The following is a 111974-nucleotide window of genomic DNA, read 5'->3' on the forward strand; positions in this document are numbered from 1 at the left end:
AATTCCCAGCTTCTCTAAATAAATAAACCCAAATTGTCTTGATTCTAACTCACATCAACTATCCCACATGCAGTAACCCACTCTAATATATAGGTTAAACAGCTCACGCCACATTCATACATTTTTTTTGTTTGTATTTTATTTTTATTTATTATTAGAGAAAGAGAGAGAATGGACATCCTAGGACCTCCAGCCACTGCAAGCGAACTCCAGATGTGTGCCACCTTGTGCATCTGGCTTACGTGGACTCTGGGGAACCGAACCTAGGTCCTCAGGCTTCATAGGCAAGCGCTTTAACGGCCAAGCCATCTCTCCAGCCCCACATTCATAAATTTAACAGAGGTGGGGCAGGGCCTGGTCCTGTTCATTTGTTTTGTGTTTCAGAAGTTGGAAAGGGAGTGAAGGCCTGCGCCTCTGCCCTTGCCCCTGCTTCTGTGGTGCTTCCTGGGGGGTGGGGGTGTGGCAGAGAACAAAATCATCCTTTGTGAACCAGACTCTCCTTGGATAAAAAGTTGTTTTTTTCAGTCTGATCAGTTGCCACTAGGTGGCAGTAGGATACAGAAAACTGCTTACCTAGAGGTCAGGGAAGGGCGAGTCTTCGGTGCCCGTCACAGCTGCAAATGATCATTGCAAACTCACCAGGCTCAACTGAGGTCATCAAGGAGAAGCAAGCTCCGATGAGGAGGAGTGCTCCTCACCTGTGCTGACCTGACCGAATCTGGAGAGCAGAAAGGCTTGCCAGGGTCCGCTGCTTTGGGGAGCCCATCTCTGTTCTCACACCGGGGGGCTACTCCTCCCAGAACACGTCTTGAAGCCCTTGTTTCACAGCAGCTGTGACTCGCCTGAAAGCCTGCTTGTGAAAATGCTTGCAGCTGCCTTAGGATTCTCTGGCCGTGGCCAGCTTCCACGCGCACTCTGGAAACAAATGTGCTCTTGAGGCAAAGGCCCACTCGAGGTCTGTTCAGGTTGGAACTGTAGAGGCAGAAGGGCGTGGGTAATGCTCGGCCACTTCCCAGGGCAATGTCAGGGCCTCCGTAGACCTTCCCACCTGTACGTGAAAGCGTGACTTTTTCAGCAGCATATGGTGATGAATGGAGCATCCATAAGTACATGTAATGCATAACCAACTGGTTTACAAAGGAATAGCTAAAAATAAGATTATAATTATGTTCATCTGCTTTCCGTAACTATAACAAACAAACAAATAAAACAACCCAAGTCCATTTATAAAAAGTTTCTTTGACCCACAGTTAAGAGGTGGCCATCTGTGACAACCCATTGCTTTAGGCTGATGGTGCCAAACAAAACTAGTCAACCCATGTCTAGGAAGCAAGTGAAAGGGGAAGGGGCTGCTGGCCCACCAAGGAGCCTTCTGCCTGACGATGCATTCATTCACTTCCACAACGTGGCCACCCCAGGAACGTCCTCGGCTCTCACTCCTGGCTCCGGAGCCTTACTCTCCCTGTCTCTAAAATAGGGATGTGATGTGCTGAGCTCAGAGGGTACACCCTTTCCATCCTTTGGACTTCAGCTTGCTGTGTAGTTTGCAGCATCTTTCATTAACACCCCCTGTCCCCCGCCAGCACATGCCATTCTCCAGCTCACAGGTGTTTGGAGGTCCTTCCCAGCCTTCCCCAGTCCCTGCGTTGGTTCTTCCTGGGTTAAACCTTCAGACTATCCTCTGTAAGGTGGAAAGAGCTATGTGCTTGCCCAGGAATGGCATTAGGTTCCACGGGATGTTCATAAAAGTTAGGGTCACAGGAGGGCCACAGGGCACTGGAATGGTAACTTCCTACAAGAGACTCCAGTGACCCAGCTCACGCCTGTAATTCCAGCATAGTCACTGCTTTGTTTCCATGGCTGATGAACTTGATGACCACTTTCTCCAGAACACTGGGAGCTACTGTGCACCAGCATGCACACACACATGGGCACACACAGAGAAGTTAGCAGATAAAAGACTCCATGGTATCAGTGTGAGCAAGATTGTCTTTGCACAATACTTTATGGAGCAGTAAGACCAGGTAATTAGAGAACATTGTCTAAGTATAAAAAGTAGCATGAGCCGGCCGTGGTGGCGCACGCCTTTAATCCCAGCACTCGGGAGGCAGAGGTAGGAAGATGCCGTGAGTTCGAGGCCACCCTGAGACTACATAGTGACTTCTAGGTCAGCCTGAGCTAGAGCGAGAACCTACCTCAAAAAACAACAACAAACAACAAAAACCAACAACAACAAAAAAAGTAGTATGAAAATAATGTTTACTGAAAACTGCCTGTTAGGAACTTTTAGCCTGGCTTTCTTCTAAGATGGACACACACTTGCAATCATTGTCTCTGGGGTCAGGAAGGGTATTCTGTAAGGAGAGTCTCTCACCTGCCTCCTGTCCTGTCCTCAGAGCTGATCCGAACACAGCTGTTGTGCCATGAGGAGTATTTTGGCAGACGCTGCCTTCTCTGTGCTGGGAGTCGCCTGTACTTAATGGCTTAGAGCTGTTGTCACTTAGAATTATTTTACTTCCAGTAAAACAAAGCAGATAAGGACATATATATTCAGAATATATGTCATTTTAGTAGACAGCAAATAGAAGTATTGACACTAAACCACAGTGACACAGACTTTGTAGTTCAGAAATAAAATGGTTATGCTCTCTGGGAAAGAAGAGTGGGCTTTCACACACACAAAGAAAGTAAAGAAGGAAAGAACTGGGCGTGGTGGCGCACGCCTTTAATCCCAGCACTTGGGAGGCAGAGGTAGGAGGATTGCCATGAGTTTGAGGCCACCCTGAGACTACATAGTGAATTTCAGGTCAGCCTGGGCTAGAGTGAGACCCTACCTCAAAAAAAAAAAAAAAAAAAAGAAAGTCACTCAAATTTGCATAACTCCCTTTAACTCAAGCTTCTCTCTTTCTTGTATGGAGAATCTGCTGTGTTTTACAGACAGAGAAAGCAGAGGAGAATCAAGATCCACCAATAAGATAGCTAACTGCCCACCATGTGACATGCCACCTCTACCACATCTGCCATATCCCTCCAGGAGAAACTGCAGGGGAAGTGATGACATGAACACTGCTCATACTGCTAGCCTGACAACCAGACTCAGGTTGATGGTGACAAACACAGTGATCAATAAAAACCTATAAAAGCAGAAATCCAGAGGCTACAGATTACTCAACACTAGCCCAGGCTGCCAACAGGCCTGCTATGACTCAGGAAACATTGTGGAAGAGGGGGTGAAGAGCTTGAGAGAGCCACAGAGTGGGTAGGAATATCCTGAGGCAAAGTCCCCTCACTACCCTACATGGACTGACAGAGGCCTTATGACCTTTCAATAAATACTATAATCCCACTGAGGAAGGTTTCCAGGGTAATCAGAACTGGGGTAAGGAGATAAAAAATGAAACCTGTTATAGTTAATATAAAACAACATTAAAAAATGAAGTGATTTTGAATTCAAGGCCACCCTGGGAATACAGACTTATGTCCAGATCAGCCTGGTTTCGAGCAAGACCCTACCTCAAAAATGAATGAATAGGATGGAGAGATGGCTTAGTGGTTAAGGCACTTGTCTGTGAAGCCTAAGGACCCATGTTCCCAGTACCATTGTAAGCCAGATACACAAGGTGGCACATGCATCTGGAGTTTGTTTGCAGTAGCTAGAGGCCCTCCCTCCATCACTGTTTTTCTCTCTCTCTACCTCTTTATCTCTCAAATAAATAAAATATTTAAAATAAAAATAGGGCCGGAGAGATGGCTTAGTGGTTAAGGCACTTACCTGCAAAGCCCACCCCCAACAATACACTGCTTCCAGGAGGGTTCAGTTCCCAAATTGCCAACTGCTTGGGAGGAACCTAGCATTCAGAACACCTAAGTTTATGGGGGACACCTGAATCAAACTATATTCTGTCCCCTGCCCCCCTAAACTGATAATCGTACATGATGTAAAATGCAGTGCATTCATCCAACTTTAAAAGTCCCCATAGTTTTTATCAATCCTAATGATGTTCAAACATCCCCATAGTTGAAGGTCTTTTAACTGAGCCATAATACCAAAAAAAAAAAAGAAAGAAAAAAAGAAACAGACAAAAAAAAAACAAGAAAAAACCCATAATGGCACAGAATAAGCATTCACACTGCAAAAGATGGCATTAAGATAGCAAAGAAATATTCAACCAATACAAGATTTAAACAGGGCAAGCATCAAACTCTGAAGCTCCAAGTCCAACAACTCTAGTCAGTGACAAATCTCCAAGTTTAATAGTTCTAACTACTGACAAATCTTTGGAGGTCCAATTCTGCCTCTCCAGCTAGGCTATTCACAGTCCTGGAAAACTTCAACCAGTGCCGACAGCTCTCCTTAGCAGCCACTCATAATCCTGGCATCTCTACTGGGTCTCCACTGCAACCCATGGTTCATCCTTATGGCTCCATTGGGTCTCCATGTAGCCACCCAGCAAACCTGCTTCATACTGCCCATGACCATTTCCAAAGTACAAATCCGTGTTGCAAATTCAATGACCCTCTCTTTCCTGCATTTGTTATGCCCCATAATACCAGGTGGACTACCAATTTGTTAATCCAGAGGGGAATAAAGCAGGCTTTGAAGAACAAGACACTCCTTCAGCATTCAGACCCCTTTCAAAAAGTCTGCATTCTTCTTCTTGTCCCAACGCAGGTCAGCTGGCCCAATCTCAAAATTTGTAATCTTTTATACAATTGCAGCTGAATGGGAAGAAGTTTTGGCCCAAATATTTCTTTTCTTTTTTTACTGTACCATATCCCTCTGCACACACAAGTTCATTTCTATGCAAAGAAACCCTAGCCAAGTTCTCAGGACACAGGCATAACAGCAAGCCTCTCACAAAAACTGCTTCTAACCCAGTCCAGGCAAAGCTCTTTCTCACCCTCATAAGCCAAACATCACCATCTGTAGTTCTTAAATCCCATTAGGATCTTTTAGCCAGGCTGGGATGTCATCACGTGATAGAGGGCTTGCCTAGCATGAGTAAAGCCCTGGGTTCAAACCTCAGCACCACATACATCACAGTGTTAAAACTTGTAATCCCAGCACCTAGAAAGTGGAGGTGGGAGGATCAGGAATATAATAGATCATCCTTAGTCACATAGTGAGTTTGAGGAAAGCCCGGGCTACATGAAACCTTGTCTCAAAAAAAAAAAAAAAAAGCTGGGCATGGCGGTGCACGTCTGTAATCTCGGTACTTGGGAGGCAGAGGTAGGAGGATCCCTGTGACTATGAGGCCAGCCTGAGACTCCATAGTGAATTCCAGGTCAGCCTGGGCTAGAGTGAGACCTTACCTTGAAAAAACAAAACAAAACAAAAAATTAAAGAGATTATTTTGAGAGAATTTTATACAAATTCAGCATTTAGTGATTTAATGCCTTACCTAAATTTTGAACTTCACTTTCCCTGTTTTTTTTTCTGTTAGACAGAGTCTCACTATGTAACCCCAGGTGGCTGGAATTACAGCTATAAGCCACCATGCCTGATATTTTCTTTCATAATAGCAAAAGTAATGAAGGTTTTTGGCAAGTCCTAAAGATACCTCAAATCAATCCTCTCTAATTTTTCCCAATGTGAAGTTTAAATATCATTTTCTGGGTGCTATTGAACAAGATCCCAGAAGCAGGACTCCAAACCGCACTTCTCCCCGGGCATCTGCGGGCAGAGAAGACACTCACCCACTTTGGCTCCCGGGTGCTGGACAAGCTGTTGGGTTGGACTTGGGAAATGAAACCATGAATGAAACATGTGAGGTGAGGACAAACTCCTTGAGTAACACTTACCATGACCTCACACCTTGGACAGCATGTGTATGTATATATAATTTATGCTTATTTAATTTATATTTATTTATATTTATATATAATTTATGTATATATATAAATAATTTATTTGCAAGCAGAGAGAGATAAAAAGAAGACAGATGGAAAGAGAGGGCATGCCAGGGCCTCCAGCTGCTGCAAACAAACCCCAGATGCATGCACCCTTTTGTGCATCTGGCTTTATGTGGGTACTAGGGACTTGAAACTAGGTTTGTTAGGCTTTGCAAGCAACTGAGCCATCTCTCCAGCCCTTGGACAGGCTTCAGAACATTGGCGTGTGTACTCACTCTCTGTCCACAGATGGCTGCTCCTGCCCTTACTTTATATTGCTTCTGGTGCACACAGATGCATTTCAGCATCATATTCTTGTTCACCTAGCCTCCTGGCTCATCCTTCAGCTTGCAGGGGGTCATTGTTGACCCACAGGGTTCAGTTAGAATGTGGGAGGCTTCAAGTAGTGGAGCACCCCATCAAACTTGCTTTGTATGTTAAGGCATCTAACGTTTCAAGGGGCTGGGAGATCGCCCAATGGTTAGCGTGCTTGTTATGTAAGCATGAGGACTTGAGCTTGGATTCCCAGAACCCATGGGAATGCGGGGTGGGTGAGGGGGCCTGCCTGCAACCCCAGAGCTCAGGAGGTAGAGACAAGGGGGCTCCTGGGGCCGTCTGACTAACTAAATGTATTAGGGAGAGTGATGGAGGAAGATCTTACGTGTTGCCCTTTGGCCTCTACATTCTCCACATGTATACACATATGTGTCCGTAAACATGGGAACACACATGCACGATATCCAAAGCTGGTTCAGCAACAAAGCAATGTCATAGCTTGTGTGTATGTGTGAAGGTTTTGTTTTGCCTTTCCCACACGGCGTCAATACGAGTGCACTAGCTCCATGCATTACCGCTACTCATTATAACATCCAAAGACATGGAAGAAAATTTCACTCTCCTTTTCTCTCTCTCTCTCTTTCCTTTTCTCTCTCCTTCTTTCCTTCTTCCTTCTCTTCCTCCCTTTCTCCCTTCTTTCCTTCTTTTTAAAAAATATATTATTTTTATTTTTTTGTTTATTTGATAGAGAAAGGAGGAGAGAGAGAGAGAGAGAATGAGTGCATCAGGGCCTCCGGCCACTGCAAAAGAACTCCAGAGGAGTGTGCCCCCTTGTGCATCTGGCTAACGTGGGTCCTGGGGAATCGAACCTGGGTCCTTTGGCTTTGCAGACAAATGCCTTAACCACTAAGCCATCCCTCTAGCCCCTTTCCTTCTTTTTAACCAGGGAGAAAAACTCCACCAGAAACCATAGCATTCACTGACCGTAAACCAAGCCCACAGTGGAATAGAATTGCAATCACTGCTTTGCATGCAGCATTATCTGGCCCTTGAGCACCGTGTCTGTCCTGCACTCAAGCAGGATTCGGGTTCCCGTAGCCGGGACGGTGTGGTGGCAAGTGCTGCTGGTTCACCCCGCGGCCCTGCACGGCTTCTCCTGGCCCACCCATCACCCACAGCCAGCTGAGTAAAGTCCTGGTTGCCTCAGCTGGCACTCACAAGGTCGTGCTTTGCCCACGCAGCCCTCCAGCAGCATCTCACCTTGTCCTTCAAGCCCCTTGTCACCTTCTTGGTAACTATCTGTGGGTTTGATGACAACATGACTGGAGCCTCTATCCCGCACCAGGACAAACCCTCCAATGGGTCCACGTCTGTTTTGCTCTCCACAGGGCTCAGCATCAGGCCCAGACTTGGACACACAAGGTCTTCATAAATCTTTTTCTGGAAGGGTGAATGTGTATATATGCCTTTCAAAGGAAGTAAGCTGCCATTTCAATAGTTAGACATTTAATTTGGCAAAGGCAGGTTTCTATGTAGCTATCAAAAGAGGTTGAAAGAATTTGGGACCTCAACATCACCAACATTTTGTTAAAGGACTAATTGCCAAGCCCCCTGTGCATGTGGGATCATTAGTAATTCTGTAGCTATGCAAATTAAAACAGTGATGTATGATTTATAGCTTTAATAACATTCTGAAGGCTCTTAAATTTTAATCACTTGCAGCATCCTTTTTAATATTCAATTACTTTATTAACTAATTAGGTCACTTGCTGAAAAGGCACATAAGGCTGGTGCTATTTTAATATCAGCTGAGCCTCACAAAATACCTTTGAAATGGTGCAAATGGTTTATTTGTTTCAAACAGATCATTATGATGCTATAATTAATAAACCAATTACGAAAAAAGGCCTGATAGAGATAGATGAACAAGTATGTTAGCAGTGTCCGGTGGATTAGTCATTTTTTATATACATACATCAAGGGGCAACACCTAAATGAAACCCTGCCATAAAAAGCGCTCTCCTAAATAATTCATTTGTGCAATAACTGATAACCCTATCACCGCCAACCTAACTTAAGGCTTATTCATCGCACAAACCTGGAATGCGGGCTTGCATTTCAGGTCCTGACAGTCGGATGGAGAATCCACAGCAGGCTAAACTGACTGTCCCTTGATTACTTACAAGGACCTTCATTTGCAGACAGGGCCAGGCACTTTACCACTTACCAGGGGGTCGGAATGATGATCCTCGCCTCCCAGAGGACAGGGAGGCAGGGCTCTGGGGGGGCTCAGCATGCGGGAAGGTCTTCAAAGCCAACAGTGGGAACAAAGGAAGAGGGGCTGGTCTGGAGCACTGAGCTCTAACGCAGATGCCCCGCGGGGCTTCCAGGCCAGCGGTAGAATTTTATTTCTGGGATCAGAGTGAGGTATGCTGGGCTGGGAAAGGGCCCTGTCCAATTCCAGAGGTGGGGGGGGGGGCATTTTTCTGGCTAATATTCATGATAATAAAACACACCAGCTCCCTCTACTGAGTGTCTGTGCTTCCAGCAGACCTGTGTGGGTTGGCACCTGTATTATCTCCTTAACTGTCCTTACGAATTCCAGAATCCACCCAAATCACTTCCCCCCCCCCCTCCCAGGATCTCTTTGGGGCAAAGCCCTGCACTTTCCTCACTTTGCCTTTGGTAGTTTAGGATATTCCCCATTGAGGTCCCAAGCACCAGAGCCAGACCGGGCTGTGGCATTGCAGACCCTGGGCTGCAGGACAGCAAACTGCTCTCATGACAAGTCCCTCTGTGGGACAGAGAGACAACTCAAGAAACGGTATGAGCTGGGTATGGTGGCGCACGCCTTTAATCCCAGTTCTTGGGAGACAGAGGTAGGTGGATCGCTGAGAGATTGAGGCCCCCCTGATACTACATGGAGCGTTCCAGGTCAGCCTGAACTAGAGTGAGACCCTGCCTTGGAAAAATAAAACCAAACAAAAAACAGAGTGAGTGAGTTCCAGGTCAGTCTGGCCTACAGTGAGACCCTGCCTCAATCAAGCAAGCAATACAAATGTTAGACAATTCAAAGTGTCAAGGAGAAACTATATATATATAAGTCAGCAAGGAAGGTATTTGAGCAAAGATGTACAGATTGACACTGGGGGCTGGGACACCTCAGTTTGCTCTTCCCTTAGTTTCCAGGCTGCTTCCCACTCTGTGGCTTTCCCACCTGAGTGGCCGGTGGTGGGGGAGACAGAAGCTGGTGAGGTGAGGGGACAGCTGAGACAGAGTCAGGGAAGTCACAGGTGGCTGCGGCGCGGTGTCCCCTCTGTCACGACGGCACGTGGGGGCAGTCGGTTGCAGTGAACTTGGGTGGATTTTGCAGTGTGTTTGTCCTGGCAGGAGACAAAGCAGAGAGAGCTGGTCGCCCTCCTTCCTTTCTTCTTCCCTGTCACTGTCATGCTTGGCAAGTGGTTACAGCCATGTTTTATGTATTTCCGATTTGTTTATCTGTTTTTGCACCTTTGTGATGTGTTGATGGAACTTTAAAATATTCATAGGTCTCCATGTTGTCCCATGGATACTTAAATTCTTCAGGAAGAAAAGCAAGGCCCAAGCAGTCACTCTGCTGTGGGTGCTGCTTAAATACACAGGGGGAACACACTGCTGTCAGGGTCCCTGTGGGGAACATCAGACCAGGCCCTGTGACCTCACTGAGGATGAAACTGCATTCTCTCCCTTCCTGGGACCCTGCTCTGGGCTGTTTTTGTAAAATTATTTATTTATTTATTTATTTATTTATTTATTTATTTATTTATTTATTTATATGAGAGAGATCGAGAGTGAAAGAGGCAGAGAGAGAGAGTGAGAGAGAGAGAGAGAGAGAGAGAATGGGTGCGCCAGGGCTTCCAGCCACTGCAAAAGAACTCCAGATGGGTGCGCCCCCTTGTGCATCTGGCTAATGTGGGTCCTGGGGAATCGAGCCTCGAACTGGAGTCCTTAGGCTTCACAGGCAAGTGCTTAACTGCTAAGCCATCTCTCCAGCCTCCCCCTTTTTTTTAAGGTAGACACCCTAGCCCAGGCTGACTAGAATTCATTGTGTAGCAAAAAACAAACACATAAACAAAACACTGACCAAGAGCAGCTGGTAGAAGGAAAGGGTTTATTTTCGCTTATAGACTTGAGGGGAAGCTCTATGATGGCAGGGGGAAATGATGGCATGAGCAGAGGGTGGACATCACCTCCTAGCCCACAGCAGGTGGACAATAGCAGACACGTGCTCACACATACAGACCTGCAGGCACACAACTTCTGGGATTACGCACATACTCCCAATGCCTGGCTTTAAAACTGCGCATGCTGGGCTGGAAATGTGGCTCAGTGGTTAAGGTGCTTGCCTGCAGAGCCTAACAACCTGAGTTCAATTCCCCAGTGTCTATGTGAGGCTAGATGCACAAAGTGGGGCATACATCCAGAGTCCATTTGTAGTAGCTGGTGGCCTTGGTGCACTCATTCTCTCCGGTCTGTCTCTCTTCTTGAAAATAAATAATTCTAAAACAAAACAAAACAACTGTGTATGGGGCTGGAAAGATGGCTTAGCAGTTAAGATGCTTGCCTGAGAAGCCTAAGGACTCAGGTCCGATTCTCCAGGTCTCATGTAAGCCAGATGCTCATGGTAGTGTGCTACGTCCACGGCGACCTCGCCTGTGTAGCAAGCAGAGATGCTTCTGTACTGGAAGAGAGCTGAGGACAGAGGGCCAGCACTCCTCGGAGGGATGCCCCCGGTGACCCCTTGGCAGTCAGTTACTGTAATGGTTCCTGCTGCCCAAGAAGTCACAAAGACCCGATTGCTGGCGCCAATGTGCTGTTTTCTGCGCTCTGTTTCTTTCCTGCTTCCTTCTAGCTGTTTGTCTAAGAACAGCTAATTCAACACTTATTAGTAATCATACACACAATCAGAGTACAAGAAACTAAGTATTGAATGTGCCCCTCCTATGATTAGGACAATGGAGGAAATGTATAACTCTACTAGGAATAAAAAATTAACTTTAGGACAATTTTTTGATGGTGTAGAGCAAAAACAGCTTATGATGTTTGAGAACGATATTGAGCCTGAGAATATGAAAGTAGAAATGTTGATCGGTAGTGTTCATAAGAAGCATGACAGTTCTGCAGAAAAGGAGTTACAAAACTTAGGCATTCCCACCAGGAAACTTCCTGGGGGATATGTTCAGTACTTGATCAAGGGCAGGTGGTGGACTCCTAGAGCTGGAATCTACTTAGTTCCACTCCCCTATGAGGGAGGATATGATAAATTTGGTAATAGATGGGTGAATTATGAAGAAAAAAGGAGGCTATGGCATTCTCTTCCATTTATAAAATACTTAGCAAGGACACGTAAGCCTTGGTGCTTATACTCTAGACAAGAAAGAAAAGAATTCCTAGAAAACATTAAACCAGCCTTAAAATATTGGTGGTCTTTTGGATAGAAACACTTTTATAATGAATATAAGGATTATATAAGTAATCTAATAAGTGGAAAGAGATGACTCTCTGCTCGGTTTATAAAAAATAAATAACCTATTGTTCACCTTGCATCCCTTACCCCAAGCTTCTATTCATGTAAAGCTGTGGTCAATGATGCAAGACGTCCTTCTTAAAAAATGGGTACATTTCCTGCCTGATAAACACTACACGTATGCTTAGAGTAGAACAATACTTAAGATTGTTTAGATTAATAATTCTTAAGATCACTTGTTCAATCTATATAAAACCTTGATAAAAACTTTAGTAAATCGCAGCAGCATATTCAACTTAGAGTGTGGCTGTCTGTCATTTCCTCGCCGAATCCCGAGTTCTCCTTGAGCCTTCGCCCTTGTTCTCCCTCAGTCCTGATCTCCCCGAGAGTCAGTCCGCGGCAGTGGTGCATTCAGAGTTCGTTTGCAGTAGCTAGAGGCCCTAGTTGCCCATTCTCTCTCTTTCTCTCTCTCTCTCTCATAAATAAAAATAATGTTAAGAAAAATGGTATGTTGGGTTGGAGAGATGGCTTAGAGGCTAAGGCACTTGCCTGCAAAGCCAAAGGACCCAGGTTCAATTCCTCAGGACCCATGTAAGCCAGATGCACAAGGGAGCCTACGCATCTGGAGTTCATATGCAGTGGCTGGAGGTCCTGGCGCATCCATTCTCTCTCTCTCTCTCTCTCTCTCTCTTTCTCTCCCTGCCTATTTCTGCATCTCGCTCTCTCAAATAAATAAACAAAAATAAAAATATTTAAATAAAAATAATTAAACAATAGGGGGAAAAACCTGTATGTCTACATCTGGGTGTGGAACGGTCTTCTGAGTATGATATGACCATTGTCTTCTTGAATTCCTAGTTAACCACATGAGGCCTGCATAAGGTTGGGCCCATTAACAGTCCATTATGGGGGCCCATGGAGCCCACACCATACCGAGAATGTAAGTGGGGGACAGTTGCTTGGAGAGAGACATTTTCTTCAGTGGTAGGGCTACTTGTAACTTAAATCCCAAATCTCCATCAGCTGGGAACCTAGATTTAGAACACCTAAGTTTATGGGGGACACCTGAATCAAGCCACCACAACAAATATTTGGGGGGTGGAGGCAGGAACATCATTGTCCATGAGTTCAAGATTGACGTGGGCAACATGGAGACCCCATTAAAAAAAAAAAGAAAGAAAAACAAAACAAAACCAAAAATCCCCATAGAATTGCCTGGAGAGCGGCTTTGTGAGTGAGAATACTTTTGCAAGCACGAGAGGGCCTGAGCCAGCATGAGTTCTATTCCCAGACCCCACATAAAAAGCTAGATGTGGTGGTTTGAACGTAAGATGTCCCCCATAGACTCATGTGTTGGGATACTTAGTCCCCAGTTGGTGGCACTGCACTGGGAGGTGGTGGAGCCTTTAGGAAGCGGAGCCTGGCGGGAGGAAGTGTATCGCTGGGGGCGAGTCCCGAGGCGGTGTGCTCCAGGCCTGCTCGCTCTCATTCTTCCTGGTGATGTGAAGATGTGACACAGGCTTCCTCCTAGGCCTGTCATCCTGCCCCACCATAATGGACACTTCTCAGAACTGTAAGCTAAAAATACACCTCCACCTTCTTTCCTCCCCGAAGCTGCTTGCATTCAGGTGTTTTGTCTCACCAGTAAAACAGTAACTGGTACACTGGGTACAACGATGCATGTTCATAATTCCAGCTCTATGGGGAATACCATCAGGACTATCACTGGGACTCACTGATCAACAGTCCACTGAAAACGGCAGCTCTAGAACCAATGAAAGACTCAAGGAAAAAGTCTGGAAGAGAAGAGCATGTCTGTCCTTGCTCTCCTCTGGCTTCTGCACACATGTTCACAGAGCTTGTACATCTGCACCCACACACGCATACGCCACATGCCATGCCCCCCCCCCCCCCATACCATTACCACCACCGCCACACTGTTTTCTTTTTTAAAAATACCTTTTTTTTTCTGTTTTAAAAGAAGTTTATTTATTTGCAAGCAGAGAGAAAGAGAATGGGAATATAGGTGTGCCAGGGTCTTTAGCTACTGCAAACAAACTCTGGATGCATGTGCATCTAGCTTGACGTGGGTACTGGAGAATTGAACCTGAGTCATTAGGCTTTGCAGGCAAGTACCTTAACCGCTGAACCATCTCTCCAGGCCCCTTTTCTAAGAATTTTCAAATTCATCAGGAGACTTACAGCATAAACCTCATCCTGACACATTCCATCCTTCCCTTTGTTTAGTCTTGGCTATCACATGACTTAGGAGAAGACGAATGGAAGACATTTTGTGAAACAAAGACATCGAACACCTCAAATCAGGCACTCAGGAGGAAGAAAAGTTGTCCGCGGCCTTGGTTTTGGGAAGTGTTAAGAGAGTGGAGATAGAAAGATGTGAGCAGAGAGCAGTTGTTAACCTCCCAAACTCAACTCAATGTGACAGGGACACTTCACAGCACATTGCGTCCGATCTCATCTGAAGCTGACGAGCATCGTTTCTGCTTTGCATCTATTGGTTTATTAATGGTCTACAGCCTCCTAAGCAGATGCATATGCATTAGGTAGCCAGCTGTTAGGAGGCTCCCAGATGTCGAATGTGACTCTGTCTTGGAACATTTTTTTTTTTTTCCTTATTGTGAAACAAAGTAATTGAGGTCTTATTAAAGAACCAGTTAATTACTAAAGCAGTGCCTTCTGGCCCCCTTTTTATCATTCAGATCCAAAAACTCTTGGGACATCTAAAATTTTTGGTGAAGAGATTGCATTTAAGAGTCAATCTTTATAATATATGGATAGATGCCAACACTCTAAGTATCCTATTTTCACACATACATAGTTGTAAGGATTAAAGATATGTGAACAGTTCTTTTTTTTTGTAGTTTTTCAAGGTAGGGTCTCACTCTAGCCCAGGCTAACGTGGAATTCACTATGTAGTCTTAGGGTGGCTTCGAACTCACAGCAATCCTCCTCCCTCTGCTTCCTGAGTGCTGGGATTGAAGGTGTGCGCCACCATGCCCAGCTGTGAAAAGTTAATTGGCAAAATTTTCAATAGTAATATCTGTTTTCTTAGTTTATTATAGGGATCAGGTATGAAGAAAATAATAAACTTAGTAAATTAATTAAAATTGTACTAATTTAGTATTTATTTAACCAGGTTACTTTCCTATAAAGGAGGGTTTGCAAAATGTCTGTGCACTCACTGAAAATCAGTTCAACTACTGGTAATCTTTTGCAGTGTTTTCTAGTATTTCTAAATGCCCCCTAAAGGTCTGATGATGTCCATTCAAGCAGTCCCCCATGAACACCTCACATGTAGAAATTCCATTCCTGGTTTGCTTGGCTGGTTGAGTACCTCTGCTCTGCTTCTCAACTGCATGACAGGAGCAAATGAAAAATGGCCCAGACCACCCACTCCCCAGAAGACAGGATGTGTGCTTTCTGAAATGGAGTCCTGAACCAAGCAATCAAGCTTTGTTCCCCCTCCAGCCTTCAGGAGCTGCTGAGGTCGTATGTGAACGTGTGTGCGCCATTTCTACAAAACAAAGGGGCTTCCCTTCAGAAGACATTAGATTTTATTTGTCATATACGTGGCTCCTCTCCCACTGCCCTTTAGAAAATGCAAACAGATGACAGGAACATTATAGCTCTTAAAAACATAAGCTAATAAACATGAAATAGTCGTCTGCTATGTGAGGGTCATTTGGAGACAAGGTTGTCAGGGCTCTGGTGTGTGCAGGAAAAAGCTAACAATTTATGTGTGAAGTGTACAATTTTTTTTTTTTTGAGATAGGGTCTCACTGTAGTTCAGGCTGACCTACAATTCATTATGTATTCTCAGGGTGGCCTTGAACTCACAGTGATCCTCCTACCTCTGCCTCCCTGAGTGCTGAAATACACAATATTTTTAAAGCTTCCTTCATTTATTTTAGAGAATGGGGAAAGAGAAAGGAGAGTATGGGTGTGCAGGACCTCTTGCCGCTACAAATGAACTCCAGATTCATGTGGCACTTTGTATGTCTGGTTTTATGTGGGTACTGGGGAATTGAACCTAGACTGGTAGGCTTTGCATGCAAGCTCCTTTAACTGCTGAGCCATCGAAAACTGAATTTAAATTCCAGACTTGTCTTTGGAGGTGTGGCTTCCCTAACAACCTTGACCTCTCATTGGCTGTAACTTCATTTGTAATATCTCACTTAAAAAAAAATATTTTATTTGAGGGAGAGAGGGAGGGAGGGGGAGAGGGAGAGAATGGGTGCGCCAGAGCCTCCAGCCACTGCAAACAAACTCGTTTTACAACCAGCATCTGGTGTAGATTTCTCTGTAAATGATTCGCTCACATTTCATACTTCCTACGGTCAGAATCAATCCTGTAACAAACCTGGTCACATGGTAAAGCCCCAACTCTTGGTGCTCATCTGGTTTTTCTTTCCGAGGTAGGGTCTCACTATGGCCCAGGCTGACTTGGAATTCACTGTGGAGACTCAGGGTGGCCTCAGACTCACCTCAATCCTCCTACTTCTGCCTCCTGAGTGCTGGGATTAAAGGCGTGTGCCACCACGCCAAGTCCACTCAAGGTTTTAAAAGGCCAAGTAAAGTAAGCCCTGGGACACCCATAGCAAGTGTGGGGGTTTGATTCAGGTGTCCCCCTTAAACAGGTGTTCTGAATGCTAGGTCCCCAGCTGATGGCAATTTGGAAATTAGCGCCTCCTGGAGGCGGTGTGTTGTTGGGGGCAGACTTCAGGGTGTTATGGCCAGTTTCCTCTTGCCAGTGTTTGGCACGCTTCTGTTGCTGGTGTCTGCTTGATGTTGGCCAGGAGGTGATGTCCACCCTCTGCTCATCTTGTTTCCCCTGCCATCACGGAGCTTCCCCTCAAGTCTGTAAGCCAAAATAAACCTTTTTTCCCTCAAGTTGCCCTTGGTCAGGTGTTTTCTGTCAACAATGCGAACCTGACTGCAACAGTGAGGAGAGCACAGGTCTTCAGAATATTCCATGTGGGAGTGAGCCCTCCAGGGGAACGTCTGAGAGTGAAATATTTACTCAGCCCCTGGAACAATTGGTAGCATGCCTTATCTCCCTATTCTACTTCTATTTATGACATGACAACAACTCAGGGTACAGGAATGAAGGCCATGGTGAGGTTTTTTTTAACAAAACCTTTGTATGTGATAGTTCTCTGGGTATTAAGTGAGCAAAAGTTAACAAAATTCCAAGAATTCATTCCAACAATAGAGATTTATACCATTTATAAGAGCTGGAGCTGGCTGAACGTGGTGGCACACACCTTTAATCCCAGCATTCGGGAGGCAGAGGCAGGAGGGTTGCTGTGAGTTTGAGACTATATATAGTGAGTTCCAGGTTAGTCTGAACTAGAGTGAAACTCTACCTCAAAAAACAAAACAAAACAAAACAAAATCTGGAGCTGGCCATGGCTGAATCTGAGGCAGGAGGATCACCATGTTGTAGGTCATCCTGGCTACACAGTCAATATTTCAAAAAAAAAAAAAAAAAAAAAAAAGAAAAAGAAAAAATCAGAACAACAAAAAAAATCCCTGGAACATTCTAAGGTGTTCTGCACAGAAATCAACTTACAACAGTGTACCAGGCTAGACTCTACTCTTAGGAAAATGTACTTGGAATTTGCTGTGTCAACTAAATGATGTTCACGTGAAGTGCCAAGCATAGAGACAGGCACAAATGAAGGGCACATTTCTCTAAACCAAAAGGAGGGAGACCGAGAAACAGAGCACACAGGTCAGTGCTGGTGGCAATTGCCATCTTACTTCATTACCCAAAACCTCAGGACTCATTTTTGAAAACTGTGCCTAGCCCAGGTACGTCAGGTCAGCTGACCAAGCTCAGACAGCAGGACTGCAGATGGAACTCCGACTTGCTTTTAACTACATTTTCTTGGTGACACTGAGGATTGAAACTAGGGCCTCACACATACTCAGCCCCTGCTACTACACCACTCAGCTATGGCTCCAGTCCTCCATTTACTCTTTGAGACAGATGCTCATGAAGTTGCCCAGGCTGGCTTTGAACTTGATTGCTCTCACCTCAGTCTCCTAAATTGTGATTACAGGCCAGCACCAGCAGACCCAACTCTAAGCAAATAGTCTTGTATATATGTGTGTGTATATATATATTTTTTTTCAAGGTAGGGCCTTGTTCTAGCCCAGGCTGACATGTAATTCACTATGTATTCTCAGGGTGGCCTTAAACTCATGGTGATCCTCCTACCTCTGCCTCCTGAGTGCTGGGATTAGAGGCATGCACCACCATGCCCAGCTCTTTTAAAATATTAAAAAAAATATTTATGAGGCGTGCGCGCGCGCGCGCGCACACACACACACACACACACACAGCAAGCTAGGGCCTCAAGCCACTCTAAATGAACTCCATGCACATGCTCCATCTTGTTTATCTGGCTTACGTCCTAGGGAACCAAACCTGGGTCCTTTGGCTTTGCAGGCAGATGCCTTAACCACTCAGCCATCTCTCCAGTCTATAATCTATGGGCGTATGTGTGTATAATGTTGAGAGGCAGATAAGAGACGATGGGCACTTTACCAAGACAACACTCGTGAGACAACGTAAAGCTCAGGAAGCAGTCAATTCAGCCAAGGACACCCCACTTCACGAATGTGTGAGGTAAAAGCACTGATCCTTCTAATAATGATGAGTTAACTATCAGGTCCAATTAAAAAAAATTGACAACTTCTATACTTACAAACAATAAACCATGATATTCCCTCCCCTCCTTTATTTTCCCCTTCACAACTTGGCTCTCCATCATACCCCTCCCTCTCTCCATTAGTCTCTTTTATTTTGATGCCATCGTCTTTTTCTCCTATTACGAGGGTCTGGTGAAGGCACTGTTGGTACTGAGAGGACATGGACAGAGGCCAGTTTCTGTCTGGGCAGTCGCCCTGGAAGGAGTGGTTCTTCCTTTGTCGCACTGGAAGGACTGGTTCTCTTCCTTTGGCTCTAACATTCTTTCGGCCACCTCTTCTGCAATGGAGGGTGTGATAGAGATGTTTTAGTGCTGAGCACTCCTCTGTCACTTCTTCTCAGCACTATGCTGCCTTCTGGGTCATCCCAGTGGTCACCACCATCTGAAAAGAGAAGCTTCTCTAATCAAAAGTGAGAGTAGAATTAATATATGAATATGAATCCCCAACTTTCTTGACTGCTCCAAATGAATAGCACCAAGATAATTCAGGTGACTTAAATAAAAAGGGTAGAACATGCTGGGTGTGGTGGTGCACACCTTTAATCCCAGAACCCTGGAGGCAAAGGTAGGAGGATCTTTTTGCTGTGAGCTTGAGGCCACCCTGACACTACACAGTGAATTCCAGGTCAGCCTGGGCTGGAGGGAGACCCTACCTTGGTAAACCCAAACCAAACAAAACCAAACCAAAATATTCATACTGGGTGTGGTGACACACGCCCTTTATTCCCAGCACTTGGGAGGCAGAGGTAGGAGGAGCACTGTGAGTTCAAGGCCTCCCTGAGGGACTTCCAGGTCAGCCTGAGCTAGCGTGAGACTCTACTACCTCGGAAAAACCTAAAGAACAAAAAGGATAGAACGTGAACAAAGACATGCCTTTTGTTCTGGACTTTACCAGAGAAGTCAGAGAAACCTGGAGGACACAAGCCTGATTGTGGAGCGCTGGCGTTGACTCTGCAAGCTGCTCAACAGTCCTTTCCTTGTGGCAGCACTCAGCAGAAGGAAAGATCGACAGGAAAAGGCTCTGCCCTGTAGACAAAGGGAGCACTTTCTAGCCAACTCCACATGATTGCAAAGTCTTTATGCTTTTCTTCTCTCAGGAACCCATCCTGAGACGATTCTTCCCGCCGGACAGGAGACCGTTTCACGTCAGGTGCGCTGGCTGTGGCGGCGCACACAGGTGATCCCAGCACTGGGGAGGTACACGCGGGAGGAAGCAAGTCTGAGGCATGCTTCAAAACACACCACCCAGAAGGGCCACCAGTGAGGGAACTTGGCTTTTCTCTTTTGACGCTATGCAATGTTGAGGTTCAGTCAGAAAGAAAAAGCGGGGCAGGGGGTCCCTGTGTCCTCAGAGATACATAAGAAGGTCAGGTCTGGAAACTGTGTTAGAGATAAATCTTCCCAACTAAAACAAGCTTTAAGATCTCCGCGTTTAGGTACAGGCGAAGCCATTCCACCATGCTGCCACCAGAGGTAGGCTGGACTGCTCTGACGTAACAACACTTGAAAGCTCCTAGTCTTTGAAACTAATTTAAACACACTGAATTGTTGAAAGATTAAAACCACAGTCAGCTAATTACACCCCCTCTCATCTCTTATTCAGCAAACGAGTCACTTTTCATCACCACTTAGCTGAAGTACACGGGTTTCTGCCTAATTAGAAATGGTGTCAATGGAACATTAGCAAAAACGGAGCAGGTCAGGATATCTTCGCTGTTTCATTTTTAATTCCTAACAGTAGTGCCTGATAGAAAAGAACGGAGAAGTCATTAAGTAAGTTTAAATTATTTATAAAAATTACTTTGCCAAATTATAATTATTTTTTCCCCAAATGGTCTCCAATGTTTAACAGAATGAGAAAAGGCCCATTCAACATTGATTTTAATGAACGTTTTAATGTTATATATAACAGAACATTATGAATACAATGGAAACAAAGTTTTATCAATTTAATAAAAAAATTTTCAACATAAAGTGGGGAGGTAATAATTTGATAGCTATATTATAGTATTTATTTTTAAAACTATTCCCAGCTTGAAGTTGAAACATTTCATTTTGCATTCCAAACTCTAGAATCATGATTTTCATGTGAGCTTAATGCAGAATTACAGCAGGAACACAAAACATCTTAATTAATTTCCTTTATTTGTCATTAAATCAATAAAACCTCGGACTGCTACTGGTCTCCTTTAATAGTCCAACTCCTTTACTGGGGCCTCTGCCAATGCCATATATATATATCCCAAACAAAACTAATGCTGTAAAAAAATCTCAGTGAACATTGGTGAGTTTTAACATTTACATTTAACTTCAGGTTTTATGTATTTTCACTTTTTCAATTTTTTGAAAAGACACCAAAAAAGATAAAAATAAATATTTTTCTCTTTTGACCATTTCTGCCTTGAATGATAGCTACAAGGATGAACACAGAAACTAGCCTTGCCAAGTTAACCACAGCAAACTGTAAATGACCGCTACAAACAAACAATACCAGAGGTCTTTCTTTTAAAGGAAGTCACAGAGCAATCCTGAAAATATATATATTTTTTTCCTAGTTCTGCATGGGATAATTACAGCAGCAGACGGGAAAGTCCCTCGCTCTCAGCCACTTCTCTTGGTGCAATAGAAATTTGGATTGTATCATAGGAGTGCTGCTGGAACATTAGCAAAAGTATATACATTCCAGTCACCTTTGATTTAGCCATAATCACATATGTATGTCTTTTGGACAAAAATATATATTTTTATAAAAAACTGATCATCCAACTCTAATGATTTCATATATGGACTTGAGTGGTAGTAAAAGGAACAGATCCAATTATGACAAGGCGATTGAGGGACAGAAAATCAAGTTCCTCAGGAAAAGTAAAGTATAAAGTTAAGAGATTCAAGCACGTTCATTCAGCCTTGTCCAGTCTTCCCACATATTATGGTGTTAAATGGGCTCTTCAGCTTTTAAAGGCTCTCAAGGTCTCATCACCCTGTGTTCTTCAGCGGGGAGGGAGACTGACTGCCTCACCTGAGGCGCTCTTGCTTCACTTCTGGAATACTAGATAGTGCACTTTTACACAACAGCCTTTCCGGTTCCTTATGTGGGTTGGGTTTACTTTAATTAATTGCTAAAAGAAAGGGGAATTGATTAGCATTTTCCATCCCAACATCACCTATTTGCGCAGCTAAAAAGTTCATTCAACCTGCTTCTTAGGATTTCTTATTTGCTAAAGTTGGCAAAGTTTGCAAAGGCATCTTGCTTAGGCTGCACAGTTCCAGAAGTCATGGTCATGCTGGGCATGCCCACTCCCATTGTGCCCGTCAAGCCCATCCCAGCAGCTGACATTCCCAGGTTCATGTTCATGCCCATCATGCTCTGGTTCATCATGGGAGTATTTCCAAGAGGGGCCATCCCCATGGTGCCAGTCATCACACTGGGCATGCTCATAGGCATGGGTGCCCCCATCAAAGAAGTGGTTTGTGGCCGGACAGGAAGCATGTTTGATGGAGAGCTGAGGTTCACAGCTCCAAAGCTCTGAGTCATCATATTCAGAGGCTGCTGCATATCTACCCAAGGAGAGAGAGAGAGGGAGAGAGAGAACTTTACAACATGAATTATTAAGATTCACAGAACAGAAACAGAATACATTTTCTCTACGACCAACACTTCTCGCCCCAATACAATCCCTTTATAGTGATTTTGTATGAGAACTCAATTAATCTGCACTGGTTACTCATGACACATATTCAGTGGATATTGGCTCTGCTTCACAGCGATGTAGAAACAATAAGAATGAGGAAAACATGACCCCAAGATATTCCTACAAAATCCATTACTGGGGGCTGGAGAGATGGCACAGTGGTTAAAGATGCTTGCGAAGCCAAACGGCACAGGTTCAATTCCCCAGTATGCACGTAAGGCCAGATGAACAAAGTGGCATATGCATTTGGGAGTTTGGTTGTAGCCAGGTACATCTCTCAAATGAACAACTAAAAATATTTTTAAAAATTCCATAGCTGAATCCTACCTAGCAAACTACAAAAGCAGTTCCTACCAGAATTCTGAAAAAGGTTTATATCCTTTGACTCAGTTACTTTTAGGTTATATTAAGGAAAAATGTGAAGTTCAAATCTATACAAAATTATAGTTATTTAAAGTAACAAAAAACTCAAAACAATTTACGTGATCAACAAGAGGAATTATATATTGATTGATGGGTAATTATAAAAATTTAAACATCAGGGTTGGAGAGATAGATGGGTCAGTGTTGTAAAGGTGCTTGCTTTCAAAGTACCCATGTAAGCAAAGTGGTGCATGTGTCTGGAGTTCATCTGAAGTGCAAGAGATCCTAGTGTGCTTATTCTCTTCCTGCCCCCTCTGTGCTTGCAAATAAATATCTTAAGAATTTCAGCATGATTTTTTTTTCACAGTGTCAACAAGGAAAACATGCTAGATGAGGAAAGGCAATATGGTACAGAGAGACTCAGTACATGCCACGACAACACTGTACCAAGATGGAAGAGCCACAGCAGCTCTCAGCTTGCGAAACTCAGGAGCTTTCTGTTTCTGCAGTGTTGTGGAGAGACTCCAGTGCCATGGGCGTGCTGGGCAAGGGTTCTCCCACTGGACTACATCCACAGTCCTTGTTTTTTGTTTGTTTGTTTTTTGAGGTAGGGTCTCACTCTAGCCCAGGCTAACCTGGAATTCACTCTGTATTCTTAGGGTGGCCTCGACCTAAAGGCAATCCTCCTGCCTTTGCCTCCCAAGTGCTGGGATTAAAGGTGTGCGTCACCATACCCAGCTCAGCCCTTGGTTTTTTGACAGTCTCACCAGGTAGCTCAGCGTGGGCCTCTTATGTGTGCCTCCCTAGTGCTACAATACAATCTAGATGTGCGGCGATACTATGAGCAGACTACAAAATCAATCCATATGCCATTACACAGAAAGACCTGAAATAAGTATCTGTTATCTTTGCTCTCCTGCGTTGTATGCTATGTGTTTTGTTTTAGTGTTTGGAGCGGTCCTGGCATCAGGATAAGAGTCAATGAACACAAAGAAGTGGAGTATATGGCAGTAACTTACTCTGTTGCTGAATCATTGTGTTGAGCGACGGTTGCTGGGGTTTGGAAGGCTGCATACCAGGGAGTAAGTTATCTAGGCTGATGTTTACACTGGGGTCAGACCACGTAGAGGGCAGGGTTTTGCTGACTGACTTCTGGACCATATCTGTATTCTGATGATAGAGAGGGTTAGGCTTCTGCAGCACTGCACCAACATTGTGCAAAGGCTGGAAAAGAAAAAGATGCTCTAAAAATTAAGCATCTTCCCTGTAAGGATTATAAGATGGCAATCTCATCACAGTAATGTTTCTAGAACCAAAACCAATGGGTAATGTTCTACACTTATGTCTTCATACCTTTAATCATGAGCTTCCTAAGTGGCTCTCGGTCCCAGTCAGGTCTGGGTTGAAAGAGCACATGACGCATGTGCGTTGACAATCATGCTCCTGGGACCCAATGTCTACAGAGCACCATCCCTGAGAAATGTCCACGGCAACTACCAACTTTAGATTAGGACAGTAACCCATCCCTAAGAGAAAGAAGGTTTACTGAGTGCACTGCAAGGGGCAGTGGCCTGGGCAGTAAGAACACTGCTGGCCAAGTCAGTACAGCTTTAAGGAAATATACAGTTGGAAATCTGAAATGTCTTCTGTTATATGAAAGCCCAAACCATCAAGCCACAAATAAAACCTCACATATGCAAACTGATGTTCCTGTACTCTGTGCACACTTCTACTGTCTCCAGTGAGAAACACTGGTGGAAGCTGATACGGACCCTCTGAGGAGGAAGGTGACAGCAGAAGAAAGAAGCAGAGGTGCCCAGTGTTACCAAGGACAATTATAACGACAGAAGGGAAAGGCAGAGGATCCAAAGCAGAATCAACAATGTACAGAATCAGGAGTTACAATTACGACTGCAAATACAGTTGACTGGCTTCACTCTTGTGATACATTAGGGCTACTTTTTGTTATATACAGCAGTCACCTTTCTGCTTCTTTCTTCTCTTCCTTCATCCTAATATCCCAAAGGAGAGAATCTACACATTAAAACAAGTCATTAGCATAATAAACAAATGTTCTCAAAAACTCAAGTCAAATCGAGCAGTTCCTGGTATGTACTTTCTGATCCTATGTTTGTTCAGATTTTAAGGTAATATTATGTACTTTGGGTTTAGCTATTAAAAAGTGAATTTTAAGGCTCTCATTTTAGCTTTCCTTTATGAAAATGTAAGTTGAAAAAGAACCATGTTTCTGTAACACAACAGGCTCCGAGCAGGGAAGGCATTTGCCATTAAGAGATTGATGGTCTCCAATAGCAACGCCAGTGACTGAATGTAGGGCTTGCACGCGCCATGCGAGCACTCTCCCACTAGATTGGCCCCAGCAATGATTCTGTTTATAAGCAACCAGCAAGTGATCCTATGCTAATATAACCAGACTGAATATTGTGAGTGAATATTGGCCATGCACTAAAACAATGTATTTATTTCTTAAAAACAAATTTTCAAATTTTTAAATATTTTCTTTCACACACACACACACACATAATTTGATTTTTGTTTTTTATTTTTTTTTGTTGTTATTTTATTTATTTTAGAGCAACAGACAGAGAGAAAGAGGCAGAGATGGAGAGAGAGAATGGGCGTGCCAGGGCCTCCAGCAGCTGCAAACAAACTCCAGATGCGTGCGCCCCCTTGTGCATCTGGCTAACGTGGGTTCTGGGGAATTGAGCCTCGAACCGGGGCCCTTAGGCTTCACAGGCAAGCACTTAACCGCTAAGCCATCTCGCCAGCCCCACATTTTCAATTTTTTATACCCTGATAAATTTCATTACGTCTGATCCTCTGCACGCAGTGTCATCCTCGGCATTATGGGAAGACAGAAGAAGGCCTGGCCTCTAGACCCCAAGTCTCTGCACTAAAGGAAAGGGTGGGAGACAGACGCACCATGCAAAACTGGCGAGCAGCTCACACACAGTTCTGTGGCACCTAATGATGCTTGGTCACCAGGAGACCGTGTGAGACTCTATTACCTGGGACAGTGACAGAGGCACATTTCTCTAGCCACGCCCATCATTAAGTAGGAGGTGACTCTAGGCAGGCACAAGCATGGGGCTTGCTTAGTGCTTGTCCTGCACAAGCCTATCACTACACTGGAGCAAAGACTGCCCAAGCGAAGCAAATGCCTTACCTGTGACCTTGACATGGGCAAACCAAGCCCAACAGTATTAGTGCTCATCAACGAGAAATTCATACTCTGGGAAGACGTCATAGTTGCCTGGGGTGAGCCCATGAGATCAAAAAGGTCTGTAGAATTTGAGGCAGCTGGAGGTGGGCCTAACGCCGCCTGTGAGCCACTGACGAGTTCTGCTGTGGGCTGTGGGGCACTACTGAAGAGCTCACCACTGGAAGCCGCAGGGCCTGGCGGGGCTTGGTTGAAGGCACTCCAGTCACCGAAGTCTCCATTCCCACTTGTTGCTGTTGCTGAGGCAGAGAGAGCAGTAAGGATGAGTTGCATGGAGCATGTCCAACAAACCATGAACGGAGACAAGTTCAAGTGGATCATCGCCCATCCATCCAGATCAACCTGAGGGTCCCCTCTCCATCTGGACACCCTTCTCTCTCATGAATACAACATGAGTGTTAACAAGGTGGCAGAAAGCAGCACCCCCACTGAAAGGGAAGCTCGCCACCCAGAAGGATTGCAAAACGTCCACCAAACTCCTCAAGCTCGCATGCCATACAGGCCTCCAGCTAAGCAAGTCTGACCCTGCCCTTGGCTCAGTGCAGCCAGGAGGAGATGCTCAACTGTGTGGGAATCCAGAATAGCAACATGAGGAGACACTGAACCCAACCCAGAGCTCAGCCTTCACTTGCTGTTCAGAAGAGTCAGGAGAGCTCAAGTTAAGCGTACACCTTCACAACTGCCTAAGCGTCAGGTTCAGAAGCGTCATCTATGCACAGCAGAATAGACAAGCATGGGGGATAAAAACCTAGTAAAACCAAAGGCAGATTTAATGCTCCTCCTTTGGCTATGTGAGCCCTGACAACACAAGGGTTAGAGTTACAACACAATCTTCAGTAAGTACACAGCTTGTCTTAACACCTGCTGTCCAACTTATGGGAAGAAAAAGGGAAGAAGGGGGGCTTGTGTCCCTGAAGGCATATGCAGTGAAGGCTTGGACCTCAGCTTGCTGCGCTGAGAGGTGACCGTGCTCATTTCATCACTGGGCCAACAGGACGATGGACTCACAGGCAACAGTAGGAGACGGGGCTTGCCTGGAGGAAGTAGGTTCCTAAGAGTGTGCCTTTCAAGGGTGGAACTGGCTCCTGGCTCCTTCCTGCCTGTCTCTGTTTCCCGGCTGTTATGGGGACAGCAGCTTCACTGTATTGTGGGAACCCTGCATGGTGCGTTGCCTTACTCTGGACCCTAAAAGCAAGAGAGCTAGCTGAACACAGACTGAAACTGCTAAGACTGGGAGTCAAAGCCAACTTCCTCCTTTAAGTTGGTTTCTCCATTATCTTGTAACAGTGATGGAAAAACCTAACCCACCATGTAACAGAATAATACAAATTCCTATGTTTGAGTTCAAAGTGCTCCATATAAAAATTCCAGTGGTTGGGGGAGGGGGGAATTAACATGGGATTTTTTTTATAATCATGGAAAATGCTAATAAAAATTTAAAAATAAATTAATAAATTAATTAAAAAAAATTCCAGTGGTTGACAGCATGGATTTTATACTTACTAGCCATAGGAACCTAAGCAAATGAATTAACCTCTCCGTGCCACACTTTGAAAATGTACACTGCAGAAATTAAGGAATTTAATTTAGGGTGTCCTTTCTTACTCCTTGGGTTAACCGTGACAGTGAGGTGAAAGCTGAGGTGAGGCCCTTCCTGTGGTGTGCCACATGCACACCGAAGTCAGGTCTGAGCCGCGTAACGTCTGCATGGAGAGTGTCAGATATGTGCAAACTGATTGAGAAGACAGGTCACACTTAACACTCTTTCTGACCAGGCTACGTGGGAATGGAAGTAAATAAACTTCACAGGAGGGACAAAAGGACATCAATGAGCAAGTGACAGTTGGAAAGCCGCACAGAAGCGGTCCTCTGGAAGGAGATAGCATGCATCTCCAAGCTAAGCAGCACTGCCTCTCTGTGCACCCTGTTTGCTTAACTCGTGGAATGTTTTGTCCAGGCTGAAAGGTAACCAATCACTGTGCTACTGGCACATTATGTGAAATACAAGAGAACAGGAACATGAGACGGTTCTGATTAAGATGCACACATCCTCAACAACTTCTGTGACAATCATTTTTTTCGTGTGTGTGTGTGTACCCACACGTGCACAGCATACACTTGCCAAGGCACATGTGTGCAGGTCAGAGGACAACCTTCCCACCTTGAGGCTGGGTTTCTCTCCCTGGATCTTGGCTGCTTTGTTGGAGTTTCTAGAAAATTCTCCTGTATCCACTTCCCATCTCGCTGGAGTGCTGGGGTAATACCATGGCTTCTGGCTTTTTACATGGGGACTGGGGATTGAACCTGGGCACTCAGCGGGCAGCAAGTGCTTTATTCACTGAGCTATCACCTCAGCCTCTACCAACAACTTAAAAAAAGAACATGGCTACCTGCCTTTGTCTTTCTTCACCAGAGAGACTTTGTGAACTGTTTTAGGTAAAGTTCCGTTTTAGACAATGTGAATTCATTTAAGCCAGCCCTGCACAAATTAATGTAAACTGTGCACCGATTCTTCCATTTGTGTGATCTATAAAAGTACAATGTGAATGAGAATTGGGGCGAAGTGTGTCGTCCTACCTGAAACTTTGGTATCTGGGATGATTAATCATGAAGAAGTGGGGCATACACTGTTAGAAGTGACTCGTTGCTGCAACAGTCTCATGCCCTGTGCAGTGACGATCAGGTTACACTCTAATTGTGTGCATACAGATCAAGAGACGCACCAGGACGGCAACGCTAACATAGTCAAATGATTTGCATAGTACGCAACCTTACATATAGATATAATGCTGAGAATTACACAGCGAGTTTGTAACATTATTTGCCTAAAGTAAGACATCAACCTTTAGAAGGTACAACGTTTTGGTTTCTGGGAAATGCTTACAATTTACAAAAAGTATGCTGTCAAAATAATCTCAAACCATATTCAATTCCACACATTTTTCTTACTAACTCCTCATGAGCCTCTATTAGACATTATTCAACAGGAAATAAGAATTGGATAAAAATTATACGCTGGGCGTGGTGGTGCACATCTTCAATCCCAGCACTTGGGAGGCTGAGGTAGAGGATCACTGCGAGGTTGAGGCCACCCTGAGAACCCCCAACTCCATAGTGAATTCCAGGGAAGCCTGGACTAGAACAAGACACTATCTTGAAAAACCAAGAGAGTAGATTCTTCTATTTGAAATGAACTGCAACACTAATTAGTTACATTCCATTTCTCTTCCTCACCTCGCCTCTGGTTCTCATAGTTCAATTTTAACTATGAAGCTCTATGCATTCCCACAGGCACAGTTTTGTCTTTCTAAAGAATCATGACAGTTAGCATTAGTAGTGGTTTTAAAAACTTGGTTAAGTCTCCTTCCTGGGGAACTAGATAAACTAAAGAAAACATCTAGTATTTACATTGCTAAAACGAGCTGATCTATACTTTTTCATATCTACCCCTGCACAGGTAAACAAGAGTGAGTTAGGAACATGGCAAGTTTTCTTTATTCAGAAAAACATAACCTCCAATTAAATTAACACACTTGTGACAGTAACCCAATAAAATAACTGACACATAAACAAGTTAAGGTTTCTGAATTATAAATACCACAAGGACTAAAAGGAATGTGGCAGCAGGTCAGTTTTTTGGTAACCTTTTCATGAACTTGGTTTCTGACAATCAAATCATATCCTACCTTGGGAAGGGAAACTGCCTGATGCAGCAGCTGAGCCAAAGTCAGCAAAGCCCCCGAATAAGTCAGTTGATCCTCCTAGAAGTTAAGAAGGAGAAAATGTTAAGAATGGTCCAACTCGAGAACATCGGTCCGCATGTCCACACCACATAAACAAGGCCACAGCAGAGGCCAGCCCTGCACAGGTACGGGCTCTCAGGTACCCATGCTGCTTGCATGCTATCAGATTTCCACACTACTCAGTCCCTTAAGCAGTGAGACAGGTGACACCTCACTAGACTGCCCCAAGTGTAAGGTGGGTGTACAGTTGATCTAGCTAACTATGTTTCCTGAAAGAACCCTCCATGGGCACTTAAACCTGAGTGAACACAGACAGGGACCAAGATATTCGCATGCCAAGTGAGATGTGCAATCCTGGGTGGCACCATCAACAGTCTTGTCCTGAAAAAACAGAACCAAGACACTGAGGACATGTGTACATGGCTTGTATATTATTTTATGTTAAATTTCCCAATATGATTAAAAAGGAGGAAGTCAGGTGGGCATGGTGGCACACACCTTTAATCCCAGCACTCAGGAAAGTGAGGTAGGAGGATCACCATGAACTCAAGGCCACTCTGAGACTACATGGTGAATTTCAGGTCAGCATGGGTTACACTGAAACCCTACCTCAAAAAAAAAAAAAAAAAAAAGAGGACATCTTAGTAAATAAGCTAAACTATTTTCAGGACAAATGCCAATGTTTGAAACTTTCTCTTGAATGGTACAGAATAAACTGTATGTTAAAGAAAAAAAGAAATAAAGAGTAAGAGCAAGTAAGAGAGAAAAAAACCCTAGCAAATTCTCTGTGTATGTTTCAAAGTTTTAAAAATAAAATGCTGGGGGAAAACTTGAAGGTGATTTGTTTAAAATCAGTTTAAGCAGTTATGAGGATAAAAAAAAAATCAATGTAAAGATCTTAAAAAGTAGCTAGGGATACCTTTCCCCTACTATTGAAACTCTAAAGACTAAATACTTATAACTTTTAATGCATAGAAAACTATCAGCTCTTTATTGCTAAATCGGTATTTTTAAAATGGCACAATCCTAATTAACTGATCACTCTCTGTATGCAGTGTCACAGTCTCTTCAAAATTGTATATGTAAGCAATGCATATTAAGGCATTTACTTTAACAATCTGAAGAATATGTCACATCTTAATTTTTTTTTTCTATTCAATTATCAATGACATAGTCAAAGACCCCAAACCTTAAGTTGTTGGCCTTATTTTTGTCCTTAAAAATTTCACCCTTTATGAGCTGTAACCTTAGAAGTCTGGAGCAGCAATTCAATTATGGTGATTTTAGTGTTATGTGAACATCACATGGGTTACATCACAGCTGCTGAGCCCGCAGTGCTGAGAACTAGCCAGGTGGTACCGGAACATCTGGGCTGCACTCAAACACCACCAGGGACAGCTTCCAACATCTGGTGCCATTTCTGAATTGTCTTCTCACTGCAAGACATTCTGCCCCATCTGCTACACTCAACTAGGTTAATTAAGCTAGAACCGTCTCCTCTGCTTAAATGGCCAGCTGTAATAAGAGGAGGAAATCAGCTTCAGATACATGAGTATTGCTATTTCTTTGTAATGCACACTTACTGTAGTCAACCAGCAGCAGGCATAACTAATTCCTCATTCCTTCAGCTCACCTCATATATATGCTCACCGATAAATCCTCCACCCACCAAAGCACACCAACCACAGGTTCTTTCTTTTTGCTCACAATGCTACAGTTCTTGGGTCTGTTTTTCAACTGATTCAAAGGACATTCTTCTAGTAATGTATCTTTTTCCTACATGTACATACACCAAGATCAAATGTCATGAGGAACACGGAGGACAGTGGACTGAAGTGTGTACTGTGATGAGGATAGGGAAACGAATGTGGCAAACAAGCGGTGCTTAATATTCCTCAGTTTGCTTTCGGTTTCTCTGCATTAAAAGTACTGACAAAGTATACTACTAATACAGTGCAATTGCTTTAAAATTGGGCATTATTTTGTTTCACCCAAGCAGTGCATAAACACCAATACATAACTTTTATACAAGTTCAGTTCTTCAAATCTTTACCAGTCTAAGCTGCTGAGAGAATTCATGTTGCAGATAAAAATAATTGAACACCATGGATCATAACTCAAAACTGTGCAAGATAGCCTCCCTCCCCCCCAGCCGGTAGGATCTCACTCTAGCCCAGGCTGACCTTGAATTTACTATGTAGTCTCAGGGTGGCCTTGAACTCACAGCAATCCTGGGATTAAAGGCGTGCGCCACCTTGCCCGGCTAAGATTTTTTTCCCACTTTTCCTGAATTTCTGACATGTACCTACGGTTGGATTGCTCCGCTGCTGCTCTACCTTCTTGCATCCCAGCATTCCTAACTTATCCACAGCAAAATTATTCCTCTCCATGCATACCACAGCTTCTCCTCATCACAACAGAAGGAGTGGCCGTACAGAATGCGAAGACATGCACACTGTGCTCTTTCCTGGTACAGCTCTTTCCTACCTTTCCAAGTGTCTCACAGCCGTCTTCAACTTTGAAAACCATTTCCAATATGAAAAACTGCTACTTAATTGAAGAACACCTGTTTTCTAGGAGGGACGATTGACGCTAACATGTACAATCATCATAGCAATGCTACAAATAAAACAGAAACCTTCTCTGCTTGAGCATCTCCCAGATAATTTCTATCTGAGGGAATGCAAATAGAAGAGTATATAAAAAATTGCTGTGTGTGGAAGGCTGCTAATTTTTACCAAAGCCATTCTTCAGGATTCCCACACGAGAGCTGTCATCATAAATGAACCATTTCCATCTGCCTGCTCAGGGTAGTAAGGAGGTTATTTACAATCACCAGCTGGGAACATGTATTTCCCAAAGCTACACTGTGAACAAGAAAAATATGGCTAGACAGTGCTGAAACTACAAATGGAAATTTTAACAGAATTTAATCCCGATTACATTGAAAATGTATGTCTTAAGAATTATATTAGATGGCAAATCTAAGCACATGGCTAGTGTAAAAAGGTACAGATACAAAAACTATCCATAACTGACAAGAGCTTTCAGATACTTAATGCGAGTGAACACCTCCGCCAGACCAAATGGACTGGAGCACACAGGTGAAGTCACAGCCAGCTTATAGAGCTCAGGACTCACTGTTGGCCAAACAAATGCAAAAACGCAATTCTTTTTCTCTTCTCATCAAATGAAATTCTGAAATGTGCTGGTGGGCTGTTTTGTTTAGAATGGAAGAAGAATTAGGGGAAAACCTCCAAAACTCAAAACCAAGAAACCCAGTGTTCAAAAAATAAATCATCTGGTTAAATAAATTACAGGCTAGTCCTATAATGTGAGGTGATAAAGCAATGACCAGCTCACAAGAGAGCACGCCAGCCTGAGATGCTCACAAGCATTTCTCTAAAAGCCTGAACCTGGACACACTGGCTAAATAGACAGAAAATGAATCTTTTAAGACCAAGTATGGTGGCACTTGCCTATACTGCCAGCACTTGGGAGGCTGAGGCAGAATATTAAGAGTTTGATACCAGTCTGGTCTATACAATAACATTCTAAGTCAAAAGGAAAACCACAGAACTTATTTTTATTAACTAAAATTTTGAATACTTAACCTATTTAAGTTAAGGTGAATTACTTTCCATATTTCTTTTTAAAAATTTTAAAGTTTTATTTTAACTTCATTTTTATTTGAGACAGAGAGAAGGGGGGGGGGAGAGAGAAAGAGAGAAGGGGCACGCCGGGGCCTCCAGCCACTGCAAATCAACTCCAGACACATGTGCCACCTTGTGCATCTGGTTTACATGGGGCCTGGAGACTCAAACCTGGGTCCTTAGCCTTTGTAGGCAAGCACCTTAACTGGTAAACTCACTCTCTTCAGTCCCCATTTCCGTATTTCTAAAGTGAGCATGCATTACTTCTAATAATTAGTTAAAAAGATATAGTAACATTCTGCTTTGGTAAACTTGCTTAAAACTAGAGACAAACTCTATTCAGGTTCCAATGTACACCGGGTGAAGAGGTGCACTACAGCAGCCCAAGCCGACACCAAACTACTACTGGAAACAAAGACGCAGGTTCAAATGTCAGTGAAAAATTTGGATTTGACACATCTCAGGCCTTTAAAAACTGTTTTTAACTTTAAAAAAGGAATTCAAAACATACTCAGGTATGGCTAGCCTGCAGCCCATAGACCACACATGTTCCAGGTATGAATGCAGCCTAACTCATTTGTCAATGACATTATGTTGCAATATTAAAAGGTTGGCCAGCTTTGTAAGTCATTACAGATGTGTGAGCCCTATGCACTTGTGTGTGAAGGCCAGAGAACGTGACCTGCTGGTTCCTTGGAGACAGCCCTCAATCAGCCCTGAGCTGCAGTTCTCATCAGGAATTCTCTGATCTCTATTCCCGCCCTGCAGTAGGACTGGGGTTACAGGTGTGTGTGGTCAGGTGTTTATATGTGGACTGGGCAATCTAGACAGTGCTCTCCCTCATGCTTGTGACGTCATCTCCCCAGCCCTTCCCTTTCTCTTTTGATAGTCTTTGGAAATACTGCCCAGGCTGGTCTGGAATTGAGAAGGCCAAGGGATCCACCCAATTTAGCTTTCCAAGTGCTGGAATTACACACATGTGGCGGTTAAAACATGTTTAGGGTCAGTTTTCACTTTCCCCTCTGCTGGAAGCAGACCTGTTGCCATCACATTCTCACTCCGGCACAAAGCACCCAACCAGAAGCAGCTGATTTGGAGGAAAGGACTATTTGGTTTCTCACCTCAAGGGGAAGCTTCATGATGGCAGGGGAGAGCACAGCATGAGCAGAGGCTGGACGTCACCTCTGCCATGGCCAGTGGAAAGCCACAGCAGGAAAGTGAGCCCAAGTCTGGCTGTGAGGGTCTGGCTGTGAGGAGCTGGCTGTAACATCCCAAAGCCCGCCCACACAACACAGCTCCTCTAGTCAGGCTCCACTTCCCAAACTGCCACCAGCCATTGAGAACACAAGGGTTTATGAGGGACACCTCATTCACATCACAACAGGATCTTTTTTATTGTTTGCTGCTAAGTATGCCAGGCTAGCTGGTACAGTGTCCAAGGGGTTTACTGATCTCTGCCTCCATCTTGCCACAGGCATGCCAGGATTACAGATGCTCACATCAAGCTTTACAGGGGCCTGAGGCCTGAACGCAAGCACTCGCGCCCGCATGGCAAGTGCTTCCACACCGGCTGTCCCTCCCGCATCACAGTTCTTCTGCTTCATCTGTCTCCTGTTTCAGGGAACGCCCCTTTCCTCCAGAGCACCTGGAATGTTTAGAGCTAGGAAACGACTTGTGGCTCCTTGACTACTGATCACCTTCTCAAACTTGCCTTTCCAAGAGCAGTCCATTTGACAAGCACCATACCAGAACAACAGAGAGATGTGAATAAATGAGTGAAAAGAAGTACATCTGCTTTGACAGCCAGAATTAAAATTTAAATTGTCAACAAGACATGTAGATTAATACATTTCTTCACAAAAAAGAAATATAAAAATTATAAAAATATAAAAATTTCAATTTTAATGTAACTTTTCATATCAGCAAGCTAATCTCAAGAGATTGGGAACTATAAAGCTTCTAAAGGCTTTGTGAAAATTGAAGTATACTACACTTTTTTTTTTTTTTTTTTTTTGGTTTTTCGAGGTAGGGTCTCACTCAAGCGCAGGCTGACCTGGAATTCACTATGTAGTCTCAGGGTGGCCTTGAACTCATGGCGATCCTCCTACCTCTACCTCCCGAGTGCTTGGATTAAAGGTGTGTGCCACCACACCTGGCTCTATACTACACTTGTAATTGCCATTTTTTTTGTTAGTTAGGAAGGAAATACTACATCAAGTATAAGGAGTGATTAAAATCTGAATATGATCCAGAGAGAAGATTCTGTGCTTGAATAGTCTGATGGACTGGGTCCAATTCCTCAGTATGGTATAGAGCCAGACGCACAAAGTGGCACATGCATCCAAAGTTTGTCTGTAGTGGCAGGAGGCCCTGCATACCCACACTCTTTTTCTCCCTCTCTCAAATGACTAAAAATATTTTAAAATATTTTTTTGCTTATTTTATTTATTTATTTGGCAGCTACAGACAGAGAGAGAAAGAGGGGAAGAGAGAGAGGGAAAGAATGGGCGTGACAGGGCTTCCAGCCACTGCAAACAAACTCCAGATGTGTGCACCCCCTTGTGCATCTGGCTACCGTGGGTCCTGGGGAATTGAGCCTCGAACCGGGGTCCTTAGACTTCACAGGCAAGTGCTTACCCGCTAAGCCATCTCTCCAGCCCTAAAAATATTTTTAGACAGGTGTTGTGGCACATACCTTTTAAAAATTTTATTCATTGTTTTTAATTTATGAGACAGCGAGACACACACACACAGAGATAGACAGGCAGAGAATATGAGAATTGGCGTGCCACAGCCTCTAGCCACCACAAACGAACTCCAGACAGGGGCACCTTTGTGCACACACATCACCTTGTGCATCTGGCTTATGTGGGTTTTCAGGAGTCAAAACCGGGTCTTTAAGCTTCTCAGGCAAGCTCCTTAACAGCTAAGCCATCTCTCCAGTCCAGCACATACATTTATTCAGAGCATTTGAGAGGCAGAGGTAGGAGGACTTCCATGAGTTCAGGGACACCCTGAGACTATATAATGAATTCCAGGTCAGCCTGGGCTAGACCCTAACTCAAAGAAGAAAATAAATAAAAAAAAAATAAGTAATATTAGTGACTTGATAACCTTACTGCTCACTAATATTTAATGACTACCATGAAGAAGTTTTTGCTAGGCTTAAGGGTCAGAAAGGGGTATAAAACTGAGTCAATACTTTTAAGAGAAAACTTTGAAAAGCGATGCATATATAAGAAGATAAAAATACCAGTATGGTAGTTCCATAGAATTTAAAGACCATAAATGCCAAAGAGAGTAAAAGGGAGGGCTGGAAAGATGGTTCTGTGTTCAAATGTGCTTTCCTACAAAGTCTGCCAGCCTGGGCTCAATTCTCTAGTACCCATGTAAAGCCAGACACACAAAATAGTGTGTGTGTCTGGATTTGGTCTGTAGTGGTAGAAGGCCCTAGCTCTGCCCATTCTCCCCATTCTCACTTGTGCATGCAAATAAATTAATGAAGATGTTTTCAAACGAGAGAAGTTACTGAATTGTTACTTCTCCCTGTTAGGCAACTGAATAATTTTCACCCAATAATACCCAATGCTCACTAACTTCACACTGATAATAAATCCAACACAAATAATTCTGTTGCAGAATAAGGACTGAACCAAGTCTTATGCATGCTAGGCAAGTATTCTACTCCCAAGATATATTTTCTGCCCCCTTTCTACATTTTTTTTTTTCCTTTTTTGAGGTAGGATCTCACTCTAATCCAGGCTGACCTGGAATTAACTATGTAGTCTCAGGGTGGCCTTGAACTCTTGACAACCCTACCTCTGCCTCCTGAGTGCTGGGATTAAAGCGTGCGCCACCACACCCAGCTCCTTTTTTACATTAAAAAATTTTTTTAAAAAAATTTATTTGCAAGCAGAGAGAGAGAGATAGAGATTGAGAGAGAGAGAGAGGGAGAGAGAGAGAGAATGGGAGTTCTAGGGCCTCCAGCTGTTGTAAATGGACTCCAGAAGTATGCGCCACTTTGAGCATCTGGCTTTAAGTACTGGGGAAATTGAACCTGGATCTTTAGGCTCAGACTGTTGAACCATCTCTCCAGGACCCCTTTTTACATTTTGAGACAGGGTCTTGGCCAGGATGGATTTGAACTTATATAAGATCATTTTTGTCTCAGTCTCTCAAGCACCTGGGATTAAAACCTAGCTAATAACTTTTGTTTTTTCATTCTACGATAGAATTTCTTTTTTTGTGGAAATAGTTTTAATATTTCTTTTTAAATTTAAGATAGATAGATAGATAGACAGACAGACAGACACACACACACACACACACACACACACACACACACACACACGCCAAGGCCTCTCGCCCTGCAAATGAACTCCAGATGCATGTGCCACCTTGTACACCTGGTTTACATGGGTCCTGAGGAAATCAAATCTTGGTCCTTTGGCTTTACAGGCAAGTGCCTTAACTGCTAAGCCATCTCTCCAGCTCTAGAGTTTCTTTTAAATGATGGAAACCAGATTCCTGAAGAGAAAAAGCCATTGTGGAAGCTTACCTGCTGACTGGCTGCTGCCATCAAACAGATCAACAAGGTCACCTGATGACTTGCTGCTAGGCACTGGCGTCTGAAAACACAGCACACACACATACATACATAGGGTTAGGAAAAAAATGCTACTATTTCTTCCCCAGAATCAATTCTATCCATGTCTATTTCTGAATTTTGACATAAATAAGTATAGACAACTAAATAAGGCTAGATTTAATTTTCTTTGGAAAGAACACTGGCCTTGCATCCTCTTTTTTTTAATCTTAAAACCAGTACTAGACAAGCCCTAACATTTTCCCTTCCCTGGGGCCACTCTCCACAAGGCTTTGAAGCAGAGACTCGTTCGGTAGCCCAGGCTGGTCTTAAATTCTCCATCTTTCTGTGTCAACCATTCATGTGCTGGGATTACAGGCACACGTGACCACAACAATCTCCAATTCTAGTACCTACAGTTCTTTTCAAACTGCAGTTCCATTTGGAAAAAACACCTCCCAGATTATATTCAATTCTTACTATATATCAAAATCACTGTTTAAAAAATTTTTTTTTATTATTTATTTATTTGAGAGCAACAGACACAGAGAGAAAGACAGATAGAGGGAGAGAGAGAAAATGGGCGCGCCAGGGCCTCCAGCCTCTGCAAACGAACTCCAGACGCGTGCGCCCCCTTGTGCATCTGGCTAACGTGGGACCTGGGGAACCGAGCCTCGAACCGGGGTCCTTAGGCTTCACAGGCGAGCGCTTAACCCCTAAGCTATCTCTCCAGCTCTCAAAATCACTGTTTTTAATAATAGTTATTTTTAAAATCATAGCACAAAACTATCCAGGGTGGGAGTCTGATCTATAAAGTCTTATAAAGTTCCCCTTTAAATTCATGGGTTCACATTGAGCAGATTAAAGGCCAAATTCCTATTCAATTCTATGAACTGCAGCAAAACCATTGATAAGAAATCAATCAGGGGCTGGAGACATGCTTAGTGGTTAAGGTGCTTGCTGGCGAATGCGTCTAGAGGCCCTGGCGTGCCCATTCTCTCACTCTGTCTTTCTAATAAATAAATAAATACATAGAAATCTTTAAAAAAAGAAAGAAAGAGAGAAAGAAAGAAAGAAATCAGGGCTGGATAGATGGCTTAGCGATTAAGGCATTTGCCTACGAGCCCAGTGTGTAACTGCTGCGACTCCCACCTTAACTGAAGACTGAGGTGTGAGTGTTGAAGCATTCTGCTCTGGACTGGCCTTGTCCCCCGTGTAATGTGCTGCTGCTCCGAGATCGATGGTTTTCGAGGGGTTTGCTGTGCGCTTGTGTCTGGTCGTGGTGGTCTCCGTGGCCTGTGTGATGTGGATGTGCTTTGTCGTCACGGTCTCTTCTTCGTCTTTGAATTCACCTTTGGGAGATCTGCCTCTTCTCACTTTCTTTTCCTCGTCGCTGTCACTAAAAGATATTGAAAATGAAGCAAAATAATAAGACTTGGGATTACCTTAACATGGAGTCCTCAGTGATTTGAGTGAACGAATTTCAAATGCACCAACTCCAAAATCCCACACTTTGACTACTTGACAGGGATCAACACAATGTTATTCATGCTGCCTGAGTAATGACACGTATGCATCTGGGAGGCAAAGCGGCGCCAGGCAGATCTGCTCGGTACATCTGCAACACTGCTGAAAGTGCTTAAATAAACGTGCACAAGGAAAGCAAAAACACCTAAAATAACCAGTTTTTGCTTGTTAGATTAAAAACTTAATTATCCTAAATTACTAGCATTCCATAAAAACCAACTGTTATCCAAGCATCTGTACCTGTTGTCTATGTTCTTTAAGTGGATTACATACAAGAGATTCCTTCTTCCTTTCCTTGTCCTTCTTTTACTTCTTTCTAGGCTGGTCTCAAACTCACTATAGCTGAAGATGACCTTGAACTCCTAATCTTGTCTACTTCTAAGGTACTGGGGTTACAGGCATGTGCTGCAACTCTGAGATCCCATATTTCCATTTTTATAACACAATTTCATCACTCATATAAGAAACATAAGCTGAGTGTGGTGGCACATACTTTTAATCCTGGCACTTGAGAGGCAGAAGTAAGAGGATCATAGAGAGTTTGAGGCACCTGAGACTACATAGTGAATTCCAGGTCAGCCTGAACTAGCATGAGACTTTACCTCAGAAAACAAACCAAACCAAACCAAACAGCAACAAGAAAACAACAAAATACTGCGCATAGTGATGTTAATCTGGTCACCCTACCACTTGGGAGGTGAGGCAGGAGGGTCAGCAGTGCCCTGTCAGCTACAACGCGAGGTTGCAGCCAGCCTGAGATACACGAGACTGCCAATGACAACAAAATTACAATGTCAGCAGAACAGGTTAACAGTAGCATACTATTTGATAAAAACGGGCTGGAGAGATGGCTTAGTGGTTAAGCGCTTGCCTGTGAAGGTTAATGGCCCTGGTTAGAAGTGCGATTCCCCAGGACCCACGTAATCCAGATGCACAGGGGGGTACATGCGTCTGGAATTCGACTGCAGTGGCTACAAGCCCTGGCATGCCCATTCTCTATGTGCCTCGTTCTCTCCCTGTCAGTCTGTTGCTCTAAAATAAATATAAAAGTTAAAAATGCTAAAAATAGGAGGTACTTAAAAATTGTACTATATTTTACTGTATTATCAAATCAAACATTTCATAATTGTGCTTCAGAGGAACTTAGCTAAATTTAAAATATTTTTGAAATAATTTCCTTTTGTTCACATCCAAAAAACTTCAATGCTTCTGACCAAGTGAACTAGCAAGACCACACAAAAACCAACCTTCAGAGAAAAAGTTCTGGGAGTGAAAATGCAGTTCTGGTCTATGTTCTAGTAATAAGCCAGTGGCTTTCTGTCTGGGTCCCAGTAGGAAGAGTGAGAGAAGGGGAAGAAGAAAGAGATGGGGACAGAAAGTGGGGCAGGGGAGTAAAGGGGAGGCAGGAAGAGGGGGCACAGGGAGAACGAGAACCTGGACAAGAAGCTGAAGTGTGCTCCATTACTTATGTTACCTCATTTTAGAGTAGGTGGTTTAATTTATAAATATCCTGGAGCATAATGCTTGAATTACTCCTTTAAACTATGACTATTACTGATACAATTTAACTCAGACTAATCTAAAGCAATTTCTATTTAAATACAAACCAATTTGGAACTTGTATAAATCAAGGATCAAAAAGAATGTCTTCCCACACAAAGCAAAGAGGTTAAGTATATACTTTACATGCAAGCTTGTCAGGGAACTTACAAGTTGTGATACATGAAAATAACCCAAACAACAAGAAAATTACTTAAGTTTCAGATAATGAATTACCCAAGTAAAATTGCTCGTTCAGCTGGGTGTGTGGCACACACTTTTAATCCCAGCACTTGGGAGGCAGAAGTAGGGGATTGCCATGAATTCAAGGCCAGCCTGAGACTTCATAGTGAATTCCAGGTCAGCCTGGGTTACGAGTGAAACCCTACCTCAAAAAAAAAAAAAAAAAGGCTGTTCCTTATTGTTTGGTACCCAGTTTTATCTTAGTGCACAACAATATTTTATGTGTTCAGGAATGTGACTCACATACACTAACAAAGTAGTTCTGGTAGCATGTCAGAGGTCACATCAGTGTGTCCATAGATACACTGAGCTTTCACAAACACTCCAAGGTGAAAAGTTCCCGATGTGTCCTATTAGGAACTGGTATGCTGTGTGTGTGTGGCCACTCTTAATCTTGTCTACCAAAGAGGTAGGAATTCCAGCAGAATCCTTCATATCCTCTCAGGGGACATGCAGTGAAAGCAGGTGGGAAACAAAGCAGGGAAGGAAAGCTGAATATGGAGGGCAAAGGGAACAAACTGGCAGTGTGAGCACACGCGAGCCGCATGGGGACGCACACCCTGAACCCCGGCCTTGCACAGGCTGACAATGGGCCACGGCAGGAGGCTCACTCTTGAGTTCGAGGCCAGCCTAGGCTAGAGTGAGACCCTTCCTGGGGAAAAAAAAAAAAAAAAAAGCAAAAAGAATATATAGGTGGCTAGAGACATGGCTCAGTGGTTAAAGGTGTTTGCTTGAAAACCTGACTTCCTGGGTTTGATTCCTCAGGACCAATGCAACATTTATAAGCTGCACAAAGGAAGACATGTGTCTGGAGTTCGTTCGCATTGGCAAGAGGCCTTGGTGCACTTATACTTACTTCCTCCCTTCCTCTTTTCCAAATAAGTAAGTAAATACATAAATAAGTAATTTTAAAAAGAATATACATAGTCACTACTAACTAAATGGCTTAGCTGACTCTTCTTCCACTTCAGGAAACAGCAACCAAATATGTGGCCACTGTTTTCCAAACCAAATCAACAACTTTCACACATTAAGTCACAAGAACATTAATGAATAAAAAAATAGCAGAGTATTTAAGTTGGCACTGTTTCCTAACATGCAGTGCTTATCATTAACATATGCATACTTCAGTATTAAATAGCTAGAAGTTGTGAAATAGGTAAGTTCAAAGTACTGAAATAAATTCTGTCACTTCAAGGAACACGTTTTTGAAAGTCTTCAAAAATAGGCACCCTAGAAATTTAATAAACATGGAAGCATACTGAAAATCCACTAAACAAATATTTCAGAACTTATTCCAAAATCAGATTGTTTTCATTGGATCTGCATTGCAATGGCTCCTAAATCTGAATTATCAAGAACTTTTATGTAGGATAAAGATGTTAGTTAGAAAGGATCTCATGTAAAGGGTCTGTGTTATGACTAACACAGGCACACAGTCTGAGTGGGTCTAGGTTTCACTTCGATTATTCCATATAAAACTAAGTGCAAATGCTCCACCCTCAGAAAATGAAGATTTTGAGAATATAGGTTTATACAACAACTTCTGGTTTAAAATCCATACATAAATTTCATTTTTCCTCAGCATTATTTTAGATCTCTGGTTCATCTGATGTCAGAATGAAAAATAATTTGTACAAGTTTTTCCTGGAGAAAAGCAACTTCTAAGGGAGGATAAGCAGCCAGAACAAGCAAGCAGTGGACGTGTGAGCGCCGTCGGAAACAGAGACACAGAGAGCACAGCCAGCGGCGTTCTTCTTCGCACAGCTCTTAACCTGCTTTCTGCAGCAGCACTGGTGGCAAACCTGGGCTGGCAGAGGGCACAACAGCATGGCTTCCAGGAAAGGATGATTAGTAAACTCATGAGCTGTCCCACACTTCTGCCCAGGAGATTTTTTAGGGCAGTGATACTATTCCCCATGACACGGGAATATTATCTATCTTTCCAACGCCATGGTCAGGAACCCACGATACACTATACACTTTTGTTAACTGAAGTGTATCAATGCTGATTCTCCAGTTGTGAACCAATGAACAAGTTACACAAGATCTTCTGTCAGGTTACAATGTGTGTGTGTGTGTGTGTGTGTGCGCGCGCACACGCGGGGGGGGGCATCACAAGGAGCAGCAGCCCTCTGAACTCACAGGGTGTTCCTGTGAACACAAGATCTTAACCAGACGGTGGGGGGATGTATTTAAAAAAATATTTAGGGCTGGAGAAATGGCTCAATGGTTAAGGTGTTTGCTTGTGAAGACAGAGGACCCAGGTTCGACTGCCCAGGACCCAACGTTAGCCAGATGCACAAGGGGCGCATGCATCTGGAGTTCATTTGCTGTGGCTGGAAGCCCTGGTGCGCCCATTGTCTCTGTGTCCGTCTCTCTTCTCTCTCTCTGCTTGCAAATAAACAAAAAAAAAAAAAATAGTTGAACTTCAAATGAATCCCCCCACCACACGCATATATATACACAGACAACCAAGTTGCATAAAGTTAGCAGAGAGACCCACAGGTAAATCTTAATACCTGCATCGTTCTGGGGAGTCTTCTCTGTCTTTCCTCCGGAACTTGCTGATGGTGTCATCAATTGTGCTTCCAATTTTATCACTCAGTTCACCTAATTTATCACTGAATGGAAAAGCACTCTTGTTTTTATCCCACTCTTCGTCCCATTTTGATTTGGGCTCAGGATCATATCTTTCACCTACAGCACATAAAAAAAACAAAAAACAAGCAACTCTAAGGATATTAAATTCAAAAGGTGTCTGCAGTCTGTATTTCTTAAGCATTTCTTCATAATAAAATTGTTTTCAAAGGAAAACTGAAAGCTCCCCCAGTGCTGAGTCAACAAAGTTACAGCAGACATGCAGCACGTAATGATGATCACTAAGTGGCAAGAATGCAGATTCAAAAGCCTTTCTTTATGAAATCCCACATCCTGAATGCTACAGTAGGTACAGGTGCAATGCAAAACACACATACTCTGTAAGCAAAAGATAAATAAACAGAAATCTTTTTGTTTTCCAAAAGTCACTTATGGAGGCTGAAGAGATGGCTTAGCCATTAAGGTACTTGCCTGCAAAGCCTAAGGACCTGGGTGCCCATTTTCTTTCTGTATCTCATCTCTCTATCTGAATCTCTCTCTGCATCTCATTTTTCTCTATCTGCACCTCTCTCAAGTAATTAAGTATTTTTAAATTTTTTATTTTTATTTATTTGAGAGACAAACAGAAAAACAGATGTGCCAGGACCTCCTGCCACTGCAAACAAATTCCAGATGCATGTGCCACCTTGTGCATCTGGCTAACATGGATCCTGGGGAATCAAACCTGGGTCATTTGGCTTTGCAGGCAATAGCCTTAACCAGTGATTCATCTCTCCAGCCATATATATACATATATATATATATATATGTACATATTTTTTTTAAGTCACTTATTGATTGGGCTGGGCTTCGTGGTGCATGCCTTTAATCCCAGCACACTGGAGGCTGAGGTAGAAGAATCACTGTGAGTTCAAGACTAGCCTGAGTAATGAACTGCAGGTCAGCCTGGGCTAAAGTGAGACTCTACCTTGGGAAAAAAAAGTGACTTAGTAAGCATTAGAATACTGAAGAAAGAAACTGAGGACGGCACAAGAAGATGGAAAGACCAACTATGCTTACGGAGAGTTAGAATTAATATTGTAGAAAAGGCCACCTTACCAAAAGCAATATACAGATTCAATGCAATTCCAATCAAAATTCCAGCACTACTCTTCAGACAAATAGAAAAACAAAGTATCAAAACTCTTATGGTGGCGCACACCTTTAATCCCAGCACTTGGGAGGCAGAGGTAGGAGAATCACTGAGAGCTTGAGGTCAGCCTGGGACTACATAGTGAATTCCAGATCATCCTGGGCTAGAGTGAGACCTTACCTTAAAAACAAAACAAAACACTGCAGGTGATATCACCATACCTGATCTCAAAACAAAAACAGCAGGGTACTGGTAGAAAAAGATACATAGAGCAATGGAGCAGAACAGAAGATTCAGGTTTAAGTTCATGTAACTACAACCACCTGATCTTTGACAAAGGGGCCAAAACACATACTGGACATAAGACAGCTCCAGAAAGAGCTGGAGAAACTGGATAACCACATGTGGGAGAATGAATCTAGAACCTCTTCTGCCACCCTGCACAAATATCAACTCCAAATGGATCAACTACCTCAATATAAGACCTGAAACTCTGAAATTATTAGAAGAAAAACTAGAGAGAGCACTTAAGATACAGGCATAGGTAAACACTTTCTGAATAAGATCCCAGTAGCCCAGGGAATGAGACAATCACTTTCACCACTGGGAACTCATAAAGTGAAAAAGTTATTGTATAGACCATCAACAACACAGTCAACAGACAATCAACAGAATGGGAGAAAATATTTGCCAGCTATACATCCAACAGAGGTTTAATATCTAGATTCTACAAAGAACTCAAAAAACTAAGCAATAAAAACTCAATCAACCCAAGGAACTGAACTCATAGTTCTCAAAAGAAGAAATAAAAAAGGCCAGGCTGCAGAGATGGCTCAGCAGTTAGGGCACTTGCCTGCAAAGTCTAAGGATTCAAGTTTGATTTCCCAGTACCCACGTAAAGCCAGATGTACAAGGCGGTGCATGTGTCTGGAGTTCATTTGCATTGACTAGAGGTCCTGGCATGCCCTTTCTCTCTTTCTCTATGTGCCCCCCTGTCTCATAAATAAATAATATTTTTAAAGAGAAATAGAAATGACCAATAAACATCTAAAAACATGTTCAATATCTTTAGCCATCAGAGAATTACTTTGAGATTCCATCTCACACCAGTCAAAATGGCTATCATGAAACAAACAAACAAACAAACAAATCAAAATGCCAACAAATGCTATAGGGAAAGAGAAACCTTCATCCACTGTTGATGGGAGTACACACTTGTATAGCCACTTTGGAAATCAGCATGAAGGCTCCTCAAAAATCTAAAAATAAATCTATCATTTGATTCAGCTATAACACTCCTGGGCATATATCCTAAAGATTATTCTTTACTATACAGATATCTGCCCAGTGATGTTTATTGTTGTTCTATTCACAATAGCCGGGAACTCGAAACAGGCCAGATGCCCATCAACTGATGGATGGATAGCTAATGAAGACGTGGTACACATCACAAAGTGAATTCTACTCAGCACTAAGGAATAATGAAATTATGAAATCTGCAGAAAAATTGACTTGGAAAAAATTCATACTAATGGAGTCATGCAAGCCCAGAAAGACAAATGTCCTATGTTCTATCTTGTATGTGGATCCTAACATAAAATTGCTTATTTGTTCATGAGCTGCAGTCAGCAAAGCAGTGCTGGGAAGGAAGCTAGCACACGGCTTTGGAGAGGGAGAAGCTGGCAGGACTACCTGGCGGCTAAGAGGAAGGTCAGAAGACAGGGCTGTAAGGGTCTGAGGAGGACTAGAGAGAACATGAGTCATTACCATTGAAACCTTCCTCCTGGATAGCTAATTAAAAACTCTCTTAAGAGATGGGGTAGTCTGGGCAGAAGCACCTGTAATGGTGCTTTACCATAGAACCGTGGGTCTTGGTGGTAAATCGCAGGGCCAAACTCCCCCCACCCCACACAATGAGCTGTCGGTCAGGGAGTCCCCTAAAGCAATGCAGGTCACTGCCACAACACTTAGTTACCCACTAGATCTAAATGGAAAGAACCTACTGCTGAAGACACCACAGGCTGTGGTCACAGGACATGAAAAATTACATGGTGAAGTGAGATGGAAGCAGTGCCCTGCTGCCAGCTTGCGTAGTGCTGGCAAGGGCTATGCAAACTGCTGGGGACTCAAGTCATCAACAGCATGAAAGGCAGGGAAGAAAACCCAGTGAGCCAGCAACATGGTGACATGTTCCCAGTTACTCTGGAGGGAAACTAAGGCAGCAGGATCACTTGAGACCAAGAGTGCAAGGCCAGCCTGGGAATTAGAAATACTCTCAGAAAGAAAAACAACCTGTTACGTTCCACAGCCAGCATGTGTTGCACTAGAGGAAGTCCGTGCTGATACTGGATATCCCAATAGGCTGAAAAGTTTGGTTTCTAGTTTGGTATCAAACTAGAAAGATAACAAGTCAATGAGTTTTTTAAGGGATGGGAAAAGTATTTTGAAATTTTTAGAAAAAAAATGCTTTAGTTATACTCAGACCTGCACCTATTAGGAACACAAAGTGTGCTCAGGCGGTTCTGACAGTGGAGACCGTTCAGACAAACTTAAGTGTACGTCAGGACTGCTCACAACTAGATAGCCTCAGCATGAACATGACGAGGAGAGGTAGTCATGGCAATGGACAAAAACTCCACAATGTCAAGATTTTAATCCTTGTCCAGAGGACCCTATTGGAAAGAAGTATAGACACAAGGGGATATGGCCATTTCCATGTTCAAGCTCAACTTAGAAAGTAAGATGGGAGAGAAATCACATGTGGTGTGAAACAAAGGAAATGTTGAAAAGGAAGGAGGCTGGGAAGTTCTGGCAAGAACATGCGCCAACACAGCCAGCAGAACTTTCTGATGGCATGCGTGCTCTCTGGGAAGATGCATAAACCCATGTTGTGAAACAGCATTAGGAAGCTACGACTTCAAGGGCAAAACTGACTGTGAACACTTAAGAATTTTGCAATACACATGCTAAGAACAGGGGAAGATAGCTCAGTGATAAGCGCTAACACAAGAGACCTTGGTTCAGCCTAAGTGCGCACACCTTTAATCCCAGCACTCAGGAGGCAGAGGCAGGAGGATGGCTGTGAGTTCAAGGCCAGTCTGAGACTATACAGTGAGTTCCAGGTCAGCCTGAGCTACAGTGATATACTATCTTAAAAACCCCAAAATAAATAAATAAATAAATAAATAAATAAATAAATAAATAAATAACATAACAATTACAAAGTCTACGCAGTAAGTCTGGTAGTGATTACCGACTTACAAAAAGATGGAACCAAGTGTGGTAGTGACATTTGTCCTTCCAGTTATTCAGAAGGTGGAAGCAAGGGAATCTTGGGCAACTTAAGGAGCCCCCAACTCAAATTTTGTAAAGAGGGCTAGGGATGCAGCTGAATGGTAGAGTGCCTGCCTAACCTGGGCAAGGCCTAGGGTCCATTCTTCTCTCTCTCTCTCTTTCTCTCTCTCTCTCTCTCACACACACTTTTTTTTTTTAAAAAAAAAAACCAAGTGATTTCCCAATATACATTTCAGTATAAAGTGGTGAAATAGACTGAATACAAGCAAATTTAAAGAAAAACATGAAAAAAATAGATAAAAACCAAACTGATGAGGGTGGTGGGCATCAAAATAAATTTAGTGCTAAAGACTCTGTGTTGTGACATTTTTGTCATAGTGTGTGCACATACATACACACATGTATGAGTGTGAAACAACTGACTAGTGAAGGCTAAAAGTCATTTATAAAAACCTCACAAAGAATGCATGCAATGCAACACACAGAGTGATACCTACTTCCAACAGATGCTGCAACTAGTTTGTTGTGACTGAGTCTAAAAACTTAAAACTCGATTTTCTAAATTAAATTGATATAATTACATATTATGCTGGCCAAAAAACAAAACAGAAAAAGAGGAAAAAAACAAAACCCAAAACAAGAGCATGGGATCCGATCTGGCAGACTGAGAAGCTGAGCTGCACAGAGCAGTTGCTACTCAGAGCACAGCACCCTGCTGGAACTCATCTGTGATGTGAAGCCCTGAAGAACAAGAAACATGACCAGGGAAACCACCCAAAGCTTTGAAACATTTTTAAAATTTATTTTGTGTGTGTTTGTGAGTGGGGGGTGGGGTGGGGGGAGAATGGGTGCGCCAGGGCCTTCAGCTGCTGCAAATGAACTCCAGAGACATGCACTACCTTGTGCATCTGGCTTATGTGGATACTGAACCTGAGTCCTTTGACTCTGCAGTCAAGCACCTTAACCACTAAACCATCTCTCCAGCCCATCCAAAAGCTTTCTTACTCTTCCCAAAATTAACTCCAAATCAGATGTGCTCTTTTAAAAGACAGATTTTTTTTAACTTTATTTTTATTTACTTATTTGAGAGAGAGAGAGAAAGAGGCAGAGAGAGGGAGAGAGAGAAGGGGTGTGCCAGGGCCTCCAGCCACTGCAAATGAACTCCAGATATGTGTATCCCCTTGTGTATCTGGCTTACTTGGGTCCTGGGGAATCGAACCTGGGTCCTTTGGCTTTGTAGGCAAAATGCCTTAACTGCTAAGCCATCTCTCCAGCCCCTTAAAAGACAGATTCTTAACCAACTAAAGAACTACTTTTACAGTCCAGTATGGCATAAAAGGGTACTTTCTTGCTGTTAATAAATGTAATACTTTTTTTTTGGGGGGGGGTTATCGAGGTAGGGTCTCACTCTAGCCCAGGCTGACCTGGAATTCACTATGGAGCCTCAGGGTGGCCTCGAACTCATGGCAATCCTCCTACCTCTGCCTCCCGAGGGCTGGGACTAAAGGCGTGCGCCACCACGCCTGGCGACACTGTCTTTTGATAGCAGAAAGCAACAGAGCAAAGGGATGCAAATACTGGACAGCTGGTGCAATATAACAGACTTTCACACAGGCTGACTCCCCAGAACTCAAATGTAAACAAACTTACATGCAAGTCTGGGGAGTCAGAGCCCCAACAAGCAATGGGTTAATATGCAATACTGGTCTGTCCACACAGCACCAAAACGACCAGGGGATTCTTAAAGTTCACAGAAGACAGGACAAGTCTAAGGTGGCAAGCTTCTTTCTTATCTTGTGCGAATGTCTTAAGCACCCAACATCCTATTTTTATATTAGTACTTTAGAAATGAATGTTCAAGTTACCTTTCTGAAACAGTCTCTTGTTATGAAGCTCCAACTCACTGTCACCCTGCCTCAGCCTCCAAGCGCTAGGGTTACAGAGGCGCATCTCCGCCTGGTTTCTGAGCGCCCTCCAGTGTGTCAGGCCCCGTTCCTAGTCACACACTAGCGTACTAAGGGAGGAGAGCTGAGGCGTGGTCACTCACAGTAGCTTTTGTAGCCAGATACTGTCTCATGAAGAACAGAGGGTTGAGGCTGTGGTCAGTTATAGTAAAGCTTATTTGTTTTGGGCCAAAACCAGCTAACTTTGTTTTACATTAGAAAGGAGAATCTCTTGGTCAAGCTGTACTTTTTTTCTCTGAACTGTGAATTATAGGCACCCCTCTCTAAGAGTTGTGACCCTAAGAGGAAGGGTACGCACCTCTTTTATTCTCTGTACATTAAGTGAAAAAGTTTGCACTTTCAGTTAAAATCAATGTTTTCAGTCATAATGTAGAAAAATTCCCAAGGTACATGTAAATAAAACTAGAGCCAAAATGATATTACCTATGTTTTAGCAGACTCTGTATTGCTGAAACAAAAACAGCATTTTGGACTTTGGTATTTCAGTGGGTCTTAAAATGAGCCCCCACCCCCAAAAGCTCAGCCTGACTTTGATACTCACTGTATCTGAACCCTCCAACACTGTCGGAGGAAACCCCAACATACTTGTCTTTGTTTTTCTTGGCTTTCTTTCGCTCTTCACGGAGCCTGTCGTCATCCTGGGCAAATTCCACCAACTCCTTCACCTTCTGGCGGATATTTATGCCCTGGTCCTTGCCGTGCTCGTCTTGGGGAGGACAAGGAAGAAACAATGCCTTAAGAATTAATTCACTTCCAGCATATCAAACTCTAAGATAAAAACAAACAAAAGAACTACAGACTAAGAAAACAACTATAGTAGTTAAAATTGTTTTTAGGGCTGGAGAGATGGCTCAGCACTTAAGGCACTTGCCTGCAAAGTTGAAGGACCCAGGTTCAATTTCCCAGTACCCACGTAAAGCCATACGTACTAGGTGGCACATACATCTGGAGTTCATGTGCAGTGGCTAAAAGCCCTGGCATGCCCATTTTCTCTCTATCTGCCTTTCTCTCTCTCACATAAATAAATAAATAAATTTTTTTACAATAAAATTAGATTGTTTTTAAAAGACACTGGGAAATGGGAAGATTGCTCAGAGATTAAAGGTTCTTGCTTGCAAAGCCTTCCAGCCTGGGTTCAATTCCTCAATACCCACGTAAGGCCAGACACACAAGGTGGCTGGAGTTTGTTTACAGCAGCAAAGGGGCCTTGGTGTGCCCATATTCATTCACTCATTCGTTCATTCTCCTTCTCTCTCTTGCTATGCAAATAAATAAAATATTTAAAGTTAAGAAAATAAAAGAGGCAGATTGCAGCGTTTACATTCGTCATTTCCTCTCTGTGCAATGCGATTCTGCCTGAAGACCACAGGTGACAGTGCTCTGTGGGTCACTGAGAGACCTCAGATGACCTTAGAAAAGGCACAGTATCTTAAAATCATATTTTAACAGAATTTCTCAAAACCAAACTACTTTACCATTTTAATAACTAAAGACCACCTCTCCAAATGTCCTGATTTCCTCAATACAACACTGATTACTAGGACTCAGCATAGCTCAAGAATTGACATTTAAAGAAGTTCAACTTAAGCCAGCGCTTAACAAACATGCTTCACTCGCTAGTCTCTTTCACATTCAAAACACACTCTGGCCTTGCTGCCTTTGCACAGTAAATATTATTTGGCGGGAGGGGGAAGCCAGCTTCAAACAGATGTGTGTGTTTTGGAGCTCTAACCTTTTCTTCCCTTATGATTAAAGCTATTCCTTTATGGACACCACAGGGGACCAGTCTCCAGTGCATATTTTAATATAAACCCGAACACTCATGTTGTGTTGGTTCTGTTGTTATTAGCCAGTCCTTTCTGCAAGTTCTTGTCTTCACTAATTAATACTCTAGGGCCCCACGTCTTGGATTCTGCGCTCGTCACACAACCAGCCACAATCCCATTCTAATTAGAGCATAGAAGCTTCTGAACTGGTTCAGGTGACTGACAACTCCAACTACTGTTTTAATTCGCTTATAAGGTTTTCCTATTGCTCACCTACAAAGTGGTAATTTTCCAGGGATCGCAAATCATAAATGTGTTCTCTGGCACTTGTAACAACACGCTCTGATCCATTTCTTATGAGGTAAGCTAGGAGCAGCAGCGACTGTAAAAATATAAAGCATCAAATGATTTAATGAAGTAAATTCTGGATGAGTTCTGCTACATAGTTAATAAAACTAATTCCAACATTACCAAACAAAAACCCTCATGGCAGTGGTGAGGAGTGTTTCTTTACCTTTCATTAGACTAAATACACAGTCTGACTGTATCAAATTGAAGTTGCTCTGACATCAAACAAAGTGAGTAATTACAAACTATTCTGGACACTAGAGTCAGGAGATGTAAACACTGCAATGTTAATGTGTAGCAGTAAGTGTGTGATACAAACAACAATACAGCATTACAGACGTATGAACTGTTAGAAATACTTAAAGAATTATTTGGTGTTGGCATAATAACACCATACTCTCCCAGATACAATCTCGTTTGAGGTTGATGTGGCTCTTGCTTCAAACAGGCTGCCAACAGAAGAAAAAAACTTAGCTGTTACAGATGACTGGGCATCTGTGTGAAAATGAAAATACTTAGTAGCAGAGGCCAGTAAGTTGAAAAGGAGACATAAAGGGTGGAGAAAGGAAGGGAGGAGGATACTTAATAGGTTGATATTGTATATATGTAATTACAATGATTGTAATGGGGAGGTAATATGATGGAGAATGGAATTTCAAATGGGAAAGTGTGGGGGTGGGGAGGGAGGGAATTACCATGGGATATATTTTATAATCATGGAAAATGTTAATAAAAATTAAAAAAAAAAAAAACAAAAAACTTAGCTGTTTACAAAATCTGGCTACACTGAACTTAAAGTGACTGCTAAAGGTTACGTGGTTTCTTCATGAAGCGATGATGCTGTCCTGGAATTAAGAGAGCAGTAAATCTGGTACAGCTTTATGAACACAGTACAAACCACAGGGAATTGTACCTTTTGAATTCTACCTTGTTTGAAACAAACCGCTTAAAGATGATTAGATTTACGAGAAGTATGTAATGAAAGTGTGGGGCACAAAACATCATCCCACTGGTAACTGTCATTTCAGGGTCGCCCTGAATGGCCTAATCCTCACTAAGCAGACCAATCTCATCTCTGACAACTTCAGTCTACCAAATGCTGGGTTACAGCAAGGTAATCCTTGCTATGCCTGGCTTTAATATTTTTTTTTGAAAATATAGCATGCCCAAGAATTAAAAAATGCAAACCAAGCCAACCCCAAGTCTAATTTTAAAAAGCACACATAATTTACAGAAACTAAAAGTACTTCAGGAAACAAGCACCAGAGACAGTATGTGAAAAGGTGGATTCTTAAGGGAGAGCTGAGCGCCGAGCAGCAGCACTGCGCGGCTCCGCAGACAACGTGCTCTACAGCAGCGTTCTGAGAGCAGGAAACGCGACGACGCTCATCACCTGGTGTGAAAGCTAGGTGAAAAGAATCTGGTAAGTTCCGTCAAACTCATAATGTTAGAAAGAAAGACTGTGTGCTTTACAACTTCCAGTTATATTGTCAGCTATAATCCATTTGGGGTGTTACAGTACTATTACAAATTAGGCTACTTTTTACTGAGAGATGACAAATCACATAAAATTTTCAACTCAAATGCTTATTTTTTTTTTTTTGTGTGTGTGTGTGTATGTGTGTGTGTATGAAATTACAGGTACAAAAATTTACATGCACAAGTAAAATTTTAGTAGGAAAAATTAATAGTAAAAATATTCAACATTTAACTGGGTGTGATGGTATGTGCTTTTAGTTCCGGCTGAGGTACAAGATCATTTACTACAGAATGAGTTCAAGGTCAGCCTGGACTAGAGTGAAACCCTGCCTGAAATATTTAAGAACTCGTAGTTTTAAGCACTGTACGGTGAGAACTGCTGTTCATGGTAAATGGGGTGACTAGCGAGCAGCACAGTATGCATAGCTCCTCCGACACACGGAACATGTGACTCCAGGTCCACAGCCACATGACCCTGAGCGCGCCCAATCTCAGAAGGTAAGCAGGGCGAGGCCTGCTTAGCACCTGGATGGAAGAACACACTACTCCAGGATTCGATGCACATCAAAACCACCTGTCTGTATGCCTTGCACCTCACATGGCTGTTTTCATGAAGTTCTTAAAGAAGGCTGACAGTCATACCTTGTAAACTCTTCTCCAGTTCTTTTTGTTGTCTTTTAACATTCGGGACCAAAGCATGTTCATAAGTTCTGGAAATTGTTCATACATAAATGTAGCCCTGAGGGAGAAGAAGTTTTTCTTAAGAGTATGCAATGTGTTAACCTTAACAGTAGATGGCAGGCTTGCTCCAAGTTATCATGTTTGCCCAACCTGCTTAAAAAATTATCTCAATCCGAAAACTTACAGCAACATGTTTCCTAAAAAAATGCCTTTCCTATATTTTATACAATGCCCAGAACAACTGTAAGCCCGGGACTTAATACCATATTCCATAAGCTCTTTGTTCACTGCCACGGTGCCCCAGCTGTTCATTAGGACAGCCATTTTGTATTTCCACTCTAAGTCTTCTATATGCATTCTTCAAAATTTACATGGTAAGTTATAGTTAAGTCTTAAACTTGACAGAAAAACTTTTAAGAAGAAACCCTATGTAAAACTTTCTATACTATTATCTGAATGATTGTGTAATATTTATGTTTGGCAGCTAAATAGTTGAAAACTGACAGAAAGTGCACATTTCTGTATAAAGACACTGCGGTTCTTTCTGCGCTGCTGAGTCAATTATCACTTACTTGGCAATCTCTCCCATGAGCTGCCCAGAAGGTCCCCATGGATCATCATTTGTTGCTTCTCGAACCTTAGACTCGATCTCTGAATAATTCATAACCACATTGGTGCTGCAGAGAAAGAAATGCACGCACATACACACAAAGATTAGCATCAAACCTGAGATGCACATGAAAACTTAATAATGACACTACGGGGTGTCCTAATGAGCTACCTCTCCTGGGTGAGAAGAATACATCCTTGGTGACCAGGCTACCCCAAGGACAGCACAGAACACACTTCAGTTATCTTCATGCAGATTTCACTATTCTATTAGAACATAGATGAGAGATTATATTAGCCCTGGCAGAAGTCCAGCAAAATGGCTTTGGGTCCAGATTAAAAAGGACACTGGACATGCCTGAGTCCATTATGAAACTAAGTCATTACTGGTTTACTTTATATTTCCTATCTGCAGACACTCTGTTCTATTAAGCAAAAGCATGTAAGACTGAAGCCTTACCTATATCACATTTAAAAAAGCAATGATAAATAAAAGATAATAGTTTATAAATGTTTAGAACTACCAAGAACACTTGTAATCTCTTATGTCTTTTTTACATATTATATAATATACATTTTCTGTCATCACATAGTTACTGTAAGCCTTATACTTTTGCTTGCTAGATAATAATCCACTGGGAGACCCTCTTTCTTAAGATTTCTACAATGTTCAAGAATGAGGCCACTAGAAGTCACAAAGATCTGACTTTAATCATTTATATTTTGTGCCTTTGGCAAAATTGTTTTAACTTAATCTAACCTCAGTTTTCTCAACTGTAAAATGGGAAGAAACAGGACAGCATATCAAATGGTTAGCACTGTTTGCCAAACAGGAAGTACTCAATAAATGTTAGCTATATGGATTGGACATGAAAATTTATAAAAGTTAGTATTCTAGTAAGAAGGAATTAGCTTAGGGGCTTGAGAGATGGCTCAGGGGTTAAGGTGCTTGCCTCCAAAGCCTAACAACCCAGATTCAATTTCCTAGTACCCAAGTAAAGCCAGATGCACAAAGTGGAGCATGCATCTGGAGTTTGTTTGCAGTGGTTGGGGTCCCTGGTGTGCTCATTCTTTTTCTGTCTCTCTTCTATCTTTCCATGCTTACAAATGAATGAATAAATAAAGTATTTTTAAAAATCCAAAAAGAAAGAATTAGCTTAGAATAGAATACTTTAAGCCGGGCATGGTGGTGTACACCTTTAATCCCAGCACTTGGGAGGCAAAGGTAGGAGGACCACCATGAGTTCGAAGCCGTTACAGAGTGAATTTCAGGTCAGCCTGGGGTACAGTAAGACCCTACCCTAAAAAGACCAAAACAAACAAACAAGTAAACAAAAACCATTTAAAAATTATGACATGAGGGTTAGAGAGGTGGCTTAACAGTTAAGAGCATTTGCTGACAAGGCCTAATGGCCAGGGTTTGATTCCCCTGTACCCATGTAAATCCAGATGCACAGAGTGGCGCATGTGTATGTCTGGTTGCATTGGCAGGAGGACCTGACATGCCCAATTCCTCCCCTTTCTCTTCTGCTTGAAAATAAATAATAAAGTTTTTTTTTTTTTTTTTTAAATCAAAGCCAGGAATGGTGGCACATGCCTTTAATTCCAGCACTTGGGAGGCAGAGGTAGGAAGATTGCTATGAGTATGAGGCCAGCCTGGGGTAGTGTGAAGCCCTAACTCAAAACACAACAAGAGCAGCAACAACAAAAGAATTAAGACATAAGATGACAAAATGTTTGGTTGGTAAAATGTACTTGGTCATAAATGTGAGAAGAAATAAAGAAACACTACAAATGTGACACACTGTAATATTTATCCAGCATGCATGCCACATGCCAGCCAGATAAATATGAGCAACTGTTACAACAGATGCCTGTGAATATGGCAACCCGAATCTTCCATGTAAAATTAAATTTTAGAAATAATGAAAAAAATTGGAATTTAGTAGCAATTACTCAGATGCTTTCATTTTGCTATCTGGTTCTGTTAGTTATCAAAATGTTCTGTTTCTTAAATAAAGGAGAACTGGTTGAAATAGACACTCAAATCTCTTTAACATAAAGAAACGGAAATTTCAGTTATTGTCTGTCCTTCCATTTGCTCAGATTTAAGGGAGACTGAGAAGGAGGTGTGGGTCCAATCTAAGCAGTGCTGCATCCACACGTGCCCTGTCAGATCACTGAATAGACCTGTTTCTAGCCTGGCTTTCAGAACACTGCTCTACTAAGAGAGAAAGTGCAAAATTTATTCTTTTAATCTTTAAAGAATAAATTTTCATAAAAACCCAGTTAAGGATTCAGTCTACTGACAACTTTACAACTAACATAAAGATACTTCCTCCCTTTAATTTTATCAACAACAAAACCAAAATAAAACCAAGGCAGCCAATAACAGATGTGCAATGGCAGACACCACAAATTGATGGCTTCAGGATGCTTCTGTGTACACTGGAAGCAGAGGAACAAGGGAGGCGCGTGCACACAAACACTAGCGACATAACAACAGCAATTAGGACTAGCATTCTCCCCGCATTTAGTTACTAACAGTGCACCTGGAGTTTCTGCAGTGTTTAATCTGGTGAAGAATAAGATGAAAGGAGTTATCTCAAACTGTATACATGAAATATTTTTACCAGAGCTGTCATGAATGCTGAATAGTACTTTTCTTGTTCAGGGTACAAGGGCCCATGGGTCAATTTGAAAGGTTTTAGCAGCCCTAAGCCTGCATGCTGGAGTGGTATGTTTAGGAAAGGTGGCAGACAGCAAGAAATTGTGAGCATCACCCTATTTCCTTGGGTGAAACAATGGAGCCATTACCGACCCCCAAGTTAGAAAGTGCATCCACAGAAAGGTATGACAGCTGGAGAAAGAAAAACAAAAACCCAACACACCCATGAAGAAAACCAGGCTCTATTTTAAAGTTATTTTTTTTCATTAAAATTATTGCTCTCATAAACTGGAAAGAACTTTTTCAAGATGAGCTCTGATACCATAAAGACTTCCAAAACAAGTATTTTTAAGCTATGCTTAATTCAGAAACAATTGTAAACTAAAACAAAACCAAAGAACACTGGATAGTTTGGCCTCATTCCACATCACTTAAAAATAACAATTTCTAAAAAGGTAGAAATGGCATTTTATACTTTCTTTCCCATGTTTTCTATCACCCTCAATCTATGGCCTGTCATAACATCAGTAACTTTGTAAAAGGGAAACAATACCCTCACTTCAAGAAAGAAAAATTTAAAAAGATTTCCAGATGTGAAAGAAAAAACCAGGGCGTTTTAATTTTTAAAGCTTCCTCTTCTCAGCAGAACTGCCCAAAGAACGACTATTTTCGACACTAGAGGGCGCTCTCAAGTCAGTTTGCGAACCACAAAATCCAAACAAAGGTCTAGAATCTGTTTAACAAAGTTAGAGAATTCACAATACTATAGTAAACAAGTTAGTTTTGGACTTGCACCAATCCTAAATTGAAAAATTTCAAATGATCTGTTCCCACTCCGTTTTAAAAGTTAACGGGCAATCATTATCAACCTTTTGCTAATGGTTGAAAACTCCTTGGATTGAGGCTATTTTCCTTATACTTCCTTTCAATGTAACACTTAAGAAAGCAAGCAAAAATTTGATTGTATACGACTTCAAACTATTTTGCAATAAAGTTAATAGAACTTGTGGGCTGGAGAAATGGCTCAGTGGTTAAAGGCATTTGCTTGCAAAGCCTGCCAGCCTGGGTTCCCAATATCCACGTAAAGCCAGATTAACAAAGTGGTGCATTTATCTGGAGTTTGCAATTGTAAGATGCCCTGGCATTCCCATTCTCTCTCTCTCTGCAAATAAATTATTATTTAAGGCCTGGACTGGTACATGCCTTAATCCCAGGAGGTAGAGAGGTTAAGAGGATCACTGAGTTCGAGGACAGCTATGACTAGAGGGAGAACCCCTACCTCAAAAACACCAAAAAACTTATTGAGAATTTGAAAACAAGACTAGGGAAGTGGCTTAGTGGTAATATTGCTTGCTTGCAAAGCCTACCAAGCTTGGTTAAAATTTTCAGTACCTATGTAAAGCAAGATGGACAAAATAGCATATGTGTCTGGAATTTATTTGCAAGAGATTTTTGGTGTGGCCATCCTCTCTTCTTTCTCAAATAAAACAAAATTAAATTAAAATTATCTGGCTTCCGAGCTGGTGCAAATCTTTAATCCCAGAAGGCAGTGGTAGGAGGATGGAGGCCACCCTGAGACACATGGTGAAACCCTACCTTCAAACAAAAATCTGACTTCCTTAATATGCAACGTTCATTGTTAAAAAATAAAATTGAGGCTGGGCGTGGTGGTGCACACCTTTAACCCCAGCACTTGAGAGGCAGAGGTAGGAGGATTGCTGTGAGTTCAAGGCCAGCCTGGGCTAGAGTGAATCTTGGGCGAGGCTGGGCCACAGTGAGAGTCTGCCTCATAAAGCACTGACAAACACATCCCTCTTTGGAGAGATCTTAGTTACATAGCCTCACACAGGTCTCAAACTTGTCATTCTCTTGCCTCAACCTCGTGTGTGCTGGGACCACAGGTGTGCATGTGCCATTGAATCTGGCTTATACTTTGTTCTTTAGCTAGCTCTGTCAGAAGTACATACATACAATCTGATGAATAAAACAGTGACTTTCCTGCCAGGCTTTGAGGAAGGATGGAAGCCCTGAAGACCTTTTTCATGTTGTTTACTTTCAGAATGCTTCTGGGTATTCAAAGATCAAGTTTACTATAAATGGGTAGCAAAAAATATTTTTTAATTTGCATTTTTTAATATATGTGTGTGGAGGGGGGACCTCTTGCCCCTGCGAATGAACACCAGATGTCTGCACAACTTTTTACATCTGGCAAAGTGGGTGACTTAGGAGTTGAACCCTCATCGCAGGCTTTGCAAACAAGCACTTTAACTGCAATGACATTTTCCTAGCCCCACCAAAGATACTGTCTAAACATGGTACAGATAGAGAACTGTGTCAAGCCCAGATTCAAGCTACCTGCTTCTCTTGACATTCAAGTTACAGGAAAAAAACTGGGCATGGTGATGCACGCCTTTAATCCCAGTACTCTGGGAGGCAGAGTAGTAGGATGGCTGTGAGTTCAAAGCCACCCCGAGATTACATAGTGAATTCCAGGTCAGCCTGGCTCAAGTGAGAGCTTACCTCAACAAACAAACAAACAAACAAACAAAAAACTACAGAAATATGTTGTGTTCAAAACATTGCTCCCAACTCCTGCTGAAATCCAGCTGTTCTGAGTCACGAGTGGGAAGGACAGAAGGCCATTCCTGCACTAGTTCTGGAAGCAAATTCCCTGCTTCGTCCTGAGCGAAGCTGCCCCTTGTGTCAGGGCCAGTCCAGCAACCACCACCGGTGCAGCTGGCGGACTAGAGGGTGCAACCACTCTTGAATAGTGAAAGTGCTAAGGCTCAATGTTCTTGCAATCTTAGATCAAAACTTCCAGTGGTATTTGTTGTACTACTTACAGCTAAAGTAACAAAAGAAATCTCACAAAACTATTTTCTATAAAACTTATTTTTCAGCTAGGCATGGCAATACGTGTTTGTAATTCCAGAACTTGGGAGGTTGAGGAAGGAGGATCAGGAGTTCAAGGTTAACCCTGAGAAGCAGAAGACAGCCTGGACTACAACGTATCTTACCCTCCTCCCAAAAAAACCCCACAAATACGCACACACATATGGAGTGGCCAATACTTAGAATCACCAAAGTTCTTACTTTTCAATGAGAGGCTTGTACTTACTTTGCTGACCTATACAGGTTTGTCAGTTCAAACTATGGCCAAACTTGCTATGTTCCTTTCTTACTTTGGGTAAAGACTTGGAGTTTTATTGATAATGTTTATATATGTATATGCTTTGATAATATTCACCCCTCATTACCTTCTCTGGCCTTCCATCTCCTCCTGCTACTACTGAACCCCTTCTTTTTATTTTAAACCAAATATTTTGGTTTGTAAGTAGCCAGTTTCTTTTCTTTTCTTTTTTTTAAAATTTCTTTGAGGGGAGAGAAAGAGCAGATAGAGAGAATGGACATGCTAGGGCCTCTAGCCACTGGAAATAAACTCCAGACACAACATGTTCTACTTTGTGCATCTGGCTTTATGTGGGCACTGCGGAACTGAACCTGGATCCTTAGGCTTGACAGGCAAGTGCCTTAACAGCTAAGCCATCTCTCCAGCCCCTAATCCCCCCCTTTCTTCCAAGCCTGTCCCACTTATATTTTGATGTCTGTTTTTGTGACCCATGGAGTCTAATTAGGGCTGCTTGCATGTGCATGGGTGGGGCTGTTAACCACAGCATGGGCTCTGACCAGAGGCTGCACCACTGAACATGGGAACATGCTAAGACTGTCACCCTCACTACTAGCACTAGTGGTGACACTTTACACACACACACACACACACACACACACACACACACACACACACACAGAGTTGTGACCAGAGCCCTGGAGTTAGAGAACAAAGCGGAGCTGTGAGGGGATAACAGTGATTGGCTTGCCTAAGTGCTTCATTCCAGCCAAGCATACAGAGCTGGGTTACCGTACGTTATACATAATTCCTTATCGCAAACTTTCTCGACTTCTGCTAAGTGCATGTGTACGCAATTCATGCTCATATGTGTTCAAAGGTGCATGTGGAGGTTATAGGTCGACGTAGGATGTCTTTCTTACTCTATTACTCCCCACCGTTGTGGTGGTTGGTTCAGGTGTCCCCATAAACTTAGGTGCTCTGGATGCAAGGTTCCCCAGCTGATGGCAATTGGAAATTGAAGCCTCCTGGAGGCGATGTACTGTGAGGGCGGGCTTATGGGTGTTGTAGCCAGTTTCTCCATGCCAGTGTTTGGCACATTCCCCTGTTGCTATTGTTCAACTGATGTTGGCAAGGGGGTGATGTCCACCCTCTGTTCATGCTATCGTTTTCTGTGCCATCATGGAGCTTCCCTTTGAGCCTATAGGCCAAAATACACTCTATTTTTTCCCAAAAGCTGCTCTTGGTCAGGTGATTTCTGCAGCAATGTGAACCTGATTGCAGTAATCTTGCTTATTGAGGTGATTGGGGGGGAGGTCTCTCTCACTGAATCCAGAGCTCACCCATTTGGCTAGACTAGCTAGCAAGCTCTGGGGATCCTCCTATCTCTGCTTTCCTACTGCTGGGATTATAAGTGCATGTGGCGCTACCCAGTTTTAATGTGGGTGTGGCGAACTAAACTCAGCTCTTCATGCTGGCAAGGCAGAGCATTGAGCCACCTCACCAGTCTCCAGATGGTTTTCCCTCCAGATATTTTGAACAGTAAGTCTTGCAAGTACCTACTGTATTTTAGAAAGTATTACACAGTAGTAAATGTAATACAAAAGAAATATAACCTTTTACCAGCTGACATTAACTGATTATATAAAACAGTATTTTCTCTTCTGTTCTCTAAAACTGCCAATTACACACTGGATCATAAATAGCCTCTCAAAAATTTTCAAGCTTAAAAACAAATATTACAAGCTAAGCATGGTGGCTTATGCTTTGCAATTGTAGCATTTGGGTGACTGAGGCAGGCGAATCACAAGATGAAGAAAGAAAAACAACAAGAGAAAAGGAAAGAAAAAAAATTCATATCCCAATAATTTTTAATTTGTCCTTTGAGGAATTATTCCTCCTCTGCTTATAGAAGAGTTAAACTAATGCTCTAGGAAATTACACTACTGATTCAACATCAGTTTGGAGATTCCCAAATTGGCCAAACTGATATCTAAATTTTCTTAGATTCACAAACACCTATGATATGCTCTTCACTTAGTATGAAGTTGTTCTAAGATATAACTATAATTAGGTATCGAGATTGTTTCCTAAAATGCCACCATTATCAAAATCATTACTTTGTAAAGTTTAAGGTTAGAGAAGAATACACAGAATGTACAGGCTTGAGGAAGTCAAAGCCACAGATTCAGTCTCAAGGGATGAACAATGCCCCAGGATCACTGAAGTGATGTGAAATTACAGAAGCAACAACTAATTTCAAGTAAAGAGTCATCAAATGTTTATAGTTCCTTAAAGTTTTTTGGGAAACACTAGACATCATATAAAGTCATTTTAATTCCTCAAAAATACAGGAATTTATCAAAACCAAAAAAATTTAGACCAAGACAACAGTGAGATTTCTTCTCCTTCAAGACTTACTTAATTCACTTTCCCAAGATGTACCAACTTCTTTACATGTGTGAACATGTCTGCAGATGTATGTCCACATGTGAGTGTGGAGGCCAGGTCAAGACCAGGTGTATTCTACCTCATTTAGAGACAGGGCATTTCACTGGACCCAGGAGAACTCACTGTAACAAGCTAGCAAGCAAGCCCCAGGAATTCTGTCAGCCTCCCCAGAGCTGGGATTACAAGCACATACCACCATGCCTGGCTTTTATGCAGATGCTGGGGACCCAAATTCGGGTCTTCATGCTTATGTGGCAAGAACTGAGCCATCACCCCGGCCCTAGGTATCACTTATCTGATTGCTATTAATGCTGCCTTAAATTGGCTAGTTTTCAAGGAAATGGTTTAGGTAGTTTAGGTAACAGATGTGTAAAGAGAACATCCTGATGTCAACAATTAAACTGTGCCCTGTGGGAGGAGAAACTGAAATGATTCCCCTCTCCTTGTAACTCCAGTGGTTAGCAATGCTAAACCAACAACTGATTACATTACATTAGTGGGGTGTGAGCTTGTCTCTAGTATATGCCTACTGAACAAATCACTAGTGTCTTCTTTTCTTCATTTAAAGGTCCCCATGCTACTGTGACAGCAACTAAATGACATGTGTAAAGCATTTAGCACAGTTTTCTGGCGTAAGTTTTGGGCTATCTTCTACCTAGATATGGCCCCTGCTATGGTCTGAATATGAAACGCCTCCCACCGGGTCATGTGTTAAGCCCTGTTGTCTCCTGCTGGTGGCAGTACTATGTGAGGTTATGGGGACTGCAGGAAACAGGGCCTACTAGAGGAAGCCAGTCTCTCTGGAGCAGATCCTAGGCTGTAGGGGACCCTATCCCCGGCCCCTTCCACTCTCTCTGCTTGCTAATTACCTGTTAATGAACTACTCTAATTCTTCCCTATGATGGACTGACACCTCTGAAGCCCTGAGCCAAAATACCCTTCCTCCTTGGTATGTCAGGCTACACAGACAGCAAGACTGACATAAAGCTCCTTAAGGGTAGACTGGTGTAACATGTATGTGACGATTAAGGGTAGATGGCATAGCACGTTATGTGATACTAAGCTTGACTACCTGGGAGGGAGGAACAGAAGCTGGAAGAATAGCTTAGCTGTAGGTAGGGGACAAGGACCAGGGCTCAAGGCTTCAACCCTTATCACCCAAACCAACACCACCCGAAGCAGCAGAACTTTGAGCTTTCAGAGTAAGTCCATAAATTCACTGAGTCTTGTGGCTGAACAATGAGTTAGTAAGTGTGATGATGTCTAGTTAGCATACCATGTGTGCTTTCCAAGAAGAGAAACCATCATGCTGGGAGGTGTCTGTCACCTACCAGGTCCTGATAGCACCTGAGGAAGCCCTTCTGCTCTCTCTGCTTACAATGATGACCTGGGCAGGTTTTTAGAACAGCAGTGTCAACACAGGCTAGTCTCATGACATGGAAGAGTTGCCATATTGTTGGGCACTGGGAGATGTGGTATCTGAGGCTAGCAAAAGAGGAGAGCACCTCATGCACTAAGCAAAAGCAGGGAAACAATATCACGCCACACTGCTGGGAACAAGGTGGCAAAACAACACAAAGACAAGTCTACAAAACTCCTTTCTGCCACAGAAAATGAGCTCTCCCAAAGCAAAATTATCTACTTATAATAACTACATAAAATATTCATGTACATTAAAACAAAAATGACGACAACAGCTAGAGGGGTGTGAGAAGCCACCAATTTGTTTTAAAACTTGTGAATATTTTTTACTTATGCAAGGAAAAACACTTTTTGTTTGTTTTGTTTTGAGGTATGGTTTCACTCTAGCCCAGGCTGACCTGAAATTCACTATAGAGTATCAGGGTGGCCTCGAACTCATGGCGATCCTCCTACCTCTGCCTCCTGAGTGCTGGGATTAAAGGAGTGTACCACCATGCCCAGCCACTTAACCATTTTTTTTTTTAAAGAGAGAAAATTGTATTACAACTTTTCTCCATATGCTATGGCCGTGTGGCACGGTTGGGCAGGTCTCACTGTACTGGGCATCATCTCAGCCTCACTGACACAGAACGGCTTTGCTCTGCAAAAGGAAGGGCATGGAGCTTCTCTCTGTCCCTTGTCTATGGTCAGAACACTGCAGTTGCACCAGGACACTATTCCCTAGGGATGCCACACATAGTCCCAAACTATGTCTGCTTTCAGCTTTTTAAAAAAATTTTATGTTTCTTGGTAGCCTTCAAGATCTTTAATTTTAGTTCCCACAGCAATGGTAATCAAAATAATGTTCTGTGAAAATGCTGTCAGGGACATGGGAAAAGGATACTATGGAGAGGCTTGAGCAATACCAGCCAAACCCCTCCCCACAAAAACAATAACAAAAAACCCTATCTGATTACTGCAACACTTCTCATAGACTAATATTCTAGTAGCCTATCATTTCTAATACTTTTGGGACAATGTACCTTATTCCTGGAATGTATCATGGGTGTCCCAAGCAACCCACTTCAGGTTGGACTACTCTAAAGACAAATTGCTCACGGTACTTTCTGTCAGCTCACCATCCCCCATCCCCCAGGTAGGGCCTGGGCTCACTCTAGCCCAGGCTGACCTGGAAGTCATTATTTAGTCTCAGGGTGGCCTTGAACTCACAGTGGTCCTCCTCCCTTGGCCTCTTGAGTTCTAGGATTAAAGGTGTGCACCACCACGCCCAGTCAGCTCCTGTTCTTACTTTCAGCTCTGCTGTCTTCTACTCTTTAAGTCTTTTTTTATAAAAAAATTTTATTTATTTATTTATTTGAGAGCGACAGACACAGAGAGAAAGACAGATGGAGGGAGGGAGAGAGAATGGGCGCGCCAGGGCCTCCAGCCTCTGCAAACTAACTCCAGATGCGTGCGCCCCCTTGTGCATCTGGCTAACGTGGGACCTGGGGAACCAAGCCTCGAACCGGGGTCCTTAGGCTTCACAGGCAAGTGCTTAACCGCTAAGCCAACTCTCCAGCCCTACTCTTAAGTCTTTACTGCCATGTTTTGAGCTATTCAAAAGGCAAGTTCTCAGCCTTCTAGCCGGCCTTGAATCTCATGTATCTTGGTGTATTTAAGCCCCAGTTGTTATTCACCACTGATCACTCTCCTGCCTTGCTCATTTTTGTATTTTTTTAAACTGATACACAATTGTACGTGAGGCACAGCCTCATGTTTTGATAAGTATATGCCCTGTAAATTAATCAGAGCACTTAGCGTATCCAACACCACATACATTGGCCATCTTTGTGGTAAGATGTTCAAAGGCCTCTTTTCTAGCAATGTTGAAACCTTCAATACATTATTAGTCAAGTTATCCCACTAAGCAATAGTTCAGAGCAACTGACTTCTCTTAACTATATCTTTTGTTACTGATGTTCTTGTATTTGCTGACTGACTGTACTGAGTTTTGAACTTAGGGCCTCATACATGCTAGGCAAGGGCTCATCACTGAGTATATTCCCCAAAACCTTGGTTTTGAGACAGAGTCTCATTGCATAACTAAACCTTTATTTGGAACTTGCTATACATGGCCCAGACTGGTCTCAAATTTACAATACACCTGTACCCAACTCTTGGGATTCTGGAATTACAGAAGTATGCCACCCTGTCCTGAGCTCCATCTTTGTAGCAATGTCCCCATTTTTCCTATCATTTTCCTCTCATTGTTCCTAGCTTCTGGTGCCCACTATTCATTCTACTCTGCTTTGATTGCATCAGCTTGGGGAGATCTGACAGAGCAAGATAATGAGGCATTTGTCTCTGTCCATCTAATTTACTTAGCAGGTCCTCAAGTGTCATCTGTGTTGCCTTAAAAAATACTTTTTTGGGGGCTGGAGAGATGGCTTAGTGGTTAAGCACTTGCCTGTGAAGCCTAAGGATCCCAGTTCAATGCTCGATTCCCCAGAACCCATGTTAGCCAGATGCACAAGGGGTGCACGCATCTGGAGTTCCTTTGCAGTGGCTGGAGGGCCTGGCGCCCATTCTCTCTCTATCTGCCTCTTTCTCTCTCTGTCTGTCACTCTCAAATAAATAAATAAAAATAAACAAAAAAATTTTAAAAACTTTATTTTTATTTATGAGGCAGAGAGCACACACACGCATGCCAGCCACTGCAAATGAATGTCAGACGAATGTGCCACCATGTGCGTCTGGCTTACAGGGTACTGGGAACTGAACCTGGATCCTTAGGCCATCAGATGTGCTTGTGGTGACTTGGTCCATCAAATGCAGCCCTTATCAACAAAGTTTAATTTATCACTGCACACAACAGCACTGCATGCTATTTAGAAGACAGGGAAGTATTCTCACTGACTGTGAAGGCATTTCCATACCTTGGGAATGCCTCACACATCACCTGCTGTGCTGCATAATCCGTCTTCCACTTCCTGTTACATTGGCAGCTGATGTATGAAGGACTCAAGTTTACTATTTTCCTGTCAATTAATTTTCCTTTATTCATTCGTTTGTTTTGAGACAGGGTCTTGTAGCTAAGGCTGAAGTCAAATTCTTTATGTAGCCGAGGATAACCTTGAACTTCTGATGCTCCTGCCTCTGTATTCAGAGTGCTACGATTGCAGGTATGCACCACACCTGGTCTATACGATGCCGGAGATCAGACTCATACTGGCAGATACCATGGAAATGGTTCACAGACCACTTTTTGCTCATCAACATCACTAGTGCCTGTGTACTTAATGGCCCAACACGACCCTTCTTTGTCTCATGTGACTTAGCGTAAGTCCAATGTTGGACATCCTTCACATAAATGAGCTCAACAGTATCTTGGAACTGGGAGTGGAAGGGAAGCAACGTAGAGGAGACTGACGTGTATAACCGGAAGAACACACAGGCACATGCTGGGATAAACACTGCCATCCCCCCACTGCTGTGGTCAGCTTCACGCTGCTGGCACAAAGCACCCAACAGAAGAGCTTATAGGAGGAAAGGGCTTACTCTGGCTTACAGACTTGAGGGGAGGCTCCACGATGACAGAGGAAACCGTGGCACGAACAGAGGCTGGATATCACCTCCTGGCCAACATCAGGTGGGCAACAGGAACAGGTGAATGTGGCAGGCACTGACAAGGGAAAGCTGTCTGTAACACCCATAAGCCCGCCCCCCAAAAATACCTCCTCCAGGAGGCACCAACTTCTAAATTGCCATCGACTGAGGGTCAAACATTTAGAACACATAAGCTTATGAGGGACATCTGAATCACCCCCCCCCCATGCACATGCACACACACTTTCATGGGAGGGGTACATGTTGCTCAGTAGGTAGAGTATTTGCCTAACATGCATGGGTAAGTCCTATGTATGAGCCTCAGTGCCACATTCAAGTGAGGTGTGGTGGCACATACCTGGCTTGAAGCTGGGAGAGGGTGGCAGCAGGAGGATCGAAGCTCAATCTGATTTAAGTTTGAAGTCAGCCTGGGATACACACACATTCTCTCTCTCATGGAAAACTTCCAACCCCAGGTCATCTGGGGCAAGTGTCTGATTTATTAATTTACTCTATCATCTGGAATTACCTCACTGATCCCTAGCAAACCCTTACAAGGTTAACTTGATGTAAGACTTGTGCCCCACAGAACCATCTAAGAACTGACTAGTAAAAGACACTTAGTAAAGCGCTTGCCTGGCAAGCACAAGACTTGCATTCCCTCCCGGCACCCACATAACGAGCAGAGTATGGTGGCATGCACTTGTAACCCCAGCTCTGGGAGGTGGAGACCGGGCTTCCGGAGGCTCCCTGGCCAGCCAGTCTAGCCACGGACAGTGCTCCTGAAGTTGTCTTTTGGCAGCCACACGTACACTCACATGTGTGCCTGTACACACACACACTTTTTAAAAAACACATCAAACATCCTCCTACTTGTGGCTCAGTGTCATACATACACGATGGGGAAGCCATGGTGTATTTCACTTTTAAAGACCTCATCCACTTACACGCGTGCATATCGCATGGCTGAGACCTCGTCCACTTACATGTGTGCACACTGCATGGCTGAGACCTCATTCACTTACGTACAAATATTGGAACTGGGTCTCTGCTTTGCTGTTACTAGAAAGCTATGGGAAGCCAAGGCTGCCTGTGTGATCTAATTCTTGTGCCTTCCCTCAGAAGCAGAGGCATATGATGCTCTTGCACAGCACAACCATATTTAATGTTTACCATTTTAACACATAAAACTCTAATGGTGCAGGCAATAGCCTAAGCCACTTGCAATTTATTTAATCCTCCAAACACCTCTAAGAGCTAAGTACTATTTTGATGTCTATTTGTGTGTGTGTGTGGTTTTTCGAGGTATGACCTCACTCTAGCCCACACTAACCTGCAATTCACTATGTGGTCTCAGGGTAGCCTCGAACTCAAGATGATCCTCCTACCTTTACCTCCCAAATGCTGGGATTAAAGGTGTGCACCACCATGCCCGGCTTAAGATGTTTATTTTACAGGACAAAATGAGGCACAAAGAGGTTAGGTATCTCATGAAAGGTCACATAACCATTTTATGATATACAGAGGACTTGCACTCAGAGATAATTCTCTTGGTATGTTAAAATCATGACTGCAACCATTAGCCCCATCTACTACTTTTTCCTGCTGATCACTATATAACTCAGAACCAAGAGTAAGCCACAAAATTGCGACTTCATTCCCTTGCTTCTTAAAATCCTGTACAAGCCATTTATTCCACTTACAACAAATCCAAATTTCACAAAAATGACAGAAAAATCTAGAGCTACTCTTCGGTGCCCCACCAGGCAGTTCTGACTGTGCACACTTGGCACCCTTGCTCCCTCCATGCACCGCACTTTTCAATCTTCAGGGAAACGCCACACCCTCCGAAGGATGTCTGCGGGCCCTCCACGTGGACAGCCTTGCTCAGCACTGCTGGCTTCAGGTACTTCGCACAGCATGTGCACAGTATGGCACTGTTTTTTGCCTGCCTCTCTACCTAGTTTGGTTTGCAACTCAAAAACCTTCAAGAGATCCAGATAACAAATATTCATTAAGGACCATTACTAGATAAGCTATCAGGTATGTAACAACACTTGGTGAGGTGGGCATTTGAGATACAATATATACACTGAATCTGAGTTTCTCATTAGAGATCATATGAGCATTATGCACATACCTAAGAAGTGGGGGGAGCAGCCCAATGACAAAACACTTAGTGTGAGAGGCCCTAGGTTTGCTCATTAGCACCACACCCCCACAATGAGACTATTATAATGACCATGTATTCTAAAAATTCATTCTTGAGGTTCAATCTAAACATGATCACTTATATTTCACTATTTTCAAATGATTCTTTACAAAATCTCAGGAGACAAAAGGGTACTGCCTATTTTAAATTTAGAGACTGTGGCATTCCTCCAACGAATTTCTTGAGCTTTTCAACTTCGTTTTTTTTTTGTTGTTGTTTGCCTTTTGAGACAAATACTCGTGTTGCTGAGGCTGGCCTCAAACTTACAACGTAGCCAACCACGGATGAGCCTGCTCTTCCAAGTCTCCATCTCTTCAGGGCTATGGTTACATGTGCAATGACACACCCGGCTCAAGTTCTCCTAGTCTAATGTCAAAATTAAGAAACTAGTGCTCGCTTCAGCAGCACAGATGCTTAAAAAAGAATGATGCAGAGAAGATCAGCATGACCCCTCTGCAAGGATGGCACACAAATTCATGAACTGTTCCATTAAAAAAAATTAAGAAACTATAGTTACATTGGCCATGGTGCACAAGCCAATAATTTCAACACTCAGTGGAGGGAGGAAGATGCTCAGTTCAAGGCCAGTCTAGGTTGTGTAGTGAGAATCCACAACTCTTATGCTTTAGCAGTATCCTGAGTGTTGACATTTGCATTTATTTATTTATTTACTTACTTATTTGTTTGAGAGAAAAAAAGTATGGGCACACAGGTCCTCCTGTCACTGCAAACGAATTCCAGATGCATGTGTAACTTGTGTGTCTGGCTTTATATGAGTACTAGGGAATTGAATCCAGGCCATTAGGCTTTACAAGCAAGTGCCTTTAACCACTGAGGCATTTCTCCAGTCTAAGACTTGCATTTTTAATTGACAGAGGGATCGCTGTGAGTTTGAGGTCTCCCTGAGACTACATAGTGAATTCCAGGTCAGCCTGGGCTAGAGTGGACCATACCTCAAAAAAAAACGGGGGGGGGGGGGGGTGGCTGGAGAGATGGCTTAGCGGTTAAGCGCTTGCCTGTGAAGCCTAACGACCCCAGTTCAAGACTCGATTCCCCAGGACCCACGTTAGCCAGATGCATGCGTCTCGAGTTCATTTGCAGTGGCTGGAGGCCCTGGCGTGCCCATTCTCTCTCTCTCTCTATCTGCCTCTCTCTATCATTCTCAAATAAATAAATAAAAATGAACAAAAAAATTTAAAAAAAGATTTTGTATTTCAAATGAATTATGTTTAACCTAATATATTCCAAGATTTTCTTTAGATAAATTAAATTCTTACATAAATTTCAAAGATTCTTACACTTCTGTTTGCTAGATAAAGTGCTAGCATATAGCATTCCAATCAGAATGCTGCTGCTGTAATTGAGACATTTCAATCACTGCACAATCAGCTGCTCATACGAACAATTCAGAAGCTAAAGGAGGCTAGAATACAACAGAAGTGTGTCAATTCCAGGTAAAAGACAGTTACAGGAAACAGTACTGAGAAGAATACATTCTATGAGACCACTGTATTGACATTATCGGAATGAATAGACATGGTTTGATTTTTTTTAATTAATTTTTTTTGAGGTAAGGTCTTACTCTAGCTCAGGCTGACTCACTTTATAGCCCCACGATGGCCTCAAACTCACAGTAATCCCCCTATCTTTGCCTCTCCAGTGCTAGGACTAAAGACGCCACCACACCTGGCTTTGTTGTCATTGTTTTGTTTTTCAGGGCAGGGTTTCACTCTGGCCCAGGCTGTCCTGGAATCCATTATGTAGTCTCAGAGTGGCCTCGAACTCATGGTGATCCTCCTACCTCTGCTTCCTGAGTGCTGGGATTAAAGGTGTGCATACCATGCCCGGATTACACCTGTTTTTTAATTAATTAATTTTAATTAATTAACGGGGGGGGTCAATTTTTGGCTGCTCATACTCAAGAAAGTCAGGTATAGTGGTGCATGCCTATAATCTTGGCACTGGGAAGTGGAAGCAGGAGAATCAGGAGTCCAATGTCATCTAGTTACTAGGTGAGCTCAAAGCCAGCCTAGGTTACATGAGACCCTGTTTTAAAAAACTAAGATGAGGCCTGGAGAGATGGCTTAGCAGTTAAAGTGCTTGCCTGCAAAGCCAAAGGACCCAGGTTCAATTCCCCAGGATCTATATAAACCAGATGTACAAGGTGGCACATGTCTCTGGAGTTTGTTTGCAGTGGCTACAGGCCCTGGCATAACCATTCTCATTCTCTCTCTCTATAAATAAGTAAAACTTAAAATGTAAACTCTTACCTTTGGAAGAAAAATCTAAAAGCACTAATTTTGAGGTCTTAACAAAAGTCATATAATTCTTCTAAAAGGAAAGGCAATATCCTACATGCCACAGCATATGGAAATTTTATCTTTATGGACACCAATGGCTTATAGTATAGTTTAAGTATATCACTTAATGTTCTCACTTCTGTCTAGTTACATTCACATGCAACCATTTCTCAAACCCATATCCTCAACGTTTTTGACATGAAGGCTGGCAAGTTCTCAAAATAATTCTATTCTTCCAAGTTATTTCATTGGGACACGTGGTTGGATAGATCATAAGCAAGGACTCACTGCTATGACGGCATGTGCCGGCCACCACGTGGGTGATCTCGTAAGCAAGCCTATGTCACAGACTTTCCTCAAGTTTAATAGCACAGATGGTATTCTCAGCCAATCCACGCTCGGAACACGGGATCTTCTTCAAGATGTGTTTGCCCTCTGCTTTTTTGCAGCACTTTCAGTGCCCACGTGTGCACACTCTCCTCTAGCATGCCCTACTCCTTTGTGTGCAGCTTTACACCACCACAGAGCCCCCCCCCCAAACCTGACGTCTGCCTCACACCACTGTGCAGCACTCTACAGGGCTTGGGGTAGGGATTTAACTATCCCCCTTTACAAAGCATCGTTAAGATTACTAAGGATATCAGTAATGTTTGTTGAGCTATTGTGTAACATTTAAATATTAACAATCTATTCACATCACATACCCCAACAGGTAGATAAGGGTCTAAGGGTATTTCTAAGTGGTCAATTTTGAATATATAAAAAAAATTAGGATGGGGCTGGGGAGATGGCTCAACAGGTAAAGATGCTTGCTTGTAAAGCCTGCTGGCCTCAGTTCAATTTCCCAGTGCCCATGTAAAACCAGATGCACAAAGTGGCACATGCATCTGGAGTTTATTTGCAGTGGCAGGAGGCCCTGGCATGCCATGCTCATTCTCTCCTTGAAATAAAAATATTTCTAAAAAATTAGTAGTTGTATATAAATCAAATTAATATAACACAGCACCACTGGCATATTTTTAAATATATTTTATTTCTATTTATTTATTTATTTGACAGAGGAAGAGAGAATGGGTGTGACAGCGACTCCAACCACTGCAAACGAACTCCAGACGTGTGTGCCCCTTTGTGCATCTGGCTAACATGGGTCCTGGGGAACTGAACCTGAGTCCTTTGGCTTTGCAGGCGAACACCTTAACCACTAAGCCATCCCTCCAGCCCACTAGAGGCTTATTAAACTGACCACAATGTAAAGATCATAGGATTAAATAGTAGTGGTTTCCAGCTCTTGGGAGGCAGAGGTAGGAGGATCTCCATGAGTGCAAAGCAAGCCTGGGACTACAGAGTTCCAGGTCAATTTGGGCTAGAGAGAGACCCTACCTTGGGGGAAAAAAAAAAAAAGTCTTGCTTGCAAAGCCTGTTTGTCTGGTTTCAATTCCCCAACAACTCACATACTGCTGGACACAGGAAGTGGTGCTAGCATCTGACGTCTGCTTGCGTTAGCGCACACACGTGTACAAAGAATTTTTTAAAATGTCGAAGCTGAAGATGTTAGTCACAATCACTAAAGCTACAGCCCACAATGCAGTTGCGAACGTCTTCACAGTAGCAGTGAAGTCTCTTTATCACCTTGGTTTCCCTTTCTTGGAGGGTCCTCTAACTTGACACACACCTACGATACTGCACAAGGGCACGGACAACCAAGGAGTAACAGTCTCACCAAATGTGGCTCTGAGTCTCAAGCACTACAAATTTCCCAAGTTATTTTCCACTTACAAACGTATTTTTATGATAGAGAAGTGAGACCATTTTTTTGTTTATGCAATTGATTTCTTATAGAAGATTAGTAACGACTATTAACTGTATGTCCTCAAGGCACATCACTGGGATTTAAATCTAGACTGTTTTCTGGCTGTGCTACCTGTGGAAAGTTCCCGGACTTCCCACACCCAGCTTCCTCATTAGAGAATTCAAGTACATAGGACAAAACAAGTAAGTGATCAGTAACCATTTGTTTTTACTATTAGAAATATCCCAATTTAAAGAAGATCCTCTATAACAAATATCAACTTACCAAACTTAACATATTCATTCAAAAAGATTTACCAAATGCCTCAGTGTCACATGCTGTTCTGTAGTTAGCAATAAAACAGCTGGACGACAATCAGACAGCTGCAGAGGACAGCGGGCACGAGGGCATGAAAACAAGCCACCGAATACCGGAGGCTTGATGAACACATAGTGAGAGGACCAGGGAAATGATGGGCAATGAGTCAAAGGTAGCAAACAGCCAGAATAGAGAGGATTCTGGGCAGACCTGACTCACTATGTAGTGCAGGCTAGCCAACTTGTGACCCTTCGGCCGCAAAAGCTCAATTAGTATAAAACTTCTAAGCTAGACACAGCAGGCTACCATGATTATTTAGGTGCTTAACTGCAACTAACAAGTAGTTTTATCCAAACAACCTTGTGTCATTTTTTTAACAATCAGGCATGGTGGTAAACACCTGTAATCCTAGTCATTCATGAAAAGCTGAGGCAGGAGGATGGCAACCACCAGCCTAAGATATATAAAGGCCCTGATCAAAAGCTAACAAACAAGGCTGGAGAGATGGCTGAGCAGTTAAGGCACTTGCCTGCAAAGCTGAAGGACCCAGATTGGATCCCCCAGTACCCACGTATGCCAGATACACAAGGTAGTGCATGTGTCTAGAATTCTTTTGCAGTGGCTGAAGACCCTAAAGCACCCACATTCTCTCTCTCTACCTGCCTCTCTCTCTTTTACTGTCTCTCTCAAATAAGTAAATAAATAAATAAACCAAAACAAATGGAAAATAAATAATGGATATCAGAAAAATCAATAGAAAAGCCAGTGTGCTTGTCTGTGTTAAGTTGTTAAGAATGTACGAAAACAGGGCTGGAGAGATGGCTTAATGGTTAAGTGCTTGCCTGTGAAGCCTAAGGACCCCAGTTTGAGGCTTGATTCCCCAGGACCCATGTTAGCCAGATGCACAAGGGGGTGCATGCATCTGGAGTTTGTTTGCAGTGGTCTGAGGCCCTGGTGCACCCATTCTCTCTCTCTCTGCCTCTTTCTCTGTCACTCTCAAATAAATAAATAATAAAAACAAAATTTAAAAAATAGAAAAAATAAAAAAGAATGTACGAAAACAAATGTCACAGAAACAAGAAACTGAACACACAATGCAGGTGAAGAGACAGCTACTTAGATAAGAACGGAAGGAAATACTACATGTACAAGTATGTGCATTTACCAAGTAAGGGGGGTGTTGTGTGAAAGTTATAAAAATTTGGTTTGGGGATGTACCTCAGTTGGAAGAGTGCCTGCCTAGCACACATGAATCCCTGGACTCCCTTCTCTGGTGGTACATGCCTTCAGCAGAGCACTTTGGGAGGTAGAGGGCAGAAGAATCAGAGCTCAGCTGGGCATGGTGGCATATGCCTTTAATCCCAGCACCTGGGAGGCAAAGGTAGGAGGATTGCCATGAGTTTGAGGCCAGCCTGAGATTACATAGTGAGTTCTGGGTCATCCTGGGCTGAGACCCTATGTGTGTGTGTGGCGCGGGGGATAAGAAGGGGAATAGAAACAAAAAGAAGGACGAGAGCTCACAGTCAATCTTGGCTACACAGGAAGTTTGAGGTCAGCCTTAGCTAAGACACTGTCTCAAAAAAAAGTTATAAAAATTAGTTCTATCAGAATCACATACAATATTTAAATATTTTTCTAGACTTACAAAACTAAAGAAAAACATTGTTAAAAGACATTCTAAAATAACTGGGAACCTGAAGTGAGCTACAAGACACACGCCTACTGGTATGCATGAACAAAAATCCCTATGTTTAGTACTTTAATAGTTTAATCCATCTACAAGTCCAGATAGCTATCTATATTCTGGCTCCAACCTGGGAATGTACTGTGCTCTTTTACCTGTATTTTACCTTTAAGCAAAGGGGCCCCAGTGAGGCAAAGGCTCTGTGGCAACTGGACAACTGGGAAGAAAAGCTGGCAGGCCCGCTCCGCACTGCGCTTCCACTCACCGAAAGAGCACCAGCTCAGCACCGCCTTGGCAGGGTTCTTTTTCTCCTGCAATACTGCCCAGTTTACGGATCAAGTGTCCGCTCCAGTTGTTGCATTCATAACAACGTTTTATGTTTTAGAAGAAATGTTTGTATTAGCAACATTTTTTAAATCTTAAAATATAAAACAAGCTAACGAAATACCATTAAGAACTGGCAGTGGAAACTGCAGTGCATCTTTCCAAAGACTATTCTGCAATGCACTTTACAATGTTGAAGTGAAGGCACCTAGGATTAGGTAAAAGTAGCACCTGTGCCCACGACTCAGGAGTGCAAATGGGCTCTGCTGTCTGTAGCGAAAGTGTTCACTGAGTTCAAGAGTTTCAGGAGAAAGTCGGGTGTGGTGGCTCATGCCTTTAATCCCAGCACTCGGGAGGCAGAGATAGAAGGATTGCCGTGAGTTCAAGGCCACCCTGAAACTCCATAGTGAATTCCAGGTCAGCCTGGGCTAGAGTGAGACCCTACCTCAAAAAACCAAAAAAAAAAAAAAAAAAAAAAATTTCAGGAGAACTGAATATTATGGCACACACCAGCACTCTGGGGGAAGAAGGAAGCTGAAGCAAGAGGATCTAGACTTAAGAGGCCAGCCTGGGCTACAAAGCAAGCTCCAGGTCAGCCTGGGCTATACAAGGAGACTCTTAAAAGGAAGGGTGCTGGCAAGCGCGCTGTACAAGCATGAGGGCCTGAGAAAGCACTGGAGCTCAATCCCCAGACCTACATAAACAGTTAGGTGTGGCCACACATGTCTGCTAACTTCCGTCCTGTGGGAGCAGACACTGGATAACTGCTGAAAAAACTGTCAGCTCCCGAATCAGCAACACTAAGACTCCATCTCAAGTAAGAACCGGCAGAAGGGTGATGGAGCCAGATGTTCCCCTCTGGTCACTAAAAGTGAGCACATCCCACCAGAGGGCAGTGCACGGGCACATGCATGTACATACACCACACACACACATATCACATGACACACCGGCACATGATTGTACACACACCACAGCACATGACACACCGGCACATGCATGTACACACACCACAGCACATGACACACCGGCACATGCATGTACATACACCACACACACACAGTACGTTACACAATGGCACACACATGTACATATACCACAGCATATTACACACTTAGAAACAGCAAGAAACATTGCAGGAAAGAATGTCCACTGAAAATAATGTGTTCATAGATTAAGACACAGTTCTCACATACCTGGAAACAGTGTTATCTTTTCTCTCAAACACTGAATTACTCTTGAAAGGGGAGGTAAAATAGGGCCTCATGGGCTGGAGAGATGGCTTAGTGGCTAACCCCAAGGTCCCAGGTTCCATTCCCCAGAATCCATGTAAGCCAGATGCACATGGTGGTCCATATGTCTCGAGTTTGTTTGCAGTGTCTAGAGACCTTGGCACACTCATTCTCTCTCACACACATAATTTTTTTTAAAAGGCCTTGTTGCTCAAGATGGCCTTGAACTCACTATGTGGCTAAGGATAATTTTGACCTTCTGGCCTGCCTGCCTCACCTCCCCAGGGCTGGGCTTACAGATGTGCACAACTAGGTGCCTGCTGTGTTGGAGATGGACCCAGGGCTGTGCGCATGCCTGGCAGGCACTGTACCAGCCGAGCAACATCCTCAGACCCACCTTTCCTTTGTCTCAAAGGAATTATTAAACATTGTAAACAAATAGGAAAATATAATACAAGACTATCATTAAATACACGATATATTAAATTACATAGATTATTAAATTCAACATCAAATACAGTAATTAGTTAGAGAGTAATATTCGATCCTCCAGTACCCATGTAGGCCAGATGCACCAGGTGGCCCATATGTTTGGAGCTCGTTTGTAGTGGTTAGAGTGATAGTGACATGCCCATTCATTCTCATTCTCTTCGTCAAATGAATAAATAAAATATTTTAAAAACTAATAAAGCCAGGCATGATGATGCACACCTTAATCCCAGCATTTGGGAGGCAGAAGTGGGAGGACTGCCATGAGTTCAAGGCCAGCCTGGGACTACAGAGTGAGAGCCATGTCAGCCTGAGCTAGACACCCTACCTTGAAAACAACAATTTTAAAAAGCCCCAAGCTGGGCGTGGTGGTGCACACCTTTAATCCTAGCGCTGGGGAGGCAGAGACAGAAGTTAAGGTAGGAGGATTGCTGTGAGTTCAAGGATACTCTAAGACTACATAGTGATACCAGGTCAGCCTGAGTTAGAGTGAGAGCCTACCTTGAAGGGGGAAAAAAAAGCCCCACAGGGCTGGAGATGGCTTAGCAGTTAAGCCTTTGAATCCTAAGGAACCAGGCTTGATGCCCCAGTACCCATATAAACCAGATGCACAAAGTAGCACATGCATCTGGAGTTCTTTTGCAGTGGCTAGAGGCCATGGTGCCCCATTCTCTCTCTCTCATAAATAAAATTTTAAAAAATATTTTTTTAAAAACCCACAAAAACTAATTCAAAGGCTGGGGAGATGGCTCAGTCATAAAGACGCTTGTGAAGCCTGCTGGTCTAGGCTTGATTCCTCAGTACCCATGTAAAGCCAGATGCACAAAATGGCACATGTGTTTAGGAGTTTGTCTGCAGTGGCAGGAGGCTGTGGCTCGGCCATGCTTTCATTTTCTCTCTCTGTTCCCTTCCTTACCCTCTCTCTTTCTCTCGAATAAATAAATATATTTAAAAAATAATGATGCAAAGACTCAACTGTGAAGCCATATAGTAAAAACAAGGAATATTAGTAAAGGGTTCTTTTTTAAAAATTTTTTTGTTTATTTTTATTTATTTGAGAGCAACAGACAGGCACAGAAAGAGGCAGAGAGAGAGATTGGGTGTGCCAGGACCTCCAGATGCATGTGCCCCCTTGTGCAGCTGGCTAACGTGGGTCCTGGGGAATTGAACCTTGAACCGGGGTCCTCAGGCTTCACAGGCAAGCGCTTAACAGCTAAGCCATCTCCCCAGCCCAAGCAAAGGGTTCTTAATGAAGAATAGTTAAGTACTTTTAGTGAACTCATTAGTAAACACATGAAAAACAACTTGTAAGCTGAAATTAAATGGCACAGGAAAATGTTGAGGCAGTTAAGTGCTTTAAAAAAAAAAAAGGGCCAGGTGTGGTGGCACACACCTTTAATCCCAGCATGTGGGAGGCAGAGGTAGGAGGACCACTGTGAGTTCGAGGCCACCCTGAGACTCCATAGTGAATTCCAGGTCAGCCTGAGCTAGAATGAGACCCTACCTCAAAAAATCTAAAAAAACAAGGACTCACGTTGGAGAGATGGCTTGGTGGTTACGGAGCTTTTCCCGCAACGCCTAAGGACCCAGGTTCAATTCCTCAGTACCCACATTCTCATGTGTCTGGAATTCGTTTACACTGGCTGGAGGCCCTGACACGCTAATTCTCTCTTTACCTCTTTCCCAAATAAATAAATAAATATGTTTTTTTTTTTTTAAAAAGAGTACTAAGTAAGTAAGACCTGCATAACAAGAAAAAAAATTATGACATCCAAATAGAAGAGTCTAGTTGGAAAGAATTAGGTATGTAGTGGAAAGGGAATTGGGCAGGGAAAAGCAAGGATGGTGGGAGAGGATTATAAGCATGCTGTCTATATGTATGGAAGATGTCAATAAAAAGTTTTAATTTTAATTTTATTTATTTGAGAAAGAAAAAGTGAAAGAGAAAGAGAGAATGGGCACACCAGGGCTTCTAGCCATTGCAAACGAACTCCAGACACATGTGCCACCTTGTGCATTTGGCTTACATGGGTACTGGGTAGCCAAACCTGGGTCCTTACACTTTGCAGGCAAATGCCTTAACCACTAAGCATCTCTCCAACCCAATAAAAAGTTTTTAAAAAGTGTTAAATATGAGCTGGAGGGATGGCTTAGCAGTTACGGTGTTTGCTGACAAAGCCAAAGGACCCAGATTCGATTTCCCAGGACCCATGTTAGCCAGATGCTCAAGGGGATGCATGTGTCTGGCATTCATTTGTAGTGTCTAGAAGCCCTGTTGCACCCATTCTCTCTTTCTCTGTCAAATAAATAAAAATAAAATATTTTTTAAAGTGTTAAATATACTAATTTAAACTTCAGAAAATCATCTTTCTTTGGAATTAAACTTTTTTGTTTGTTAGTGGAGGTAGGATCTCATTCTAGCCCAGGCTGACCTGGAACCTCATAGCAATCTTCCTTCCTCTGCCTCCAGAGTGCTGGGACTGAAGGCACGTGCCACCATGACTACAACTAGTTCAAAGCAACACTGTTTGGCGACGTTGTTTGGAGAAGATTAGAGAGCTGGCAATCATCTTGTGTCTTTCCTTGGTGGCCAGGAAGTGAGAGAGAGAGATTTACTGGTATGAGAAAGAACACAGGAAGGAGGGAACCGGAAGGGAAGCAGAAACCCCATCCTCCTCATAAGGAGCAGAATCGTAGTAGCAAAGCTCCCTTAAAGATATGTACTCTTTGCACTTTTCAAGAACTAAGCAAAATGTAATAAATGCATCATCAGTTGCAAACAGCTCAAGTTTCTCCCAGCATAGTCAGTTAAACTCAACAGCAGTTCCTATAGCTATTACATTAGCTAAATCTAAGAACCAAAATCCAGCTCCACGCAGCAAAGACAAGAGCTAGCCGGAGAGGCACTTTAATCTAGAGCAGATGTCTCAGGACACTGGCCAGGGTCATCTGAGCCACTACCATGGAAGGGCTGCAGATGAATCACATCGGCCCTGAAGGAAAGGGAAGGGCTGGTTGGGCTTACTCAGAAAGTGGTGCCTCCATCTACACCACCCCGCATCTTTGCTAAAGTACGGGTCTCTACATGGACACACTGTGTGGGACTAGAAAGAGAAATGTATCCAGCAAGTGTTACAGTTTCCAGTTCACCTCCTGCGAGTGCTAAGCTCCGCTCGGGTGCTGTTCCTTGCAGCTCGCTGCGGAGTGGGAGGAAGCCGGCACGCCATGCTACGACTGGCTTGTGCCCTCGCTGCTTCACCCAGTTCAGAATGTTCTGCGCTCTGGACCCATTCACCACCACCACCAAGAGGGGCAGCAAATGGGGACCAGCCCCTCCACCGCTGCCACAAACAGTCTGAGAGCAGCTCCACAGGTACACTGTGAAAGCGCCTTTTCCTTTCAAAGAATCACTGGGTAGGCACATATATACATACAAAAAGTCCCAGTTTTCCTGAGACACTGGCTGTATTTATTGCTTAAAACACTTAAATATAACAATAGTATCTTTTTTCCTAGTTTATTTTCCCAGCATTAGGGGTTGAACCTGAGCCTTGCATTCATACTAGGCAAGCACTCTACCAACTCTGGTTACCATTTCTGTTTTTTTCTTTGTATTTTTGAGACAGTCTTATTTAGACCTGGCTGGACTCAAACTAGCTGAAGATGCCCTTGAACTCCTCATGCTCCTGTCTCCATCTCCCAAGTGCTGGGATTACGAGTGTGTGCCACCATGCCAGGCTTTAATGAAAATTAGCTTTAATTTTTGCAGTGCTGGGGACTGAAACCAGGGTCGTGTGCATGCTATACAGGCATTCTACCAGTGAGCTATAGATCCCCAGCCCCTAATCACTATTATTTAAAAAAAAAAAAAAAAAAAAAAAGAGCAGCCCTCCTTTACTGCCTTCTAAAACTTATCTGCAGCCAGGTGAGGTGGCACATGTCTTTAATCCCAGCACCCAGGAGGCAGAGGTAGGAGGACTGCTGTGAATTCGGGGCTACCCTGAGACTACATAATAAATTTCAGGTCAGCTCTTCAGTTCTGGGCTAGAGCAAAATCCCACCTAGGAAAAAAAAAGGGGGGGGAGGGGCCTGGAGAGATGGCTTAGTGGTTAAGGTACTTACTGTACACATAAGGAGCCGAAAGCCTGGAGACATGTAATTCTGCCTCAAGTCATACATACAGCCGGTTCATAAGGTCGTGTCTTCTCCAAACCCTCTCCCCAGCCGTCTATCAAATCACTCTGTCAACACAGCTAGCGGAGCGGCCCTCAGTCGCTTCATCACTCCATCACTGGCCCATTACCTCATCATTTTATCCAGCAGCCATCCTCTGGGCTGTTTCACCTCCAGGATGGCATTTTTAATATTTATTTGAGAAAACAGGGAAAGAGAAAGAGAGAAAGAGAAAGAGAGAGGGAGAGAGCAAGAGAGCGAGAATATGAGTGCGCCAGGGCCTCCAGCCACTGCAAACGAACTCCAGATGAATGCGCCCCTTGTGCACCTGGCTTACGTGAGTCCTGGAGAGTCGAACTGGTGTACTTTGGCTTTGCAGGCAAACGCCTTAACCGCTAAGCCCCCAGGATGGCATTTTTAGTGCATAGTACAAAGAGTCACGGTGTTGTAGCACATGCTCTTAAGATGCTTATGTTCGGGAGGAAGTACCTTTTCTCTTCCTGCCAGAGCAAAATGAAAACTGAATCCCGAGTCCTCAGTACAACCACCTCACATTCTAGTCTCAATAAGACAGATACCTCCTTAAGCCTGAAAAGGCCCTGGTGAACACTTTCTCAGATGTTCTTCATAACCTGGTTTGAGTCTATCATCTAAGATGAGAAGTGAAAAGAAAACCAGAAGTCATTTTTCCACTGTCAGTTCACCCACTAGACGAGTTAGTAACTATTTACACAGCACATTTAAGGTGAAGATTTGCAGCATGGTGATAATGACAAATATGAAATGAACTACCAAAGCAGGAGTCATTTCTGTGTGCTGAAAAACATGAAGCCTCTTCAAAAGTACCACAAATGAGGTCCTCTTAAAAAAGTGTTTCTAATGGCTTGCTTTTCTTATCTTTTGCTTATAAAGAGGTCGTTTTCTAGAGATGTCTCACTTTTAAACCTATTTAAGTTAGCTGGCTGTGGTGGTTATGCCTTTAATCCCAGCACTTGGGAGAGAGGTAGGAAATTTACCCTGAGTTCAAGAGCACCCTGAGACTACATAGTGAATTCCAGGTCAACCTGGGCAAGAGTGAGGCTCAAACAACAAAACAAAACAAAAAACTAAGTTGGTATTCTACTCCTTATCAAAATAATAAACAGCCAATGAACACAGATTAGTAATGGAATCATTATTTCTCTTTGATGGCAAACAAAACCAAGAGTTTATAAGCAGGAGAACAGCCCCACATAAGTAACCTAAGGGTTTCAATGGTCAAGTGAATAACAGGAAAATTATGAAAGCGTATCTTCTTAAGCATGAAGCTTCTCCATAAGGTCTGTCTCAATTCCAATGCAGAACACTGCTATCACTCAGAAGTGTATGGATATACATATATATGAAGCCCTCGGTCCTATCAACATCCTAAGCTAAATGTAATTACTTTCTTTCTACGCCAAAGAAAACTGAAGTATTGCAAAGTCAAGCAACTTGCCTAAGAAGGTGATCTAGCTTGAACCTCACTCTGCAGGGTCTGAAACTTCAGGTGGTCTGCTGCCCACCTGCTTGGTAGCAAAGCAAATTTGAAAATACAGCCAAACTCTATCTATGTCAGGCTTACCCAAGCCACCATAAGTTGTTTTGTTTCCCAGGATGAAGGAAAAGTTTGACATCCACACTTCCTGGTTTTAGATTAGGTGGGTGACACAAAGTGCATTGTATTTCTTACCACACTTAATTGCATAATCAGTCAAACCCAAAAGGAAGCGGACTGGTTAAAATTTTAAACTTTTGTTTCCTGCTGGCATTTTAGATCTTATATTTCTCATAAGCTCAACTAAGGTGTTAGCGTTTTTCCTAGTGTCTTGAGACATGAAATGTACTTCAATATTAAAAGGAGCCAACTCTTTGTCATTTTACCTGTCAAGAAAGTTAAAAGTAGGTCAACTGGATATAAACCTGGGTTATTTGTCTTTAGGAGGGAAAAATTTAAAAAAGCTAAACTAAAAACGAATGGAATAAGCGGTCCACCCTAAACAAGTGCGGTGGCAAAGTTAGAGGAAGCGAATCACAACAAGTTCTCCGGGTCACCTTACTTTCGCTAGTGTCAGCAACCCAAAAAGGGTGAGTCCTTTCTTGGGCAACCTCTACCTGACCACAATGGACACTTGTTACACCTACCACCCAGTCCGTCCCACACTTCAGGTCCATCAGGAATCGGGAGTCCGGCAAGGGTAGAAGACATTCCCCTGGCCAGGCCTCTGGTCCTTCTCCCAACACACCCGAGGAGCACAGCGAGCCATCGCGCGTCCCCTACCCTGAACCTTCCCGGTGCCCAGGGGGCCGGGCTGGGGGGGGGGGGTCAGCGCGCAGGGCAGGAGGGGAGGGGGCGTCTTGCTCGGGCCAGAGACCCGCACGCAGGGCCCGGGGCAGGGCCGTGGGGGGACGTCCCGGGAGGAGGACGTGAGCGTGCTCGGAGCCAGGAGGGCTCGGGCCCCATCCACGTCGCCCACCGAGGGAGAGACCAGGGCCCGGCCGGCAGCGAGCCGGGGCCGCCATGATGAGGCTGCGGGCCCGGGGACGGGGGTGGCGGAGGGGGCGTGACGCGTACGACCCACGCAGGCCGGGCGTCCGTCCCCCACGACCCCGCGTGGGCCTCGGCCAAACGGTCCCCGCACCCCAGTCCGCGGCCGATACTCACGCTTTGTCCACCAGCTCCCGCACCTTCCACATGTTCAACATGGTGCCCGCGCCGCGCCGCCCGCCCGCTCGCCGCTGCCGCTCCGCACGGACCCCGGGACGCCTCCGCGCCGGGGCAAGTCCAGGCCCGGGTCGTCGCCGTTGCCGTCGCCGTCGCCGCCGCTGCAGCCGTCGCCGAGATCTCCCCCTCCTCGCTCGGCTCCTGCCCTAGACACAGCCGCCGCGCCGCGCCGCCGGTGACACGTCGAGACGCGGCGGCAGAAGCGCTACGTGGAGCGGAAGTACCTGACTTTCCGCCCGCTGCGCACGCGCGCGCGCGCGGCACGCCGGGACTTGTAGTTTTCACGTCCTGACGCTACAGAGTCCGACACATCGCGTGCGCGTGTGTGGACCACAGGGTGTTTAAGCATCCTCCAGGACGCTCGAGTCGCGCTTAAAGTTTCACAACCACAGGTGTAAGATCCAGCCATACTATTAATTTTTAAAAATATTTTTATATTTATTTGTTTGACAGAAAAAGAGGGAGAGTGAGAGAATGGGCACGCCAGGGCCTCCAGCCACTGTAAACGAACTCCAGACACGTGCGCCCCCTTGTGTGTCTGGCTTCCATGGGTCCTGGGGAATCGAACATGGGTGCTTAGGCTTCGCAGACGGGTGCCTAAACTGCTAAGCCATCTCTCCAGCCCCAGCCATGTTCTTTCCCAACATAAATTCTGGTGTTAGTAATGATTTTGTAGAGTATGATTGGCATATGTAGTCTTCATTTTAGCTTCCAAATGTCCAGATATATTTACAACTCTGGCCTTAAGTGTCCACGCCTGTAGAATGATGAAATTTTATTCTAAATCTTTTCTCACTAATTCTCTGATACAATGATTTTATTATTATTATTAAAGGAGGGGAGTTAAAGGAGGCCCAGGCTGACCTTGTACTCATCTGTGAACCACTTACCTCAGCCTCCCATGTGCTGCTACTAAAGGCTTGTGCCACCTAGTGTGGCCTTTGATTTTTTGTTGTTGTTACTGTTTATTTATTTAGTTGACAGCAACAGACAAAGAGAAAGAGGCAGAGAGAGAGAGAGAGGGAAAGAAAGAGGGAGAGAGAGAATGGGCACACCAGGGTCACCAGCTACTGCAAACGAACTCCAGACACGTGCCCCCCCCCTTGTGCATCTGGCTAACCTGGGTCCTGGGGAATCGAGCCTTGAACCAGGGTCCTTAGGCTTCACAGGCAAGTACTTAACCACTAAGCCATATTTCCAGCCCTTCCTTTGATTTTTATGCTCTCACTAGATACTGTAGTAAAAAAGCTTCAGAATCTCAATTCACAGCTAATGGAAAACTAGAAAGACATACTGCACATGCATGTGCACACACATACATGTGTACATTTCATGTGTGGCTCATATAAGAGCTTGGTAGGATGAGTTCTGAAAGCATAAGACCATGTTGTTTCCAGGGTTTTGTTGCAATACTTGGCACTGATGCTTTTTCAGTTATTTCTTTTTGTCAATGCTTATGTTCATTGAAGTGCTTAAATTTTAGTTAGTTTGTTTTTTTTCCCAGTCTGCAACCATTCTTCGAGCGTCTTCAGTATGGTATGCATGGGGACTGCAAACTGGGGCCCAGTTCTCTTGGAGCTTAGAGGTCGTTGGAAGAACATAATCAAACACTTCATTTTGGATAGCATGAGCTTGTCAGAAACAAGAACATAATGTTATGGACAGTGATGTCAGAGGTAAATAACATTAGGAAATCTTTGGGGCTCTTTGAGGAGAATGCATTTATAAAGGCTAATGCTGGAATGATAAGGGACTGGCTGTGAGCAGAGACCTACAAGAAGAGAATTGCTGGGGAAGGGAAGAGATGAACAGTGAGTCATAAAGAAGTGAAGCGGATAGCGGCTAGTCACGAAGGACCCCTCGCTCCTGTTCCCGTTGCAGTTAGTTATTGGACGCAGCTTTGACCGGGGGTGTTCAGTGAGGCCCTGAGAGAAGCAGGCTGGAGGAGCTGAAAGAGAGGCACCAAAAGCAGAAAGCAAGACAAAGCTGGCTCAGAGATTTGCCAAGATTGGGTTGCTTAGAAGCACACAATGGAGTTGGCACGGAGGGTGGAGATGGAGGGTAAAGAGGTGCAGAAATAGGTGGAGTAATGGGGCTTTCAAAAAAGTGTAGGTTTCCTGTTGAAACCACTACCCAGCCCAAAGTTCAAAGGATGGAATATAGCCAAAGGAGATAAGAGGAACTGCTTTGCATAAATGAGAACTCAGCAAGTTAACTTTCAACCTAGCCCGTCCAGAGTACACCTGCAGAACGGGCTTGGGACAAAACAGTCACCTTCCCTGCTCAGGTCCCGGATGCTTGTTCCCACCAGTACACCCAGCTTCTCCAGAGTTATCCTCAAAGCACGATGTTACTGTCTCATTTTCTCAACCCAATACACAACTTTGTATGTACCTGCACTGAATCCAGAACTGTTGCCTGTGGCATTTTCATGGTGTGCCAAGGCCATCTAGAATGTAACACTAAGGTTCTTCCTTTCATTCCAGAGAGCCCTCAAGAGATGCAGAAAAACCAGTCCCCAGAGTTTGTTAAAAAGTTATTAAGATCGGGTGTGGTGGTGCACACCTTTAATGTCCCAGCACTCAGGAGGCAGAGGTAGGAGGATCACTGTGAGTTCGAGGCCACCATGAGACTATATAGTGAATTCCAGGTCAACCTGGGCTAGAGTGAAACCCTATCTCGAAAAACCAAAAAACAAAAAGTCGTCTCCCAAAACTAACCATTTATATGTCAACAAAGTGCTCAATTTTTACCTTTTTATCTTGCAAGTTTGAGAGCAGTTTCTATAGTAACTTCTTTATGGCAAGTTTAAATATGTCCATGGTTGAAAAATAAATGAGAAAACCTCCCACCCACCCCTCTTCAAGAAAACATATTTGTCACTAAATGAGCTGACACTTTTAGTAAACCTAATCTAACACATGCTTGGAAAGAAAACACACTCAGCTCTGTTAATTACATGTCAGGAACAGCTGTAGACCATAGACAGTGAGTGCTTCTCTCCTGTACTTGGCTCCCTGATGGGAGAAGTTTAATTCATGGTACACAGGTGTGGTAGCCATGAGAAGGAATCATCTGGACTTCCACTTAAGAGGATGGGTGACAGCTGGGCGTGGTGACTCATACCTGTAATCCTAGCACCTGCGAGACAGAAGCAAGATTGTCACACAAGGTTGGGTCTAGCTTAGCCTGCAGAATTAAGACCCTATCTCAGCCAGGGGTGGTGGCGCATGCCTTTAATCCCAGCACATGGGAGGCAGAGGTAGGAGAATTGCTATGAGTTGGAAAGTAGCCTGGAACTACTTTCAGGATAGCCTGGGCTAGAGCAAGACCCTATCTTAAAAAACCGAGGGGAAAAAATTGGATGGACAAGACCCTATCTCAAAAAAAAAAAAAAAAAAAAAAAGAGTTCCAGTTTCGAGGAGCGTCGTTGGCTGACACCGTCTAATAGCCTACCTGCCAAGGCCATGTTCAAGGTGTGCTGGATCTGGTCTCCTCATCCTGGGCAGTTGTTGCCCTGGGCTGCCTGGACTTCCTCTGAGGTGTTACAACTCAAAACTCTGTAATTCACCTTTTTGTTTTGTTTTTGAGGTAGGGTCTCATTCTAGCCCAGAGTGACCTGGAATTCACTATGTAGTCTCAGGGTGGCCTTGAATTCACAGCAATTCTCCCACCTCTGCCTCCCAAGTGCTGGAATTAAAGGTGTGTCCCACTAAGCCTGGCCTATTCATTTTTTTTTTCTCCTCCTCTCCTTCTCAGGTTTCAGGACTTCCTGGTAGATGGAGGCTCTAGCCTGATCTTACTTTCTCCTTTTTCACATATGGGCTCCCCCCAATACCCTGCACCTCTATTTCTTTTTCTTTTATTTTCAAGATAATTTTATATTTATTTATTTTAATTACTTTACAGGAATACTAAGTATGGATACATCATGTCCTGGTACCATCCTTTCCCTCAGTGGGGTTGCAAGTTTTCCCTGTGGGGTTATGCGTTGTGAGAGCAGCACTCAGTTACTGGGCGGAGGGAGGAGGCACGCGATGCCTCTGGGCATGAGGTCTCAACCTGTAGCTTTTACAATCTTTCCGTCCCCTCTTCTGCAAAATTCCCTGAGCCATGGTGAGCTCTTAGGAGCCTCTGGATCACTGCTTTGGTAGGTGATGAGTATCCTCAGCGTCTGTCTCCTTCACCCTGGCACTGCTTGTCAGGTTCACCACGGAAGCAGCACTCTTGCTCGTTTCTCCAGTTCCTCTGTGGTTTCAGCTGGGGCTTGGCTGAAGCGCAAGGGGTAGTTTATCGCCTCTGGTCTCACTACGTTCTGAAAAAGAAAAGCAGATTTTCCAACAGAGAGTGAAGGTAGCAGAGGTTAAATGGGATAAGCGTTATTAAGTTAGGGAGAATTTGGTGGATGTAGTCCTTCTTTTAGCCCAAGATTAGTGGGAACTTGACATTGGAGAGTATAATCTTTGTCTCCATAGGTTTCTGACCTGGTTCCCAGTTCCAGATATGGGTTCCTTTCTGCTGAGCAGATCTCTTAGCCAATCAGAAAGCCACTGGTTACCCACCACAGCTGTGTGCCATCATTACACTGGTGTGTACATGTCATCAGGGTGTTTGCTTCTGGGTAGCTGAGACCCCTGGTTGCTCAGACAGTTATTGGTCACTTTCCTCCACTACTTATGCAGTGCTTTCTAGCACTGGACTTCTGGATTCCAGTGAGGTCTCTCCATGTCCCGTGCGGACAACGTATGGTGTCTTTAGCATTTGGGGCTTACCATTTACCTCAGGCGAGTAATCAGGTGCTTTGACAGAAGCCTGTCTACACCTCTCTTTTTTTAAAATGTATTTTATTTATATATATTGATTTATTTGCAAGAGAGAGAGAGAAATAGGCAGGTGGGGGGAGGGAGAGAGAGAATGGGTGCGCCAGGGCATCCAGCCACTGTAAATGAACTCCAGATGCGTGCACCCTCTTGTGCATCTGGCTTACGTGGGTCCTGGGGAATTGAATCAGGGTCCTTTGGCTTTGCATGCAAGTGCCTTAACCACTAAGCCAGCTCTCCAGATCCCTACACCTCTCTTTTTATCTTGGCTTCAGTGTCTGCAGCTCCCAGATGGACTGGGCAAGCAAACCTGTACATCTTGGTTTTGAACACACCTGATTGTCTTCCTCTTTAGAAGATACTCAGTTTCTAAATATATTATGAGGGTTGCCATGAAAGCCATGGAGATTATATTGCACAACCTCACAGGCACGGTGTATGCGGACTATCATGAACTGCTTCACAGCTGACTATGATGAAAGTGGTTAAGGAGTGTAGACTGGCATCAGACAGACCCAGGCCCAGATCCTGCATCAACTCTTCGGAAGCCTGTTTGAATAAGTTGTTTGAGTAAGTTAACTAAACCACTGTGATTGCAATGGTTATGAACTTTGGAGCCAGGTTGCCTGTATTTGAATCTTTATTTTGCTACCTACTTGCTATATGACCTTGTAAAACTTATTTAACATCTGTGCCTCGTTTTTTCATAACAGGGGATAATACAAACCTACATTGAAAGCTTTTTCTTAGATAATTGAAAAGAAATTTGTCAAAAAATTTATAACAGTATCTAGTACAAAATGAACATTCAGGGCTAGAGAGATGGCTTAGTGGTTAAGGTGTTTGCCCTTCGAAGCCTAAGGGCCCAGGTTCAATTCCCTGGGACCTATATAAGCCAGATGCACAATGTGGCCCATGAATCTGGAGTTTGTTTGCAGTGGCTGGAGGCCCTGGTGCACCCATTCTTTCTCTCTCTCTCTTCATTTTCCCCCCACCCCCTCTCTCAAAGAAATAAATAAAAGTAAAAAAAATTTTAAGTGAACATTCAACAAATTCTTGCAATAGTGTTGCTATTACTGTTCTACTGCTGTTAATAATATATTGCTCTGTGAATTTCATTCAACATCAAGTATGTAGTTGGCCCTGTGTTTTAGACACTATGCTAGGTAGTGAATATGCAATTGTAGTTTAAAAAGACACAGAAACAAGTCAATAAATGTTTGACAGGTACATAGTAAATTTAAAGTGAATTGCTGAGTCCCACAGGGTGTGTGTGACTCTTCCCATGGACGCCTCCACATAGAAAATACTCTACCTTACTTAATGTGAAATCCCTCATAGGAGTCCAAGCTTTTCATCATAAACTGGAGGTTTGGTCTAAAGAGTATCCTAAACCTAGAAACACATCAGAAATTTATGGACATCTTTTAAAATGCTTGATTCTCTTGGCATAATTCTTTTTCCAATTTTTTAAAAAAATGAACAACTTCCATGATTATAAAAAATATCCCATGGTAATGCCCTCCCTTCCCCACTTTCCCCTTTGAAACTCTATTCTCCATCATATCCCCTCCCCATCTCAATCAGTATCTCTTTTATTTTGATGTCATGATCTTTTCCTTCTATTATGATGGTCTTGTATAGATAGTGCCAGGCACTGTGAGGTCATGGATATCCAAGCTATTTTGTGTCTGGGGGGAGCGTGTTGTAAGGAGTCCTGCCCTTCCTTTGGCTCTTACATTCTTTCCACCACCTCTTCCGCAATGGACCCTGAGCCTTGGAAGGTGTGATAGAGATATTGCAGTGCTGAGCACTCCTGTCACTTCTTCTCAGCACCATGATGCCTTCTGAGTCATCCCAACATCACTGCCATCTGAAAAGAGAAGATTCTCTACCAAAAGTGATAGTAGCATTAATATAAGGGCATGAACATTAAGTGCTTACTGGGCAGTTTGATAAGCATAGTATCTACATTTAGCCAGACAGCAGCAGATGTTACATCCCTAGGGCTCATGACTACCCCTGTTTTAAGTTTTCAGTATCAGGTATGTATTCCCTCCTATGGAGCAGGCCTCCAGTCAAATTAGAGGGCAGTTGGTTTCCACCATGACAGACATACCATTATTGCATCCACTGGCTCATTTGGCCTGGCTATTGGCCTAATTCTTGATTTTCTGATTCCGTTTATTCCCTACACAGTTGGTTGTAAATGACAGAAATTCAATTAGAACTATCATAAGCAGAGGGGCTAGAAATATACCTGAGGGGTAGAGCCCTTGTCTAGCATGCCCAGAACCCATAAATAAGTAAAAATATAAATGAATAAAATATAAAAACCGGGTGTGGTGGTGCATGCCTTTAATCCCAGCACTTGGGAGGCAGAAGTAGGAGGATTGCCAAAAGTTTGAGGCCACCTGAGACTACATAGTGAATTCCAGGTCAGCCTAAGGTAGAGTGACACCCTACCTCGAAAACCGAAAATAAAATATAATATAAATGGAAAAGTATTAACAGAGGAAACTGAGGCATTTGTCTTGGGATCCTAAATATTGTCAGAATCCTCTAATTCTCATTTTATCTTATTATAGATTGGCTTTTCCTACTTGACAGGGGAAAGGGAAAGGGGCTACCATCTGGTAAGAAATAGTTAGTAGTTGTTTTCAATTAAACTTCCATGGAGGGCTGAAGAGATGGCTTAGCAGTTAAAGTGGTTTCCTGCAAAGCCTAAGGACCCAGGTTTGGTACCCCAGAACCCACATAAGCCAGATGCACACGGTGGTGCATGTGTAGAGTTCATTTGCTGTGGCTAAAAGCCCTGGCACACCCATGTTCTCTGTCTCTCTCATAAATAAATAAATAAATAATACTTTTAAAAGTCCATGGAGCATATGTAATTGCATCTCATCTCAAATTCAAACATGGAGGGATAACTTAGATGATCCTAACTTGGGTCCTGTGCCTATCACCCTTGGCTTGATGCCGTATTTAGGCCAGGGAGGGATCAAATTCCATAAAGATGCAGGAGATCCCAGGCCCAAGCCCGTGGTCTCCAATGTTTGGGTCCTTGTCCAGGTTTGCAAATAATTGAAAATGCAGACTCAGAGAAGGATAAATGATAAATTATAAGATTTATTTTAGGGAGAGTTAGGAACCAGAGGGAAGGCTAGCAGAGAAACTCAAGCCAAGAGAAATTCTCTCCCTTTAGCAATATGGAGAGGAAAAATGTCTCCTCTCATATCTCTGGGACAGAAGCTTCTGGGGAAGGCACACACATGTGTACACACACGTGTACACACACACGTGTACACACACACACACACACACACACACAGAGCAAAGCAGGAGAGCCCACATAACAAGATCTCCCTCACATAGAGGTCAGAGAAGATTGAGAGAGAGCAAAGGACTCCAGGCTTAAAGACAGACCATACACATAGCAAAGCGAGAGTGCACCCAGAAACAAGGCAGAAAAACACATGGACAAAAAGAAATCCTGACCGGGAACCAGGAACAGGGAGAGGAGACTGAGAGAAACTTACACATGTGTGCCAAGAGGGATCAAGAGAGACTTACAAATGTTGTTAGGCTCCTTTATATGGGTCAAACATCCAATTAGAATGAGCCTCATCATCAGACTGAAAGAGTGTAAGGGAGGGACCTGATTGGTTGGTGGGCTTAAGAGACTCACTCCCAGGTGTGCTAAACCCAGGTAAACCTGAAGCTGCTGCTCAGGGATGGCTTACAGCCATCTTGGATGAGACTGGGTCAGACATGGGTTCTGGTCCTGCCGAGGCAGGCAAGGTGGCATCTCCTTTGACCTCTGTCTCTAGCTGACTACCTTAAAAAAAAAAAAAATGCTACCTTCTAACTATTTTGTTGTTTTGTTTTATTTTTGAGGCAGGTCTCACTCTAGCCCAAGCTGATCTGAGACTCACTCTGTAGTCCCCAGGCTGGCCTTGAACTCACAGAAGTCCTCCTACTTCTGCCTCTCGAGTGCTAGGATTACAGGCGTGCACCACCACACGTGGCTCCCGGCTCCTCGTCTGTATCAGGCTGACATTAAGGAATCGGTAGCCCTGGTGGAACCATGCTGAGACAGGAAAGAAGAGTTCTCTAGAGAAAGCCAGGCCTTTCCCACAACTATTAAGTCTAGGTTATGCTCTAGGAATCTGCATTTTTTAAAAAAGATGTTTATTTATTAATTTATTCACGGGGGTGGGGGAGAGGGAAAGAAGGTATGGGTGCTCCAGGGGCCACCTGTCTCTGCACATGCGCCTTAGGTGCATTGCCACTTCGTATATCTGGCTTCCTGTGGTAATGGGGACTGGAACCGGGGCCATCAGGCTTGGCAAGCAAGTGCCTTTGACCACTGAGCCATTTCTTCAGCCCCTGCATTTTGAAATGAAACAAAACAAAACCTGAAGTAGCTTTTGCCAGGACTCGGGATGCCCTGAGTGACATGTCACACAGTTTCTCCTAGTTCTCTAAATTCCACAGACGTGACTGGGTTAGGAAGAGCAAAGGGGAAAGAAAGTCATAGGAATTTCAGAAAGGAGCAAGGGAGGAAGAAGGTGGGAGAGGTCTGAGACGGCCTGGCACGTTGGCACCGGGCACCAGGTAAGCTGATAGCGGGCTTGCCCTCACTAACTCTGCTCTGCCAACAGTTGGGCTCTTTCTGGCTGAAACTCAATCCCCTTGCAGGGCAATCAGCACGGCTCAGGTGGGCCTCCTCAGAGAGCCTCGTAGAGAGCCTGGTGGGCTCTCTGAAGGGCAAACACATGGGCAGGCCTTCTGCTAGATGGGCAGAGGGACAGATGGAGACAGGAATGCTCTTATAATCAGCTGCCTGCGTCCCAGTGGCAACTTCTCCTGCCTTGTGAAATGCGAGAGGCCGAGTGTGGCTCCCAGAAAGGAAGCTCTGAGAGCTCTGTTCACAGGAAGCCAGGTCGCCATCGGTGTCTGACTGTGGGGACCTACTTGTTCTATACTGTTTGGAGCACGTCTGCAGTGGCTGGAGGCCCTGGAGTGCCCAGTCTCTCTTCTTCTTCTCTCTCTCTCAAAAAAAAAAAAAAAAATAATTTTTTTTTGTTTTTTTTTTTAAATTTTTTTTATTTGAGAGTGACAGACACAGAGAGAAAGACAGATAGAGGGAGAGAGAGAGAATGGGCGCGCCAGGGCCTCCAGCCTCTGCAAACGAACTCCAGACGCGTGCGCCCCCTTGTGCATCTGGCTAACGTGGGACCTGGGGAACCGAGCCTCGAACCGGGGTCCTTAGGCTTCACAGGCAAGCGCTTAACCGATAAGCCATCTCTCCAGCCCTGTTTGTTTTTTTTTTAAGGTTGGGTCTCACTCTAGCCCAGGCTGACCTGGAATTCACTATGCAGTCTCAGGGTGGCCTTGAACTCATGGCGATCCTCTTATCTCTGCCTCCCAAGTGCTGGGATTAAAGGCGTGTGCCAACACGCCTGGCTTTAAGATTTTTTTTTTTTTAAAAGAGTGTTTCATGATGAATAACTCAGAGAAGGAGTAGAAATTTGGTCCTGGTATCTAACTTAGTAGGGGAAGAGACCAGGGAGAAAAAGGTTCCTATGGACAGAACAAATGGGCTTCCTTAGGAAAGACTCGTGGGGTTTTCAGGATAACAATGGAAGATAAGAAAGTTGGGCTGGGGAGATGGTTTGGTGGTTAAAGGCACTTGCTTGCAAAGTCCAGCAGCCTAGGTTGGTTTCTCTGTGCCCATGTAAAACCAGATGCACAAGTGGCACATGTGTCTGGAGTTCATCTTCAAGTAGCAAGAGGTGCTCTCGTGCTCTCTCACTTTCCCCCAAATGAATAAAAATATTTTTATTTTTAATTTAATTTTTATTAACATTTTCCATGATTATAAAAAAAACCCATGGTAATACTGTCCCTCATAAAAATATTTTTAAAAGGAAGTTGTGAAACTGGGTTTCTATACAGCTATAAATGGTCTTTCTTTCTCTCTCTCTCTCTCTCTCTCTCTCTCTCTCTCTCTCTTTCTTTCTTTCTTTCTTTTGAGGTTGAGCTGACCTGGAATTCACTATGTAGTCTCAGGCTAGGCTTGAACTCACAGCAATCCTCCTACCTCTGCCTCCCAAGTGCTAGGATTTAAGGCATGCACTGCCATGCCCGCCGATGAGTGCTTTTTCTGTTGTGTTCAGGGTTATGAACTTCCCCCAGAGAGGGGGTTTATGGTTGATTTACTCTTGGCCTCTGTCCTGGGGATAGAAACTATCCAGAAGACAGGATCTATAGCATTCTTTGTTTTACAGAAGTTTTTGCCTTGAGGCAAGGTAAGGAAGTTTCTAGAAGGCTTCCTTCTGTACTTGTTCAGTCTCAAATGAGCTTAGCTTCACATAGCTGTTATGCTAATGCTGGGATCTGGTGTGCTTCCATAAGGTCTAGTATGGAGGAACGGTGTGCAAAACCAAACCTCCGAGGCAGGTATGGAGGCCCAGCCACGGGCAGGGTTTGTGGGGTACCACCTGTGCTGTCTGTAGGACCTTGCTTCATACCTGGTCACCCCGGAGCTGTGTGACCTCAGCTGAAAGACACAGCCTCTCAGCTCACAGTATAAAACAGTGAGTGGGTTGTTGTGGGGAGTAAATGAGATGATATCCATTAAATTTGTATGGCCCAAGGTCTCATTAAATATAAGGTCTATTCACAAAGTGCCTTTGATATTCATAACCTCACAGTGGCTGACACTACCTACACAAGACTTGTATAACAGGATGGAGGGAAAATGATGGCATCAAAATAGAGAGTAGTAGGAAAAAGAAGGAATTCAGCTTTTAATTCCAGCACTCGGGAGGCAGAGGTAGGAGGATCGCTGTAAGTTCGAAGCCACCCTGAGACTATATAATGAATTCCAGGTCAGCTTGGGCTATAGTGAGACCCTACCTCGAAAAAAACAAAAACTAAAAGAAGGGATGCAATGGAAAGGGAGATTTGGGGGAGAGCAAAGGAGAGTAATGAGAGGGGATTATGATTATGTTATATTGTTATATTTGTGGAAGTTGTCAATAAAAAGTTTAAAAATATATAAGGTCTATTATTGCTAAACTGTTTATATCCAGACATTTTATGCTGTGAGAGAGGATATCAAAGAGGGATCATTAAGTCTTGGAATGGTTTATTTGGGTGCTGACCTTATAGTCAAACATTGTACTGTGGAAGACAGAGCCAATTCCTGTTCTCATAGAGTTCACTGCCTGAGAGACAAGAAAAATGCTCCACAAATACAGCCCTGATGAACCGGTCCTTATCTCCCTAGTGAATGCCAGGGAAGAAAGGAGCAGTCAGGAAATACCTCTCTGGCCAAGTGACACTTAAGGTAGAAAGATAATTTTGAGTTGAAGAGAGAAGGGATCTTCAGATGGAGTGATGAGTCTGTGCTGAGGTAGGATGGAGCTTGGAATGTTCTGGAACCAGAGAGAGGGTGAGGCTAGGAGATTGAAAGACGTGGGCAGAGATGAGCCTGGGGGGTGAGCATGGACCTGCTGGTCCTTTGCCTGTTGGGCACATTCTCTGTCCTCCTGTGTGGGTTCCAGCGCCCCCTTCTCATAGCTTCTGGCTTCCAGGGGGTTTGCCAGTTTTGAGGTGGGGTTGGGCCACCTTCAGAAGATGGAGGTGAGAAAGAGATGGTGGCGTTTCTTCCCCGATCCCAGTTTTGGCGTCATGCTCCGGCAGGAATCCTCTGCCACCACCTCTGCGGGCATCCTTCCCTGGCCCATGTTCTCCTTTACGTCCCTTCCCTTGCATCCGGGTCCTTCAGGCTGTACTGTCTCCTCTCTGCTGCGAATCCCACACCCTGCTTCCCATGTCGCTGCTTTCCTCACCCTGCCTGCCGGGCTTCTAAGCTGCCCCATATGCAGTCCTGAGTGTTCTGGGACACTGAATGACTTAAGAGGTCACAACATGGATGTTTTGTATGTCAAGTTTAGAAGTTGCTCTGGGGCTGGACAGATGGTTTAGTGGTTAAGTGCTTGTCTGTGAAATCCAAGGACCTGGTTCGAGGCTCGATTCCCCAGGACCCACGTAAGCCAGATTCACAATGGAGCGCGTGCATCTGGAGTTTGTTTGCAGCGGCTGGAGGCCCTGGCGTGCCTATTTCTCTCTCTCTCTCTCTCTCTCTCTTGTCTGTCACTCTCAAATAAATAGATAAAAATAAACAAAAATTTTTAAAAAATAAATTAAAAAAAAAAAGAAGTTAGCCTGGTCTGGTTATTTTCAGTTCGTTTGCAGTGCTGTGGATGGAATCCAAGGTTTCATGCTTGCAAGGCTAGTTAGTGCTCTACCTCTGGGCCACACGCCCAGCCCCAATATAGGCTTCATAATTCATTATCTTCATAACAACAAAAGCTACAAACATCTATCGTCATTTCCTGTCACCTCTCCCAGCTGCTATGGCATTTCTCTCTTGCTATTTCTCTTTCTCTGTTTCTCTGTGTGGTATTTTGTTTGTAGAATGGGCTTACACTCAAAATCCCACTTTCTTAGCCCCTACCCCCCATCTGCCTTGGGATTACAGGTGTGTGCTATCACTCCTGGCCTTTCTCTTCTTCTTTTAATATTTTATTTATTTATTTGAGAGAAAGGGGGGGAGAGAACAGGTGCACCAGGGCCTCTAGCCTCTGCAAACAAATTGCATATGCATGTGCTACTTTGTGTAGCTGGCTTACATGGGTCCTGGGGAATTGAACCTGGGTCCTTTGGCTTTGCAGGCAAGTGTCTTAACTGCTAAGCCATCTCTCTAACAACTCTGCTAATTTTTTTTTTTTTTTTTTTTTGGTTTCTGGAAGTAGGGTCTCACTGTAGCTCAGGCTGACCTGGAATTCACTATGTAGTCTCAGGGTGGCCTCAAAATCTTGGCAGTTCTCCTACCTCTGTCTCCTGAGTGTTGGGATTAAAGACATATGCCACTGCTTTGGCTTTCAAAACAACCTCTTCATCATTATTTATTTTTAAAAATTTTTTTAAAATTTATTTGAGAGAGTGAGTGAGAGAGAGAGGCAGAGAGAGAGAGAGAGAGAGAGAGAGAGAGAGGGAGGGAGGGAGAGAGAGAGAGAGAGAGAGAGAGAGAGAGAGAGAGAGAGAAAGAGAGAGAGAAAGAGAAAGAGATTAGGCATGCCAGGGCCTCCAATCAATGCAAACGAACTCCAGATGCATGCACCACTTTGTGCATCTGGTTTACGTGAGTCCTGGAGAATCAAACCGAGGTCCTTTGGCTTTGCAGTCAAATCCCTTAACCCCTAAGCCATCTCTCCAGCCCTTCACTGTTATTTCTTAAGGCACCGTGGACCCCATTTTCCTTCTCATAGCTCCTCTCCCAACTTTCATGATCCTACAGGCTTCTGGTTCTTGTCATATATTTTAGGTTCTTTGGAAAACTTGCATCCCCCTCTTTCTCTGGCTTTTCTCCTGCTCCACTGTGGATATCAACTGTGGTCATTTATATAGATTTCTGAACTATTGCCAGTGTCTCTCTGGCCCTCCAGAACCTTTTTGTTGTTAATTAGATAGTGTTAATACAAACAACTTCAGTGGCCTCCTGTGACATTTAGAGTACAAACTTAACCTCCCAGGTGTTTGTCCATGGTTCAAAAGGCTATATATAACCAGGAAGGACATCATAATGACCTCTTAGGACGAGGGTTGGTGGTTTGCCACAGACTCAACAGGTGCCACTAAAATCTGTCATCCTCAGCATGGAGTCCATTTTTTTCTCACCCATTTTCTTTATAAAAAATATTTTTCAAAAACACTTATTTGAGGGAGAGGGAGAGAGAGAGTGAGCGATGGTATATGGGCGTACCAGGGCCTCTTGCCACTGGAGACAAACTCTATATGCATACACCACATACTGTGTGCATCTGGCTTTATATGGGTACTGGAGAATCAAACCCATGATTTCAGAGCTTGCAAGCAAATGCCTTTAACTGCTGAGCCATCTCTCCAGCCCTCATCCATTTTCTTTAACATTTATTTACATCATATTTATATCCAGGTGGTCTTTCTTGAGACTATGTCTTTATGGTATTATGTGATTTTTTGTTGTTGTTTATTTTATTGAGATAGGGTCTCACTCTGGCCCAGGCTGACCTGGAACTCACTCTGTAGTCCCTGGCTGGCCTCAAAATCACAGGGATCCTTCTACCTCTGCTTCCCCAAATGTCAGGACTTAAGCGTGCACCACCATGTCTGGCTTTGTGTGGATTTTTAAATATATATATGTGGTATGGACTTCTTTTTATAACACATTGGAGTTTATTTGGATGTGAAAGTTACTAAGGTTTGGGTCATAATTTTTTAATTAAAAATATTTTTAGGCAGAGGTAGGAGGATCGCCGTGAGTTCAAGGCCACCCTGAGACTCCATAGTGAATTCCAGGTCAGCCGGGGCTAGAGTGAGACCCTACCTCAAAAAAAATAAAAAAAAATATTTTTATTTATTAGAGAAAGTGAATGAACATGGGCATGCCAGGGTATTCTTCTGCTGTAAATAAATTCCAGACACATGCTCCACTTTGTGCATCTGGCTTCACATGGGTACTGGGGAATTGAACCTAGGCTGTCAGGTTTTGCAAGCAAGCTCTTTAACCAGGGAGCCATGTGTCCAGAACTGATCCAGTTTTTTATAGACCCTCCCAGAGGTGAGTCGCTTCCTGCTGTGTTGACGTCTTTGGTTCTTGTCAGTGCCGTGCGCGGGTGCTGGTGGTGGCCTGTCGTCGCAGAAGGTAGGTGCTCTGCAGGTCGTGTTGTCTGGGGGAGGCGCCTCGCTGGTGAAGCTGTCCTGCCTTTGCGCTCAGGGCTTTGGATTATTACCCGAGTCTCTTGGATTCTGATTACATGAAACTCACTTTCTCTTGGGCAGGCTTAATATTAGAATTTCCCTATTTTCTATGATTCAGCCTGGAAAGTTGTGGGCCATGGACCAGGCCAGAGAAGTGAAGATCTGACAGACATAATGCCTATCAGGACAGGAAGGAATGCATGAAATTATAGCACATTTTATCATTATCATCTTCATTAATAAAGATTTATTCCCTTCAATTATTATTTTATTTTATTTTGGTTTTTCAAGGTAGGGTTTCACTCTAGTCCAGGCTGTCCTGGAATTCGCTATGTAGTCTCAGGGTGGCCTCAAACTCACTGCAATTCTCCTACCTCTGCCTCCCAAGTGCTGGGATTAAAGGCATGCGCCACCATGCCTGGTGTCCCTTCGATTATTTTTTTATTTTTATTTTTTTTATTGTCCACTTGTTTATTTTTTCAAATGAGCAATAGACTATTTACAAATAAGCAGATCTCCAATGATGTGTATTAAAATGGTAGGTCTATCAACTGTTTGAATTCTAAATGAAAAAAAATTATTAAGGCACATTTGATCTGTGAGTTGAAAACAAACATTCTGGTGTAATGACAGATTCATTTCACTTTTGTCCCCAAAGCATGTGAGCACCAAAAATTGTCCAAGAACACTTAATATTTAGTAAGACAGGAATGTAAAACTTAAGGAAGGAAGGGAAAAAGTATTTTCAAAAGGAAATCTTTGGAGATCAGTTTACTGCAAATAAAACATCCTAACTATACTCCTGGTACACATAAATACTAGTAACTAACAGGTACTCAAGAAATGGCAGAGGGCTAAACAATGGGTATTAAATAAATTAAAGGTATTTCAGATAAAAAAAGATAAAACAAAACAGTAATTAAAAAATGAAGTAACCATCTCCACCAACATAACAAAGACAGGATGAAGTGAACAAAACCCAAAATGTTTCCCAATGTTTTCATTAGGGTTTCTATTTGCTTAGCTTGCATTCACTGGACTTATTACCACCATTCTTCTTTGTCATTCTATCTATTAATATTGAGAAGGATAAAGAGAGAGAGAATGCCAATGCCTCCTTGGACTGGAACTCCAGGCCCACTCAAGCCAGAAGTCCCGCAGGACCGTCCACTGCCCAGGCTCTGCTCTCCTCACTCCCGGCTTGACCATGGGGCAGAGCACTTTGGAAAGCTGTCCACAAGTCAGTGATGACCCAGCCACTGTTATGTTTCTTTTTTCTATGACTGGAACTCAAGATGGCTTTAAAAACTACTATTTAAAAAAACACAAAAAGGTAGAATCTGTGCAAAGTCAACAGTGACAAGAGAACGTTTAACAGAGTTGACAGTGTTTTTTGTCACTATAATACTTTGTAGGAATGTTCATGATTTCTGCCACAGGACTGTTCAGAAAAGGGGTCTGGGAAAGAAATGTAAAACTACAAAACAAAACAAAAACATTTTGTTCATCAGGTATGTTTCAAGTCAAAACTAAGCAGGTCTGCTACATAATGTTCAGCAAGATGTGTTCAAAGGCAAACATTGATCACATTTTTGTTCAAAAATGTCAATCTTAAAGGAGTCTTGTGTAAGAAAACCACTTGGAAAATATATCCTTATATGGATTTCAAAAACTGATCTTACAAAAAACTTTTGAAAAATAAATTAGATAATTAAAAATGTCATTTCCAGCAGTGCTGGACATCAGGCTGTCCTTGTGGAACCACTATTATTGCTGCTTTTACTGTAACTTGGATCATTTTTTTCTAGCCACATTTCAGCCAACTGCTGTGTGGACCCATACGTTGATGCTTTAGACCCCAAGCACATTTTGTATTGTTTGGGATCCAGATTGGGGTCACAGAAGACAGGGTGGTGAACGTGGACAACTCCTACTTCCTGGCTCCTAAATGTCTTCAACCCTGCCTGAACAACCTTGTTGAAGAGGTCCACATCCTCTAGCCCCCAGCCTTGGATGGAGACATCAAAGCCACCCACTCGGACAAGATCTCCTTTATAAATGCAAGTAATGCCAAACCCATAGTTTCTCCAGAAGCCAGTTTTTTGAGTAAAGGCAAAATGGTTGTCACTGGGAACTTTCCCACTATAAACAATCTTTGGATCATACTGGCTAAAGATGATTGGGAAATAGATTTGTTGACCTAGAACTGTGTTTGCTCGACACCGCTGCAGAAATTCTGTAGTAAACACGAGGTCGACATCACAGAAGAAGAGCAAAGACTCGTTATTAAACTGGGAAGATCCTACTTCAAGTGCCAGAGCTCTTGAAAACTCTCCAGACACTGGCAAAATCTGCATGTCAGCTTTAGGATATTTAACACGATAATCTCGCATCAGTTCAACTTGCTTGGCCTTGTCAGGGTTGGAGTCAGAATTGAAAAGCAGAATGACCAGCTTGACATTCTGATTTGGAATGAGACATGTCTTCTCGAAGTTCCCCATAAACCTCACAAACATGTCAAAACGTCCAGACAAAGGGATCAGAATGTTTATCTTTTTATCTTTGGGCTCTTTGTGTTCATTTTTGGACCCAGGAAGCCGGAAAGGAACAAGCTTTTTCAGGAAATCAGAGAGGAAGGACAGGGAGCCAGAACCCTGGTTGATTCTGTTGGCCAGCTCCTGGGCATCTAGCTCCTCGTGCTCCACAAACTGGATCTTGCTGAAGGTCTGTTGCAAGTATGCATGTCTCCTCACGGGAACTGTCATTTTCTTCCCTTTGTGCTTCTTGTACAGGAGCAACAGGTCCAGGATGTATTCTGCCCCATACATGGGGTTCACTCGGCGGTAGCCATACTGGATCTCTTTGAAGTCAATGATGCGTCCCCGTGTCTTAGCTTTGGCATTGATCATCTCCATCACCTGCATGACGATATCATCCAAGGCTTCCCTCTGCGCCGAGTCCATCCCTCTCCGGGGGGGCTGACCATCAGTGGCTGAATACAAGTATTTGCCAGTCAGAAATTCCCATTCCAGGATCTCCTCTCGCTGGCGGGCCTGAAAGCGCATAAAGGAAGGGGGAATTCCCAGCTGGAGGTCTTCCTTGTGGATCTCTGCACTGCTGTACTTGCTCATCAGGACAATTTCCCGATGGAGCTGGATGGTGCGATGGCGCAGCTCGGCAATCTTGCGGCTGAGCAGGTAACTGTGCAGCCTGTACTGATATGGGGGGTTTTTGTTGGGGTGCAACGTGATAGCTCGGTGGATTTTACTGTTATGGAGATCTCTAATGTACCCCTTCTTGTTCTGCTCATAATTCTCATAAAAAAGCTGCTGCATCTCATAAGACCAGACACACTGAACACCTGCAAACCTCCGCACACACCTTCCCACCTCCACGTCTTCATGAGTGGTGTACATTTCCCGGAGACACTTGCCAATGTGTGGAGCCATTCTTCGAAGTACCTCCCTGCTCATGATCACACCAGGTCCCCCCATGCAGAAGTTCTCACCAGGCTCAAGCGCCAGTTTCCCCATTTCTTCTGTGGTGCCCAGTCCTGTCTGCCCAAGAAAGAGGGGCTCGCTGCTATTCAAACTCCTCAGGAAACTCTCCAGACGATCTCCTTTGATGTAAACATCATCATCTGCTCTCATAAACCATTCATACTTGTCCAAGTAGTGGTCATACATGTACTTGAGCATCATAAAAGACTTCTTCTGGGGTGGGTAGGAATCATCCACATCCCGGAGTGGCACTATTGGAATTGGTATAGATGTGTCTGAACCCTCACTCGAGAAGAATTCAACTTTCCCAGGAATTGTCTTGGACCACGTTCTGTGAGCGGCCACCGCGCGGGTCTGCAGGTATTTCTGAGCGGTCATGACTCCCACGAAGAGAAAGTTCCTGTCCCGCGGACTGTCCTCGGTGGCCAAGCCCGGCGGCCAGAGCTGCGCCCCGCGCGCATCGCCCCGCGCCCCGCCAGCCTGCGACGCGGCCGCCGCCGCCGCCGCCGCCTCTTGTCCGGGCCGGCAGCCCTCGAGGCTGTGGCGGGGCCGCGGGCCCACTCGCTTCGGCTCGGGGGCGCGGGGCAGCACGAGCCGGGAGGCCAGCACGAAGCCCAGCACGAGCCCGAGCAACACGCTGAGCCAGGAGCGCCGGCCGCGCGCGGCCATGCCCGCCCGCGCCACTCCGCCCGCGGGGCCGCGTGCGCTCAGCCCGCCGCCGCCCCCCGCCAGCGGAGGCCAGCCCGCGCTAACGCCGCGAGGCCCGGCCCGGGCAGCGCCACGGCCGCCGCGGGCCCATCGCGCCCATCGCGGGCCCCCAAGCCGCCCGCGGGCCCCGCGCCGGCGCTTGGTTCCCCCACGCCCGCCCTCGCCGCCGCGGCCTGCGCCTTTAAGAAGGGACCGTGCCCGGCGCGCGCCGGCAGCGGCTCCTCCCGCCAGCGCGACGGTGACTGCTGCTCTGGCAGCCGAGCTCGGGCCCCCGTCCCGCCCTGCTCGCGTCCCTCCGCTGGATCGTCTCGCCTCACGCTGCGCCCTACCCCCCGTCCTCTTCGTGACCGGCGCCGCCACTGCAAGCTGCACATCCTCCAGCTTAGCTCGCCATTGCAACAGGAGCCCTTCGATTATTTTTGAGACAGGGTCTCATGTAGCCCAGCACAGCCCCAAATTCACTATGTAGCTGAGGATGACCTTGAGCTCTTGAGCCTTCTAAGGTGTCTGTCTCCCCAGTGCTGGATGAAAGCTTGCAGCGTCGGGGATCCAGCTCAGAGCACTGTGCATGCTAGGCAAGCACTCTGTCACCTGGGCTACATTCCCAGACCTCCATTTATTTCTCCCCTAAGATGTTATTATTTTTCTTAATAACAAAATGTGTTCAGACGTCCTCATCAATCTACCTTTTGACCCAGAAACTCAACTTCTAAATATTTAGCCAAGAGAATAAAAAGCTATTAAAAAAAATAAAAAATAGAACACTGTGGGCTAGAGATATAGCTTAGCAGTTAAAGCACTTGCCTGTAAAGCCTAAAGACCCAAATTTGATTCCCCAGTACCCACATAAAACCAGATGGTGCATGGAGTTTATTTGCAGGGCTAGAGGCCCTGGTGTGTCCTTTCTTTCTCTATCTACCTCTTTGTTTCTCTCTCTGTCTTAAATAAATAAAATATTTTTTAAAAGAATGTAAAATTATCATGGAAGAATGTTCTTAGCAGGTTTATTCATAATAGCAGAAGCTTGAAAACAATTCAAGTGTCTGTGGATGAACTAACTAATTGTGGTACATCATTTGAGTGGAGTGTGACTCAATGGCAGAAAAAGGGTTTCAAGTCAATGTGACAACCTGGGTTAGTCCCACAGACATAGTGAGTAAAAGAAACTGTGCCCAAAATGTTTCAGTCCATTCATAATAATACTAGAACAGGAAACATGGATGTGAAAAGATTAGAACTATGGTTTCCTAGAGAGAAGGAGATGTGGGACTAGGAGGATTAAAAATAAAAGAACTGCTCTAGATAGATGGCTTAATGGTTAAGGCACTTGCTTGCAAAGCCAAAGGACCCGATTTGACTCCCCAGTACCCACGTAAAGCCAGATGCACAAGATGGCACATGGGTCTGGAGCTCATTGGCAGTGGCTAGAGGCCCTGCTGCATGCATTCTCTTCCTCGCTCTATTTGCTCCCCTCTCTAATAATAAGATAATAAATAAAAAATAATAAATAAACAAAAGGGCTGGAGAGATTGCTTAGTGGTTAAGGCTCTTGCCTGCAAAGCCGATGGACCGAGGTTCTATTTCCCAGGACCCATGTACGCCAGATGCACAGAGGTGCATGCATCTGGGGTTCGTTTGCAGTGGCTGGAGGCCCTAGTTTGTCCATATTCTCTATTCCTCTTTCTATCTTCTCTCTCATAAATTTATTGCCTAATTTATGGCCTACATTTCCCCCAAGAATTTCTTAGATTTAGCTCTTATATTCAGATTGGTCCTTAGAGAGACTTACTTTCTTTCTTTCTTTCTTTCTTTCTTTCTTTCTTTCTTTCTCCTCCTCCTCCCTCTTCTTCTTCTTTTTATAGTTTTTCAAAGTAGTGTCTTGCTATAGCTCAGGCTGACCTGAAATTCACTATGTAGTCTCAGGGTGGCCTCGAACTCATGGCAATCCTCTTACCTCTGCCTCCCGAGTGCTGGAATTAAAGGCGTGCACCATCATGCCTGGCTCTTTCTTTCTTTCCTTTTTTCTCTTTCTTTCTTTTTTGACAACATCATGATATGTGTTCTAGGCTGGCTTCAGAGTTCCTGTTCTAGCTCTGTCTGGGTGTGTTCTGGAACTGCAGCATGTGCCACCACTCTTGGATTCTTGTCAGAGGGACCCAGCTTTGTTTTGCATGTAGGTATCCAGTGGTCCTAGGGCCATTTGTTATTTTGATGCCTTGTTGAAAGTCAATTGATCATGCCCAGAACTTATATCTAATGTCACTAGTGATGACTAGAATGCTTTCTGGCTGTTGGTTTAATCTCAAAAGCCTTTGCCCTTTTCATTCCAAGGCCGTTTGCTTCAGAGATTAGCTCTGGGATCTCCAAGTTTGTATCCCTCAGTAACACAACACTGAGACCCAATGCAGTCATGAAGCATGATTATATAAGGATGTGTGGGCAAATAGCTCTGTGAACCTTCCTCATAGATCATGTGGAGGTAATAAGAGTATTTACATATAATGTGGTTAAGGGGATTAGGTGAGGTTTTAAAAGACACCCGTAGAACCAAGTGTTAGGGGAAAAGAATTGTAAAATGCCTCACAAGATAAAAAGGCAAACTGCAATGCTTTGGCGAGCAGTGAGGTAGGATGTTGGAAAATAAGCTTTGCTCTTTGATTCATTAGCTGAGTGACCTTGCCAGATCACTGAGACTCTCAAAGCCTCTATTTCCTGGTCTGTTGAATGCAGGTAATGATGCCAAGTCTAATGGCTTTTCTGGGTTATTAAGAGATTGAGACTGGGTAGTGTGTGTAAAAGAGCTTTGGCAAACTTGTTATTCTGCGAACAATTCATGAATTATTTTCATTCAAAAACTTGCCTTTGACTTGTTTATAGTGCCTGATTTATCCCTTTTGGAGGGCCAACCACACATGCTGTTTATCCCAATAAAACATTAACAAGAGATTTCTTACCACTTATCTGGGTAAAGGCCAGGGCTTGGTAGTTGGCTCAAAGAGAGTAGTTATACATTGTTTAATAACACCAGAGGCCCTCAGGCAATGCTCAGTAATTACTTCTGGTGTCTAGATTAGAATGTGACCAGAGAATATCAAGCCACAGGCTTTTATTGTGTAGAATATGAAGAAAGTATGTTTTTATTAAAACAAAACAACAACAGATGACCCTAATTTACACTGTAATAGAGCTAAGCCTTCATTCATCCCGTATGTCATGCCATGCCTTTTGGGAAAAAAGATGATATCTCTGAAGGAATTTGGTTTGTGGGGAACAGTGAGTCAAATAAACCTATTATAGACATCTAAAGCCCTAGCTGGGGCTGGAGAGATGGCTTAGTGGTTAAGGTGCTTGCCTGTGAAGCCTGAGGGCCCAGGTTTGATTCCTCAGTACCCACATAAGCCAGATGCACAAAGTGGCACATGCATCTGGACTTCTTTTGCAGTGCCTAGAGGCCCAGCTGGGTCTATTCTCTCTTTATCTGCCTCTTTCTTTCTCTCTCTCATAAATAAATAAATAAATAAATAAATAAATAAATAAAATACTTAAAGCACTAGTTGCATTGTTGAGAAATATGCATATGTGAATTATGAGGCATTTCTGGATGTTTCTGTCCATCTTCATAGGTTGGTTTAGACTCACCTGTCTCTGACAAGTTCATCTTTGGAATATAAAGTGTGCTCCAACAAGTTTCAGATAGGCCATGATAGAAGAAGCTCTTTCACTGTTGCTATCCCAACACTAGCCCCTGCCACACATGAGTATTATTTCAGACTGAGAAACTCCAACTTGGAGATTTTTCACCTATGGGAAACACATTTCACCTGCTACAGGAAGAGGGACAGCTTTGGGCAAGAACAGATCTTACAAAGAGGATGGAATTTTCCAGAGTGCTGGAGAGGAAGAAGTGTTCTGCGAAAATGAGGACAAGAAAGTAGATACGATTGTAGTGCTTTTAAAAGGGAACTTCCTTTAGCAGGGGTTTCCCTCTTCCCTGCATTGTGGAACCAGTTATTCTTTGTATTTAGCTTGTAGTGGTTTTCCTCATTCTCTGAATGTCTAGCCCAGCATGATGGAACATGCCTGGCACTTGGGAAGCTGAAGGAGATTGAACCCTACCAGTGTGAGCTGAGCCTGGTGTAAGTATTGAGTTCTAGGCCAGCCAGGGATATATAGGGAGACAGTGTCATGAAAACAACACAAATGTGTGACCCCAGCTAGGCCTCTGTTTCCTTACCTCGCACAGTTGTTATGAGGACTAACTTATGAGTGTGTGTTAAGTGTGCTGACGGATGTGACTTACGGGAGGACACCTGGAGGTACCTGTCCTATGAAAGTGCTTGGTGTGTCTGTTGCTGTGACTCTGAGAAGCACCAACTGTGTTCTTCCCATCGGGAAGACATGACTGATAGTGAGATGTCTTCGGGTATCTTCCTGGAGGAGTTTCAGATACCAAGAGGTGCTGGAGGTTGGAGCTTTTTGTAGTTTTTGAAGTTAAAAGAATAATTAGCTGGGTGTGATAGCACATGTCTTTGATCCCAGCGCTTGGGAGGCAGAGGTAAGAGGATTGCTGTGAGTTTGAGGCTACCCTGAGACTATACAGTGAATTCCAGGTCAGCCTGGGCTACAGCAATCCCTGCCTTGAAAACAAACAAAAAAAATAATTAAAAATTTTGAATTGTAAGCTGGGGATGTATCTCAGAGGTAGTGGGAGGCCCTAGATTCAATCCCTAACAATATTAAAAAAAAAAAAAAAGATGGCTCAACGATTAAGGCGCTTGCCTGCAAAGCCTAACGATCCAGATTAAATTCCTTAGTACTTATGTAAAGCCAGATGCACAAACATGGTGCATGCATCTGGTGTTCATTTGCAGTGGCTAGAGGCCCTGGCAAACCCATTCTCTCTGTCTGTCTCTGCTCTCCCTATCTCTCTGTGCTTGAAGGTAAATATTTAAAATATTTAAAAGCAAATACCTCTGGCATTTTGACCTGGCAGAAGCAGTGTGACTGCAAGTCCTTCTGCTGCAGGAGAGTCTTCCTAAATGCTGTTTGTTTTACCAATAAAGAGCCCTAGAGTCCAGTGTAGTGTCACAAGCCAATAAGCCCAGCGCTGAGGAGGTAGAGGCAGGAGGACCAAGAGTTCAAGGTCATCCTTGGCTACATAGCTAGTCTGAGGCCAGCCTGGGTTACATAAGACCCTGTTTCACAAAAAGCAAAGCGCACTGAGGGCTGTGGGATGGGGGTCCTTTATTTTAGGCACATTATCCTGTTCTTCCCATTCAACAGGCTGAGCGGAGTAAGGGAAAGTGGAGTGAGTTGTCGGGCAGTGTCCTGAGTGTGATCTGTCACAGGCTGTTCCCTGCTTGTGGTTTCTGGCAGTCTTGGTCTTGGGTTCCTCATTTATGCGTAAGAATGGAATGTGGGTGACCCACTTTCTTCCCTGTTTCAGCAATGCAACAGAGAGGACATGCAATAGAGATTTAGTCACTGTAAATAGAGATGGAGGGCTGGAGAGGTGGCTTAGTGGTTATGGTGCTTGCCTGAGCAGCCTAAGGGCTCACGCTGAACTCTCCAGGTCCCATGTAAGCCAGCCACACAGTGATACAAGTGTGCAAGGCTGCTCATGCACACAACGGAGCACACACATCTGGAGTTCGATTGCAGTGGCTAGAAGCCCTGACATGCCAATTCTCTCTCTCTCTCTCATTCTCTCACTCTTGCATAAAAAGAGGCAGTCTGGCCAGGCATGGTGGTGCACGCCTTTAATCCCAGTACTCAGGAGGCAGAGGTAGGAGAATTGCTGTGAGTTCAAGGCCACCCCAAGACTACATAGTGAATTCCAGGTCAGCCTGAGCTAGAGTGAAACCCTACCTCGAAAAAAATAAAATAAAATTGATGGATGATCTGGAGGGCTGGCTCAGGAGTAAAGGTGCTTGACTGCAAAGCTTAATGACCTAGATTTGATTCGCCAGTACCTATGTAAGCCAAATGCACATAGTGGCACATGCACCTGGAATTCATTTGCAGTGGCCAGAGGCCCTGATGTGCCCATTCTGTCTGTTTCTCATCTCTCTATCTCTCTTTGTTTGCAAATAAATAAATAAAACAAAATATGGGCTGGGCATGGTGGCACACACCTTTAATCCCAGCACTGGGGAGGCAGAGGTAGGAGGATCACTGTGAGTTTAAGACCACCCTGAGACTACACAGTGAATTCCAGGTCAGCCTGAGCTAAAGTGAGACCCTCCCTCTAAACAACAAACAAACAAACAAAGTAAAATATAGATGGATAATGTGCTGGGTGCCTGTCCTGGAATATGGTTGGTACCCTACAAACATGGCTGCTAGCATTGGTCAACCACATTTTATTTCTGACTGTGCTCTTTTAGTTCATTGTTCTACCCTGTCTTTATCTCACGGGGCCTCCCCTTAATCAACAGGTTGTACGATACAACCAACCATTCATTCATTCACTCATAAATTCATTCATTTGCCAACTTTTGTTTCATTGGTTTTTTGAGTCCAGGCTGATTTGGAACTTACTATGTAGTCCAGGCTGGCCTTGAACTCACTGTGATCCTTCTACCTCAGCCTCCTGAGTGAGATTTTAGCCATGAGCCACCACACCCAGCTTTGATCATAAATTTTCAGTAGTTGTAAAACAACAAACATAAATAAAAGTAAGAATAACAGACCCCAGTATAACCATTGCCCAGATAGGACCATGAACTCATTGCCACGCTTCT

The 111974-nt window shown here is 43.7% G+C and overlaps 2 protein-coding genes and 1 non-coding gene across 4 annotated transcripts; 1 reads left to right on the top strand and 2 right to left on the bottom strand.

Moving 5' to 3' along the window:
- Positions 1–20286: 20286 nt before the first annotated feature.
- Clint1 (clathrin interactor 1) lies at positions 20287–85436 on the bottom strand. 2 transcript variants are annotated; one of them, XM_004657479.2, is made up of 12 exons: positions 85329–85436; positions 54835–54939; positions 54224–54320; positions 52028–52136; positions 50530–50694; positions 43520–43697; positions 38841–39087; positions 37662–37731; positions 29394–29468; positions 25654–25946; positions 23486–23690; positions 20287–21969 (listed from the first exon to the last, which is right to left on the bottom strand). In XM_004657479.2, exons 1-12 carry the CDS (start codon positions 85367–85369, stop codon positions 21623–21625), a joined length of 1932 nt encoding a protein of 643 aa, XP_004657536.2. In that variant the 5' UTR covers positions 85370–85436; the 3' UTR covers positions 20287–21622. The 2 variants fall into 2 exon arrangements, with proteins under 2 accessions (XP_004657536.2, XP_004657535.1); XM_004657478.2 differs by having other exon boundaries at positions 23486–23636; positions 85329–85435.
- LOC123461882 lies at positions 70726–70832 on the top strand. Its single transcript, XR_006637940.1, has one exon. It is a non-coding gene; the product is annotated as a U6 spliceosomal RNA (small nuclear RNA).
- A 16343-nt stretch (positions 85437–101779) lies between the features above and the next one.
- On the bottom strand, positions 101780–105192 carry LOC123461705 (chondroitin sulfate synthase 1-like). Its single transcript, XM_045153507.1, has one exon. It carries the CDS (start codon positions 105190–105192, stop codon positions 102766–102768), a length of 2427 nt encoding a protein of 808 aa, XP_045009442.1. The 3' UTR covers positions 101780–102765.
- Positions 105193–111974: the final 6782 nt, after the last annotated feature.

Source organism: Jaculus jaculus, chromosome 6 (assembly GCF_020740685.1).
Source record: "Jaculus jaculus isolate mJacJac1 chromosome 6, mJacJac1.mat.Y.cur, whole genome shotgun sequence".
Classification (NCBI taxonomy): Eukaryota; Metazoa; Chordata; class Mammalia; order Rodentia; family Dipodidae; genus Jaculus; species Jaculus jaculus.

Excerpts from the sequence above, each read along its gene's own strand:
- LOC123461705 (XM_045153507.1), bottom strand. The coding sequence starts at position 105,192 with ATGGCCGCGCGCGGCCGGCGCTCCTGGCTCAGCGTGTTGCTCGGGCTC.
- Clint1 (XM_004657479.2), bottom strand. The coding sequence starts at position 85,369 with ATGTTGAACATGTGGAAGGTGCGGGAGCTGGTGGACAAAGC. Across the intron at positions 39,088-43,519 it reads GACTCCCCAGAACGATGCAG|TGACAGCGACGAGGAAAAGA; the intron begins GTATTAAGATTT and ends AATATCTTTTAG. Across the intron at positions 23,691-25,653 it reads TGCCCATGTCAAGGTCACAG|CCTTTGCACAATGTTGGTGC; the intron begins GTAAGGCATTTG and ends TTTCTTTTCCAG.